Source organism: Coloeus monedula (genome assembly GCF_965178545.1).
Source record: "Coloeus monedula genome assembly, chromosome: 27".
Lineage (NCBI taxonomy): Eukaryota > Metazoa > Chordata > Aves > Passeriformes > Corvidae > Coloeus > Coloeus monedula.
The window spans coordinates 6596817-6738887 of NC_138807.1; the positions used below are offsets into that span (position 1 = coordinate 6596817).

The window sequence follows — 142071 nt, forward strand, 5'->3', positions numbered from 1 at the left end:
TATATATGTGTGTGTGTGTGTGTGTGTACATGTAAATATACAGAGATGGTTTATATCTTACAAATATATAAAAAATATAGATAATTTAATCAGAATGCAATGACTTCACTATGCTTACTCTGAAACGCAGCAAAAAAATGACTTATGATGCTATAAATTTCTATCAGGCAGAAAACTGGATCTTTGCTAATATTAATGAATTCAGCACCTCATACTTACTATCCGTGACACTACAGAAAAACAGACACATGCACATTTCACCATGGCACTGGCTGGATGTCATTTTATTGTAACTGGGAAGATTTTTTCTCTCTGGAGGCTTTCCTCTCTCCTCTCAGTGTGTCTCAGAAGGGAATTGAGTGTCCCATCAGAGTAAGCGGAGAGCTAATGCTCATATGGTTGATTTACTACTCTGCTACTGCATTGATTGAACCCAGATACAAATCCTGAAGACAAAGTCATACATCCTGAAGCATTAAAAGTCCTTTATTTCGGTTGTCATCCTGTATTGAACTATTCTGGGTGCCTCAGGAAGTCTAAAGTTCTTTGGACATGCTCATTTGGGCTGGATTGGGAAAGAAGCATCTACAAAGATAAATCTACCCAACCAAAAACCATTGCTGTGCTATAGCCCCCAGTCTGGGAACACAGAGAAAGGGCAGCTCAAGCAAATGTTGGATTAAAAAAAAAAAAAAAAAAAAAGGGAAAAGAAAAGCAAACTCAGGGGAAGGGAGGGAGTTGATCCTACACTTATCTCGAAGTTTTTCTGCAGCTGGCTTCAGTTTCAAAGCTACTCATGTCCTTTACTACAGAGCATGTGGCTGTCCACAGCCCCTTGAGGTTTTCTGATCAACTCTTAGGCTGCTGGAGGTAAGAACAGGGATTTCTATCGAGAAGCCACAGAGAGAACTAGTAGTACAGAGACCTGCAAACCAGCCTGGGTGAATTCAATTACAGCCTTGAGATGCAAGTAAAGCAACAGCAAAGGGAAGTCACTCCAGCCTTTGAAATGCCAGTTTACAGTGTGAGCAGGGAAAAATAATACTTTGTTAACTTCTTGTTTAGGAAAAAAGAAGCAGAACGCTTCCTTTAATGACACATTAGCTGACAGTGGTGCTTTTATGACTCTTTCCTAGTCACCGATGAATCACTGGATGGAAGCGCAGGGACAGACTGTTCTTATTGAAGGGTTGCAATCCGGTGGTTCAGTGTCACCCAAAACAAGGTGCTTCTCTTGCTTCTGCTCTCTCTTGTGTCATTGTCATCAGCAATTCATCCTGCCCCAGCTCTTGGTCAGCCCAAGATCACATCTGGTAACCCTGGAGTTCTGTGTGTCACAAGCAGCTCCATCCCCAGACCAGACTTGGGGCTCTCAACACCCTCACTGCCACCGCAGCTCCTGCTTCCCACCGCGACAAACCAAGAAGCCTCTGGACTTTACCAGGCATTTTTTCCCTTGTGTTCCCTTCTAATGCAGTGCATATGTTTTGACATTTCCCTTCACAGACATCTGTTCTTTCCATGCGCCTTACATTTTAGATTATATATGCTTGGTTTTGATCCTTTGCATCAGAAAATAGGGTTTCTTGAAGCTTAATAGTGAGGGCTCCGTGCATCTGCCAGAGTTCCTGGCACAGCCAGCGTCCTACAGGAGCAATTACTTTCCAGTGAGTCTCTAAAATTGCTTATTTACTTCCACTTGTAGGCCAAAAATACTTTAAAATCAGGACAGTTTTTTCCAGTTACACAATCACCCGAAATATCTTGAATACATAGACTTCCACTGTGGTTTAATAGTCAACCTGAAAATAGCCAAAACAGTTTGTAAAGCATGCTAAAAGTGTTCTCTTCCAGAATTCAGGCTTTAGAAGTGCAACTCCATCGTCCAAGTCCACCAGCGGCACAAAGCAAAATCAATTCCCCTGATTTTAAAACAACACAGGGGGAAAAGAGACAACAAAGGAGAGGGCAGCCAGTCTGTGCTGCTCTTCATCAGCTTCCTGAGCGGAATTATCGCAAGCAACCACTTCTAGAAAGTCCTTTCATGTCTATTCATGTTGGGTTTATTTACTGCTCTTGGTAAAACAAAACCAGAGTTGATTTCTGACCAGCCATGAGATTTAGGATATTTTTCCATTAGAGCTTTTTAATTAATTATAGTGAGTTTAGAACATTAGTGTGGGGCATCTGCTGCTCCTACCATTTTCATTTGTCAAAAGCATTGATAAAACCTGTTTTGGACAACAGCAGTTTAAGTATCAGATCCCCTTCCTGTCTTGAAAGCACAGGTAACAAAGTGTACAGTGATCTTCGAACGATCTCCAGAAAATCTTCTAAAGGCACTTTGCAAAGTGAGACTCCATTTGTTTTCCTTACTCATGCATATTTTAAATTCCCTTTTAAGTTTCAACGGTTTGCATGGGTGTAATTCGGAGCAGACTGGGGCCTTACATATTTTGCATACCAACGAGTTATGTGAGTCCAATTTCTGAAAAAAAGATTATATGAGCATTATGATGCAGTTGTGGAGTAACTCACTGGAAAGAAATAATAATACAACAAACCCAGAAGGATTTACTTTGTAATTTTAAGCGGACGTTCACAAATGAAAGCAAGCTTTGTGTCCATCAACAATGTCCAGAAGGGAATCAGCCTTTCTCCAAACCTTCTGAAGAACCATGGTCTTGATTTGTAGGTTTAAGTTACTGGCACCTTTTTACATATATATGTGTATCATCTAGACTTTAAATGATATTGAAAAAGTAGAAATAGCATGATAAACCTTCAAAGCTGAAGTAAAAAAGAACCTGTGTTTTAACTTAGTGTTGAGTATTTATACAGCCGGCACCGTTTAGTCCGGCATGTTTGAATGAGTGCGAGTCTGTGGTTGCAGTTGTGTATAAAAATACTGTACCCTGCTCCTGCCTTAGGAACTAAACTTCAGTTCCCAATAGCTCTCTCTGTAATTCTCTTTCCAAATAAAAGGACAAACTATTCCTGGCTCGTAACGGTGTATTTCTGTGGCTTCTTGAACTATAATGAAGGCAGTCTGGAATGTTAAAAATTGCATACTCAATGCCAGTTCTGAAGCCACGGTAATTTAGGCTTTAAATGTTTTGAAGTTTACATTTTGAGTCTGTTATTGTACAACTTTTTAATTAAAATGTTGCTGTAGTCCAGATCACTAATGCTTCTTGCTCAAAGATCCATTAACATCTATCTTAAAACCACTACCTAGAGAACTTGATAATTATGGTATCGAGAGCTAAGGCCATCTGCTTGGAAAATTATTTGGTTTTTATTTGGCTCCTTCTAATTGTAGAAATTCAAAGACATCTTTGATATCCACTGGATTCCAACAATGGAAACATTGGTTCTCTTTCTGTAAATGCTTCAGATAGTCTCTGCTGCAGACTAAATCTTGATGCAGGTTCAAGAAATAATCTGCCAAGCTTGTCACCGAGGAATCAGGTTTGGATTTTCTTGCAGAGACGGTATGTACCATTGATGCACGTTATCATCTCTATGTTTTCCCATCAGAATGCTACTAAATAAATCAGAAAAACGCGACACGCTCACTTCTAGATGTCCTTGTAATCCAGTAACAGCTGTTCTTAGGACGAATAGCTCCGTGGACTCTTCTTGTTATCATCTGTAGCAGAGAGTTTGTAGACACTTATGCTTGAAATATCCCTTCACATTAATATCCTGTGTACAATGAAATGAGACTTAAACCTGACCTTCACTCTCAAGTTAAAATTCCTCTCATACCCTGTGTAAACAGTGGGAATTAATTCCAGTGTCAGTGAGAGATACAAAATCTGAAAGTTAACACCACAAGGCTGGAGTTTTAGTGGAGCTTGGGGTGGGTTTTCTTTTGGGCAGGTAGGGAGGTCCCTCCTAAAGCCAGTGTAGGAGCTGGCCCAGTTTTTGAAGGAAAGTCCCTCAAGGATTTTTTAGCAAGACCTCCAAAACATCGACTGGCTATAGGAATAACTCAGCAGGACAGCAATGGCTTTGTGATAATTCTGCATATTGAGGGGGAAATCAGAGCTTTCCAGATGTTTCTTGTGCCAAATAACTCAGAAATCTATTTACATTTAGTCCAGGTTTAGATAATTTTGGTATTGAGAGCTAAGGCCATCTGCTTATAAAACTGTCTGGTTTTTATTTGTCTCCTTCTAATTGTAATACCTGTACAATGTAAAATCAGAGGGCTATTATTGTGTTTGCATTTACTAATCATTGTACAATAATAACGATTTCCAGTGTAGCATCCGTGGGATTCTTGCACAACTGCAAATGTTGCCTAAATGCCTAGAGAGAGACCTCTGGGCAGCTCTAAGGTAGTAAGGAAACAAAATCCTTTCCTATCTGGAACAACCACTCGGGCAAAAGATACATTGAAAAATAGAGTGGACCTTGCTAGTCTCTGTCTGTGTTGCCTGTGGAGGCTTCAGACCTTGACTTTTATCACCCCACACCTCAGTATTACGTACTAAGAGAAGCAAACCCCCTCTAACATGACAATCAGCATGAGCTGTCTTCATAGCAACTACATGCTTTCACACCCAGTGCATCTCTCGTTGTGACATGGAATTCTGCATTGTATCTGATTTTTGGCTACGAATTTTGGTTTTCAGGTGTAAGCAAAATGAGGTGTTATTATTTCCACCTAATCAAGGCAAAACCAGTTTCACTTTCTTTGAAGCTTTTTATCTCCCTACAACTGGATTTGAATCTCTGACTTCACCACCACAACCCCAGAGCCATAACCACAAGGCCACATGGTCCCAGAGCTGTTTTTGGAGGTGGCAGTGATGTGAGTTATTTTAGAAGCTGCTAGCTATAAATTTCAGTTATATGTAAAGGAGGGTAAGTGAGCTTTGAAAGTCCTTGGTGAGTCTGTCCTTCAGTGACTAGTAGGCAATTACTGAGGCTGCTGGCAAGAGTGGGAATGGAAGGGTCGTCCTGCAGCTTCTACCAGAAACCACTGAGCACAAACAAACAGCAACGGTGAATGACAGTTAAACTAATTGTCCTTGTTGGTATTACTGTCCCAAGATGGGTTGTGACGCAGAAAGTCAAACTGCACAAAGTCAGTTTTTCATTACAGTGAGCTCCAAATAGCATCAAAACAAGTAATTTTTAGACCTCTGGGCTGCGTGTGATAAATGCAGCCCAACCACCTTGATTCTTTTTTAAAAAGACTTCACCCTGACCCTTCAATTCATGAGGCATTTTTGCACTACTGGTTTCCTGCCTGAAAATAAATGTGAATCTGCTATTCCATACCACTCGTCCCATAAACTACAAGGGCAAACACTGGGAGCTATGACTGGAACCATTTTACATTTGCAAAATAAGGATCACTTGCCAAAATGATATGCTGGATTTAAAAGCCTCACTTGCCAAGATCCTTTCAAAGGAGAGCAGCCTTGGCACAGTCAAAACCCCATTGTTGGGTACGATATGAGATAAAAGCCCCAAAAAGCAACAACTGAACTGCAGAACGAGTTACTAAAAGCTAAAAAATGTGGAATTCAGTTCTTTCACGTGCAGGAACTGTTTACACTTTTCCATTCTCATAAGAGTTATTTTCAACTGCACAAGTTAGCCACATCTGTGTGTAATGTAGATAAATCAGGGAGTAAAGTGATTTCAATCAGAACAAGGGTCATCATAGAGATGGTGGCTGAGAGATGGTGGTAGTTACTTATTCAAGATCGTGCTCGACACACTCAGCTCCCAGTTCAGTATTTCCTTGTCTCTGGAATAGCAAAGCATAGCTGTATGAACAGTGTTATTGAGACCAGTAAAAGACATTAATTTTACACTCTTCCTCATGATATAGATGAGCTTTCCCATTGGAGATGCTCTCACACAATAGCCAAGCTCCGAAGGAAAGGCAGAGGGCAAAAATGCTACTGTCATACAAACCCCACAGAGATGGTCAACCTCAAAACCAGAATAATCTAGTGGTTCAGGGCACAACTAAGGGAGTGAAGGTAATCCTTTAAGGAGAGAATAGAAGAGAATTCATCAGATTTGTAGAGCTGCAATAGTATTACCTGCAATTGCCTTTAGCTGGGTAAGAATGGGCCTTATCATCCTAGGGAGGGATGAATTCTCCATCACTTTCTCCTTCCAGTACAGAGCCTTACCATTCCTGAGCCTACACACTCAAGCTGGGGATGATTAAAATTAGGAGGAGAGAATAAAATCACCTTACTGCCCAGAAAATGGGCAAGTCAGGGAAATCCTCCTGCTCCAGTGAACCTGCTACCACCAACCACTCCGAGACAAAAACTGGGACTAGAAAGGACATGGAGAAGTTACTGATGGTTCCTGTTCATGCCCAGGGCAATAAATAACCTTTAAGATGATGCTGGATGCAGACAAGGATGTGAAATACTGGAAATACTCCTAGAAAATCAGAAAATCCCATCAGTCTAATAATCTGGATTTATCATCTATGATTCCAGGTCATTTTTACTGACAGATATAAGTCACTTCACATTAAGATTTCTTAGGATGCTCTACAACGGCAACGCAGGAATAAAATAGCATTCTCAGCAATGAAGGTCACATCTATTTTGATACTTGAAAGCAATTTTGGAAGTAGGAGTCCCTTTGGAATTGAAGTGGAAACCCTGCAAGAAAAAATTCAATACAATTTACGTTACATGTAAAACGCGTGTGTGAAGTCAGCGATAAAGTGCAGCTGACCTCTCCTGTTGTCTCTCGGGAAATCAGAACTCAGTCGTGCCTGTTATAACTATTATTTAATAGCTGGGGAATGGCAGCATTTAGAGACTTGTGCTCAGTGTGGGACAGAGGTCTTTCAGTGAAGAACTCACAACAGCCATTTTGTCCTGGTTTCCAGGAAGAAAAGATTGCTCCTGGAGCCTAAGAAAACTGTCACAAAAATCTCGAAAGAAAAAGAAAACATAAAAATCCAAACAAGCAAAGAAAACATTTCACTAGAACCCATCTTTGGAAAAATATAAAAATATTTTTCCACCCAGAGAAATACCTATAAATAATTTTTGAACTATTAAAAGAGTGAACGCAGAAAAAGGCTATTTACATAGAGGTGTTTTGTGCTGTTTCAGTCTAATTTGTCACTGATGTAGGAGCCTCATATGTTAGCTGGAGGAAATCCAGAGTTTTCAAAGGTTTTCTGTCAGGGCTTGAAAAGTTGCCAGTTTTTTTAATGGAGCCGAGCAGTCTCAGGCCTGTTGTTCTCAAAGATTTTGTGAGCCAGGGCTGAATGTTAGCAGGAAACAGAGCCAAGTGGGCTTCCTGAGCGTCTGAGAGAGGAAACACTGTAATAAGCATGGAGGCTGTGGTTAAAAATAACTCTGGTATATAAAGGCTGCAAAGGATCCCCTCTCGCTCACACTCGCCGCTGCTTCTTGGCTGCTGCTTCCCGCTGACTGCATGTGAATGAGATGCTTTGCCATCCCCTCAGAGCAGGTGGTTTTCAAGCAGAAGAAGACAGAAAACAGCTCGCAGAGAAGCTGAGCACAAGGCAGCTCTTACTGAGTTTCCAGCAAGCAGGATCCAGGCTTTATTTCAAGAGCGTTGTCAGGCTGAGCTGAGCTGCAGCCACGGACATGGAACATTTCAGTGTCTAACTTCAGGCTGAAGTAAAAGTTATGTTGAAAAAAATAACTTGGTTTTCTGTGATATGAAACCTGAAAAGGGGAACAGGGCAAATCATGCAAGGTCTTGAGCAATAGGTGAAAGGGCCCCCTAAATTGTTACCATCAGGCCCAGTGCGGCTTGTAGCACTTCTGCTACAGAAGGCTTAGTCCCACCCTGTGCCCCCCTTGTCCAGCTGGAGGAGATGGATGTGGCAACCACAAGCTGGAGGATTGGCCACCCATCATCAATCAGAGCTCTGCAGTCCATGTGCATTGGTTTCTCACCCTGCTTCTACTCACCAAATTCATTTTGCTTGGGATTAGGCCCATCTCTTTTCTCTCAAAGCAGTGATTTTCCTTGCAAATGTGGGATAAAACCCACGCTGGTTATTTGGCAAATTAAAGCACCTTTTTCCCTGCTGTAACCTGACACTAACAGCCCCATGCACTCCATGCTGAACACTTCTTTGTAGCTCACATTATGCTGTAATTGGCAAAACACATTCTTCCCAGGCTTGTGTTTTTATTACAAACATTTATTTGGCGCTTGATGTGGCAAATGAAAAGAAAATTTCACAACTCATTCTACAAAGTTGCATTGTATCAGGCTGTCCCTTGAAAAAGCATTTTATTGCTCAAGAATAGCTGTAACCGTTCGAGGGATTTCAACAGTGTCGTTCTCTTCAGCTACAATTGCTATATATACTACAGCACCAAATAGTAATAATTTTGATCAGTATTAACCCTGACAACTGGCACTTGATTCCACCCTCAGCAGTAAGTGTGACATTCCTTGCAGGCATCAGCTGAGCAATCTGGAGTAATAGTTCAGGTGCATGGAAAAAAATGAGCTGAAGTTTTGTTTCTGAATAGAAAGCATTTTCTACGAAACACAAAGCAGTGTTCCTAGGCTCAGACATAGCCAGGAATTTAAATATATAAATACCCTAAAATGTAGGCATTAATAGCTCAAGAAAAAGAAATTATCACAACAATGGACACATGTGTCTGGAAAAAAGTCTATCCCAAAATATCCCACTGAAGTTTCAAAGCTTAATCATAATTATATAACTAATTGTGATCATGGAAAAAAATTACATACCATACTGAATATTTCAGTGATCTAAGTCTGCAGGGACTTGAGAGGCCAGGAAGACAAATGAAATCAGCTGCTCTATACATGCAGCCTGTCCTGCAGAGGTGCCTGTCTTCCTCTCACTGGCCAATTCATACCTCTGATTCACACTTCCATGTATTCAAACAGGGAAAGTAATTCCAGGCAGCCAGCAATACCAATTAACAGCGTCATGGTTAATGAAATGCTTGCTCCAATATTTCCCATTACTTAACTGCAGGACATATGACTAATAAATCATACAGGTGCAGTACAAAGAAGGTATTTTATAAAGGAGAACTAAAACCCACATGTTCATCACGTTAAACAAGGCTTTGCAACCTACACCCTACATGAACTCCTACTTTGTATATTTGGTGAATAAAGCTCCACTTATCAGATCCAACCATAACCTATAACCATGTTCTACATGCCAGCAAGGGAAAAAAACCCAAAGCCTTCCTCACTTCTAAGTAATTCTCTTCTTGTGATTGGTTTTAAGCTTTGTCCAGTCTTCTTTCCCCCTCCCCCAGTTAAAACGTGAACTTCAAAGTGACGAAAAACTCTTCTAGGAAGGGCATCTGCATCTGTGCTGACTCAGACTGCTACAGATCTCACAAATTAAAAAGAGAAAAAAAAGCAGCTGATTAGGGCTTTGAAGTTCCCTCAAACAGAATTTTCCCCTTGCATTTATTAAACCCCAACACAGTTCTTACTTCTAAACCCAGTCAGCTTTGCACGTCTGACAACACTTACTGTCCCAAGTGGACGTGACAGATCAGACATCATTTCCTTTTTTCTCCTGTCGTCTCCAACCAATTACACAAATTGTCTATTAAAAATGCAGGCCAGGAACGATGCGAGCAGTATGAACACTCGAAGTGTAACACTCCTGTATTCCAGAACTGAGTTTCATCTTCTTGGGTTTCTGATGTTGTAGAGCCCATTAAATATTTGTTAATAATTTGTTAAGAGTAATTTTTCTGAATGAAATCACATAGGTACTTCTGCCCTGTGCTCCTGTTATTCCATGCCCTTATTGCCCATTTCTTCACTAAATATTTGGTTCTGTAATCTAAAGTGTATGGCAACAACTGAAAACTACTTGTCATGATCTGTGACTGACATTTCAAGCAGTTTTGCTGATATGATTTAACATGCTTGCCAAGTTTTGGAAACTGTGGTATCATTTCACAGTTCTGTAAAAAAAAAAAAAATATATATTTTTCAAGCGTGTTTTTAATTGACAGTTGAAAGGGACATCTGCAATACAACATATGGGCATTCAGCACACACGTCAGTAAAAGCTGGCAGAAACACAGTTACATCCCTGATCAAAGCTGATCACTAAAAAAGTGGCATACGTTGTTTAGGTTTGAAGAGCCCCCAAATCAAAAATTATAAAAAATCCTTTACAGCTGAATGCTATCATTCTTCACAGAGCAAATTCAAGCAACAATACATAATTACCTCAATTATATTCACTAAATAGCTGATTTTTTTGCATGATTTATTCAGCCATGAACATATTTTCTTGCATATTTCTGAGGAAAGTTTTCTTTATATAGTTTGACTTACTTATTTAAATGGATTTTAAGCTGCTTTCCCTCTGCATTGATGGGAGTCTGCCTTGCTAAAGCAGGTTGGAAGCATCAGAGCTTGACTTTTGCTCACCTTTGGGAGTTAATAAGGCCTTCACTAAAACCAGTTAAGATTGCCATCACAAGGAATGGAAGGGATAGAACTGTCAATAACTGTGTCAAAAAAGCAGAAGTGCTAAAAAATACTTCTGTTCTGTCTTTGGGAAAAAGCCAGATGCTGTATTGAGATCAGACAATAATGATGTTGAAATACTTTCCATTACAGTAACTAAGGAGGATGTTAAAACAACTGCTACTCATCTCAAACAGTATTAAGTTGCCAGGTCTGGGTAATTTAGAAGTGAATGTTTCAAAAGAACCAACTAAGGACATATCCAGATGGTTAATGTTTATCATCAATTCATTTCGGAGCAGTGGGGAAGCCCCAGGTGACTTGGAGAATGTTAATATTATGTCAATATTGCAACAGGGTAAACAGAATGACCCAGATATGCCTGTCAGTGTTACATAAACCTGGGCAGAGACAGGGAGGACTAGAGACATAAAAAGAATTCTAAATAAAGATGGTTTGGTTAATGACGTTTGTGATGGTGTTTTAAATAAGGATGTGCCTCAGTGCAGTGTGATTTTCACAGTAAGAAATAAGCACATGACAAATTAACACGATGTGCACATGCAAATTGGTCCAACCACAGGCCAATACATCTGGAAATGGAATTTAGATTTTAATCAAGCAGGTTTATTGGCTCTTGATCTTTTTTATCATTACTTACCATTCAATGTTGTTAACAATGACCTGGAAGAAAACAGAAATTGTTTCTGATAAAGTCCTAGATGACAAGGATCATGGAAGTGCAACATAATTTGAAGAACGTGTCATTGTTAAAGAATTATTTTAACTATCCAGGCAGACACAAACCCCACTCACGGCAATACAGAGATGCTAAAGGCCACACTTCTAGGAATGGAAAATGCAAGCAGCCCTGCTTTTTGGCATGGACAAAAATAGGTTCCTATGTAGGCCAGCAGGGAATTCATCAGAAAAACTGGGACACCAAAATTGCTCTGCTCTCAGACAATTCATTTCATGGTGTCTTTTTGCAGCCTCCACCTTCCATCTGTGCAACCCTAAATAAGCTGGATTTCTCCCAGTGGTTCCAATTCTCTCTTGATGCTTCCTAGCCCTGCCACCATCATTTCCATCAGGTCTCCCAGGGTCCTGTTCCACCTTCCAGTCTTCCCCCGTATCCCATGTACCCTGCTTTCAACATTGTCATAAATTCAATCTTCTCAAAAAGCCTGGGAGCCAACACTGAGTGCAGAGGGTGTACATGGTGGTGCTGCCCTGGACTGGGGAGCTGAGACAGTACCATGGGATCACAGGATGGTTTGGATTGGAAGGGACCTTAAAGCTCATCCAGTCACAGCCCCTGCCGCAGGCAGGGACACCTTCCACCACCCCAGGGTGCTCCAAGCCCTGTCCAACCTGGCCTTGGACACTTCCAGGGAGGGGGCAGCCTCTGGGCAACCTATGCCATGTCCTCCCCAACCTCACAGCGAAAAATTTCTTCCCAATATCCCATCTAACCCTGCTCTCTGGCAGTGGGAAGCCATTCCCCCTTGTCCTGGCACTCCATGACATGAAAGAGCTGGGGGAGAGGATGCCTTTGCCAAGCAGCTACTCAGCACAAGACCATGACAAAGGGCACAAGTCAAATCATTAAAGAGAAGTGACTCATATTTGTCTGCTACTCCACTTTTCCAGTGCTCAGACCTCAAGAAAGACTTTGGAAATATGCAGATAGCTCAAAGGAGACTCACTAAGAAAAAAAGTATTAAGGAAAATATGTTTTCCTAAAAACTTAATGAGCCCCTTCAGGTCATCAAAGAGATGGTTCACCTTTGTCTGTCAGTCCCTGAGTGGGAATCAGCTCCAGTCATGAAAGGTCTGGTCAAAAAGGCTCCTTTCTCCAATTAATTTATGATGTTACTTTAGTCAGACAGAAGACCTACAGGATTAAATCACTCTCCCCAAATTAAGATGTGTGTCTCCAATACATTTCATATATTTCATTTTATGTGGTTGTTTACATCATTTTATCAACTTCCTTGACAGCAGATTCTAAAAAGTGTTAACTCAGAACCTGCAGTTTAAAATAGAAAAAAATAAAAAATTATATAGTCAACAGAACTGTGACAATTTGAGATGCAGGCAAGGAGATCCTCTGTCTCGTTTCAATATGAAGGGGTTGGTCAGGTGTTACTTGTACTGTGTACTCTGGGTGCTAAGAGGTGTCATGTTCGGCTCGTTTACCCTGCTATTACTATTATTACTCTAGGTGCAATCAGGACTTTCTGAGAACAATCCCCGAGAAAAGGAGCTTTTTGTTAGTTTGCTTGAGTTCTGCAATGACTCAGAACTGGGGCAGCCAGGTGATGTGGGTATTGCACTAATCCATTCAGCTGTGAGCTTCAGTGGGCACAGCCTAGCACAGCCCTAGCTCGGATTCTTCTATTAACATGCAAAATCTTGATTGCAATCCCTTTAAAAGTTTCTCCTTGATCTAAAAGCAACAAGAGAGAGCAGCAGCAACACCTAGAAAAATCAACTTTGCCATATAAAAATGGCTGAGTCCGTGTTTACTTTGGCTGGAAGACAAATCACACATCATTTAGTTCTCCTCTACCCACAGCAGATTAACAAATACTTTCTAATCTCACATTCTTCACATTTGTACACCAGTGGCATCACTCCTGATCTATGCTCAGTGAGATCACTGCCAGGATCTTGCATTTAGGTATTTAAAATAAGAGTTGTGAGCAGCACAAAGCCAGAAAATGTCAGCACAACTGTCCACAACCGAGTGGAAGGTCACGGCAAAGTTGTTCTCAATTTGCGCAGAAGCAGTGACTCATAAGGTAAATAAATTCTCACATTTGTCTCCCCAGGTTTAGTGCAGCTCTCAATTTTTAGCCTCTCCACTTTGCTTGAAAACAAAGAGAAACTAAAGGCAGTGAATTTATTATTTAGTGTGCCTGGCTTTCATCCTCTCTGCCTGCTAAACGCTTCCTTTACACGAAGAAAATGCAGAGTTTGGTGACAGCCATTGCAGGGCTATAAACAAAGTCCTTTCAGTGTCTACTGGAAGGCAGCATCCGATTGGAGCTTCTCAGCGAAACCTACACGTCCAGTTGCATATCCTAGAAACAAAATATTTTGTTATAGCTGTTGCTGAAATCACAAGCACATAAACTGACACAGACATTTGGGGTGTGTTATCAAGGGAACATTCACATTCATTCTGAATTCATCAGAGTATATTTTCTTGGCTGACTCACAGCCCCATATATACGTATCATTCACTTACAGACGTTTTATTAGAGGAAAAGAGTTTACATTGAAAGATTACACAAGTGTGACATTACAGAGCCATGAGTCACACATCTTTGTGTACAGCGTTACCATGCATTCAGTGTATTGATTCTGCTCCAGTCACAGAAGTTTGGCTGCTCCTTCTGGCCAACCTGTGAACTTTTAGAATGAAAACTATAGAAAGTTAAACAAAAGAGATATTCCTGATTTTAAAACATGTGTAGCTATTGAAAAGATCATTTACTCACCCTAGCAACTGAGCTTTCCCGAGGCGGCTAAACACAGCCACAAACCTGGGATGGGCTCTGGTGAACAGGCTCAAAATGCTTTGGAGAACCAGAGCCCATCGAGGGCATTGCTCCTTCCCCTCCTGGGGCACACCATGCATAAAAGTGAGAGATGTTCTCTCTTGCACTCTCCTGATTTCCAGCTCACTTAGAAACCCTTTTAGAAGTGATTGCAAAGGAAATATGGACGAGGAAAGGAGAAAACATAGCTCTTTCTTTGAACAGGCTCTCAAAGAATCAGTCTGTCCCTTGATACATCACAGTTTTTCCCCCTTTCAGAACCGCCAGTTTTGCTCCTGGATGATGGCCAAGCAGCCACGATCCTCAAAAACAGGAGTCTGGGGCATGTTATCAGCAATTATTGGAGAATTGCTCCTTCAGACTTGGCATCTGAGCTAGAGGCCAAGGTAAGGGAGAAGAACAATCTTCCCTTCTGAAAAATCAAGCCCAAGACCATAAATTGCCTACATCCAGAGGAGATCACAGAAGCTACGTGCATTTTTTCTCTCATGATGTCACATTGCAACATTGATTTTGGCAATCTTTGTGCCGCAATGGAAATTCTGCTACAGATCTGGACTTCCATTAAATGTAAAACTTCAGTGAAGACTGTACAAGAGTGGCATCGAACACCTTTCTGTCAGCACCAAGATGCATCTGGGACCTTTAGGGTGACCAGTGCCAGAGGGCCCCATCATCAGCTCAGCAGTTTACCCATGGGAGCAGGGCATGTCTCCCTCACTGTGCTCCGGACACCTTCCACTCCCACCCTCTTTTTCTGAGTCTGATTGCACCACATGCCCCAGGGATGAGGCCGGGTTATGGGGCAGCTGCTCTGAGGTGTGGGGGGGATCAAACCCCTAATTCATGGTGTCTTTCTTAGTGTCCCCAAGGCAAGCACGCCTCAGTGTTCCCCATCCCACAGCGAGTCCCTCAAAGTCTCCGTTGAAGCTTGTAGTTACCAGTGTCCCCTCGTGTCACAGGTGGTCCCTTGGTGTTTCCAGGTCAGGGAGCCCTCAATGCCCTCCACCCCACAGCAGGTCGCTCACAGTATGTCTCAGCACAGGGTCCCCTCACGTCAGGAAGGGTCCTGTAGGTGTTCCCAGGGCAAGGAAAACCCTGTGGACCCTCATCCCACCGAAGTCCCTCCAAGTCTCTCTTAGCACAGGACAGGATCCCCTCCGTGTCCCTGGAGCAGGAGTATAGAGACCCCTTGGCGTCCCCCCAGCTCACTCGGGGCAGGGACCCCTCAGCGTCCCGTCTCGGGCCTCTGTCCGAGGTGGGGGTCGCGGCTCTACGGCCACTGCCCGATGTGGAGGTCACAGCTCCACGGCCACTGCCCGAGACGGGGGTCGCGGCTCCTCGGCCGCCCGCGAGGGGAGGGCGGCGAAGGGGGCCCGTCCCCGCTCCGCTCCGCCCCGCTCGGGCTGGGACCGCCGCCGCCGCGTCCTTTTATACCGGGGCTAAATTTAGGCTGCGCCCGAGCCGCTGCCTCCCGCCCGCCCCGTCCGGGACGCGTTTCCTCCGCTCCTGCAATTGGCCTGAGGCCGCCCGCGCCCGCGTTATAAGGTGCGGAGAGCGGCCGGCCGCGCTCGTCCCGCACCATGGCGCTGAGCGACACCGCCCTACCCTCCTTCGCCACCTTCGCCAGCCCCTGCCGCGAGAAAGCTCTGCACGAAGTGAGTGTCCCCCGCGCTCAGCACCGACGGCTCATCGCACGAGTGACCGCGGAGCCGCCGCCCCGCTGCGACTCCAGTCCGTCCCCCCAGCCCCGTTCCCCAAGGCGAGCGGCACCTCTAACCCTCTCCCTTTTCTCTCTCCCCAGAGGTGGAAGTGCGAGCAGGAGGCCAAGACCCCCGCCGGCACCTGGGGCGGCCTCTCCCCACGCAAAGAGGACGAGGATCTCAACAACGTGCTGGATTTTATCCTTTCCATGGGCAGCGATGGCTACGGCCAGGGCACTGCCGGCGGGGACTATCCCCCTGCCCAAGGCGAAAGCGGTGGCTTTTACCAGACAAACCCGTCCCCGGGATGCTACAGTGCCCTGGAGCAGGGCAGCCCCCCGCCCTACAACGCCGGCATCGTGCCGGAGATGATGCGTTCCGATATGGACTCCAACTACTGCCCTTCTGGCAGCGTCCACGGGCGGTTCTTTGTGACACCCACCTTCGGGAGCCCGCAGTTCGTTGAGAACATTAAGCCCGAACCCGACATGGACAATTATGGACCGGTCCTGGGTCTGGTGCCCCAGGCTTGCCCAAAGATCAAGCAGGAGGGGAACGCGACCTGCATGATGGCCTACGAGCAGCCCCGGGTGGCCAGTTCCCCCCAGATCCCTGGGGCAGAGACGCCCCCGCTTAGCCCCGACGATCTCATGGTGAACGACTGCCACACACAGATGATGTGTCCCTCGTCCGTGTCATTCCAGCAAAGTTACCACCCGGCCTCCGGCTTCCACCACCCGCAGACCCACCTCCAGTACCAGAACACCTCCCAGTTTGGCCTTTTCGAGGACAGCCTGCCCTTACAGCCCTCGGCTCCTAGGGGCATGCTCACCCCTCCTTCCTCCCCTCTGGAGCTGCTGGACTCCAAACCAAAGCGAGGACGCCGGTCCTGGCCAAGGAAGAGGACGGCCACTCACACGTGCACCTATGCCGGCTGTGGGAAGACCTACACCAAGAGCTCACACCTGAAGGCCCACCTCAGGACACACACAGGTAAATGTTGCTGATGGCCTTCATACGGAGATGTGCTGTGTGCCGGTTGGGATAGGGGATAGCCCTGTGTAAAACAGTTTGCAGCCTGGGCTTTTACCCTGTAGTCTGTTAAATTCGCAGCTGAGCTACGGCAGGTGGTCAGGTCTGTGACCTAAGTGTTCACCTATGTAGTCAAAGTTTTTCTAAGGGCTTCTAAAGCCCTTTCTCCAAAGACTTTCACTGCAGGTATGGGTGAGTAAAGGAATTTCTTGTAGTTTAGCTTAAAAGCACTTGGATCCTGCTGTGAAAGGACTTGGTAGCAAATAAAGGGATAGCTACGATAAAACTCAGCAGGTTGCCTGGTATATGGTGCCATGCTGAGTCATGCTCTCCGATTTCCCCAAACAGGTGAAAAGCCCTACCACTGCAACTGGGAAGGCTGCGGCTGGAAGTTCGCGCGCTCTGATGAGCTGACCCGTCACTATCGCAAGCACACGGGCCACCGGCCCTTCCAGTGCCACCTCTGCGACAGGGCGTTCTCCAGGTCGGACCACCTGGCTTTGCACATGAAGCGGCACATGTAGCCCCAGGGACTCTGCCCTGCCAACAGTGGACCTTATTTAACTGCTCAGGTGCAGAAGCGTTAAAAACCTGTAGCTGGTACTACATAGGGAGGCACCGACCGACGCTCCAGGACGGACACTGAGGATCTGACACAAGGAGCCTTAGCCAGGCATCTCCTGCAGAGAATCTGCCGTGACTGAATCAGTGACCTGCCCGTCCCGGTCAGGAGAACAGGGGTTATTTATGAAGCTTCTGTGAAGGGTAAACTCCGTAAGACTCCATACAGATTGTATAGAAGAAGCTGTAAATACGGTTTTTCCCCCCGATTTTAACTGCCCATTCCTAAGCTTTACAAGACAATGTTTGTATGGAAACTGCCTGAAGTTGACCCTAGAAGGCATAAAAAAATGAATGTTACTGTAGCTAACAATGTTAGTTTAGATCTCAGTTGAAGGCATGGCTAAGAGAACACTCCTCTTGTTAGACTGTTTGGTTCACAGGTGCAATAATATTCTTGTTTGCCATGATCTACACTAGAAGTACAGGGCTTGATGTCTTGTAAGAAAATAACCTATTTACTGTAATTTTTTTATATATTGTAAATAATTTTATACAATGAGAAATATTGTATATGTAAATAGAAGACAAATGGGTATTTTGCCTATTTCTGTTTTTATAAAAACATAATTTTTCAATGTTTGAAAACATTTCATCTTTTTAATAAAATAAGTTGTTAATTGCTGTGATTTTCATTCTCCTCTGAGATCTCCCTGTTACTTTTCCCCTGATGGCTGGACCAGCAACCACCTGGTTGTGTTTTAAATTATCGACAACTGTAGGAAGACACTTAAATCTGAGCCATGGATTTTTCTGAAACAGATAACAGAGTAAGTAAGTTATTCTCAGTGGTAAATAAGACACAGTACAGTGCTTTATCAAAAAATCAAATAGGAAAGTAGATCATATTCAAAATATACTTCCTTAAAATGGTTAAGTAAGCAACACTGTAATTTCAGTCTCATTTCTAGTTTATGCTAGACTATTTTAATAGCATTCTTAATGTTTTCCAGATGCAGTTATAGTTTTGCCAGCAGTGTGTGGGTTTTTACTATAAATTTAAACACTGCATTTTTGTAATTATGGAGGCTTATTTTAAGGCATTCTTGTACATAAATTATCAGTGTTCTCAAGAGCTCAGTGCAGAATTCCAATAGAACAGTAGTGGAATTCAAGCATGAATTCACAACACAGGTTAAAATACCTTCCATAATTCATTCCCCAGAACTTAAATTCACCTAGTAATTTGCAGTGTCACCTAGATTTCAGGAGTTAAGAAAGTTATTAACTTTCTGGGGGGGAAATCAGCCAGGAATTGAGACTGTGAAAACTAATTGTAAATAAACTGGATACTGCAACAGCTATAGGGGTAAAGAGAGCTGCAAAAGTCAAATTGAGCCCCAAAAAAATTCTTCTCAGCTGTAAATGAGCTCAGAATTCCAAGCAGTAAATCCAAGCAGTTGTTCTGACAGTCTGATGGGCATCCTCTGTCTTTACAACTCTGATCTTGTGGTGAGTCTGGATACCTGTACATCACTGCTAATCAAATCTGCAGATTCAGCTTAATATTGCAGCATTTTTTTCCTTAACATCTGGATACTTGGAACTTGGTTTTAATCAAGATAGTGACCTTTCTGACTTTACATGTTAGAATACACAAGAATGAAATCAACAGGAATGCATTTAGAACAACTACAAATATAGCTGTTCTTCTGTGAAAGCAAAGGCTGAAGTTGTTCATGTGGAACAGATGTATTTTGGGCTTCTAATCATTGGCATGGAAGAATGAGTTCCACATTTCACTTTTATAGCTCTTTCAAAGTGAAATATAAGGGAGCTTTAACGTTTCTTCATCAAAAACAAAACCCATTTATTTGCTAGAAAAAAAATAAATTGCACAATCTTAATTCCAGAAAGTGAGGATGACTTAAAGATGTTCTAAACTTGGCACATTCATTGTTGCAACAGTTCTAGGTATTTCCTTCTCTTTCCCCATAGCCAAATATTTTCATATTTCAGCATGTCCTTTGGTGTTTATAACTTTAAGAAAACAACTTTTTAAATTCTTACTCTCATCTCTTCACACTCACCTGGCTTTCCCTTGCTCTTTCTGAAGAACTGGAAATGGTTTTAGTCATTCCCAGTTTTCAGTGCTCCCAGTTTTTGTTATAACCCAGGTTTCAGTAATAGAGTGCAAGCTTAAACAATTGCTTTTTGTAATGCAATTTAAAAGACAAAGAGGTGTGACATCTCAGTGCTCAGCCCCATATCTGCGTTGGGAAGGGCCCAAGAGCTCTCCAGTGGTGGGGAAGATCTTGGAAGCATCACAGCATCACAATGCACTTATCTGGCTCGACTTGTCCCCAGTCCTCTCCTGACCTCTAAGTAGAGGCTGGGTATAGGTCTGACCAGTTTTCTTTCCTTCCAAATCCTCAGCCTGGAGAAGAGGGCTCCAAGGAGACCTCAGCGTCCCTTCCAGTGCCTAAAGGGGCTCCAAGAGAGCTGGAGAGGGACTCTACAAGGGCTGGAGCAACAGGACAAGAGGGAATGTTTTCACACTACCAGAGGGCAGGGTTAGATGGGATGTTGGGAAGAAATTCTTCCCTGTGAGGGTGGTGAGGGATTGGAATAGAATTCCCAGAGAAATTGTGGTTGCTTCATCCCTGGAAATATTCAAGGCCAGCTTGAACGGGGCTTGGAGCAACCTGATCTAGTGGAAGGTGTCCCTGGCCATGGCAAAGGGTTGAATTGAACAGGATGGACTTCAAGCTCCCTTCAAACCAAAACCATTCTGCGATTCTGTGATTCCAAGTCAGCTGCAGCCACTGAATGGTACGAAGGTATTGTGTGCTGCTCAGGGCCTTTGTGCAGAAATAACACAGTCACTAACCCCTAAAAAACCCTCATGTGGCTACTCTGCAGCACCCACCACCACACTGGGTGCTTCTCCTCCTCCTCGTCCTCCTCGTCCTCCTCGTCCTCCTCCTCCACCAGCTCCTCCTCCATCGCCTCAGCATGAGAGCATCCAAACCTGCCTTTGCTCCAGGTAAGAGTCTGGCTGTGAGGGTTATCACCTCTGCTGCCTCTGCTGCTGCTCACTAGAAAGTCTTCAGATAAGACAGTTGGTATCTGCCTGACAGCGTGGTACCAAATAGCTTTCAGAGCCTAATGGGCAGTGGAGACAAGGAAAGAGGAGCAGGTGTTGGTGTCTGAGCTTTTAGATTTGTGACTCAACTGAAAAGAGAGCAGAGGAATCCCCATGCATAAATGTAAAAGACCTCATATAAAAATATATAAAGACAGGCCTCTGAAAGTGGGGAGGGATGGGGGACAAAGCACTAATAAAAGTTCACAAGAAACTTTCTTGTCATTGTTCAAGGGAGGGCATCTGTGATAATTGCTATGTGGTCTTTACAGGAAACTGCATGTTCTTGAATCTTGAGATCATCTTGTAGCAGAAAAAAAGAGATGCTGATCTTATTCTTCTCACATTCCATTATGAGTAATTGTCAACTCTTTTTTTTTCTCTCTTTAATTGTTTTAAATGAGTACATCCAAAGATGTGTCGCTGTAATTCCAGTAATCTACCAAGCCTCCCCTAGTTAGCAGGAAACCACTAGTGCTCCACATCTTCTACTAACTGACCATCAGGTTATCTCTTAAGTAATTTTGTTCTAATTAACCATCTGCCTCCCAGGAAGCATCCAGCGACCACAACCTGCAGCTATCCCAGATTTGATTTTGACATACCAGGGAAAGAAAAAAACTACAGAAGTTGTAGTTAAACCTGAGGGGAGGAAATGTAGAGTCCGTTGAAAACAAGATTTTCACACATATTAATGTAAGATACCACAGCCATGGGCTCACTATTGTTGTAAGATAAGATTGTGAGATAAGATAGAGCAGGTTAAGTGCAGAAACAGGCAAGTCCTTCACAACGATCCTAGTGAAATTTTTAGTAAATATTGCCAAACTCAGGAACCATCCAGAGCAGTCACTGCTCTAAGTCTGTTCATTCCACATGGAGTTTCAGAGCACTGTGTTTCACTCTGCTGAAAATGGTTTTTCCTCACCCACTGACTTGAGAAGAGTCAAACTCCCCCGAGATGGGACCTCACTGTCAGAACACACCGTAATCCTGAAACGGCCCAGAGCAGAACCAGGGCCCGCTGCCACAGGGCTGTTTGGCTCGGTCGCCTTTTGGCTCTCGAAGGTGCCCCAGTGCCCTGTGCTCACCCAGCACCATCCCAACACCATTCCAGCACCACACCAGCACCCTGTGCACAACCAACACCACCCTGCACACAACCAGCACCATGGTAGCACCACAGCAGTGCCCTGTGAAACAGCCCAGCACCCCACCAGCACCCTGCACACAACCAGCACTGCACCAGCACCCTTTGCACAACTAGCACCCGGCAAGCCAGCAGGCAGGGCACTTTCAACTCTCTTTTTTTCAACCCTGAAGTGGAAAACTGGACTAGAAACCCACTGGCTTTTCTGGAAGTTTATTTTAGATTCAGTTTAGCAGCTGATCACATCTGGGAGAGTTGAAGCTTTAGTACTGGCCATGGCTCACCTCGTGCAGGATGGGGCATTTCAACCTGTGCGAGCCCTTGGTTACTCACAGCCATTTACAAACTGCCTGAAAACACTGACTGGCTCTAAACTTTGGTCTTCCATCCACAAGAACGCCAAAATAAGTTTGTCCACTTTTCAAATTATAGGATTGTATGGTTCTGTGGTTTTCTGTGGTAGAAGCTCTGTGGTTTCTCAAGCTATTTTGTGCGCCTCTAACACAGAGTAGCTGTTAGGCTTCGCTTAAATTGAATTTTTGAAGCCAGAACCCCAAGCTCTAGCAATTTCTTCTGCTATATTTAGATAGAACAACTACAACAAAGTCATGTAGCCATCACTATGGTAGCTAGCAAAAAATTCAACAAACCCCATGTAATTTAACAGGGAGAAATCCATCCCCATTGCTAGCATCCAAAACCTACTTGGTGGCATCTACAAACCTGAAAATTCCTGGGTGTCCTTGAAGCAGCTGGGTCTGTCCCAGATGCCACCTGCCCAAGACATGTCCTGTGTGCTGTGAGTGAAGCAGTCAGAGCTCCGAACTCTGGCACTGCAGCAGCTCCTCTGCCGTGGCCCAGGCTGTGGTAGAAATGTGCTTCCCACTGATTTGGAGAAGTAATTGGTTTACAAGCCAAACACTGGTAACCTGAAGCACATAGCCATGCCCAATCCATAGGCGCTGGAGGTAACTAGTTCAACGTATTGATTCCCAGAGACTCCTTAAAGCTCTGTATGATTTGATCCTAAACAATCCATTCCCCATCACTTCAGCTGGGATTGGGAACAGCCCCTGCCACAAACCAGCACCTTCCACTTGCCGCACGCAAAGGATGCAGGGATTTATCCTGAACTTGTTTGGTAGAAAATATATTTGATTTACTCTTTTGAGGTCTGATTTTTCAGCCACAATTATTTGATCTTATAATATTTAGTGCAGACACTAAAGAGGAATGATAAGGACTGCTTTATAGAATGAAGAGGGGTTAACTTTACCAAAACCTCCTTTCTAAGCACAAGGAGAGCAGAAGCAACCAAGTTTTCATTTACTCTGTAACCATTGTTAGCATTAGTTACCTGCTTATTTACCTGCTCCCACTGTAAGTCCTTTTAGCAAATCAGAAGTTTTCTGCCTGTTGTTGTGAGCATAAATTCAGCAACACAGAAACTGCAGGTGAACTTACCTGGTACAGGTTTATAACTAAATGGGGTATCACTTCAAATCACTTTTACTTTGGTTTCTTGCACTTCTTACAGCTCAGAGCATACCTGTAGTTCTGACTTATTATGTCATCAGGAAATATCTGGAATATCATATTGGATATGATCTCCTGTGTCATTTATTAGGTGACTAGCTACTGAGCCTGAGGCTTGAACACAAAACAAAACACACACAAAAATATCCTCAGATCCCAACATCCAGTTTTTTACAGCCTGTGTGTAATGACAGCCTTAAGTGGGTTTTTTTATCTTAATGATTTCATATTATACTGCAAAATAAGGGATACAGAATGCCTGGATGTCCTCTCTGTGGATGCAAGGGATAGGCAGAGAGCACAGGGCTTTGTCATTCTGAAAACTGTGATCAAGGACCTTTATGGGAAGTTAAAGCAGAAATATATTATGTTTGCCTCTGGCAAAGTCCTGTGATATTTCATCAATAAGGAAGGCTACAGCAATTTTAAGATACGCTGCATCAGCACCAATAAAAAGCTTTAATTGTGGTCGTTACATTAAAAAAAAAGCCAACCAGACAGGAGGGAAAAGGTACTCAAGAGTGACTACACTGATAGTCACGTCCAGCAGATGGGAGATTCAGCAATTGCAGAGATAAACCTGATGGCACTTCCAGCACAGGGGCGGCACTGACAACTCCGGGAGCTCAGAATTCCACGAGGAGAGCTGGGCTTGGGACATATTTAAGTACAGTCAATAAATGCTACGGTTGTGTTAGAGGTTAAGAGTTGGGCTCAGACTTGGACAGCCTTTAGGGTCAAATTTCCACATCCTGAACAGGATGGTGTTGCTTTTCTTCCCTTCCCAGTGAAGGGGCTCTCAGCTCATGCTGGGTACAGGGGAGTCCTTTGAGATTAAGCCCAGACAATGTGGATTAGGAAAGCATTTGGGAAAGCAAAGGGATGAGAATGCTGTGTATGTCAGAGCCCAAAAATGTGAGTGGGAGCAACACACGGAGCACTGGGCCCTGCTTCTGTAAGAGATGAGAAGCACGACATGATGAGAGGAATTGGGTAGGGAGTTGTGCCCATCTGTGACATGCTGCAGTCAAATCCTGCTCCAAAATGTCAACATACTTAAAACATTGGAGAGAAACCTGCCTTGGCAACCAGCTACTCACTTTGTCCAGGTGAGCAGGAACAGCCAGTGAACAGCTGGGAGAAGAATGAGTCAAAGTGAGTAAATGGAACAGCCCACTAGTGAGGTGTGTTTTTCCAGCCAGCCAAAGGTTGTCTCTGGTGATCTCCCCAACCACTCCTGGCGTAAATTGCCAGGACATCCAGCATTGCTGCACACAAATTGCTTGGAAAGGGTGTGGTGTTGGATTTGGGACTAGTCTGCTCAGCCCAAGTGTGGCTGGGACAAGGAAGAAAGGGAAGGACAGGAGGAAAAACAGTGCAGAGGGCAACAAGGCAACCAGCCAACAAGGAAAAGATTTCAGTGCAGAGAATAGAGTGGTTGGTCAAAGCAAGATTCACAAATTTAACATAAAAACTCGGGAAATTTTGGACAAAAAAAAAAGTAAAGAAAGAGTGCTGAAATCTCAGAGCTCCAAAAAGTAACTTTTCATTTATTATATTAAACAATAACATTTCTCTTATATTAAACAATAAACACATGAGATGGGTTAAAATTAAAATACCTCACAATTTGTTATAACATTTGAAAGATAAATATAACCACAATAATGTACATATTTGGAGATATTAGTCAGATTTAGGTCACCATTGCAGTTTCTGCTTTGTGTTTCCACCTTTTTCAAATCAGACTGAATAATGGTATATTAAAAGGGACACCAGAAGAGCACTCCATACTTGCAACAGCAGAAGGAACCACAGTCACTAGGAGTTTTCCTTTGAAACTTAAAGGGAGAGGCAGAAGTTGGAAAAATGAAAATTCCATTTTATAACAAATTAGCCTTTATTTATAAAACTTTCAAGTAAAAAGAGCAGTATATCAACTGATCAAACAGGTGTGTCAATGAATTATAATTAACATATTTACTCTAAAAATAAATCTTCTATGATTCCATCATACTGCAAGCAAAATTCCTTTCTAGGAAAAGATGGTTGTTGTGAAGTCTACATAGATGAAATATATAACCAAATATATAACAAAAAACTTGGCTGTTCCACTAGTAAGGAAGATAATTGAATTAGATCATTAATAGCAGAGATCAATTCCCTTCAACAGAGTTCCAGCTCTAAATGAGGATTAAACAGAAATGAAACTCCTGAGAGGGAGGAATAAAATGCAGAAGAAAGGAGAAATCAAACTCTTACACAAGGGAAAGCAACAATTCTACTTGGACCAAAACTCCTTGGGCCACGGCTCTACAGAACAAATGTTCTTCTCAATGGAGAAACACTGAAGAAGAAACAGTAACCCCAGAAGGATTATAAGAAGAATCCAAGAAAAGTGCATTATCTTTGAGCATAAGATGACAAAATAATCTCTACAATACTGCTAACGGATTTCACAGATGGGAATTAAAAAAAAAACCAAAAGGCTTACACAGACACAGCTTGGAATTTCTTACACTTTGAGAGCACAGTACATGGAATAAGATATAGGAAGGACTGATGACCCTCACAGGGCAGAGGTTCCATAAGGAAAAATTGGCCTATATAAAAATATTTCATACAGCATTATTGTGGAAGTATGATTTTTATGAGCATCTGGTTTTATTGCAAGGTGACTGGGAGGTTTTACAGCGACACAGTTTGAAGGTAACTGAGGGAAACCACTCAAGGCAAATGTGAACACAGTTCTGTGAAGGGTAATGCAGTAATTCAGTACCTGTGTCCTACGTGCACTGTCTGCACGTGCAGGTTCAACATGAGTAATTGTCTGTCTGTCCTGTTTAACTGTTGTGCCTCAGTGCTCTGTGCAATCCAGGGCTTTCCATGAGTCATTCCAGTAGTGTATATTCTGTATAAAACATACATAAAACCATATGCCACCATAAAACCCTGCTAAACTCTTAGTGATTGCTCAAGGTACAACAGAGTCTAATAATTTATCTAAGTAGAAAGCAGAATCACCCCCACTCTTCCATCTAAGCCAAATATGCAATGGAGAGTCGTTCCTCCTGAAGTAAAAGCTCAGGTGGAAATGGAGGAAAACCAGAACTGGAATCCAAATGACAATTATGCACAACCAATCTAAATGGAATGAAGCAAAAAAAACACGCTTTCCACCTTTGCCTGTGACTGTTTGGGGTGTGTGTATGAGAAGAGCTCCTTACAAATCATTTTTTATAAAGGCAAAAAAAGGAAAGAGGGAAGTGAAACTACAAGCAAACATAGGAGAAAACTCATTGCCTCAGCCCAGAGAAGAAAGATGACATGCAAGATCAGCAGTTGAGCCTACATTCCAAACAGATACTTTAAAAACTCCGAAGAATGTGAAATTACATCCAGCACAGATGATTACTGCTTTCTGCCAGGGTTCTCTTACACCTGGCACAGCTAATGAACACAGTTTTTCATGTCAATGAAAGAAATCTTGATACAAATTGATTAGAAGTCATTTCTCCTCTTTTCTTTAACCAGGACTTTGAAATTCTCAGAGCCATGAGCTAATCTATATTTCTGTAAAGATTCCAATTCTGTATCCATCTCTGGTTACAGAATTTATACATACACACAAGCTTTAATATATAGAATATATCTGCATATTCTACATATTCATTGTATATACACATTTTATGTACAGCACAAGGAACTATATACTGGACGTGGCATGTGGACATGTAGAGTATATACACACACTATGATTACATTATACAATACTATATATATATGTATATATATATATACACACACATAGACACAAATAATATGGATCTCACTGTACACTGTATATGCACTGGGGGTATTCACATTTGCCATATCTTACACTGTATGTATTTTCTCTGCCCAAATAGCAAAAGGTCTGTTTGTGCTTTAAATTTCACTGTTCTGGAGGAAGAAGATTGATGTCTTGCGATAAAGTTCTGCCTCAAAGAGCAAGTGCAAGAATTGTACAAATACTGAGTTACAGCATAGGGAAAGAATGTGGGGAATCTTCCTTTTTATATGGAAAACTAGATTAAATACAAAGTGAGAAATCACAGCTAGGTTTTCTTCTACTGCAGTGACAACATTTTGAATCAAGAGTGTTTCAGAAAACTTAAGGTTCCTAAATCTAATATTGTGCATAGACAACATGTTGTGTTCCGTCCTTGTTCATTTGTTCATCTGCAGTTACTGTCCAAGCAAATATGAGGGAGAGTCAATAAGGAAATACAAAAACAAGCCCTATCTCTGTATAGAATGAATGTGAATATTAATTCACATTTCTGCCTCCCTGCTGGACATCTTGAAAACACCATCTCATTGGCTTAGAAGCATTATAAATTCAGTATTACAAAGCAGCAGAAAGTCTTGTACAGAACTTCAAAACTGCATCAAGCTACTTAGTCATCCACCTGTCCCTCTGGAGTGACAGTATCCAGTCCAGAACTGGTATTCCTTTCTAAATTTTACTGTAGCAGAAGACACACCACAAGGACTTGTGTCCAAGTGAGCAGGAGGATCTTACACATGGATACAGCGTGTTTAACTTCACTGAGAATCCTGCAGCCACTTGCTTTTGAAAATTGCTCTTTCATAGCAAAAGTTTTATCATGTTACCTAAAGACAGACCTAAGTTAGTTCTCAGAGACTTCAAGTCCTATACACCAACAGAAGAGAGAATTTCTTGATGTTTCAGTATGCTTGATCATGTAATCAAACATCTATTAGCGAAAAATCATCGCAACAGGAAGGGATTTCAATTCAGGTTCTGCACAATTAGAAATAGCTTCTATTGCATCCCAAAGGGCTCATTAAAGGACAGTATTAAAGATCATTATACGGTTGGTTTTGGTATAAGAAATAAATCTTCTTCCCTTCTGAGGAGAATAAAAGGTTCACATCATTTCACATGGTACCATTAGCACAGCAGACACACAGCAAAAGGGGAGTTTTGACTCCTAAAAATAACATCCTAAACATGGATGGATGTGTGTGTCTGCACACCCACCCACCCACCTACCTCCCCACAAAAGCCTGAGAGTACAAATGCCACATCTTGGCTGAATTCCAGAGCTGAGAACTACCAAGATGCTTAAAATGATCCAATCTGACTCCTCTGTGTAAGGAAAGCATTCAGGGTAAGGCAATCCCAACGGAACAGGGAAAGATTGTTTTCATTCACTGAGCAGGCACTATCATTGTAGTATGAAAATAAAAGTAAGGAAGCAAGGACGTAAAAAACAGAAACACATTAAAGATGATGAAGGAATATCACATTAAAAAACCAATAGAGAAGATGTTGTAAGATAAGCGCTGCATCAGTAAAAACCCAGAATGGAAAGCTTTGCATACCCAGAGAACAAAGGGCAGGAAAGAAGACTGAGGACATTTTAAAATGTTGTGCTAGATCCCTACTCCATGAGACAGAAAATTCCAAGGCAAACACAACTGAAGTTTTAGAATTCCTGTAATCAGAAAAGGCATTTCTAGTAAGCAAATTAAATTCACAGACTCATTTTTCTGATGTCAAACACATTCTGTGTTGTCTTTTCCAGGTGGAAGCATTCAGTGCATATAAAACCTGTTCCTACCTGGTCTGAGTACTGCAAACGGTATTTTAGAGCCAACCCAGACAGTGCTGCCAGAACTGATGTGTGAATGTGTATTTGGCAACTAAAATCTGATTCAACTTGACTTGATTTCAGCTAAATCTGCTTGATCTGTAACCCCAAAGAGGTGGAATTAAAGAAGCAGAGGTAGGGACTGTACCAGAGTCACTTGGGTAACACAACCTAGTCTGTGTGCTCAGAGTTGGAGTAAATGAGGGTACAATCTTTTCCACCACTTGATTTCTTGATGTCACATTAAAGCAGCACCCAAATGTGTATCACCATCCTGCAATCTGTTCGCTTACAATAAAGCAAAATTTTACTTCATAATTTAACTGCTAAGTTATTTATCCCATTTACTACAACTGAATTCGCTCCCTCTTTTAGTCGCATACAATTACTAAAACTCAATGCAAACAAATGTTTTATTTAGAAGTACTACTAATTTCTGGAGTCTTCAAATTTGTACTGTTTTATGGAGTTCAGAGTTTGTATCCACCATACATAAATTGTCAGATTCTTTTGTAAAAGCCACAACTTCTAGATAAAAAGGGACCATCTAATAATGAGTTTATGCTTTGACATAGATGATACAGAAGATGTACTGATTAGCCTACCATGAATTATTAAATAAATGTAACAAGTGAAAGCTAATTCTATAAATATTCTCTTTTTATGACATTTTCTTTGAAATTCATACTGCAGCCTCAAAGGCCCAGTGGAATTCAGGTTATAAAAAACCAGATTCACAAGCTGCAGTTTACTCTATGCAACATTTGTGTTTCAGATAAAGAAACTTTCAGTACCTTAGGATTATACATTAAATTCCTTATAAGCAATAAATTTTATCTAGAACATATAATACAGCTTATACAGTGTTTCCTGCAGATTATGCACTTGAGAAGCCACACAGGGCCTGGTTGGACACAACCAGCCAGTCCTGTTTCCATCTGAAGGTGACTAAAATTATTTTCACAATATAAACCAAGGATTTAGTATTTTTATAAAAGCCTTGTTCCAAGGTTTCTCTTAGACAGGGTGGAGCCCGAGACCCCCTTTAAGAGTCTGGCATGTCAGCCTTACTGAGTGCAATGGCCAACTCGAGGTCTTCTTGTTCTTGTCTCCGCAACCGAGCCAGTCTTTCCTGCTCTGCTTTTTCACTCTCCCGCTTTGCCCAGGCCAGCTGCTGCTCCTCATTTCCAAACTAAAAAACGAAAACGGAAAATTAATTACTAAAGTTACCAACCAGCTCAAAAAAATTATGCAAAAAATACAAAGAATCAGACTTATTAAATATACAGGTCAAGTACATCAGGCTGTCTTAGGGCAGTTCTAGATTGAGATAGAAATTCACTCACTGGTTTCCTCACTTCATCCTTTATTTCCTTAATTTCTTCCTCCTTCACTTCCTCCCTTGATTTATTTCCTTAATTCCTCCTTCCTTTACTTCCTTAGTTTATTTCCTTAGTTTCTTCCTCCTCCCACCTGGAAATTAACCCACATGGGATGCAAGTCCCTGCATCTGTGGCTCAGTTGGGTACGAAAACGGCCAAACAAGAACTCCACAAACACAAAAAAAAGGAAGTTAATGGTTTGGAAGCACAGCAACTACAGACATTTTTAAGAAGAAATAGCTGGTAAAAGCTGGTAAATAGTTGGTAAAGCTAATAGTTATTTATACTTGTGCAACTGCACAGCAGAAAGTTTTATTGTGGTAGTACCTGCTAAGGGTGAGGGGTTTGTTAAGTGATTTTGGACACTGCTGACATGTGGGAAGTTTCATCACCAAATCAAAAGTTACCGAAAGTGCTTCTGCTGCTGTTCATAAAATACACACAGAGTTTCTCCAGTAAGAAATAATGTCAGCAAATCCAGCTTACTTCAGCAGAGAACACTAAGAAAGTACCACACTCTATAACATTCAGCTCCTAAACCTGTTTGGGTTTCCCAAAACACAAGTACAGTGCAGCAAAACTTGTCCAAAATTATATTCTAGTGTTTACTACTGCAAGATGCAGAAGTTTGCTTGTTTGAACTTTTTGCACAGAATCTTAAATTATTTTATTGAAATCATAGCAATTTTAAACTCAAATATTATCTGTTCCCAGTTAATTTCAGCATTTGCTGAGGAGGAGGAGGAGGATGGAAAAAGCTGCACGCAAATGTTTGCATTAAAGCCCACTTCTAAAATCTGCTTCTGCTGGTTTGGGGTTTTTTGTTGTTGTTGTTGTTGGAGTTTTGTTTGTTCATTTGTTTTTGGGGGATTTTGTTTCCTTTTTTGTTTGTTTGTTTGTTTTGGAGGTTTTTTTTTGTATGCAGGAAAACATATTATTTGAGGGTTTTTTTGAGGAGAAAAATTTCAGCTGGATGTATACTGCAAAAATTCCCTGTGGCCCAGGACACAGTGACTCTGAGCACAGCCTGCTGTGCCATGGCACAAACCTGCCCAGACCAACCTGAAATATTGAACTGAGTGTTAAAATGCAAGTTTCAGTGCTAAACCCTGCCTAGCTGCATATACACTATGTAATGGCCCCACCCCAGCCTCCTCCTCCACCCTGCACTGTATCTGTAATTTTTATTTTTTTATGTATTTTTAAATAAATATGCCTATTTGAATTTCTTTCAACTCAAGCCCAACTTTCATTTACTCATAATTTAATTATGCCCCTGGATGCCCATCATTCCTCATTTTATTTCTCTCCACATGACTTTTGAGATTATTTGATGTAAAAAAAAAAAAAAAAAAATTACTTTTCTCTGCTTTCCTTGCTATAAAAATTCAGATGAGAATCTTTGCATTTGGATATTACTGGAATACAACAGAAGTGTAACACCTTTTGGTATTTTACTTTTAAAATGGAGAGACCCTATTACCGTTTCTCATTTAAATAATGTCAGCTGATAGGCAAGATTGAAAAGCTCACTAAATTTTAAATAGATTATTTTTTTCAAGGTAAAGACAGATTCAAATGGAAGCAGGAATTCTCCACTTAGTCCAGGAATTCAGGTAGATCCTACAGCTGGGATGGAGAATTAACAGTTACTATCTTCAGAAATACAAGAAGCTTTGGTCAAACCATCTGGGATGTTTTTTTAATGTTGATAAACCAGTTTTACTTCTATAGCTTCCATTCTAGGATAAGGCTTCCAAAGTTTATGAGAGCCCCAATTATAACTTGTTTATGGGACACAAGTTATATTTTTGTGGTTAAAAGTGCTGAGTGAGGAAAAAAAAAGGAAAAATAGGCAAGTGATTCATTGGAAACAAATCTGGATGTGCCTTACTATAAGACATTGGCACAAAGTACAATTTTCAGGCGGTAACTCTCACCATTGAGTAGTGAAATAAATATAGAACAGTTAATTAATGCCACAGATTCTTGCACGGATTGTCTATAAAAAGGTAATTTACAGGTAATTTAATACACTAACATTTTTTTGCATATGTCCAGGTTTCACCAAGTCTATAAATGTGTCACATGTATAACTGCATTAAACTCCTCTTTTTCTTTTCTTTTTCAGAAGTACAGACCCAAGGCATAGATGAGGAAACCAGCAGACTGCAGCAAGATGAATCAAATCACAAAAAGCTCCACTGACTTGTGTGTACTGAATTACCAGCTTGTATGGAGACAAAAAGCTTAGTTCTAAGTGTTCTGTTTCTTGGAAACTTAAACACTTTCTGTTGGCAAAAAAGTGATTTTTCTTGTTGTTCCGTAAACTGCAGCTGGAACCCAGAGATACCTGAAATCTGAGCTACCAAAAGACTTTGTTTTGTTCCAATGAATCGTATTTAATGACAGCAACAAAGTTAAGAATGCAATGAAAATATACGTAAACTCTGGGTGCATGAATTGAACAGTGTGTCAAAAAAGCACCAGATTTTCCTACTAAAATATAATGAAGGTTCTCATGTTCTTTCTTGCAACAGTCAAGGATTTCAATTAAATCAGGTTATCTGATTATTCAGTCCTACATGACTCTGTTCTCAGATTCCATGGATTCGAAGTAGATGTCAAAAACCTTCTGTAAGTAGAACTGATTTTCATTTCCATTACGAACAAAGTTTCCCAGCCAAGAGGCAAAGAGAAGCACAGTATTCTCAATGACTTCAAGGTAACTGGTACATTTAAAACATCACACAGAAGGATTAAGAATTGTCAAGTGTAGCAGCAAAATTGCATTATAGGAAAGGAAAAACCCCCATAAATTGAGGAGAAAAGGGATCAAATCTCTGTCTTTTCAGCCAAATTCAGTCAACACTTCTTTTTTTCTTACAGGAGGAGAAATTAATTCAGAAAACTGATTTTAAAATTTATTTCATTTGATGAAATGCCATTTAACAGGAATCGTTAAGTGACTACTGCTCATTATCTCATTTTTCCTACTTTTCCTTATCTTCTAAAGTTAATCTGAGGTGAAAACCTGATGGCACAGCAAATGTGACCCTGGAGCACCCACCAGGATTGGGATCATAGATTTTGGTTAATCATTTGATACAATCACTCAGAGTAAACCACATTTTAACTTAAGAAATACAGTCTGGAAAGTAAGATGACAATAACTGGGTAACGGTCACTCCATTCCATCATTTGTCTTTCACTGCAGGAAGAAATTAGATGTTGTTGAAGAAACTTCAGATAAAGCAGGTTTCGTGTCTTATTTTTATTAAGAATGTCACCAGTTTGTATACAATCAGAATTTAACTGTGCAAATCCAACTAGCTGTGGTCAAACATACATCAAATCTTGAACTTGGACGTTTTGAAAGTGATAAATTAAAGCCCTGAGGCCAACTAAAGTCTGCACAGATGACCTCAGCTAACAATATCAAATAGGAAAGTGATACACATTTAATATTAAATAATAACCAGGAAAAAAACCCTGCAAACATTTAAAAGAAACAACCTGAAAGATTCAGCTTAAATATCTCCCCTTGTTGAACGCTGACCTGTGTCCAGCAGAGTTAGGAAACAGATTAAGTTCACAACTTCACTGCGTGGCAACATGAGAGAACAAAAACATGTGAAAGGAGGAAGAAGCCTGAGGCTGGGGATGGAACAGATTCTATCCACTTATGGAAGCAATAAGAACCACACCACCACTGCATTTACCACGGTTCCCAATTCCAGCACTAAAACCAAAGGCTTTGGAAACCCCGACATTTTCAGTGAATGGGGACCTGGCTTTGTTTTCAAACTTTCTGGGACTGTCTTTTGGAGTGCAGTGTGGACCTTTCTGTCTTGGTTCTACAAAACCATTTTGTTTTCTTTGTCTTTTCTACAACATCAGTAACAGGAACAAAATTCAACAGCTAAATTTTCAATCTCTCTCTCATCTGTGTCTCTCTATGACCACATTCCATCATATACAGCAAGCATCGCAACAAATTTGTCAGAACTTTCTCCACAAACAGTTACAAGTACTTTTTAGAAACTTTCCCTTTAAGGATTTGCTTCTCAGGATATGGTGAAATTGCTATAGAAACGTTTTCATCAATTGTTTTTGAGTCTTTACATCATTGGCTCCCAAAAATCCGTTTACAAAATAGCCTCCATGAAACAAAAACAATACACAGATTCTGCTACAAAGAATTTGAGAGTAAAGGCACACTGTACTAAAATAACTTAAATGCAAGTAAACCCTTGAAAATTTAGTAGGAAACTTCTTTTTTATTGAAATAACGCCTTTTTATTACAGAAATATTAATACAAAAACAATGAGGACAGCATGAAGGTACTGAGAGACAGAAGCCAGGGAACAGTAGGTTTGCAGGTAAGACAAAAACCCAACAGAGATTGCTGCAAGCAGAGCAGAAAGTGGTTTGCTCAGAGACAAGGAACTTAACTTACAGAGCTGAAGTCTGCAAACCCCAAGGAAGAGTCTTTAGAAGTTTTACTTGAAGAGGAGGGAGCAAATGGATCTTTTCCACTAAATGGGTCCCCAAACCCCTTTTTACTTTGAAACAGGTCACTGCTGCCAGCCCCAAATGGCTGGAATGGATCATGGGGCTTGGAAAAATCTGCAGACCCAAGGTGGCTTACAGGAGTACTTTTACCTGGAAAGTTTAGGAAAAAAAAACAAAAGGAGAAAAAGAGAAGTTACTTACCATGGACAATGCAAAGCCCTGAAATCGGAAACTGTGCTGATACACTTTAGCATCATCCATCCTTCCTGGGGTGGGTGAAAATTTAACCAAATATAATGGTATTCATTTCCCAATGCAAATAATCTAAAACAGTTGTTTTATTTAAATGGATTTATTTATCTCATACATACCAACATATTAATACCATCAAGATTTTAAATGATGAAACCCATTTTAAAGACATTTGGTCAGAAAAATTTGACAAGTATGACTTTGATTTTCCAGGATTAGAGATATTTCAAGTTTGGTATTATATAGAAGACAAAATACGTAAAAACATGTATCACTAAAGATAAGTCATGTTAAATAGGATTAAAGAGTAACTTAGCCATCACTTTACAGAATGCCTGCATTCTACGTTTTTTCCTGGAACCGTTTATCCTTCTACCACCACATATGCAAAGAAAAAGAGGCTGATTAGAAATCACTTTGCTCTGGGGTGTTTGCTCCACAACCCACCTTTTGTAGGTGACTGTTCTTATATTCCACCCCAACAACAAATGATATCACAGGAATTATTGTGTATGCTCATAAATAATATGTGTGTATTTCATACATTGCAATTAAAGCCTCAATGGTTAATTTTTAATTCCCCTTGCCAAAAGACTATTTTGTGAGGTCAAATAATTAAACAGATAAATGTATTTCTCCCCTCCCCCCAAAAAAAAAGATTGCTCCTGACAAGTACTCATCCAGCTTCCAGGGAAAATACTCCTTGGATGAACATTGTTGATTGCAATGCGTACTTGATAAAGGAAAATCTAGAAACCTTTTTAAAATAAACAAATACTTACAACTTCCTGCATAATAACCTGAATTCCATACATTATTTGCAGTAATAGAGCTATCTGTTTCGAAACGTCCAATTCTTTAATTTAATAGGAATCTTATAATTTATTCCCATTATGATACGCATACTAGGAAAGCACAGAGAAATGGGATCAACCCCCAAATTTCAGAGTGTACTTGGCACATCTAAGTCATAGCCTGGGAGCTTTTCAGAAAGTACTTTGATACGTGCTCATGAATGTCATAAAATATGCTCAGCTCTGTGGAAATACTTTCATCAAAGGGAAATAAAGATTAGCAAACTTGCACTAAGTAAATGACCTATCCAGCAACTTCCAGTAAATCCCAGCTCAGCCTCTCCTACCCCAGGGCCAGCCAAAAGGCCATCCTCCCTTGTACTCCGCTGGCCTCTATTCCCCAAAGTCAGAGGCACACATGGACAGGGAGCTGAAGGAGTTTGGTACACAGGGAACTGAGGGCATCAGGTTTACAGGGAGCTGAGGAAATCCCGCAGACTCTCATTAGTGCAGTGTCAACATCAGACTCTGATGCAATACAGGCACCACTGGCAGGCATCGAGCTGCAGAGAAAGTGGGAAGCAAGGAAGCCCCCAGCTGCACAAGCAAACAGAGACATGGAAAACAAAGCACATGCAGTAAGAGACAGAACTGGATTTGTTTAGTCCTGAGGGGAACCTGAGTTTTGAGGGGAACCTGATCATAGTCCTGCAAGTCTTCCATCAGGAAAAAGGTGAATGGATTTAGACCAGACCAAAAGAGATTCACATCAGACAATCCACAGCATTTTTAAGACTTAAGGATACTCCAGACTGCCCAGGGAACTTATCACATTCATAGAATCACAGAACATCCTGAGTTGGAAGTGACCCACAGGGATCATCCAGTCCAACCCCTGGCCCTGCACAGGCACCACAACAGTCCCACCCTGTGCCTGAGAGCATTGTCCACATGCTCCTTGAGCTCTGGTAGCCTTGGGGCCACAACCATTGCTCTGGAGAGCCATTTCATCAACACATCCATGAGGTTTGAGAAAGTTCCTAGAAACAACACAGGTTCAGCTGCCTTGAAGCTGGAAGATGAAGGAGATCTCTTAAAGCTCATCCCAGTACTCTTTTCCATGGTTCAGTACATGCTGCATCCTGGATAACGTATGTGACACAGGTACACAGATCCCCATGGTGGAAACCACCTGTGTGACTCCTAAAGAAGCAGATCAGGCCAGTGCTTTGTCCTTCATGGAAGGAAGTGACACAACATACAGGAAATTCTTCTCCTCCCAAGCACGGACCCTCCCTCACCCCCACTTGCCTTTCCAGAGGCCACGTTCTGCTCTCTGGAATGGAGTGTTGCACTCCCATCCTGCCCATCCCCGTGGCCTTCAGATCTCAACACTGCCACAGCCATCCCATGCCAGGGGACATACAAACCTGGCAAGGGATGAGCAACTCAGCATTTTGTATGTAATTCTCCACATAAAAGAGCAACTTATTTTAACTTGTTTTAAATTAGAGTCATAGAATCCCAAAATGGTTTGGGTTGGAAGGTACCTTAAGGCTCATCCAGTTCTAACCCCCTGCCTTGGGCAGCGACATCTTCCACTAGACCAGGTTGCTCCAAGCTCCATCCAAACTGAGAATTAAAGTATCTGCATTTCCAATTTCTGGTCAAGGCAAAACAAGAGCCCTCTCCATTATTTCTCCTTCCTCTATTGCCAGTTACCAGCAAGGAAATTCCCCCTCATACCTCACCCTGTATCACCCAAAACCAATTTGGACTGATGGAGGCAAAACTGACCCATTTTAAAGCTGCCCTTTTCTTAGGTTAAATCTTCTGCTAGCGAAACCACTTTGTGGAATTGGTGACTGTTAACACAAAAGCCGGGTTTGCAACGTATTTGTTCAGCAAGCCTGGTTTTTCTGGGTGGCCCGCTTAAGGTTTTTGCACAAAGCCCCAGGTGGTTTTGAACCTGCACAGAGCATCGAGGTTTCTTGTGCTTCATCTTCACAAAAGATCACAACGAATCACTTTGCTGTAGAGGAAATGCCACCCTGTAATGAGAGTTATTGCTAATGATACTGAAAGCTTTCATTTTACACCCTGAGTGCCATTTTCTTCAGATTTTTAGATGTTAAAGAATAGAATAGAATAGAATAGGGTGATAATTTTTCTATTTTGAAAAAATTTTTAAAAAGTGAGAAGGAAACCCTTATGCAATCAAGTTTATCTTTTGCAGAGCAATTTTAAGGGCAGCACCTACTCTAAATACACCAACCTCAGCACTCAAAAGAGTCCTCAATGAGCCCCTACAATCACAGAACCTCTCGAGCTGGAAGAGATCCATGAGGACCATCCAAGTCCAAATCAGTCTTTTAGTGCCCTTTGTACATAGCTTATGGTTTGCTTTATTCTGCCACACTCTGCAAACGTGGTCTTGAGAAGACCAAACATGGTCTTGGCAGAGTTTGTTTGGTTCAGTCAGATGTTCGAATTTACACATTTACTAGCCATAAATTAGTAATAAAAACACCAGAATTATCTTTCGGATGTCTTTGCTGACTTACAGCAAGTCTCCCACTTAAGTACACAGGGCTTTTTGTAGTCCCATGTTTAGTGTGTCAAAAACGTGGGTACAGGATTTCTACAATGTAAAGCAAAAGTACCCAAACCACATTAAAAGGTTACCAGCTGTACTGAAGGACATTGGCAAAATTGTAATACTGCAAAATATAGTCATAACTGAGATTGCATTAATCTTCCATTTGCTGGAAAATGTTGTATTTTTACATGACTCTGCTCATCATTCTGAGGTATGGCAGGCAAACAGTTTTAACCCTTATTCGATTTTTCTGCTAATAGTTGCAGGGGAAAAAAGTTCAGAAAAAAGCAAAACAGGTCCTATTCTGAAACCACAGCAGTTTCAGCAGTTACCCAAGTGGTGCACCCAAACCACACCGAGGACTCACTTCAGCAAAAAGAGATGATGAACAAAATGGTTTACCACAGCAAGTGCTGTTACTTAGAGTGAGCTCCACCCATACAAAGGGCTTATCTAATTTCATACCCCACAGCAAACTTGAGTTTGGAGGGCTGAGATCTATATTTCAAAGCTAATACAACCTCACTGGTAGAATGCAAGCACAAAATTCGTCTTACTGAATTACAAGATATTGACAATGAAGTGAACCATTTAGAGCTGTCTCAATATTCTATGCTTCAATGCTGGGCCCAACTTTCTGCACAGAGGAGGATCTTGCTGAATGATGAGAAGCAGCGTTTTTCCTGCCTTTGAAGCCTGGATGGATCAGGCTCATGGGCAAACAGGACAGAGTGGAAATGACACAACTTTAAACTTTCACTAAACAAGGGTTTTCCTTTCCAGGAAACTTTCTAAACTGAAAAATATCCTTTAAGAAGTCAGAGTTGTGCTGCAGAGGGTAAGGAGCGATAGGGTGAGTTAAGTCCATACCTGTGATTATACCTGAACATACAATCCCAGGGTTTCCACCTCTCCTGTCTTTCATGTGGCAGAAGAAGTGTCAGGTGCCTCCCAGCACATCTTTCTCTTGGCGGTTTACCAAATTCACACCTAATTCCCAACTTACTCAGCATGTTTTCCACCATCCCGTTAGGATTATTCAGCTCCTCCAGCGATGCAGCGTAAAACCTTCATAAACTGAACTTTACAAACTAACTCACAGAAAAATGATTACTAGTTTTCAAACTGTGGCTGAAGGTTAGTTACATTAAACCCAATTTTCTATAGAATACCCAGAGGTCTTTGTCTTCAACAGGGGCTATTTCTGCGCTGTATTTCAAACTCAACTATTTGATGATAATGCTCTTTGCAAAAAATCACAACATGTTTTTAGTAACAGAATGGAGAAGTTTTCCCATGCAAAATCCCCTCAGAACTGTTTTTGCTTAATATTTGCAAAGTTTGCACCTTGAGTTCACTGAAAACTTTTGCTTAAGAGAAATATTCTGACAATCTACAAACTTCTTGAAAGGTGAGAAATCGTTACATGTTCAGCCCAACAATCTGCTCTGAAACGGCTTCTGAACAACCTCTTTCAACCATCAGTAGTGAGATATCTTTACTGTGAGAGGTCAGCATAAACAAGAGAATCAAAGCGTGAATGGAATTTTTAGCTTGTGGCCAGGCAGGTGCTCCACCCATGAGTCACTTATCCTACACAACAAGGGATGCCTGTGTTCTACTGCAACTGTCAGGTCTTCTAGAAGGCATGAAAAATAAAAACACTTTTCCTGTCAGTCACAACTTTGAGGCTGATTTTCTCACTCTTGGCTGCAGATGAGGGGAAAAAAATAAAGGTAAACAGGCACCATGGTACTTGTTAATAACTCTGGGTGCTTAAAAAGTTCTAAGGAAACAGGTGTGTGGTATCACGCAGAAGTAAACATCCCAACACTCCTGTGATCTCACAATGAGTAAAGAACAGAACTCTGTACACCCTGCTCTAGACCAAATGATTGATCCCCACAACTTCAATGAATCTACATAATTTAGAGTTAAATCTAAATTAAATCAAGGGAATTATTTTACATTATTTTTTGCTGATTAACACAATCCTTTCTTTTGTTGCTAACTCCTGATGACATCCATTATACCTAACATGGCTTCTTTCTTTTAAAATTTATCTAACTAAATACATAGAGCAAATTTCTACATGGGGACACTGTACATGGTGCAAATCAAAAAACAAAGGTCCACAAAAACGTAATGTGTTTAAACACTAAGTATTCACAAGGCATCACTTTCTTTCAAGAACTGAATTCAGTCAATGTACAAGACTAAGCATTCAGACTTTGGCTGCATTTTTAAGCAAGATACTGAACAAATTGTAAAATCTTAATTTTGGTCTAGTGAGACACTGAAGACACATCTTAGGCAAATGAACTACTAAAACCCATTTATATGTCCAACTCAAAAAGCAGCAAAGAAAGATCTAAGCCTTCTTTACCTCACTGGAAAGTGTCAGCATGAGGTCAATGTGCACTGACAGTGCTCTGGGGCTGCCTTAAAGATGAAAAATAAGTCTAAAATTGCAAAAACAGTTAAACCATAAAATGCCTTAAATTTAGAGAAGTGACACATACAAAAAAGAACTATATTTATCGTTGACATGAAGGAGGAGGAAGCATCAAACACAAAGGAAGGGAGCAGCAGAAGCTGCACAAACATTGCCTGCACTGCCCTGAGCTGGGCCAGCAGCTGGTTACACACAGAAGGAGCAAGAGGCTTCTGAAATGGTCCCAGGGGTACAAAAGACACCTCCAAAGAGTGAATCTAAAACTTTCAGTTGGACAATCCTGGTCCAGGGAAACCTGGAATATGTCTGCATATGGGTGATTATCTGGGTATCTACTCACTACAGCTTTGAGGTCAAAGTGCCAGCAGAAGACGCTCTTTCAGGATCCCTCCGTAACCGTGAGCACTTGAGTGGGCCAATCTATCTGCAATTTTCCTTGCAAGCTCCCTGCACCACAGGAACAGAACAAAAAGATGTTCTGGGACTTGGCTGGTAATTTTTCTTGCACTTCTAGCTTCCCTGGGGCTGACAACAACCTCCTGCAACCACACTTCTAAGAATAGGCAAAGCATGGCCACCCCAAATTAGGGAATTAGTGTTTCTGTAGATGATGGATTACAGCATCCAGCGCAGCTGTAAGTTTTCAAATTGGTTCAATAAACACAATATTAAGATCCTGAAGACCTGTTAAGCTCTTAAACCCCTGCCCCTTTTCATTTTTTTAAGCCACCAACAGGTTCAGATATCATTTATCAACCAATTGGCAAGATGAAAAAATGGGAGTTGATCAGTCAGATTTTGCTTAAATCAGCCTTTTCTGTCTTTGTTGGTAGAACAACGAAATACACCTAGCAGTCTTGCAATTAGTGATTTGGTGAAATACTGAACCCTAATACCTTGACTGATTAAATTCATTATCAGTAACACCATTACTATTATTTTGTAATAATTTCTAGTCACTCATATTAAACACTGTGCAGACCTTTGTGCTTGCACTGAGGTCTGGAGCTCCACAGGACCAGGCCTCTCTGAGGGACCAGAGTCATGCTTCCTAACCCACAGCAGGCTACTGTCACCTATATTTTTCCAATACTTTAACATTTCAAAACCATAAAAAGTAATAAAAACACCGTGAGAACAGAACTGAAGCCCTTAACTCAAAAAAGTTAACAGAGAGGTGTTAACCACTAACCTCTGAAATGCCAATATTCAGTTGCCATCACAGACCAGAGCTACCAAAAATAAATGGATCACAAAACAAAGCTGAAGTTTTTTGACAAACTCCCCATGTGCAGTCTGGAATAGTAATTTACTGTAAAATGTAAATTATTTTAATATCTGTATTTCAAATAGCAGCTAAATAACTCCACTAATTTATTTCTTATATAGGATGAATTAAATATGTTATTCCTTTAAATTTACTCAGAGTGGTTGTGGAGTGCTCATCCCTGGAACTGTTCAAGGCCAGTTTGGATGCGGTTTGAAACAACCTGGTCTAGTGGAAGGTGTTCCTGCCCAAGGCAGGGGTGGTTAGAACTGGATGGTCTTTAATGTCCCTTCCAACACCAATGAGTCTGAGATTCTATGATTCTATACATTCCAAGTTACATTGTATTTTTCTGCTATTTATGTATTGGCACCCCAATGAAAAATGGAATTTTTAAAGTGCATTAAGCATTTAAGAAGTTCACTATTAATATAATATTCACTGCCTCTATTAATCACTAATATACAATAACATAATATAAATTATAACATTTACACAAGCTAAAAAAAGGTAGAGGAGTGTTAAAGTAATTGCGTTTGTTAAAGAATCATTGCAAGAAAGCAGCACACTGAAATTGAAAAGCGTATTTTCTTCCTGTGCTTTTAGGACTTCCATTCTTTCAAGGTTAAAAGGGTGAAAACCACTACATGCAAGCAATAAAAATTTAGAAGAGGTCAAAGGTTTCACACTGCTCTGTGGTGAAGGTTCTTCCACTAATATCACAAAATCCCAGAATGGTTTGGGTGGGACAGACCTTAAAGCTCATCCAGTAACAGCCCTTGCCACGGGCAGGGACACCTTCCACGATCCCAGGGTGCTCCAAGCCCTGTCCAACCTGGCCTTGGACACTTCCAGGGATGGGGCAGCCACAGCTTCTCTGGGCAGCCTGTGCCAGGGCCTCACCACCCTCACAGGGAAGAATTTCTTTCCAACATCCCATCTAACTCTACTCTCTGTCAGTGTGACGCCATTCCCCCTTGTCCTGTCACTCCAGGCTCTTGTAAATAGCCTCTTTCCATCTTTCCTGTGGGCTCCCTTCAGGTACTGGAGTGCCACAGTTAGGTCACCCCAAAGATTTTCCTTTTCAGGTTGAACAATCCCAATTCTCTCAGCCTTTCCTCATAGCAGAGCTGCTCCATCCCTCTGATCATCTTTGTGCTTTGCGCAGACTCACTCCAACACGTTCATGTCCCGCCTCTGCTGGGCACCCAAGAGGTGGATACTTTTTTGGTCCTTGAGCTTGAGGACTCATCACAAAAGCTCTTCTTCCTGAGAGTCTCGACCCCTGCGTCTTGGGTGATTCTGAATGATTCAAGCATCCTCCACTGCTCCTCAGTAAACATTACCTGCCCACTATGCTCAAGTTTCTTTCTAAATACTTCTCTTAACTTGGAATCATGTTTCTGCAGCAAGGTAAGAGTGCTGCCAATGCAAGTCATGGGTCACAGAGGGTGCCAGTTTGGACGCTTCAAGGTGACTTTTGCACGAGAAGCCATTTTGAACCTACTGCCAGTTCTAGGGTTCTCCATGCATCCGGAAATTTGGGTACTTCATCCATCACTCCTGGAATCAGGATTAAGGCAGAATCACATTCATCCAAGAACTTGTTGATGGCAAAAAGTCTCCGAGCTTCTCTGGCAACCATGCGCACCTGGACCATCATTAGTTGAGCAGGGCCAGTAACATTTGTTTGGAGGATGCCAATTAGTACCTGGTGACACCAACTATATCCCGTCATTTTAGTACCATGCAGGAATACTGAGTGGTGGATAAGGAGCACGGGTCACTGAATGCACCAGCAGCCTTAAAGGCATTAAACCATCTCTCTGGCATTTGTCTGTGTGAGTTAACTCTCCCATTCCTAAGGAGGCCTACAGGAACACTCAGTGGTAAAACCCAAGACAATGCAAAGCATAATTGGGAACTGATTGTATCCTACAACTTGGTGTGCCTTGTCCCATTGAAAGCCAGGTCACACACTCCTGTTGTGGTGCTAACTTTATGGGGAAGGAACTCTTGTGTCTGAAAGGGCCCACAAAAGGCAGGAACAGCATCACACAGTTCAATGCCTGTGTCTTCTCCTCACATCCTTAATGCACAGCATCAGTAAGGCAGGGCACTACCTTCTGTACTAGGAGGGGTCAAGTGTTGCTCGTCCTACCTAGGATATAGAGTTGCTTCCTTCAGGAACTCAAGGGCCTGACTAGGAGTCCAGAGCATAGAGAGTAATGTGTCAGATGCTTGTCAGTAGTGGTTAATCTCACTGGTTAACAGCGCTGCTATAACCGCAATGTGGAATGCATGGGGCTGCACTGAAAGGAAGTGGTAAGGGTGGGGCATAAGCACTAGGTCCCACGATCAAAGCACTAGAGCATTTTACTTATAACCCAATCACTGACACCCACACAGCAACTTCCTGTACTTTAAAAAAAAAAAAAAAAAAAAAAAAATCTCTTTCTCTCGTTCTGTAATCAACAACTTTTACCTAGAAACTAGTTAGCAGCGAACTCTGACTGATTTCAATCTGCAGCTCACAGCAGAAAACATAATTTTTAATCTGTGAGAACTTACAAGAGCCATTTTAACTGACAGGTTTCAGTCTACCAGTTCTTTCAGACTTTTTATCGTTAATTACACACAAGTCCCATAAACCCTGAGAAGCTGCGTAAGAAATATAAAGTGACCAGAAGTCTGGTAGTGCTGAACACCACAGGCAGTCCTCTGCCAGAAAATAAAATGTACTTATAAATCTGCAAAACTCAGCTATACTTTAGGGGAGTTTGAGAAAATAATGTGCAGTGGAATGTAGACCCTTGCCACAGGGCACCTTTGTTTAAGAATGTTGAGATACTTCACTATTATTTGCTTTCTGTTTATCACAGCTCATTACACAAAGCACTGGAATTTCTTTGGTGCTTTTTGAACATCATTCAAGATATAACCAATAAATACACAAAACATTCCACTCCTCTCCAAAGAAACCTGCAAGTTCTCCAGTAGCACCTGGTGAACATCAAATTACTCCAGCCAAGTCCTAGGGAAGCCCTATGAAACCTAATGTCCATTAGGAACTTCATGGATATGAATACCTTCCTGAAGAAAAATAACATGCACGCACTCTCTTGGGGATTTTCATTAGAAGAGTCTTGTCAGAAGAGCTAAAGAACTTTTTCTTGGCTGATCTTCCTCAACCTAAAGAGAATCTTAAACCATGTATGGGACAGAGATGGTGATTTTCCGAATCTTTTCATGAAACAGTGGAGTGGGTTGAACTGTAAGAAACTGTAATATCACAAACTGTTTGTCTCTTTAATCCATTTGAAGTACATGGGGGGATGGAGAATTCACATGTGGCCTGTGAAGATTGCAAAGAGTGCCTATGCCAGGCTATAGAGAAGCAGTGAGAGGCTTTTAGAGACTTGTGGCGAAGAAAGCCTTTGTGTTCAGGCCAAAATAACTCATCCTTAAAAAGATTAATAACCCCATGTGATGGCCCATGTCTGGCAGTGTGAAGAACTGTGAGATTTTTCATGGAAGAGATGTTTTACACCACAGCAGATCGTTTCTTTCTGGGCGGGTCTGCTGTTGGTGGCAGTTTGGGAACCACGTGAAGCAGAAGAAACCCTTTTTTTCCTTAAGCAAAAGAAAGAGACTTTTCAAGAACTGCAACACTGACTAAAATCCCATGTTCTGTTATCCTTTGTGCGAATTGAGTAAAAGGAGGGAGGTGCTGGAAGAGAGGGGAGGTTTGCCTTAATTTTCTTGTTATTTCTTTTTACTTTTAATTCTGTTGGTAATAAACTTTTTCTTTGTACAGCAACTGTTTAAGTTTGAACCTGTTCGGCCTTGCAGCTTTCTAGTTTTCCTCAATATTTTCTTATTTTCCCCTTACGAAAATAACAGATTTCGTGTGCTTGACGCTCAGCTGCGTTCAAACCACGACAAACAGCATGGTGGAGTTTTGAGGGACACTGGTATCTAGGTTTGCTGCTTCTGGAGCACCTTCTCCTTGCTATTCTCTATTGGGATTCACTGAGTTATTAACCTTCCTCCAATTCTCTTTAAAGATTCTGCACTTAACCTCTGAATAGTTATACTGAAAAAAACGCTCAGTAGAGCATTTCACCATAGAAACAAACACGAGATTTCTCTTGGACCAAGCACGGATCAGATTAGGACTTTGAAACGTCTAAAAGATCTTGACAGACTGGTCAAAAATAGAGTAAGAAAGAAGGAAATTATCTATGATGAACAAAACAAGTATAAGGCTGAGATTCTACCCAAGATACAACCCTAATTAAATAATCTCATGGTTGTCATATCCTCTCTTAATCTCAGTATTCAAGAAGGGAAAGATATGGATCTGAAAGGTGCCTAATCCACGCCACACAAAAAGGGTTTGCCTATCCCTGCCTGATATTACCAACCAGAGAGAGTTGTGAACTGATCTGCTAATACACTCAGATCACAGCTGCTCCTCAATGTTCCAGCTGTGAAAAAACCCAAACACTAACTAAAAACAAACAAACCAACCAAAACAACCAACCCATTTTCACTTTACAAGCAGCCAGCAAACAAGTCAGGATGTGTAGGACCAGACCTGATGACCCACTGCAATCCTGCTGCTGACAACCCTGGCAGACGCAGACGAGTTTCTCTAAATGCTGGGTGAAGACTGCGTCCAGAGCCTGGACACGAGAGCAGCTCCCCTGAACCACAAACTCCTTTTAAAGGTCTTTCCAGGTACATCTGAAGGCCTTTTGCTCTCACCATCACTAGATGGTAAACAGGTTGTGTCCAAAAGGCTCCGTTTCAGGACCCAGTGCTCTACAACTTCCTCCTGAAGGACTTGGATGTGGGACTGGAAGGCAGACTAAGTAAGTTTGGTGATGACACACAGCTGGGAGGAGCTGTTGACACCCTTGAAGGCAGAGATGTGCTGCAGAGAGATCTTCACAAAGGAAAGGGCTGGCCAATCCCCAACTTAACACGTCAGGCGCCGGATCCTGTGCCAGGGCAGCCCCGGATGCATGGACAGACAGGGGAACGAGAGGCTGCAGACCAGCCACGTGGAAAGGGAGCTGGGGGTCCTTGGCTGACAGCAAGCTGGATATGAGCCACCAGTGTGCCCTTGCAGCCCTCAGTGTCACCACGTCCTGGAGGGCACCAGGCCCAGCATCACCAGCCAGGCAAGGGAGGGGATTCTCCTGCTCTGCTCTGCACTGTGGTGGCCACACCTTGAGTGCTGGGGGCACTTTGGGCACCACAAGATCAGAAGGATCTAAAGCTGTTGGAGAGCGTCCAAAGGACAGACACAGGGATGGGGAAGGGTCTGAGGAGCGGCTGAGGGCACTTGGCTCATTCAGCTGGAGCAGAGGAGACTGAAGGGAGACTCCTCAAGGGGCTGCAGCTCCTCCTGAGGGTCTGCAGAGGGGCAGGGGCTGAGGTCTGCTCTGGGACAGGGACAGGACCCAGGGAACAGCTGGAGCTGTGTCAGGGGGCTGGGATGGTTGTCAGGAAAAGGTTCTTTCCCCAGAGGGTGGTGGGGCACTGAACAGGCTCCCCAAGGCAGGGGTCACAGCCCAAAGGCTGCCAGAGCTCAAGAAGTGCTTGGGCAATGCTTTCAGACAGAGGGTGAGATGGCTGGGGTGTCCTGTGCAGGGCCAGGAGTTTGCCTCCATGATCTTTGTGGGTCCCTTCCAACTCAGGACATGCCATGATTTTAAGTGTTTCCCTGATCCTGTGCTCAGCTCCAAGGGTTTGCTCTGCCTTTGTTTTCATGAAGGAATGAGACTTGATGCCAAACTCCTCATTCATCTGGACAAAACAGAGACCCATGGGCAAGGTGAGAACTGTGGCACACTTTGGTCCAGGACATCATGCAATCCCTCAATGGATTATCAGATAATGTTAGCACGTCACACACAAAAGCTTCACATACACAAAAGCATCAAATCAGGAATAATCAGGAATAATCCCTGGTGGATCCTGTTTAGTTTCCACTATCAACTTCCTGGGAAATCAGACAGTTTCCAGTGCTCTGCAGAAGTATTTCTATTTTCTACTTGACAGCAGAGGTTTGAGGATGAGTAAAGTTTTCTTTTACAGCTTTTTACACCTGCCTACCAAAATGCAAACAAACCACAAAAGTGCTTTTCAATATTAAAAATTGCACCCCCCCCAAGAACAGTTTTACTAAAAAGAGTATGAGGATGGAACAGAAAGGCAAATTACAGGTTTGTCTGGTAATAACTGGCATTTATTCATCCATCAGCAAGATCTTTATCACCTACTTGTTTTTTAATTAAACAGACCAATAAGAAAGGTAAGAAACAACGGAAGTTTCTTGTCTGTTGTTTGTTTGCTGAGCCCATTCTAACACACATTTTATGGCTGTATCTCTTGCTACAATCGCACTATATTACTATATAATTTCTCATGCTTAAAGTAACCACTGAAGATTGCCTTAGTTGTGGAAGGAAGGGAGGAGTAGAACTGCATAAGCACACGAGGCTCATTTGCTTTAAAAAAAACCCTGTTGTTTCCTCCTTAGTCTATTTTATCATAACAAGATTTGCTTTTGGTAGAGCAGCGGAACCTCACAAATATTGTATCTCCCTAGAAAGGGGGAAGAGACACACTTAAACCATTTTTAACCAACTGATTAAAGGTTGAGTGCACATGGCTAAATTAAAAATATATTAATAAAGCTGAATATTCACCAAATTCCTCAATATGTACAAAAGAGGGAATGAGGACACAGAAATCCCAAATCCCTCATGTAGGTAAGTCAGTACTCACCTTTGCTGCTACTATTACACTGCATTTGCTAAGAGTAATCATGTTTCTAACAAGGAATAGAGAGAAACCACATACAAGAGATAACATGGGTATATTTAGTATTTGTTTGAATCATCCAACTTCACACAGGCCCTGTTAACACTAAAATATTTCATGTAGACATTTTTTTGAAAGATGGCCACTTGCACTCTTTTCCTTGAAAACCAAATAAAGAAAAATAACATAATTCACAATGTCAGATGAGATTCCCTTCAGCTTTTCTATTTCTCCTTTTATTCATGTCTGCCCTAGTGTTTGATATTTGTCAACATGACGTATTATGTGGGGGTTTTTTTTAATTACTGTAAGTCTTTAGTACCTCAGTAGTAGAAAATACACAAAGCAAGCATGGAATGAACTGCTTCAAGGGCTGTTCCACAATCCTAGAGCATTTCCTGACAAGTTTGCATCAATACTCACCTACAAGAAACCTCATCTGTTGCTTTCAGGGTTTTAGGGTGCACCATCGTCTCTTAAGCAATGAAATCACAGCAACAGGAACAAACTAATGCTGCTGCAATGGTCTGCTGGTAAGTCTACTATGTGAAATGGTATCTTTCATACCTTGGATCAATTGATGGGATATAATGACATTAAGGACACCTTGGTAATAGAAAGCACTTTTCACATTATCCAAGGAGTTCATTCTAGAATAACTGGTTTGCAAAACCAGCCAGATCAACAATACCCATCACAAACAGGCTGCATGCTCTGCTCCAAAATGCACCAACAGAAAGGCAGAGAATCCACACACTGAGGGAGACATTAATCATGGATCTGTTCTCTCTGTACGATGCTTCCTAATACTGTCTGTGGATGTATATAGTATAAGATATTCGATGTATCTTTATACATACTAGATACATACTGTAAACATACTAGATGTTGATCCATGTGTTTAGTGCAAAAGTCTGTGCCTATCCATAAGCAGAATCCAGCTTTTGCTGGTTTTTGAGGCCAACTGAAAGTTCCCTCTTAATATCAACTGAACTCTACCACAGTTGTTAAAAGGAGACTTGAAACTACGTGCCTTCAGTTCTTTAAACAGTTTCACTGGTAGCTGAGTATCTTGAAAACAACTCCAGGGAGGGCAGAAGTTGAAGCTCCACTAAGAGAGATCTTATTTTCAATCCATGAGATTTATGTATCTCCCAGATTTTCATAAATAAGGGACTTGAAGCAGGAGCAAAGCCATATATATATATATATATTCAGGAAGTGTTTTCTGTTTAATTCACGCAGTAATGTGCAAATGCAAGAATGATCCTACCTGGACAGGCAGATCAGGACAGGTCTGTCTAACCCTGTACCCTGTTCTTGTCAGTATCTCGTGGCAGATGCCTCAGGAAGAACATACAAACAAGATAAAGATGCAGCCATAGTCAGACTGCCTTGCTACTCAGCTACAAAGCAGCTAGAGCCAGTATTTTGGCTTTTGGGACACCCTGTTGCCCCTGTTTCTTCTGAGAACTATCTAGAGGTTTTTTTAAGACCATTCAAACTTTCTTACATTCACCATATTCTCTGGTAAACATAGAAATAAATCCTAAACTTAGATTACCATATAAAAACAAACCTCTTTATTTTAAAGGTGCCATTTACTAATCCTACGTGTTGTCTACTTAGAAAAATATAGGGGGTTTTCCCATTTTTTCCTGCCACATGTGATTTTACAGATCTGTCATAGCACTCTGTCATCATCTGTTTTCCAGTCTGAAGAGTTCCAGTCTGGTTTACTGATAATTTTGTCAATTTACTGGTAACTTCATATCTTCCTCCATGGTTGAAATAGTAAAACCAAGATAAATAGTAGACTGTCAACTTGTTCTTATATCCAGTAATACACTGTAAACTGGAAGAAGTAGATTTTAAAAGAAGAAAACCTCCTTACCACTGGGTGGCTTGGGTCGTGGAGGGACATTTTTCTTCGGAGGCAATGCTGGTGTGTCTGATTTGCTTTTGAAAGGGTCATCTGCGAATCCCACCCCTCCAAAAGAGGGGGCAAAGGGGTCTGAAGCTACTGACTACACGAGAAAAAAAGAAAAGAGAAGGGATGTAAGCACACTGTAGAATACCTGTGGTTTCATGAAGCTACAGGTTAACTCAAGTAAAACCATTAACTTCAAAACCTGAGGGCAGATGTAGAGAGTTGGTGTAAGAGGCTAATGCCCAATGACAGCAGTGCTAAGATTCCATTCACATTCAAAAGAACTTACGCTCTTAATCATTTAAGTACTTCTAGAACTGTTAGTCCTAGCAAAAAGCTGATGAGAAAATAAAAGGAAGCAAAACTCTACTTTTTACTATTTGGCAATGAACAGTCATACCACAGCCTGACCTTCACTCTGATAAACAGAACCATGACAGAACCTGGAAAAACACGGCACACTGCAGAATGGAGAACTTTATTCTAAGCTGTTCTGAAGTCACACACAGGTATTTGACTTTTTAGCAAAACCTTAGGGAATATCCAAATGCATGGGTTTAATGCTTCCTGTATTCAGATGGCTTTTCTAAAGGGCTCTCCTATTGATTCAAGAAGCCCACAAGTATTCCGCCATGCAAGGAAATTTATCACTGCGAAATGAAGAAGGAGGAATTCTGTGAGCAAAGGCAAAAATCGCAGCCAAACCTTTGCTAAAATTTCTACCTCAAGCCAGCCACGTCTATTGGTAAAGGCTGTTGCCATCTAGTGGAGAGCTAAAACCCTCCCCAAAATAGTAAGAAAAGTTAGGGGAGAATAAAAAAACCATCAAGAAATGTAATTATCAAAGTGAAAAGATAACCTATCTTATTTTTAACATTTACTCTACAGTGTTCAAGCATTACTGTAGAACTAATGTAAGGAGTTGGGCACTGATGTTAACTGTAAATTCCAAACTCCGCCTCAGGAAAGTAACAGCAGACCAAGACCTTTACAATTATCCATTTTTTTCATGTGTGTCCTGAACCTTTTTCTTCATCTGCTATTTAAAATGAACAGAAATTGCACATCTAAAACGTGGGAGAGACTGATTGACTGTTAAGAGTGGAGTGGGTTTACAGGAAGGTTAGTTTACGTAAATTTAGTAGTGTGGTGTTTCGTTAATGGTTGGACTCGCTCTCAAAGGCCTTATCCAACCTGAATGATTTTATGGTAAGCTTAGAAACAAGTCAGAATACTTACTATGAAGTAACCAAGAAGCAAATTCCAGAACTTACAGGAAGGCTGGACACTGAAATACAGTTATTAATATCCGCAACAACTACCTCTTCTCACGAGTTAACACTACAAGTTAGTTTCTTTTCCTGATCTGGTATTTGAAAATATTTGTAAGAAGTTTATTTATCCCTACTGAATCTAACAGTCTTAATAAGATTTTGCTACGTAATTGGTGAGGCTGATAGGAAAAAAATGACCAAAACCAGTTTGTCAGCTGAAAAGTTACAATCGTATCACACCCTTTAAAAAAGTGTCTGTACATACATTTTTAAAAGGACAGTTGCTTTCCTTTTAACCTTTACCTTTGACATCTGACTGAAGTCTGCAAATCCCTCACCACCACTGAAAGCACCACTTCCAAATGGATCCAGTGTTCCAAATGGATCTGGAACAGACACAGGGGGGGAAAAAAGTTATTTTGAGTAATACTTAAGAGTTACAAAGAATGCTTGGTGGTGCCAATGAAGCACAAAACTAGGCAGGTGATTAAAAGACACCTGCATTTTGACCTGCCATGAGATGTTAAAAGAGAACTCCACAAAACAATAGGTTTTCTACCAGTTGTTTGGAGGGAAAGTACAAGAAGAAAAAAAAGGCATATATAGTGCCACAGATGGTCTTCACGAACTGGAACAAGACCGTGATGCTTTTTGCCAACAGTTCACAAGACTCTTTATTCTTAACTCTTATATTTGATTCTTCTTTCATAAAAAGATACCTCCTTATATATCTTCATGTGAAAATGTTTACTTCTTACCTGGACCTTTCGAAGAGATACTGGAAGACGTAAAAGGATCAGTGCTTTCAAAAGGGTCAGGCTAAATAAGAACAGATAGGCATAATTATTTTGCTGCTGGACTGTGCACTTAGCTTTTTATGCCTATCAAAATCTCTTGCTTTAAGACAAATTATTTCCAATTTCAGACCACTCTATTCAGCAGACAGAGTAGGATAAAATCAACTGATTGTATGAAATTCACATTATTAGTGCATTTAGCTATGGATAGCCTTGAACACAACACCAGGTACCTACAAGTGAGAAGAGCATCCCACTGAAATACAAGCAACATTAGTTACCAGGGCAACATATGAAAATACACCCAGAAGTGTTTAGTCTTTAAGCAACAGAGACTGAATATTTGGGTCATGCATTTATATTATTATTAATTCAGAGAATCTGTATATGTAAATACAGATGGTATTTACAGTTGCTCTTCATTTGACAAGTCTGCTTTTATTTAAGTACAATCCTATGCTGCAAGACAAACTAAGTTCCCACCGACTGAAACTGGTCTTGGGTGGCAAACTCTCAATGAATTGCATAAGAGTGAGGAAAACACTAACAAAAACAAAAACAAAAAATTCATACTCCCCCCCAAAGAAGCACACACATGTACATCAGAACAGCTCAGAACTGTGACTAGGGATCTAACAAGCGCGTTCTGCACGGTCCCCCCACTGTGCTGGCTCCAGTGTGTGCTCAGGGCTCAGGAATCCTTTAGCCAGAGCAGTTCCTCCTTCTCACTCACTGTGTGACTGCACAAATCTATGGGATGGAGGGAATGGTGGGAATGAGTGGGTGCTGCTGGTTTGAAATTCCCAACAGAGAGAAAAAATATCCACCTAACAGTACCTTCATGGTGGATGTACCTCATTACCATGGAACCAGAGAGAACACTGCAGATTGCCTTAACAATCCATACTTACATTTTAAGAATACAATTAATTATATTTCATCAGTTAGGAAAAAAGTATTTTGTGTTATTTCACTCCTTTTAGCTTTCAGACAATAAGCCTGTCAACAGTAAAGAAATCTATTAAGTGTAGATTTAAAAATTACTGACCTTTGAGGGTAAAGTGGGGGTTTTTGTGAATGGATCTGAGGTAAACGGGTCACTCTTCACCTGTTTGTTGAAGAAATCCTCAGGGGCAGAACTACGAAATGGGTCACTTTCCTTAAACGGATCTCCTCCAAAGGGATCTAGAAGGAGCATGAAAAGGTAAATAGAATGTAGCACAAATGTGTCTATAAACATGCTACATTTGACCTCACACTCACTGAGGTAATTTTTCCTACACAAACACACAGTGTTTTGGTAAATCCGATAAACTTCCAGAGACCTCTCTACAGAGGGTATTTACTAAGTTTGAGCAAGTACATGTTTATATGAAGCTTTCAGACTTAATAGTTACACACTTCTCATTAAACATATTGATTCTGAATGCACACCCTGTCAGGTTTCTATGTTCCCACACGCAAACCAAAAATCCGAAGCTAGGGAAACCTTTATGCTTTCTCTGTGTTTGTAAATCTTTGTGTTTGGCTACAAATCGTTTATACCACACCTGTCCTGTCATTAAAAAGGGCTATTACCTGCTGGAGCAGGTGGTTGCTCTGCAAAAGGATCATGCTGGAATGGGTCACCTATGCAGAAGAGAAAAATAATTTGTTTTATCTACTATTTAGCAGGATGATAAAAACTTGTGAAAATATAATTTACTCAAGAATTGGTCTTCAAGGTCTTAGGTAAGCACTTGTCACTTACTGCCTTTGAAGGGGTCTGCTCCCTTAAATGGATCAGATTTGAAAGGATCTTCTGACTGGAATGGGTCTGTATGCAATTCTTGTGTATTATTGGTAAACATCAAGGCTTTATTCTTAAATGGATCATCCTAAAAATTAAGAGGAGAAACATCACAGCAGCTGGTCATGATAAAAATGCTCAGTTACATATTCAGCAGAAATTGCATGCTATCTTGGTTCCTGTTTAACAATCTTAAAAATTACTTTCTAAAGAACTTTCTCAATATGTGACTTCTAAGTAGAAGTAATTACAGAGCAGACGGGAATGTGTACCCCAAGGCCACACAGAACATCAAAAGGTAACAGTACATATAGCAATTAAATGTTAAACTGTTGCCTGTATTAATATATTCAAATCTCAAATAACAAAAGCAAGCCAACCTCAAACATCACACTATCAAAAAATTCTTCCCCCCCTTAACAGCTCAGTTTCAGGTAAGACACTTACTTAAAAGGAAAGGATACATAAATAAACTGTGGACTAGAAATACAACAAATTACTACTGAGTAGTCAAATACTAGATTGCTTCTTTTTAACTCATCTTTGAGTTTAAAGCTCCAAATACTGATTTCCCATGATAAAGCACTTCATGCAGGAAGAGTCACCCCAACATTTTGATGACAAGGTTTCTCAGCAGAGGCCAAATCTAAGTTTGTCAAGTTGCAGAAAATACCCTGCATGAACAAGCAGCAAACTGAAGTTACGAAACCTCTTTATGACATTCATTTGCATGATACCCCTGGCTTGGGTCTGATTTGGAGGTCTCTGATGAAGCCCCAAGCGCAGACAGCACCTGCACAGCAGAATTCCAGGGGCAATGAGAGCCATGCCACACCAACGTAAGGAATACCCAGAAACAGCTACCCACTCACACAGCCCCCAACACCAGAAAGAGACAGGATTTCTTTCATCCCTTCACAAGATGCAAATGAAAACATCTTAATTAATACTTCTCAGAACAGGGGGAGGGAGGTGGGGAGAGAAGGAAGAGGAAGGAAGAATTGAGAAACAGGAAAGTGGCACAATGGTTTAAAAAAATTGCTATGAACATAGACTGCTGTTTTCTGCCAGTAAGTGGCTCCTAGGTTTTGCAAGTAAGCAAAACATCTGGAAGATTTCACTGGAAATTAAATATATTTATGCAAGCCATGCAAGCACAGAAACTAAGCACTAAAGTGTTTTATGACCTTTAAGTCCATGTTTCTCAATGTACTGCTCTTTTTTATCTACACTTTTCTTCTTTCGAGCAGTTTGTTTTTACAGAGCAAGTGTAAAGTATGGCATTAAAGGCAGCAATGCCTGGTGAGTATTTACTAACACATCATATATTTAACTTCATACTAAACCCATAGCAAATACTGTGCTTACAAGGGTAAGCATGTTTCCATAATGACGAAGGGCCACAGACATGCAAGCAGAATCAAGCAAGTATGCAACTTTTATCTTGCCTTAAGACAAGAAATAGGTTTAAAAAAAAAAGAAAATTCTTGTGATTTAGAGGATTATTTAATACCCAAATCAGCAATAGATACCCAAAAGAAATTGACTCAAAAAATGTTTAAGAACTTGAAAGATTTTATGATTTGGGAAAAAATGCTGATTAAATAAAAACTTAATAAATGAGAAAGATGATGCTGGAATTATTTAACCAAAAGAGAAACATCCTTTTGGAAAGGGAACATGTTTTTTACTGAGATATGTAATAAATATAGCTCAGTGTAAAGCAGAAATTTGTAGAGCTTCTTTTGGAAATAAGAAGGAAATACATGATCAAGGGAAGTTTACAGCAAGAGAAGGTTTTGCCTTAGTAAACTGGACAGCATTCAAGAAAACACAAAACACTTGAACTGGAAATAAAGCCCCATCTCTGTACTGAGACTGAACGTGTGACAGGTTACAAATCCACAAGACCAACGAGCCAACTACCAACTAAACAACTCTTTCAGATTAGGTGCAAGTCAGAAGCTTAATTAGTGTAAAATATACTGAACAACAGTATTTTGTTTTTACCATAGCTCCATAATTGCTTCTTTCTGTCTGCCCAAGGCCTTCACTCATGTCTGCTAAATTTGTCAGACTCCCACCATGAATCCCATTGAGAGCTTCATTGTACTCTTCAATACTCTTATTCACTTCCTGATGGTTCTCTTGCAGCTGAGAGAGTTTACTTCTTGCCTGAGAAGGAAAAATGTTTTAGCATGTTACTCACTCGACAACACTATCATTCTTACAGTCTCCTTAAAACAGTGGTGCCAGCCAGCTGCATTTCATCCCCACCAGAACTGAATGCTTCCTGACTCAAACTGGGAATTAACCGAACCAAACACCAGTCAAAAAGGCTTATTTCATGAACCAGGACTTCTTTTCTCCTCTGAAAAATAATTCTTCTAGGCAATGTTCAACTCAGCATTTCAAGAAGCAAAAAATTGTATGAAGTACAGTGAATACCTGGTTTATTTCTTCCTGGGTTGATTTTAAAGATTTGATTATTGTTTCAAGCTGCACTTTTCCAGCCTGGATGCTCTGCTCTAGCTGAGTCTCTTCTTGCTGGAGGCGATTCAGCTCTGCTTTTGCTCTGTTAAGGTCATCTTCCTGTAACTTTAAATCTGATTCCTGAGACTGAATCTGCATTTTTAGTGATGAAATCTGAAACAACACAGTAGAAAAATCAGAGTGAAATTTGGAATAAATGGGACTTGTTAAAGTGTGAATTTATAATAAGTAATGGAAAGTAGTAAACCAACCTATCAACTACTAAGGAAAATATTTAGAACTTAATATGAAGAAATGCATGCTGCTTCTGCTACAATCCTTGATAAAAGCACACTCAATAAAACCAAGAAATACTATTTTAAATCAGAGAAGTACCCCACTAATTAAAAAGGTAATCAAAAGCTGTTTCCTGGATGTTCACTTTCAGACCTCTGTTCCATTCAGAACTTGGTTCCATTCAAACATTTATCAAATAGTTTAAAGTGCATTTTTAACTCCAGTAAGAGTTAAAATTACAGAGTTGCAGATAACCTTCCTTATACACTTTCTTAGGTGACTTCCTTACACAGTAAGTTTCTACCTCAAGGTAACGTCCTATTTCCATTAGCAATTGTATCAACCTGAAAACTCAATACTGATGACATTCAGAGTGATCAAAACCAGAACCACTGCCATGGACCGTCTCATGGGTTAGGACTACTGATTTTCAATTGCTGTATTAGGCTGAATAAACGTTTCATATATTCTCAGAACAGCAACAATTCCTGTAGAAAGGGACCCTTGGAGATCATCGGGTTCAACCTTTCATTTATGACCATTATGAAAGGTATTTAGGACAGCAGAATCCTTTCCTGGACCTCTGTATTTGTGTGGAAATGAAAAGAGGGAGGGAGGGAGGGAGGAAGGAATTCGGAAGGAATTCGGAAGGAAGGAAGGAAGGAAGGAATTCGGAAGGAATTCGGAAGGAAGGAAGGAAGGAAGGAAGGAAGGAAGGAAGGAAGGAAGGAAGGAAGGAAGGAAGGAAGGAAGGAAGGAAGGAAGGAAGGAAGGAAGGAATTCGGAAGGAATTCGGAAGGAAGGAATTCGGAAGGAAGGAAGGAAGGAAGGAAGGAAGGAATTCGGAAGGAAGGAAGGAAGGAAGGAAGGAATTCGGAAGGAAGGAAGGAAGGAAGGAAGGAAGGAAGGAATTCGGAAGGAATTCGGAAGGAAGGAATTCGGAAGGAATTCGGAAGGAATTCGGAAGGAATTCGGAAGGAATTTGGAAGGAAGGAATTCGGAAGGAATTCGGAATTCGGAATTCGGAATTCGGAAGGAAGGAAGGAAGGAAGGAAGGAAGGAAGGAAGGAAGGAAAGCTTATTCATTAAATAAATAGACTTTCCCACAACAGAAGAAGTAACACTCCTGAGCACGTCCAGAATTAACACACACTCACCACCTGTGTTTCTTCCTGGCATTTCTGCCTTACGTCATTCAGCATATCCTTCAGTTTGGCTTTCTGCTGGTCCATCTCATCCAGGCGGTCTTGGGCATCTTGTTTTTGAGCCTCCAGCTCTTGCAAGTTACTTGTTTCCCTATCTAAATCATTTTGCAGTTCCTGAAGAAAATTCCACAGTTTGGAACTCACATTTAGCTGTTGTCTTAAGGAAGGATCAGCCACAGACAAAGAACGTAGCAAAATTCAGAAGATTTTCTACATCATATAGGCTACACCCTGCACTGGCCTGTTTTGTTTCTGCAGGAACTTGTGTAAGACATCAGGAAATAAATCACTGCTCACAAGAAGGAAAAGGGACTGTGACACAGAGCACATGGCATTGAGTTATCCTCATTATCAAAACCAGTACTCTCCAAACAATGATTTCCTAAATTACGGTGTTAGTTAAACACTAACAAAAAAGACATTTCAAACTGTTCACATATACTAGGCTCATATTAGCCAACATCAGATGAAAACATTTCTGATGGAGAACACTAAAATAAAATTCTTTCTGTAAGTTAGAGGAAAATCCCAAGAAAGAAAGAACAACAGAAAGAATGATAGAACAACAGAAAGACAGAAAAAATGCTAAATTGCCATATATTACCTAGATTAAAATGAAAACCACTAATGATAAACAGAGTTTTTACCTGAACTTCATTGGTTTTCTGTCTGATTGATTCTTCCTTTTCCCTAATGTCCTGCTCCAGAGAATATTTTTCTCTGTCAGACAAAAAAGAAAATGTATTTGTGATTAGTTAAATAATATAACACATGTGCAAAAATCCATTAAATATTATTCCGGAAACACCACGCAGCCAAAAACGCCAGCCTGTATTCTCATGTATTCTGTAAAGGAGAAAAGGTGCATATGTATCAATTATGCTTTGAAAAATACCATCTTGTGCCCATCATCAGTCTTCTGAAGTCACCTGACAGACCTGTAGGGTATCACTTGGAAATTCATCACCGGTTACAGCAACAAATAATGACAAAATTACTAGAAGAAAATAGAAGTAACTGACACATCTGTACTATAGACTTATTTTGTTACTCTACACCAAGATTTTGTTAAACAGTCCACAACTATTACCTCTGCAGCTGTGCAATTTCTTGACTAATATCGTCCAGTTCCTTCACTCCTGTAAATTCTCCTGATCCAACAGAACTTGCACTATCCTGTTAAGAATGAAACAATCTATTAAAATGTCAAGTTGTAACAGAAGCTCTTCCTTTTAACAAAGGCTGAGGACAGAGGTGGGATACAAAATCCTCATTATTTGCGTTTTCAAAATTCTATGAGAGGCATCAAATTATTCTGCAACAAGCAGGGAACATGCCACACAATTCTACCTGTGAGACAGGAGAATTTTTAACAAGCCTGTTTAATAGACAGGACAGTTGAACACACAGCAATGAAAGGACAGGCACAATGCCAACAAGGAAATTGCAGACTACATCAGAATTAAAATTCAAAACGTAACACTCAGTTCTGCTATAGTCAAGAGTAAATTTTCCAGGGGACTTAACAAAATCAGATTGTAATTTCAGTCTTCTTAAGCCCTGCCACAAATTAATGGCAATTTCTGCAATTATACCCCATTTCCTGTAGGTTGTTTCTACATTCATTCAGGTGTAGATCAGGGAAGATGCAGAGGGCATCCCTTGCCTTCTAGATAAGACCATCACTAGCAGAAGTTAAGAAAGGATGTCAGCATTAGGTACAAAATTGGTTGTTATTATAAAAAGGATTGCTCTTCGAAAAAAATAAAACCACCACAACTGAGCAAAAACTGCAGCACTGAACTCACTGCTAGTATGACAAACCAAGAGACCTAAAACTTTTATATAGCATTTTAAAAAGAAGAATGCAGAGTTTGCTTGCGTCGCTCACTTTGAGACCGCTGTGATAACCACAGAAAGCTTGGCTTTATTAAATATTAAAAAACAAACAAGAACCCAACAAACAAGCCAAGACCAGCAGAGTAAGATGTAACGTTTTTGTAGAAACAATAGGTGAATACACAATTCAAATAATTTAATTAAGTCCTCACTTTTGGGGGATCATTTTTTTGGTAATACGCCATTAAATAATCACAAATAACAACAACAATACAGACTAATTCTTCAAGGTAGCAAATCAAAAATCACTTTTATACTCTCAGGCCAGATACAGATTTGCTGGGAGACCTGTACTGAATGCAGGACACGATCACAGCCGGGTGTCACCCAACATGACTACGAAATAAGTTCAATGGAGCTGCTGCAGCAGTTAGGGTAAGAGTCACTTAACTGAGCTCACAGTAGCATATAGTTTATTTTATCTTACGCTCAGCTAAATACATACCACATGGAAAAAAAATTGAAATTAACTGAAAACAGTGGGAAGCTTAAAGCTCTCACACCAAGATGTATTTACTGCTCACAGATGCAGAGAACTAGTCCAGTAATAATTCCGACAGCACAGAGCTGCCTGTCCCAGGAACTCCCTGCCAGATCAATACATCTCCAGTTGCTGAAGGAAGGAACATCACCAGGTTGGCAGCCGGTGCTGGGCACTTCACATTGCTGTGGCATTATCACCATGCACAGAACCCGAGAGCAGAGACAGGCAAAGGTGTAGAAAGAAACACTTTTTTTGAAGTTACAAGAAGCATACATCAGAAATGTCATTCCTTTGGACACCGCAATTACTCACACGCCGCATTTCTGTTAGTGCTGAGATCTCAGTTCCTACAGGGGTCAAGTAACCTGATAGAGTCTATAGGAAAAGGATATAGGAAAAACCTTAGGAGGACCACAGCAACAGCAATAATTAAAATATATTTAGAGTTCCAAAGGTTTCTGGTTAGGGAAAGCAAAAAAAAAGTAAAGAAAAATACATCATAATTTATAGAAAAGGCGAATGTATTGACATGACAGAAGTATTTCTTTTTTCAGTTTCAGAAATGCACTGACATGCTATCAAGGACAGGAACAAAGCAGGGTCAGCAAAAGATCAGATACTACAGTAAAGTGGTATTAGCAGTGATGGATACAGGAGTGTGGACAGGCATGCTACAAAAGATGAGTCCCAGAAACTAGGAAGTCATCACTCCTCATTTAGCCATTAAAAGATTTTGTTTTCATGGGAGGAATTTGGTGCTGATCACAGTCAGGGATAGGCTGCTCGACCAGTTTTTAATATTTGCTGTTACAAGTTCCCTGACTCAACCTTCTCTACGACAAAGGATTATTTTTTATGCTAGATTTTTTTTCAGCATTATTACTCCGTGGTTTATGGAATATTTTGCTGCTTTTTTCTTTACTTACTGTCTTGGTTGTTAAAAATTTAGCTATATTTTCAAATGTTAGTAGAATTTTGTAAGAGGAGGTAAGAAAAAATACTGGCAATTCTTTATCATAACACTTAAAAAAAACCCCATACAAAATTCACCCTCAAAGCCCATCACTTTTAAAGCACATAAGTTCAGTGTTACCTACGACAAATCACTGACTTACCTGGATGGGTGTGTTCCTCTCTGTGGGAGGGATCATATCTGGAGATAACACTTGTGGAGGATCAATCCCTTTGCTGACCTTCTGCTGAATGAGATACATGGCGAGTGCAAACTGGTCTTTGCTGAGCTTTCCAATCTGTCTCGTGTCTGCCAAAGCCCTGATAAAAAACAAATGATACTTACGAACAAGAAAATCTTATTTCTGCTCTACCAAAAAGCCTGAAATACGCATATATGGGTCATTTCCTTTCGGTTCATCCTCATCAGAGTTTACTTATTCTAGCTGGGGTTCTATTAAACAGTGCAGTATTTTATTACGCATATTTAATTGAATAGTGTTACTCTGAGAAAATATTTACAGCACTAGAACTTCAAAACACAATCACAACTCACAGACTGACCTATTGCCCTCCCTCCCAGAAAAGCAAAGGGAGTATTTATGTCTCCTTTAATTTTCCACATAGCCCACATGTTGCAGTATGCGGACAAGTAAAACAGGGTGGGGTTTTTTGTTTGTTTCTGGGTTTTTTTCATGTTAGGATCACATTCTGAATCTGAGTTCCCAGATCAGCAAGTTACAAAAACACAGCTAGTAGGGATTTCTTACCATATATGCGCTAGGAGATTCTGAGACAGACCTGAATGCATAAAAATGTCCTTTACTTCTTGGCCACTCACAAACCCATCCATGTCTGTGTCTGTTTTTAAGAAAATTTCATCGTACCGCACTTTTTCAGACATTGGTACCACCCAATTCACAGCTGGCTGCAAAACAAAATTCGGTATTTCAAAGGAAGAGAAACAGTCTTTATGAACACACTGAGTGTATACGACACTATCCGGAGCCGGAGGTGCTGAACATCTTGCATACTCCAGTCTGACTGGTAAATAAGTATTTTCACTGCATGTTTTAACTTCACACTTTTTATCTGAATAAAAACACTGATAAACAGCTATTCATCAGTTGAAAAGCATTAATTCTTTGGAAATACAAACCCAACTAGGCATATAAAGTCCTCACACTAATAACAGGAGATTTAGAAGTAGATTAATGATTTCTTCGGTTTTAAAGCAGATACACAAACAAAACCTATGGTTTCACTTTCTACATAAAGTGAAAATTCCCCCTTAAGATTTGCTACCTCGTGGTCACCAATTAAAATTCACTTGATGTTCTTCCGTTCTTCCAAGTCTGACCACTCTCATTTCGCCCGTTCCACGCAAATCACCCAAATTCAAGTGCTCATGAGGCAGAAATCAAAAAGCAGATTTATTTTTCCTACAGCTTACAAATACACAAAATTACAAAAATAAGAAAGAAAGACGTGTACCTGCGCTTGTTTGATGCTGTGCTTGGGAGACAAGCTCCCTGTACTGTTCAGACTGTTGACACTGCCGTGGGATGGCGTGGAACGCAGGCTGTCTTTTGGTGGAGGACTTGCAGGGAGAACAGGAACTGCACCAGGAAAGACCGGTGTCTTCTTTCTTTTAGAAGGTGGTATGAGAGAAGGGGGCAATTGTGAAGGAACTGACTCTTTCTCAAGAGCTCTATAAACCAAATGCATTGCCTGCAAAGGCAAGAAGGTCAGATAACATTCAAAATTATTAGAAAAAGCAACAAGATCTTCCCGTGTAAGTCATTTACATATTAGTAAAACAAAGACAGTTAGATTAGAGATGTAAACCAGAGCAAATAATTTTGAATGTAATTCCAACAAGTTTAATCTTGACACGGACAAGAGTCAGTGGATGGATTTGAGGAAGGTCATTTAACAGCTCCATGTGAACAGGTTAGATTAGAATAGTTGACTGGAGCACAGAAAGCTGCAAAGCTCTTGAGAAAAAAATGAGCTATTTGCTTTGGCAGACAGACTAGGCTGTGAATTGAGAATTTAAAGCAACCTACCACAGCAAATTCATCCTTGTCCAGGTGACCATCTTTATCAATATCACTGAGATCCCAGACCTACAGCAATTAAGATTAAAAATGATTTGCAGAGCAAGCTACATTTTATGTATTCATCATATTAACATGCCCCCTGAAGACTCCTAATAGATTTTGGTGAAGATCATATTAGTTATATTACCTATCTAAACATTCTCTGATGAAAGAGATTGGATTAGAGTTTTCCGGCCACATGAATCAACACTGGCTCTAACAAATTCTGGCTGCAACACAGGCAGGTTTTTCATCTTTCTATGATGCAATTATGGAGTCATCAAGCTGACTAAAAGCATTCAGAGGTGGCTTTCAGAACTGCCCCAAGGGTGTGGGCTAGCAGATCATTCAAATTCCTCATAAGAAAGTTCAATAGAAAGAGTCAATACATTTCTAACTCCTATTCCATTCCTACATGATGAGTGTTTTCTACTAACAACTAAAACTATGCGCAGCTTCCTCTGGCCCCCTGAATTTCCCGTGGGAGAGAATTTAAGCATTTATCAACTTTAGTTCATTATTAGGCCAGGCACAGCCAATGAAACTTGCAGAAGATTTAGAGAGATACAAAACTTTGTGAACTCCAACACAGCACTGTTTAATCATCAATATGACTTGGAGATAATGGAGTGCACAAAAAGCCAAGACCCGAGGCTCAGTTGTGAGAACTCTGCTTTATCATTGCACCCTTGGCAAATTTAAGCTCCTCGATTAGTCCTTTGCCCATTTCCTCAGTCCCTTACCTTGTCCACAAATTTTTTTGGAAGAGGTAATAGCCTCCTGAATTTCCATTGTGGCAAGAACAATATAAAATCCAAAGTCTTTCAAAGACTTCGCAATACTCAAGTACAGATTTAAAACAAATCTTACTTAGATTTTTTTTTAGATAATACAGAGCAAGAGGCAGTTCTTCCTGAAGAGATAAAAGTAGGTAATGCAGATACAGCTCTTACACAGAGTATACTCATTCTCAGAAATATCAATATGCAAAGCATTAAAGAATGTGTTTTTAATGGAGGCAGAAAAATATTTAAGGTCTGCTTCCCTTGCAAATATGCAATGGATGCACTAAACTCAGACCTTGGAAGTATTTATGAAATGAAAGAAAAAAACCAACGTGACAATTTAGCAGCTACAATAAAAGGAGGATGTTTTAAGGTATTCTCCTGTACAAACAGGGGATGGATTTAATGGTATGTCTAATAACTGATACTTGTAAAAATGACAAAACAGAGGAATCTAATGTTGTAACAGCTATTACAGTTTAGGAAAGCCTTTCCTTGGTTTTAAACAACCAAAATCAAATTTCCAGCTCTTAAACGAATAGAGAAAATAAAGCCAATCTACTCTAGGGCCGAAATTACTACACTTATTCTTATTTCTAAGTGGAAGACTTCAGAGTCTTAATGTTCCTGCTTTATAGCATGCACACAATGCAAAATCTCAGCCAAAACCTGATCTATGTTGATAAATTACATTTTTAACATTGCAACTATGAGAAGCTAAACAGAGACTAGCTGAATCTTAACAGCTTACTTACCCTTCCTAGGATATCAAGAGGTAGCTTTGAATTCATCAGTACTGGTTTTACTTTGTCTCCTGAAAGTAAACCATTTACTGGCAAAAGGCTTTCAAAAATACCATCAAACTTTGCTTTTTCTTCCACCTAGTTGGTAAGAAATAGTCTGAATAAGTAAAAAAGTGTATCTGTGTGAGTACTGAAAATGAGATCTTGCAAGAAATTAAGACTGGTCCATAATGTACTCATCCTAAATTTCCAAGCTTTCTTGCAAGTGCCACTGTGCTGTATTTAAATGTAAACCCATAGAGAAAGCTTTGAAATTAAGCTCCTAAAATCTAAGGTTATGACAGCTGACCATGCAGCAGACAAGGTGTGCTTCTGCATTTTGATAAACTCTGCAGAACTAAAATGTATTCTTCCCACTTTAAAGTACATGTAACTACAAGTATTTTTATTAAATTTCTACATTTTGGAAATGTTTGCATTTGAAAATTACTTAAATATAAATATCCCCATATATGCACCAAAAGTTATTTTTTCCAAACAATATATATTGCTTGTATCATTGAATACTAATTAGAACATAGGAACTCAAGCTTTAAATTAATACTTCAGACTGGATGTGGTGAAATACTTTGCTGTTCCCAGTGGGGTTCCTTTATACAAACAAAGTGCCTAATTGTAGAACTCTGGAAGAAATCCAGGCAGAAGATTAAAATTCACTGTCTTAAAAACATCACACCAGTGCTTGTCAAACAGTTGTTTAATACTCATTGCACATGTAAAGCTACACCTCCGTGTTCTCTGTTGTGCACAAGTTTGCACAGAAAGGGATGACTTCTGAAATGGGAAATACATCTGATACAAAATTCTCTCACTGGGAAAATTACACACAAGAAAAATATTTACTTCTAAAAAATGGATGGAATGTGTTCTCTTTTACACTTACCCTTACGGCCCAGTGAGTCTCTGTTGAGGGTGGTGTGATCAGCAAAGGACTGCTAGTGTCATGCTAAAAATTAGAAAATTTTTTATTTTTATATATATAAATATATAAATACACACGCTTCTGTCCCTAATACTTACTAACTGCATTAATTTAGAGATGGTTATAGACATGAAGCTTAACTACACTGAGGAAAATAGGCTGCACGTGTACCCAAATACAAGTCACACTCATTTTATAGCATTACAGCACTTGGGTAAGGACATTCAGTAGGCACATTCTGTTTGTACCCAAACACAGAACCAACACAAGCCAAAGAGGTTCTGCAGCAGCTACTGCAGGGCAAAGCCACAGCTGCGACTTTTACTACCCGCTCCTGTTGACCCAGCCCCAAAATAATCTTTTTTTCTTTCCTTTTTTTTCATAAATTCAGAGTTTAGCCACATCAGCTTCCTGACCAAGTTGACCAGACTTAAACTTGCACTGGTTTTGCAGTCCAGGAAGGGGCCGGTTTCCTGTCACTCGGGATGACAAGACTGTGGCAGCCCTGGCTGCTGTGTCCTAAGGAACTGTTTGACAGCAGCCTGAAGCCCCAGAACCATGACATTTATGAAATGGAATTCCAATGTTCCAACTGAAGCCTTAGTTCTCACATAACACATACCTGCATTTAAGTGGATATTACTTACAAATTTAGGAGGTGGCACAGTCAAATTCAGACTGCTCAGGTTGACATCGTGGCCATTCTGTGCACATGCTACGAGGCGCAACGCAACATAGAAACCCTACAAACAATTGCATTGTCTGTTAAAAACCAGTTCAAATCACAAAAAATAACCTGCTTATGATTTTTACTAACACTGTACATGTGCAACTCAGTAAAAAAAACCCCAAGATGTACAGCCCCATAATGACAACTACCCCTTTGCTTTTAAAGATGAGTCAGGAAAATTTTTACAGTAACAAGAAACAAAGAGCAGAAAATTGGAAGTTAGTTTTTATGAAGAACTCTCCTCAACAATTTAACAATTTTTCTTAAAAACTAGTAATGTTTTGAAAGAGTTTATCTGTATCTACAAGTAACTTGCTATTTGATATTCCAAGCCAGTTTTAATAAAAATGCTAGAGTTTTTTACCCAAGAGAGTCTTCTAAAACACAATCATACTTTGCATTTGTGACTCGATGACTGTGTATCTGCATAGCACACACACTGATTATTTACAAAACAAAAGAGATACAGAAAATTAGAACCAAACTTCTCCTGCAGCCTCACTGAGTAGTACACTTGGATATGAGCAGTGCTGGGGAAAAAAACTCATCTTGTAAACAAAAACTCAACCCAGAAAAAGTTAACAATAACTACTTGTGGTACCAGGGTTTGATTGAAACAAGGCTAATCTAGGAAAGGTAATACAGGAAGTCTACATGAACATTTCATTTACCTGTTTATCTAAGTATCCTTTACCCTCTGGGTCAGCCAAATCCCATATCTGTGCAGACACAAAATAAAAGCCATTGTGAATTTCAAATAAAATTTAACTCGGCTCAACAGTTCCTACTGTATGTCTTCTTAAAGTGTTCATTCAGCTTTCAAATTATGACATACAATGCTACTGAATTGTCAAGTTAAAAACAAAAATGTTACACAAAAGACAATTTTTCTTTTTAAATTTTTCCTTTCACTTAAAAAAGTGTACAGACAATTACTGCATTATCCAAATCCTTCAACTTACTTTTCCAAGGACAATATCAGAGAGACCTGATTTTTTAAGAAACAGCGCAGCTTCGCTTGCCCCAACTCTCCCTGTGTATGTTGGATCTACCTGAAGGAGAAAAATTAACATTTAATTGAAACACAACTGCTGTGAAAGCAAATTTAAGAAATGCAATGTCTCTCGCCCCTAGGTCAAAAGGAGTTACACAAACTGCATCACCACTCAGAATTCACACAGGTTTAGCACTGCAATGGGGAAAAGAAAGAGAAGGAAATCTTGGGGAAGAAGAAATTGCACTTTATTTTTACTTTTTTTTAAGAACATACCTGTTTGTAGTAAGTTTCATATATTGGATTCCCGGTAGAAAACTGAAACAGAAGTAAGAAAACGTAATAAATAACCATCAGAACTGACAGGAAAAGAAACGTAGCACTTTGTGTGTTACTTCTATCAAACACCTAAAAACAGTGTGTTAATTTGCTGTGTTACAAACTGGACACTTGAAATTTAAGTGTGGATAACAGTGATCCACCAAGACCACAGGCTACTGTCACCTCTTAGAACTTCTCATTCATCAGGATTCCTACCTCTCCTCATACTTTTACTTAATGACACTACAAAGTAATAAGGTTTTGAAGAACAGCTTCAAATTATTTGCCCAAGTATTTCAGGTTATCAGTATGAGAACTACTGATAACAAAGGCCCAGCTTTCAACACAATGCTGACCTGACTGCCTCCTGCACTGTATACATCCTTACAGAGTATTTTCAGCAGACAATTATACACACACACACCCCCCGAGCCCTGTGCCTGTGTTAACACATTTTCAGGACTAGGATCTTAAACTGAAATAGACTTTAAAAAGAAAAAAAAAAAAGAAAAAAAAGAATGAACGGCAAATTAACAACTCTCACAATTTCCTGATGGCGCCGTTGGAGGATTTCAACTTGGTGTAATGACTGCATTGCACGAAAGCTGCAGACCCAAGGGAAGCCCTGACTTTTCAGTGTACTAAACAAGCAGATCCCGGTCCCTCCTGCTGACATTCCAAGCAGATGGGAACTGGAATGCCAAAAGATGCAGAAGCCCCAAAACCCATCTTCTCACTCGCCTCCTCCAATTGCCACGTGAGCTCTAGCCCTGTGCAGGTTATCCTCCACACTGTTCTCCTCAGCCTCAATGCCAACAGCAAAACCAATCCAGTCAAAAACAGGTCAGTCCTTAGACCACTCAGAGGCCTTAAACAGAAAGCAACAAAACAACCCAATAAACAGTTTAAGAGCGAGATGCAGAGATGTCACAAAACCTGCCTGGGATAACCACTCCCCACCTCCAGGACAGCAGTCAGACACCTGAAAAGGAGTATTTCACACTAAGTTCCATCACTACTGTGTCCCCTCCCAAATGTCATCTTCTTCCTTGTCATCGTCATGGATCTCCAGATGTTCTGCCTACTCTGAGAGGAAGGAAGGCAGGAACAAGATGAAAGAAAAGACCAATCAAGAACATGAAAATTTTAGTTTATGCCAAGAAAACCTTCCCGTGAGTTTACAATAAACGTGCCAAATCTTCATTTAAGGAGCGATCCATAACAACTAAGTTCTCTGAACCGAGCACAAGCAAACACTGACTCTCTGAGGATTGTAGCTCTATTTGAATAGAAAAATCGGGCATTTTCAGAACAGTTTCCTAAGCATCTTAAATGTACTTCACTTATATCCATCAGCAAAACAAGCTGCTGCATTTTCCAACATCAGCCCCCTCTGGAAGCTCTCGCTCCTCCTGATGGCGGACAGGATTTCCGAAGAATGCTGCAACCGTAACTCATTAATCCGACTATTCTTTTTGCTGGCATGTAAATGATCAGCACATATAAGCATTGCATTCCTGTCCAAGCAGGAAACACATCATTCAGAGAAAAGGTGGAAGTAGGAAATAGTCTGTTCCACTCTGAATAAAACCCAGCATGTTTTTAGCCAACTATCACCAAACTATGCACCCCTTGTTTAATCAGAAAGCTCCGACAAGAGAGTCAACCACCAACTACGAGCTCCTCTAATGCTCTCCCGACGCGGTAAGCGACCTAGAGCATGTAGAGACTGGATTCGTACCAAGATACAGAGCAAACCACTCCAGCAGCAGGACTGAATGATCTCATCCCATCACCAGACATTCCTGTCACCCTCGTTTGATATCGTCAGCCATGACGTGGAGCTGACTTACCTGGCAGACACGGCAGGAAGCCAGGGTGATGTGCTTCAATGCTGTGAAGTTTCTTCTACAGCAAATTATTCACCCAAGTGCTGCTGGAAAGCACTTCAGGATCAATTCTCTACTTGCGGAATTTTACAAAGATTCAGTCTCTCTGACCGATTTACCTAAATGATTACACCTCTGTGATGAAGCAGACCAGACAAAATGGGTTCAAGTGATAAAAATAGCACAGCTCTCTATATACCCATCACCACATGCCATGACATCACTATCATTCAAGAGGATTCTGTAATTTGGCGACACCTGCTGATGAAAGACCTACCCAAGACTGTCAACGCTGGCAGAGACAAAAATTTTGAAGAGCCCACAGCTGATGATGTCAAAGCATAACCTGTTAGAGAGGTTCAGTTTGATTAACAGTTTACCCACCTCATGGTTCCTATGCCTGCTCTATACTCCCCAAAACATCACCTCTGACCAATATTTTAGACCACCTCCCAAACAGACCCTTCAGAGCCCTAGTGTCTTGCTGTTCAATCTCCAAGTTGATTTCCTGTTCAGAAGTTCAAGTCTTGGGCCTGCACAGTGACAGCAGATCCGTACACTGCGTTTGTGGTACGCAGTGCACACGCACAGATACCGCTCCGAGTCCCTTACTGCAGGCCTGGGAAAAAGGCAGGAGTAAGCTCCTGCCGCCAGAACAATTCATACATCCAGTTCTCTTTCCTGAGGTCATCTCAGGGTCACAAAGAGCTCTGGATCACATTCATTATTTTCCTTGGTGTCCCTTCTCTTTAAAAATTTTCTTTCAGCCCTGCTAGCCATACCATAGGAGAGCTGAAAACAGGGAGTGTAAAAGACAAAAAAAAAAAAGATGTTCACAAAGACAAGAGCCAAAAGAAGGTTGCTGCTGCCCCAAAATGAGTGCCTTTGCCCTTACGTTACCTGACAAGTATCCTGAGTTGTCTTAGAAGATTGAGCTACAAAAGGCTCTGCACTGTCCCAATACCTCTAACATAACTCTCCAGAACCTGTTGAAGCTGTAGGATGAACAGGCTTTGCACAGCGGAAAGACCACATAAAATGTAAGAAAATAAACTTATTGAAGGTAAACAACTGAAACCAAATTGAACTCCAAGAACTGATTTCACAGGCTTGCTCTTCAACTAGGTTTATACATACCCAGGTGAAACAAAGACAGACGAATGTTAAATACGAATAATACAGAATCATAGAATCACAGAATCCCAGAAGGGTCTGTGTTGGAAGGGACCTTAAAGATCATTTTGTTCCACCCCCTGCCATGGGCAGGGACACCTTCCACTAGACCAGGTGGCTCCCAGCACCATCCAACCTGGCCTTGGACACTGCCAGGGATGGGGCAGCCACAGCTGCTCTGGGCAACCTGTGCCAGGGCCTCATCACCCTCAAAGGAAAGAATTTCTTCCTAAAATGATTATTATAATAAATGATTAATGATCAAATATGATCAAACATTTTAAGCTGCTCGAATTACCCATGCTGTTTGCAGCTCTTAATATGTTGGTATCAATGTTCTTACTTTATATCTTTCTGAATGGACATGCCTCAACATTATAGCACATGTACCCTCTCCTATTCTAATTCCATTCCTGGCATTTACTCTAAGTACACATCTCCTTAGTAATCACAAAACAGAGGCTATTAAAAGAGGAAGTTTATTACTTTAAGAGAAATTCTGTTTACTGCCCTGATTACAGCTAGATTACTCTTGACAGTTCAATGTAGGAAAACAAGCTTTCAAACTACAATGCTTCCACTGAATTACTTGGAAAATACTAGAAAAATAACTGGTATGTTTACAGAATGTGGTCCTTTATCCCCTAAACACAACATTTTTTATCAAAAGGAATACCATTGATTCCAGTCTCTCAAATAGCAACGGGAATTTAAACAACAGAGAAACTGCATTTCTAGAGTAAATACTTGATAATTATTTGATTTTTACCAATGCACTATAGAGGTTTCACAACTATTTCACATCCAGAGTTTATTTGACTTACATATTTTGCACCACATTAGTCACTTGAAAATTTTTGATAACAGTTTGTGTGCACACGGATGTTTTCAGATGTTTCTGAATATGTCCACTTAATCAAACCAATGTTAATCAGGACTCCTGCTATTCAGAAGCTAAACAGCAATACATGTTCTTACTAAGACACACAGCAAGTTATGTTATCCAAGCACCACGTAAGTCCACTGAGAAATTTTTACAGTATCGCATCTCAAAGATCATTACCAAAAGTAAATCGATATATTTAAATAATCTGAACTACTAATAGGAGTCATTCTGAATTCTTGACTGGCCTAGGCACAGCGTAGAAAATAGTTTTAATTTCAAGGCATTGAGGGTAGTGGGGTGGTGATACTTTTCTTTTGCTTTAAAGCAAATAAGTAAACCGATTCTCTTCACAGGGCTATGGAAAAAAATAAACCGCGGTCACACTGCTTAGGCTTGAATTATTTGGGTGAGAAATCAATCAAAAAACTTGTAACAACAGAAATCAACCCAGGGATCCCAAGCATTCAACCAGAGCTGGAAACAGCCTCTCCCAAGGGTCAGGGATATGTGCCGTGTCCCCTGCCCTGCAGAGAAGCTCATCCTCCTCCTGACAGTCGACCACCTCCCGCTCATCCCTCAGCCCCTTCCCGGTGTCCCCGCGCTACGGCCGCGCTCCTCACGCACGTCCTAAACACCACACACAGTCACGACACCCGGTCACAACAGTGCAGCAGCCCCAGGCGGCATCAACCCCCCCGGTAAAAACAGGAAAACGGGGTGACGTGCGGAGCCCCAGCCCTTGCCTTGAAAGCCCCGGCCCGCGGTAATCCCGGCGGCTCGGGGTGGGGAAGCGCCAGGAGACCCTCAGCCCCTCCCCAAGGACGCAGCTCCAGGGCCTCCAGGAGGGGAGGGCGCCGGCGCAGCTTGGGGTCCCCCAGCAGCGGCCGCCCCGGCCCCGGGGCACGGCGGGGGCCACTCGCCGCCCTTGCCCCGCCCGGATCCTGCTCTCCGCCGCGCCCCGACCCTCATTCCCCGCGGGCCGAGCCGCTCCCGGCACAGGGCCTGTACTCAGCACCAATCCCGGCCCGGCTGCACCCGCCTACGTTGCAGCCCCGCTGCCGCTCCCGCGCCCGCCCGGTCGCCGATGCTGAGGGCCGCGCGTCCCCACGCAGCCCGGTACCTGCTGGCTGAGGGGGATGAGCGCCGCCATCTTCCTCCCGCTGGGTCGGGCCGCGGCCGGGGCGGGGCGAGGGGCGGTGGCACGGCCGGGCCGGGCGGGCCCGAGGCGGCCGCGGCACGGCTGAGGAGGTGCCCGGGATCCGCCGGCAAGTGGCGGCGGCTCTATCGGGACGTGGCAGGCGCTCCTCGACGACAGTGCCCGCTGCCCGCAGCGCTCCACAGAGTCACTGAATCATTTAGAATGGAAAAGACCTCTTAGATCATTGAGTCGAACCTTTGACCGATCACCACCTTGTCAACCAGAGCACTGAGTGCTACGTGTTCCTTAAACACCTCCAGGGATGGGGACCTCACCACCACCTCCCTGGGCAGTCACATAATCCCAAAACGAGAGAGGTTTGAATGGACCACAGTGCCACCCGGTCCCACGTCCCTGCTCCAGCAGGGCCATCCCAGAGCACATGGCACAGGATTGTGTCCACACAGTTCTGGAATACCTCCGGTGAGGGATTGCAATCTGTTCCAGCGCTCGGTCACTGCACAGTAAAGAAGTTCCTCCTCATATTCAGGTGGAACTTGGTGGGCACCAGTTTCTGCCTGCTGCCTCTTGTCCCATTGCTGGGACATCCCGGGCCATGCTCTGACCCCTCCCCGCAGACACTGAGACGGGTGAGGTCTCCTCTCAAGGCTGAACAGACCCAGCTGCCTCAGTCTTTCCTCGGCAGAGAAACGCTCCGGTCCTCGATCAACTCTGTAGCTCTAAACCCTGTCAAAGCAGCCTTCATCCAGTGAAGGTCCTTCAACCCCAATGAAGCTTCTTGTGGTCCATTATCAAATTTTCGGCATCAAATACACCAAAGTTAATACACCCCTGACTGCAGAGTATAAATCCTGAGCAGCAGCCCGACCGAGGCTCGATCACTGTGACCACATAAAAGCTGAATCAACAGGAATCCGTTTAGGGAAAAAAAAAGTGCAGGGCAACTGTCGTACTTCAGAGCTTTAAAAGTTCTTCACCCCAGAGCATCACTGGAATTGTTTTACAGCTCTTGGACAAGCAGAAGCAGAAAAATTTTACCTCAGTCCGTCCACAGACTACAAAGTGGCACAGCTGAAGTCGGGGCTTCCAGGGATTCTCTCACTCCCTTTCTCCTCACCACACAAAATCCTCTCAGCCAGTGTCCAGAGGCAAATGCAGAGCCCTGGGCTCTGAAGTCTGCCTTCAGTTTTTTATAAATTCATAGCATTAGTTCTTGGGGAAGGAAGGAAATGCAGAAGAGCAGAAGGACTTGAGAAGGGTTTGAAGGAAATGACCGAAAAAGTTACAAGATTGAGGTACAAAACAGGTCAGACAGAAAAACAGGCACATCATTCCTTGTTTCCAATTCACTTCCCTCGTCGCATTAGAAAAAAAAAAAAAATTAAGACGGCGTCCAGGCACTCTGTATGTCTATTTCAGAACTGTGAAAGGGAAAAAAATCTGTCTGAATTAAAAATTTTAAACTGAATTTAAACTGATACGGTCAGATTTGTGGATGGACAGAGCGCTGTCGGTCCAGCACCACGACAGAGCTGGAATGTTGCAGCAGGAGATAAGGTGCATTGACTCAGTAAGCTCTGAAACTCTGACAGGTGCACAGTGGCTACAGGAGTTTAGCAAAGCTCATCTCCTCCTTGGTTCCAAGTACGCTGTGAAGCATTCTTTGCCCATTTGACACGCTGAACCCTTTATTGGAACATAAAAAGCTTGTGCAATATTCCCTCAATAAAAATGAGCATTAATTTTACATTTAATATTAAAACATTAAAGTGTAGAACGGTTCCAAAACCTCGTACTTTATTACAGGTGGCTTCAATACATTATATCGGTGTTAAGATACAGTTAATAAATAATCTCGAACTTTTTCTATAGAGAATTTAACTATGACACAGTATTTTTCATAAAAATAACTTCAACTAGTCACGAAATCTAATGTTGCATTAAAAAAAACCAAAAAACCCCCAAAAAAGCACCTGTTTTACTACAACTCCATGGGAGCAGATTTCCACAAGCTGTTAACAAAATACCACAATCCTTAAGTGATGTAAGTGGAAAAAAATGTGAACTTATTTTCTTTCAAATGACAATTAAAGCTCTTCCGTCTCAATATCATTCCCCACTGCTCCGTCCTTTCCAGGGTCTTCTTTGCTCCCTAATTTTTTTCTTCAACTGTTGCTCAAAGTATTTTTCCTTTGTAGTCCTTTCTCTCTCCTGCTCTTCCTCATCCTGCTTTAAATTAATTTCCTTTTCAGGACCATGGGATTCCAATTTCTTTTTTATGCACCAATAGCTTCTCAATCAGATTAAAAAAGGAATTTTTAAAATGTGGAAATAAAGAATGAAAACAGACATGGGAATTTCATGTTCACTTCATTTCTCCCCATGTTCCATCTCCAAAGTCTTTGCATAAACCTCAGCATCTGTTATCAAGAAATTTTTTAAAATTGTGCCAGCTTTCACTTTGGAAGGAATACAGAAAAAAACCCCAGGAAGTCTGTTTTCTTAAGAGTCCTCAGATTACCCATCTGATTTGGTTTCCATTCCCCCTAAACTACATGTTCTGAATACAGTCAGGCAGAGAAAGTGGCTCAAGGTGTTCCCCTAGCTGGGATTATGAGATTATTTATAAACTGTGTAGAGGAGTCTTGGCCACAGTACAATACCATTCTGCAGTATTATTATTCTTCATACAAAATTCAGGTCCTCAGCACTAGCGTCCACCATGGATTCAGGTTCATCCCAATCCTTTAAAAGACACAGGAAAATTAAGAAAGCAAAACTAGTGTATAGTTCAACTATACTAAATAGAAGTGAAATAGTCCACTAACACAGAATAAGGAGAGCAAATTACCTCAGTTTGGTGTCATTTGGGTCATAAATTTGGATTTAATCATCCCAGTCCGTGGGCCTCTTTGGTCATAAATTTTTCTCAGTCATAAACAATCTAAATAATCTTGTGTGTTGCCAGATGCATTTTGTCATCAATTTTTATTTTGTATGTTTGATCTGGCATTATAATAAAATATATATAATCAGAGTATATAGCTGTGTATATCTGTCAGCCGAGGTTTGAAAGAAAGCAAGGGAAAGTTTTTAAGAACCTCAAACCTAAGTCTTAGGAACTGCCTTGCAGCAGAATGATAATGCTAGAAAGTACTAGAAAACTAACCCAGAAAAACAAAAAACTAGGCAAAATAAAAATGATCCATGGCATAAGATCAATAACTATATAATTGTATTACAACTATATAATGATGTTAGATAGCTAATGCTGAATTTCACTGTGACACACAAAGCACAAGTTTCACCAAGTCACTGGAAATGACGCACAAGTACAAAAGGCAGGTAACAGCCTACAACATGTTGTTTCAGTGAGGGAGTCTTAACACAAATCCTGCTGAACAACTGGATTAATTCCCAACTCGGTCCGATAATTTCCAAATCGGTGGGTTTGTACAAATCCGCATTTCTTGACCCCAGTGCATGCTGGGGTTTGTAGTCGGGGCGCCCGGTGCCGGCGGCTGTAAGCCTGCTTGGGATTGGCTGGCGGCGCGGAAGCGCTCTGCGCGGAGCCAATGAATGGGCGGGATATTGGGGAATCGCGGATTCCCGGATACGGCCGCGCACCGCCTGCTCTGGCCCGGCCCCAGAGAAGCCTTCGCCGCCTCGGGCCGGGCGGACCCGACGCCGTGCTCTCCCACCCTGTCCCGCCCCATCCCGTCCCAGTCCCGTCCGTCCTGCCCCGTTCATCTCCGTCTCGACCTGTCCCGGATGGCCGCGATCTCTCGGGCACCCGCGGGCCGAGGGCAGGTGAGGCATCGGCGCCCTAAGTCAGTCTGTATCTGGGCAGCCGCGGCCCGGGCCGGCGTTTGCGTCCTGCGTGGGGAGGGATGTGTGCAACCTTCCCTTCCTACAGCTCCCTGACAGAAGGGTGCAGCCATGTAGTGCCCAGCTCTGCTTCCAGGGAGCCAGCGACAGGGCGAGAGGACAGTCTTAAGCTGTGCCAGGGAAGGTTTAGGTTGGACATCAGAAAGAATTTCTTCACAGAAGGGGTGGTCAGACATTGGAAGGGGTTGCCCATGGAGCCACCATCCCTGGACATGTTTAAGGAAAGACTGGATGTGGCACTCAGTGCTTTGGTCTGGTTGACAAGGTGGGGATCAGTCGCAGGTTGGACTCGATGATGTCAGAGGTCTTTTCCAACGTCATTGACTCTGATTCTTGGCAGGGCCCCGGCCATGTACCCCACAGGACCAGCACCCGTGGTGAACTCACCGTGGTGGACACAGAGCTGGAGAACGCTGGGAGAACTCGGTCCCACCGGGGCAGGTTCGTGAAGGCGTGCGATGGAAACGCCCGCGGGGCCCAGCGGTGCCAGATGCCAGGAAGCACCGTGTGGGCAGGGAACAGCCACATAGCCCAGAGCACTCTGGGCAGCGCCTCCCACGCGCGGTTAAGCTCAGTTCTGAGTAAAGTGGCACAACTAGAAAGCAAGATCATGAGTCAAAAAAAGCACCTGGAATTGCAGAACACTGACTCGGGCCTGAAGCCTTTGGCTGAGGAGTGCCCCTCGTCTGCCTCTGGGCACGGACGTGGTGCCAGGGGCACAAAGTACCGGAAGAATTATGTTATTACCAGTGGGAATGGGACCCGCAGGGATGCCTGTTCTGAGGAAGAAGAAAGCATCCAAAGCCCTAAAAAGAATGTTACGGTTAAACAACAGCTTGATTTGGATAGCGATGAAGAGGAAATGAGAGAATTGATGGAGAGCTCTTTGGGGTTTTCCAGTGGAAATGGGAATCAGAAGGTTCTGGTAAGTGATGCTCAGTGGAGTAGAAAGGTAAATATGAACTTTGCTGGATTATGTATTTTTATTAATGCTTTTATATAATTGTTTTAATTGGTTGGTCGCTTTTTATTTAGGTAACACCAACACCTAAATTTTAACTGTGCATTTGTGTCTTGCTCATGATAGGATTCAGTTTCACATCTTAACATCTTAAAATTACTCTGTTTTACCCACAACGATTTGTTCTCCCTTTAGCAATCTGCACATAACAATGAAGTAACACATAAATCTCTTTTTCATGTTCTTCAAAAAGATCAAGACTCCGGTTCCATCAGGGAGGCCTCCTCCACCTTGTAAGGAAGTTTCACCAGCAGAGTTACCCAAACCATCTGCTTTTCACAACAAAGACTCGGAGAAAAGTGCATTTGGTAAAGTTAATTCACCAGCACCTTCACCCGCCAGCAGAAACCTGTCAGGACGTACCATGAGATCTCGATTCCTGTCATCTTCCGTGAAAGACGCCACTGTAAAGATTGCTCTGCCTAAAGCAGGCTACACCAAGCAAAGCCAAGAATCCCTTGAAAGTGACAGAAGTGAAATAAAGTCATTAGATGAATTGTTTTCAAAAGGAGCTGATGCAGAAGATCCGACTAGCAACAGCTCAAAATGTAAGTTTTCTAAAATACTGTCTCAGTAGACTCGGTATGAATTGTACTGATAATCTGATAAATTCTTGTATCAAACATAGTCACTTCAAAAGGATTCACTGCTAAAATTTCACATAAACCGAGGCCTTATCAAAGTAATTATCTTGGTCTGTTTCTTTTTTCTAGTGTAATAGGTTTGTATTTTTCTTAGGTTTTTTACTTAACGGGTTCAGATTAATGATGTTGCCCTGGGTGATGTTATGATGTCAAAACAATTAGAACATTTAAAATAGTTTTCATGTATCAATGGCACAATGTACCAATGGGTCAGAGTGAGAACAGCTGTAAATGAGGGGCAGCAAAAACTTCTTGAACCTCAGTCAACAGACCAAAGGAGGAAATTTTAGGAGTTTCTACGATGTTAAAGAATCTGAGTGACTGATGGCTATTACTTTTTGGGTACTAAACTAGGAAGGTAGTACCGATTTTTTTTTTTTTTCCACTTTTCTCACTTACGGGAAAGCGTACTGTAATTTTCATGCAAATTCTCATGTCGATGTGTCATTTGTTTGTAGACTTCAGACTGAATATCCTGAGCCTTGATGATTTGGCACCTGATACTACCAGTAAGGCAGCAGAACTACAGCAGAAAGTAAGTAGAAATTCCCCACTAGCACCTATTCCCACTCTGCCTTTGTTTGGTGGAGTGTGGAGGTTCTAAAATAAATACTTTTACAGGGAAAAGACATTCAGTTTACTCAAGAATCAAACAAGTATGTGAAAAAAGATACATTGGTGGGGGAAGAGGACCAAACTGCTCTTAAAATGACCAGTGCAGTAACTGGTGTGAGTGATTCTTCTGAAGAGGATGTTGAAAAAAGCGTCACCGAAGATGAAATCTCTGAACGCTTAAGTGGAGTTTCCTCAGATCTCCCTCCAAACAAACAGGATTATCTTAATAAGAACGAGAGAACTCTTAATTCAGAATATTCTGAAGACTTTGAAAGGTCTCTGTCTACAACAGACAGGGAATCCCTAGAGGGACACGCTGCGAGCTGCACGTGTTCCGGAGCACACCCATCTTCAGCATCGGCCCCGTTGGTCACCCAAGAGCGGCACAGCCGGGGACACCGAGTGACCGTCACAGAAACTGCAGTTCAGACAGCAGGGCCTCCGTTCACCTACTGCTGGGCAAAGGGTGAGTTCAGCAGTGGCTGCCCTAGTCAGGCAAGTTTTACACTTTTATATATGCCAGGCCAGTCAGCCTTTGATAAAGTTCTTCACTTCAGTGCCAGCTTCCCCTCACTGGTGCTAAATAAGAGATTTTCTAAAGCCCAGCACTTTAATCTGCTCTCTACAGAAAAGATTGGGATTGAATATCATAGTAAGAAATGTTTTTTGCTTAAAAATACCCCCCACAGGACCAGTGGCTGGATGAGCCAGCATTAGCGACAGAGCTCACAATAGCACGAGTAGTACTCTTTAATGAAATTCAATATTCTGGTATCTTCACTATCGTAAATAACAGCACTGTAGCATTACTAAAGTGATTGCTCATCATAGAGTTGTTTTGCATTGTATTTCTCTCTTGGGAAAGCATTATGGCCCCATGACAGGATCAGAGAGGAGCTTTCACATCCTGAGGGGTAGCTCCCTGCCTACGCCTCTTTACTTAAAAGAAAAAGTGCTAAGAGCCACCATTCCTTGCCACACTCGAGGAGAAAGTAGAAACTCGAGTGTGCTTGAAAACAGAAGCATTGAGTACAAAAGTGTTTGAGTCTGCCTAGGGTTAGAAAAGGTGTCTTCTGCAACGGTGGTGTGAGCCTAAGAATAAAGAAACTGTGGAGGTTGTATAACTATGTCAACATTTTTTTTGGCTGACAGAATTCTCCTGTTGAGCTCTATAGTGGTTTTAGGGCAGCTGCTGTCCTAAGAAACTGCTGAAGAACCACCAAGTAAGCAGCACTAAACCTTTCCACTCTCCCTACCCAGTAATTCTGATGTTATCCTACACACAGCAAACCCCTCTGCAGTGCTCTCCCCCCCTGTTGGAACCAGCTACATCGATCCAGTGCCAATTGCCAGTCACGTCATCAGCACGGATGCAGTAGAAGGTACCGAAACCACATTTATTCTTCGTTTTTACTCTCTTTTCTGCACCTAAGCCCGGCTTGGTTCGTTGAGCCCTCGCTGCCGACTGCGCCTTACCGCAGTGTACCCTGTCCCTTTCTCGCAGCCCTGACCGCGTACAGTCCCTCGGTTCTCGTTTTACATACCATGTGCAGGCAGCACGTGATGCTGACCCAGCAGTTTGTTGAGAACATTCACCACCTTCACACATCCCTCGTGGAGTCATTAGAGCAAGAGAAGTTCCACTACCATACCCTGGAAGAGGCTAAAGAGGTATTTATGACAAACCAGAGACTGAGCGTATATTCCTTTCCAAACGCTTGTGGTATTTGCAGCAAACCCAGTTCCTTTGCATATGACTAATTAATAAGTTTACACAGTTAAAAAAAAAAGACTAATGTCTTGCTGGAGGCCATAGTTTTTGAAGATTAATGTTTCTGCTGTACCATTTAGCTGTCCTAAAATGAACAAGGATCATTCAGATGCTGCAACAGAAGGGTCACTTTCTGTTGCTAGCACAGAAAAGTGCAGGTGTCTTGACATGAAGATTAGTTACTTTCTACTATTTAATAAATAATCATCTACATAATAAAGACATTAGCATATTAAGTTGGGTTTTTTTTTTTGCAGTACATCAAGAATCACAAATCCCCACCTCTAACAATTGAGCAAGCACTTGAAGAAATTCAGAGAGCCCAGGACAAATAACAGCTTGGACAGTTACTGAACTTCAAAGTGATGTTTATATTTACAGCTCTAAGGCTGAAACAAGAAACCTTCCAAGTTGCACAGATAAAAGCTTATAAACTATTGGAAGGATTTGTACAAACTGCTATATTAGTATAAATTAGTTAGTACAAATTGCTAATTGTTACATATCATTTGCTTTTCTATACCTGAATTTTTTACTCATGTACACAATACAGGGATAGGCAGAAGCCTTCAACCAGACTATGTCAGCAAAAAAGAAATGGAGAGAACGCTTCTCTCTGCTGGGACCGCGATAAGCCAACACATCCAGCCCGTGAATTGTGAGATCTGCGAGCACATCTGTGATCGTGGTAGAAGTGGAAGTCTGTACTGCAGCCCCCGAGAAATATGACCACAGCAGAAAACTACCACATCCTGACTTCAGTGCCATTATCCAAACGGCACTTTTATATAATCAGCCTCGTCAGATTACAACAAACCCAAACACACGCTTGGGTGTATTTATTAAGAGAAACTCAAAACAAGGAAGGCTTATAAGGCAAGGTACAGGAATCCACTTACTCTGAAATCTGAGCTGCCTTTTTATTTTTAAAAAAAGTGTTTATTGGAAGGCAAAACAATAACATTCACAAGTTGGCAACATACAGGTGTTGTATGCTGATTCACAGACAGGTACAGTTCCACAACTACAGTAGATCTAGAACAAACTGATGTTCCACCATATTAACTGGATGGTTTTAAGAGGGTTTTTGCTATACAAACGAACGACTGGAAAAGGGAGCCACGCAGACCTGGGGGCTGGAAGTGCAGTGTAAGGGCCTAACAGCTCTAGCTGGTGGTCTCTGGAAACAGATACAAAAGGTTTGTTTCTTTTTTCATTTAGATTACAGCAGGTTTCCAATAACATCTTGTCGATAGAAACGTGTAGAGCAGAGAAAATGGATTCTCTTCTATTGAACTAATTAGCTTTTATTAAAGGGTATATACAAAAATATAAAAAGCTCAAAGACTGCGTTCCATTACAAAGCATCGCCCATCCCTCAGAGCGCTGGGAAAGCTACCAGAGAACTGACCCTCGTGTCCTGCCCCGAGTGGCGGCTGCAGCAGCTGCTGGGTGGGGCCTGGAGATGGGTGGAAGGTTCTAAAAGCTCGCACAGTGCTCAGAGGTCACCTGCACTGGAACTAGATGCTTCATTCCCCATTTAGACATTAGGATACACTGCTCAGCATCAGTCTGACTTGATCCCAAGGCAGCACCCCTCCACTTCAAATAGCATTAACCTTTTGAGAGAAATAAACATACATTATGGAACTAGAGAACATACAACCACATCAGATAATGTCTGTATTCCACAGGAATGAATGAGGCACAATCCTCCACCAGGAACAGCTTGACCGGGGTTTAATTCTACTATAAAATGGGGAACTAGTTAAAAAAGTTTTGCAAGATAAATGGAAATTTTTTAAACTTGCTAGACATGTCATAGTAACAACTGGCATTTTTTAAGCACTAATTGACAAGTGTTGAAGTACATGTCATAGCTTTCCATTTTTCACCATAGTTTTAAAAGTAATTCATTTGTCACTTCCTCCAGACTTTAATCCGGATTTCTACAAGTTTAATGTTTTGTAGAAGATGCAAGACATCTTTCTTCAGAGAGTCTTATTCGGGTGGTGGAGGGTCTTGTGTTTCACGCTTCACTGAAACAATAGGGAAAAGAGTTCTTACACATTCCGCAGTTACCTAAGCTGTCTGAAATGTTTCGTGGAATGAGGGTTCTGTTAATCAGGAATTTTTCCTTATGGGCTTTATTTGAACCCATTTGATTGTACAGATCTAGAGGCAGAAGTGACATTTCATTGAGCATGCCAGTTTTTTTCCTCTTAGCTGTTGGCAAGAGCCGATGTTCAGTGTATCACAGACTCTCTGCAAAAATCCATCATTTGGGTTTATTGTCTTCACCTTCTTATAAGCACCTCCACTTTTTCTGAACCCTTCCTACACTACAGGGAACTTATTAGCAGTTCTGGCTTTGGCAGAACGTGGTACTAATGGTAGGAAACTCTGAATAGGGTAGGGGTAAACAGTAAGCGTGGTCTAACATAATTCCAACCGCAAGGACCTCCCTGCTGTGGCAGCCGTCCCTTCTGTGGCACAGCTCCCCATCCACGAACTTTGCGACTGCTCCAAGTTTTTGTGGGGCAGCATTCAAAGATGCGGGTGCTCGGTATTGCGGCCGGGAAGCGGCTTACACAGAACATGCTAATTAATTAATGTTTCAGAAATTAGAATGCAACACAATGCCTAAAAAGGAAAACTTGCTGAGTTAATCAGAGTACATGTCCACTTACCTGTTGTTTTACTGTATCGGTTACATCAGAAGGAATTAAGAGTTACTGATATTTTGATTTGGGTTTACAAAAATCACTTTCAAGTCCATACAGGTTTCTAAATTGCCGAGAAACATTCACTTACATTCATCCCTGGCCTTCATGCGTGCGATAAATGAGTAACTTTTATTTCTTCGGTAGTTTTCGTAAGGGTCATCCAACGCAACTCCCACTCCTTTGTACTGATCCCATTTGTCTCGGATATCACCTCCTTTAATTGGATCCTGAATTCCTTGTTCCTTGGCTCCCAATCCACCAGATCCACTCCATCCTGCAGCAAGGACACAACATTGCAATCCTTTCATTGTTTGCTTATTACTAGAACTGTGAAGACAAACACGGACATTTTGGAAACAACCAAAGACAGCACCAGTTTGAGAAAGCAGGATGGGAACAGACAGCCTGAAAGAACACATGAATTGTCCCATTTATTTCACAAGCATTAATATGCAGACATTCCAGGAGCTGACAGCAGCACTATCCCCAAAAACTGTTAGGAGGATAGGAAGAAAGGCAGCGCAAGCCCAATCTGCCTGGTCAGCCCTGCTGACCTGCACTGCAGGGAGATGAAATGCCTCGGGTAGGTCAGTTCTATCTGATGCCAAACTCACATCCCCGTCTTCTGCATCTTTCCCAGAAAGGCAACTATCACTGCTCCATGTACTTATATCTCTGAATATCCTTATGCTGACCTTGGAATGCCAAGGAATAATTCCTTATGGATGTGCATTAATTAATTATATCTAAGACTTCGGTGTCTAATTTTGTTTCCTTGCTTGTGTAGGATTCTAGAACAGCGTCTTACCCATTTTCACTAGCATCTGATGGCCTTTATTTTCTTCCCCAAGTCTCGATTCTGGTATAGGAGGCCCAGAACTGGAGCCCAAACCAGCAGAAGAACTAACAAAATAAGAACAAAAAGTTAGGAACCAGTGATACTGTTCTGACACAAAGCACAGTCCTATTCTGTTAAGCATTAACATCCAAGACAACTCCATCCACTACTAAGCTATTCTCTATTAAAGCCATTAGATTATGCAGTTTTTCAGGTGGTGCCAGAAACACATCACCCGCCTCTCAGCACAAGGGAAATCAAACGCTCTGCTCTTCCCAATGGAGCACTCAGAGAATTACTCCTGCTCCTAAGGAAGGCATACACAGACTTCACAGTTGCACGCTGTTTCATTCAACTAAAAAGCCACCACAATAGAGCAATATTCTCTCTATAATCACATATAGCAGATAAATTGTTTCTAAATCTGCTTTCCATCATCTTTTCTGCTCTTTGTTGAAATGCTTATTATCTATCCCCTAGTAAAGAGGCAGTGCCCCTGCAGGCGCTCCATTCAAACAGCCCAGGTAAAAGGAGACGGGACCAAACCAAAGCTTACGGAGGAGTGGGGCTGCGAGAGCGGGAGCGGCGCCGCCTTCCTGGGGAGTACGACTTGGACCTTGACCGGGACCGTGATCGTGACCGGCTGTGAGAGGAGCGGGACCTGCTCCGGCTTCTGAAAGGGAGAGTGCACGAGTTACCAGAGCAACGCCCACAGCTCTTTGATCAGCCTCGAGGGTTGGGTTTTTCCCACTCCCCAGCTCCCAAGGTTTGGCCCCCCCACACCCTACCTGGACTGTGAGCGAGAATAGGATCGCGATCGAGAGCAAGAGCGAGAGCGTGATCTCGAGTAGGAGCCAGATGATTTCGAAGATCGCGAATTAGACCGGGAAGATGAACGACCTCGGCTTTTAGACCGACTGCGAGACCGAGACGGCCCACTGCACAGATGAGCAGAGAAACTCCAGTGAGGTTCCGCGGAGAAGTGCCAGAAACACAAATCTACTCCTGATCAAATTCAAATTACACACAAAAGCACCACTTCTGCCGTGAAAGCAAAAGCTCGAGCGTGACAAAAATCGTTTTACGGAATCGCAAAGCGGTTCGAGTTGGAAGGGACCTTAAGGTTCATCCAGTTCCAACCCCTGCCAATGGGCAGAGACTCCTTCCTCTAGACCTCTGGGTGGCTTCAAGCCCCGTCTAACCTGGCCTCGGACACTTGCAGGGATGGGGCAGCCAAAGCTTCTCTGGGCAACTTGTGCCGGTTCCATTTTCTGCAGATTAGACAGAAATTCCAGCACACTGGAACTCACTTATTCCATCAGCATGTTGCTGAACAGACTTTCCCTCTGCATTTAGCCCAAGCACCTTCCACAGGAACGGCACACAGCAGAAGGCAGCGCTCAGGATCTCTCACCTATTTCTCTTCTCTTGACCTTTCCTCCGCCTTGCTCTCATTTTAGCTCTGAAGAATTCGTACAGTCCATTCTGCTCCCATCCTTCGCTGCAACAAATCAACCACACAGAACCCGCAGGCGTAAATTCCACTTCAGTGGCAACCTTAAGGATTTTCATCAGATTTTGTATGGAACGAAGGGTCTGGGCAAAATTGTCTTGCAAATCTCAACATAAGCTCAAATGGCAAGCGCAGTCGCAATATAAGAGCGTCAGGAGAACCAAGACATGTGCGAAAAAGAGGGAGGCACTTTGTGGTTTGAGACACCTTCTTATAGAGCATTTTCCTTACCATTTTATTTGCTACACCTACTCTTACCTGTTTCTAGGCCTGTCGTGAGATGGTGGACTATAAAATGCCTCAACCGCTGCCAGGAGTCTCTCGCTGGGGGGCATTGGGGGTGGAAGACGTATATCTTTAGGATCTAAAGGTTTATACTCATGATCTTCAAGCTGCCAGAAACAAAACAAATTACATTCGTGTCACATGTCACAGGGTTGCTATCTGAAGAGATAAATACAGATTTAGCTGTGTAGGGACCTCAAATTTCAATACCGGATAAAAGATGACCTGAAAATAAGGATTCTGCAGATGACCCAATACTTCCTTGTGCTATCACTATTGAGCTCTCTGAGAAAAGCCTGCACTGCACAGGTCGCAGTATTAAGTGGGCCACCAGGTAGATAAAATACAGATCTCATCCACCTTTGTGCTAATGTGGCTGGATGGAAGCCTGGCACAAACTGGTGTATGAGAATAACACAAAGAGATGGAAGAGGCTTATTTGTTCATCTCAAATACGGAGTACATAAATGTAAATATCCCTGAAGATGCCGATGCAGCTATGTTTCCTGTTCTCTATCCTTCTCTGCGTATATAACATTGACATTGTAAAACATCTTCACGAGAATTCCGATTACGAAGAACTAGTACAGTGGCCCCATCAGACCTACGAGGTCTCTCTAGCCATCTGAAAATCACTGGGGATTTCCATTTCCAACAAACAGGGATCAGATTTTAAAGTGTAAATTAGTCTTTCATGCTGTGAGCTCAACCAGCTTTCTTCTGGCACACAACACTTGAAAATCATCACCATTTTCACTACCTAGTCCCTGCAACTACTCCTGCTCTTAAACCCTACGCAACTGGTTGTGGGATGGAAGGATTCGAAATTATACACATCCACGTTGAACTGCCCCTAATAAGAACAACAGGTTTTGGATCTTTTAACCCCACCACTCAGTCCCGTAGCAAGCACTTACTTTGACAAGCGGAGCCATCAGTCCAGCGGGAAGATCGAAGTAGGGAACATTTGGCACCAGACTGGGATCATCGTGGTTCATGTGAGGGGGCCCTTGGCGCCGCATGTGAGGGGGCTGCCCGTTAAATCCATGTGGTGGAGGCCCAAAATCAGGGTGCTGTGGCCCTCCCCAGGGAGGATGCTCGCTGATTCCAGGATGAGGCAATCTGTGACCAGGATGATGATGAGGAGGTCCAATTTCTGCAGAGTGGGAGGGTTAAAATGTTTTATTTAGCTATCAAGAAAGGAAGGCAATCAGAGAGGTACTTCCAGTTACTGCATTTATCCTAAAACCCGATCTCGGCAGATCCAGCAGAGCACCGGAGCCGAAGGACCAGAGGCTGGCTATAGGTCCACACTCACGAATACCTCCTTGGCCACAGCAACCACTCTCAAGACAACAGGATACTTCAACCCCAAGCCACTGCTTCCTTTGGGACCTACTGCGGTCAAAAGGACCTCAAGAAAGACACACTCGAGAACAAAATGTTTCAAACGCAGCAGGGCAGCTACCGGTGGGATTTATTTCTGAAGCTAAGGATGCAATCGCGACTTAGCTTGGATCCGTAATTAGTTCTGTCTCTGTGCCAAATCAACATATGTAAAGAAATGCATACGGCAGCAATTAACTCACATCGGCGGGCGACAAGAAAATACTTTTGGTGAAAAATTAATTTGGAGAAGAGGCAGAGATAATACTCCGTTAAAATAGGGAAGCGAGTGACGCTCATCCAACCACTGATGGACAAATGCCACGAACGCCAGGAGACCCTGCTGAACTCGGTGCACTCTACGGAGAAAACTGCAAGACTGAAAATCAACATCATTTGCAACAGGATCCACGCTTTTTCCAGGAAAAGCCATTACAGCCGCCGCCCAATCTCGAGCTGGTACTATTTGACTCACTGTCGTCAGAACTCGAGCGGAGTCTGTACTGCCATTGCTTCACCGCTTCCCTAATTTTAACCACCTGGTTTAGTAGATCCCTTCCTCCAACAACAAAGAAAGATGTTTTAAATCACCACTACAATCCAAAACCAAGCATCTCGTTCTGAGCTTAAACCTAAACTCCCTGGGACAAGAGGGAGTTCTCCCTTTCTCCCTGCTCACTACCACAATTCTGAAAAAAACCCCAACCAAACGATGAAGCCCAAGGGAAAAAAAAAAAAGGGATGATCTCTACTACAGAGGTTAAACTCAATCCTAAGTATATAAACTCAAATCCATTGGTTTCCAAACATTTCTGGACTTGGAAAATTGAGAAACTTTTATGATTAACGTAGCAACTCCTACACGGAAACGTAATGTATCTTTCAAATGACCTGTCACACAGAATCACAGTGATCTTTGGCCTTTACACTGATAGGGATCATTCCAGAATAACTAACTCCTGCACGTGCAATGGAAACTACCTCGGGGCAGAACTATAGCAGACTTCCCGATAGAGCCACAGGCCAGGCAAGCGGCACCTGGTTACGCTCCCAAACATTCCCATGTTCCGACAAGAGAACAAACCCAATAAGAAGGAAGAACTGGAGGCAGGGATCATTTCACCACACACTACCAGGCCACACAACATTAAAGGCAAAAAATTAGAGAGCTTGGCAGTCAAAATAAAAAGGAAGAATGAACGAGTGCATGCACAGGAACAAATCCTTCCAGCCTTCCTCTTAACTTCCTCCATCTACACAGGTCACAGCCCTCACCTACAGGCTGATGCACAGGAGACGTAAATTTACGAGAAAATGCTGCTTCTCACCTTTGAGCTTACTACTTCTAAAGTGAAGTAGTCACAAAAGAGGTGCCTGTAGAGATGCTGACTTGAATTTGGACTACAATTTCTTACCCATTAGGGAAGACTCAAAAAGCAGGGAAGCATCCAACTCTGCATGTGTTTCCTACTCAGTTCTTAGCAGTAGCTTCCCAGACTCCCAAATGAAACATTTCTCAGGAAAATCACACCAGTCCACCGAGGATAAACCGGCACCCCAAACCACTAAATTTTGTAATGGCAATCAGCATCGCAACGTAAGAAAACCTGGCCTGGTACACACTTTACCTTGAGGAAAATCCCCCTGGGGGTAATCAAAACGATGAGGATAAGGAGGCCTTTCAAAGGGATGGCGAGGTGGAAAATCATCCTGCATGAAGCGAGGTGGAAAGCGGTTGAAATTATGCGGATGCGGGGGCTGGTTGAATTGGGGATGTTGCTGATGTGGCGGAAATGGGCCTCTGAAGTGAGGTGGCCGCTGCATTCGAAATGGAGGTTCCCTCTGACCCCCACCCCATGGAGGCTGTTCATGCTGGTTGTTCCACGGCGCTTCAAACTGGTTGTTCCAAGAAGGATCAGGCTGGTTGTTCCAAGGTGTCTCTCGCTGATTGTTCCAGCCTTGATCTCTCTGTTCGTTCCACATTCCTTCGTGGTTGTTATTCCAGGGAGGACAATGAGGTGGTCCCTGGCGGGGAAGTACAGAAGCCTGGTAATTAGGTTACAAAAATAAAGAACACAATAACACACCTCCTTAAGGAAATACAGCCCTTGGGCAACACGCACAAGCGAAAGAACATTTCAAATACAGAGTCTGAACAACCGCAACTTCCAAAAAAAGATGGGAAAAGACCAAACTGTTCCCGAACCAAACAGCTCTCGTTCATAGGAATGGCGTGATGGTTAACAAACTGAGATATGAGTAATACTTTGCCTTTAACTGTGGTCAGAATGACAAAGCTTGGCATTGAAATCTGGATTTCTAACTTCAACTTCCACAGCTTTTCACTGCACTTCCACTACCGAGATGGCCATTCTCAACCTCCACATCCGCTTTCGGAACCGTTTCATACCTGTTGTTGACCCCATGGCGCAACGGGGTGAGGTTGGTCGAACCAGGGTGGTTTATTTGGGGGAATCTGATCATGAGACCCAGGCCCACGTGGTCCACCTGAGGCAGGATCCTGCACTCCAGACCCGGTTGTGTCATACTCTGTAGAACCAGCCAGAGGCAGCTGAGATTTACCATCATCTGGAACAATTTAGAGACTATTGTCAGCATCAAAGTCACGTGCAATTAGTAAAACATCAGCACACCGGGCTCCAGATGAATTTCTTCTGCAGAAATCTATTACTGGGAGAGAGGATTTCTAATCCATTTAACGCCCATCTCTTTGGTACTTTTTATACTCAAGCATCAGCCTGAACCTGCTGCAAGGCTCCGAACAGATTCGAGCTTTTGCCTGAACAAAACCACCAGCGTATTGCGCCTCATTGTTAAAAAAAGGAGGGGGGGGAAAAAAAAAAAAAGAAAAAGGAAGTCTAACACTGTCGCCCTCTGATTTTTGCACAGGTCCCAGGTCAGCTCAGTACCTGCTTGTGTGACCGGAGCAGACGGTGGAGCTGAGGCTGGGGCTGCTGTCGGGGCTTGAGGTGGGGGTGTTGATTTCACCTCGTTCTCTAGCGAGGGTATTTGGATCTGTTGTTGCTGCTGCTGCTGCTGCTGCTGCGTTAAACTGTTCACAAACTCTTCATGTTGAGTTTTCAGGTTCTGGATCTGCTGCTGAAAAGCCACTTGCACAGGCTGTACAACCGTTGCATATTCAGTGATCAAATTTGCCTGATAAAATAAATGAAGGAGAACAAGTGAACGCTGTACCTATAATACCTAGCCTATCTTCTTGTTCAGAATTCCCTACATTGCTCTACACCCTCTCTCCCAAAACACGCACGAGGATGCAGGATAACGCTGGCAGAACTGCCCAGTCTCGCTACGAAGCTTTGTGGGGATTTCCAAAATATTCTCTGCAAGCTGCAACCAACCATCCTTAGTACTGTCTTTCCAACACAGCTCAAATCAACAGCGCTCATTGTTAGTAATAAAAAGGAAAGGTTCCCACAGCCGCAACAATTTTTATAGTCAATGTATCCAATTTAAAGCCACAGTTGCTCGTTTCCTGTTGACCAAACACTCCCTGCTATATGAGACACTGCTAAACATGTACAGGACCGAATCAGTCTGTATCCCGCATCCAGGACCACAACAGCAGCTGGATTATTGAATGTTTGGAATAACAAGGTTGTATTTTACATTATTTTTCGTAATCCCTTGTAAACGTCAAGGGAGGGAAGGGGGGCCAGAAATTAGTATTAGCCTTTGAAAAGGAAAATAATTTTCAAACTATTTACACAAATAAGAAAACTGATACTTTTGTGGCTAACCTGGTACTGGCCAAGTCCAAGAGCCGGGCTTTGTAACTGCTGAATAATGGACTCATCAAAGTACCCATTTTTCTCCCATAGCTGAAGAAGCTGCATGAATAAGAGTGAGAGGATTTTAGAAATTATGAACAATCAAAGAAGAACTGAGGCATAGCATTTTTGCATCTTCAGCTTTTCATAAGGCCTAGGATTTTGGCATTTATTTTTGAACCGCTAAAGATTCAGATGCATTTGTCATTATGATAACTCTTAAATAAAGCCTAGGCACTTGAAAGTTCTATTTTAAATGCGAACTAGAGCACATCCCGTAATAGACTTTACAAAGATGATCGGACCAAAAAAGTCTCAGTGATCTTCTTCCACCTGCCTATTTGTGAACTTACATAGCACCAACCTAACAAAGCAAAAGTCACCGTTCAACCAAGACCAGATACTCACTCTGGCAATTTTCTGTTGCTTATCCTCCTCCACTGCTAGAAAACTGGTACAATAAATAGGAACAACCACCTTCTGTAAAGCGGCCAGAAGATCTCGTGCTTGCTTCCGCTGGCTTCGAGAAAGGAATGGGAAGAGTTATTTTTTTCACTATAATGCTAAGTGCATTGGAATATTCAATTCATCTCAACTTCAGCTATACCAAAAATAGTGGAATCGCGAAAAAGAGAGTTCTCTCCTCAACAATTTTATTGTAAAGTCTCGCCTGGAGGAAAAATACACAAATTAGATAAAAGGGTTTTACCTAAATTTGATTACTAAAGCACTAGATCAAAGCTGTGGACATCTTAGGACAGCTGCTAAAAATAATTAATACATTAAAAATAAGAAGCGACTAGTCAAACTAACACTGTATCTAGGAGAGAGACTTCATCAAAGTAATCAAAACAGCAAACTGAAACCCGTAACTGAATTCTTACCAGTGATGCAAAACATCGTTGATTAAGTAGATGAGGTGCAGCCGCAGCTCAAAGTGAGCTCCTTCCGCCGTGATCCGGTTCCGCAGGTGCCCAGCCATCAACTCACAGTGTGCCGGAGACTTGGCATTACTAAACATCCAGTTCTTACCAGCCTTAGAAAAGCAAACGTTAAATATTTTAAGCCAGTCTAATGCGTTCACACGATACGGGCTTCCCATAGCTCTGAAATAACCACAGGAAGGGGAGCTTTCAGGTAACAGCTTTCCTCTTACGTGCCTCACAACACGGCTGTAAAGCTGCTACTAACGTACAGAGAATCTCAACACACAAAATCAACCCACAGCTCCCCCGAATCCCCGCGCAGGCTCAGACCACTCACCGAAATGGCATCTTTCGTACAAGTGTCAATTATTGGCTGCAACAAGTTGTCAAATTCGTTCATGTCTAATTGGGTTTCCTCCAAAACCTTTTGCATTTGCTGCTCGATTGCAAGGGCTACTGCTGATGTGACTTGTTCCTGATAAAAAAACCCAAAAAGACAGAAGCAAAAAAAAGAAGAAAGAATTACATTATAGCCAACATTCTTTTAAAGAACAAAGCTGCTCTATCCTTATCCTCTTGGATATAAGTAGCTATCCTCAAGGACCAAAATATTTTACAAGCCCTGTAACCTCACGAAAATGTTTCAATTATTTGGTTTTGAAAAGAAAGGACTCTTCACATTTTTCAGAAGTTCAGTTTACTTCTACTTCTAAAATTTATCACTCAATAAAAAATAATTGCAAGGAGCTTGTCAATATAAGGAACGTAACCAAGGCACAAGGAACGCTTCAGTTTGGTTTTCAGCGGCTTTAACAGCTAAACATCTCCTGCAAAAGTCAGCTAGTCCATAGCACACGGTTCCCTTCCACCCCCGATCACATCTAAGTCGGAATGCTACGAACTGGAACATCTCGCAGTTCCCAGCAATCTGCAGCATTAAACCGGGCTTAAAGCAGTCACAATTTATTCCACTCTTAAAACTAACAAGGTTTTTCAAAGAGTAAATCAAAGGTTTTAATCACAGATCAGTCGTGCCAGCGCAACCTACGCATCGGATACGTCCATTCCAGGGGAACGATGGCATTTGCCATGCAATAAAAATAAGGAAAGCAACTTCTCACCTCTTCTCACCCCCGTCACCGCTCAGCAGCAAACCGTCCTCTCCCCTTTCACTCCTAATTCCTACAGCCGTTGGCAGGCCAGGATACACCAGGTGAGCATTCATCTTAAACCAACCTGTCTCATAGCGAGGAGATGCTGCTCCTGCTGTTGCAGGTTCCACTGACTCTGCTGGATGAGTTCCTCCACAGAAGGAGTGCCCTGAGGGGCCGGGATGGGTGCAGCCGGTGGGAGTGATGGCTGTGGCAGAGGCTGGATCTGTGCGGAAGCCTCGATATCTTGGCTCTGCTTGCACAACACTATCAGACAGAGTAAACTTTGAAAGCAAACCTCCCAGAGAAACCTGCTACCGCCAGCCCACGGGTGAAAATGGCACCGGTTCCAAGCAGACCCTCACTCTGAAGGGTCAGGGGGGTCTCCAGAGCTGCTCGGACAATGCTCTCGGACGCACGGTGGGATTCCTGGGGCGTCCTGCGCAGGACCAGGAGTTGGACTCGATGATCCTGATGGATCCCTTCCAACTCACCGTACTCTATGATTCTACGGTTAATGCAAAGTCGCGCGTGGGCAGTACCAAAGAGGAGAGTCAGCAACTCCCCGTGCACTTCCACAGGGACAACTCCAGCACAAGCCGAGTCCCGGCTCTCCGGGTGCTGAGCTCCGTCTCACCACGCTGCCCGTCCCTGCGGCTCCCCCTGCCCGCCTCCAAACCCACAACCGGGGCCGTGAGGAGCCGTGGGCAGCGCTCAGCCAACTACCCGGAACCCAGAGCGCAGGAAGAGGCTGCAAACCGGTCCCGGCGGGGCAGGGTGAGGCCAGGAGGGACAAAAGTGTCTCCGTCGGCCGACCCCGAGACCCCGCGGCCGGGGGAGGGAGGGAGCCCCGAGCCGGCCCCGCCCGAGCCGCAGGCCCCACTCACGCTGCTGCTGCTCCAGGGCCAGCTTGTACTTGTAGTAGCCATAGAAGTCGCCTCCGAAGAGGAAGGAGAATTTGGGGTTCTCCTTCTGCTTCTCCATCGTCATCTTCTCGAACTCGGGCCCGTTCCGCGCCACAAACTGCGCCAGCTTGTCGATGACATTCCGCAGCTCCTGGTCTGTGGGGAGGCAGCGCCGTCAGCCCCCGCTCTCTCCCCGCTCCCTTCCCGTTCCCGCGGTTGCCCCCCGTTCCCCCTGAACCCCCCGATCGCCCCTCACCCTCGGGCGGCAGCGGAATCTCCATGGCCGCAGGTCCCGGGGCCGCTGGGCCGCGCCGCACGGACGGAAGAGCTGCGACACCCGCGCGACCGCGCTTTACGGTCCTGTCGCTATGGAGACGGCGCGCGGCGCCGGTCACGTGGGGTCGCTCGGCACACCTTCCCCTCCCGCCGCGGGGCTGGCCCGGCGTTAGCGGGAGGGAATAACGGGAATAACGAATGACGAAACAAGGCGTGAACAATTCACCATGGGCAATTCAGACGAGCGAGCCGCAGGAGCTGTGGGACTTTTTGCTCTCCCTGCGATGGCGTTAGTCCAGACCACGAGGTATTTCCTGGAACAGATCATCCCTGTAAACGGGAGCTACACCAAAGCTCAAGCCCTCATCTAGAGACCCTTGGAAAAGCAAAGGTGAGGTGGGATTACCTGGAGCCGAGGTGAAGGGAACGGAGAAGCACACAGCAAACAGCTTCCACTGCTGCTCACTCCAGCGAGGGGAACATCCCCGGAATTTAATGTCCAGAGTCTCTTCCGAGCCCCACAGGTGAACAAACAGACACTCCAAGGCTGATTTCCTTTGCGCTTCCGGCGGCACAGACCCACCGGGAGGAACTGGAGTCCAAGCACACGCGTCAGCAACTGTTTTCCCACTTGCCCCTCTCTCCGCATTTTCCCTTTCCAGTGGGATGCAGGTGCCGTCCCCCAGAAGCGGGAAAACCGCCTGGAAAGCCCGGGACGCCGGGAGCCAGCACCCCATTTCTCCCAGATTTCCTGCTGACAAGCATTTTAAGCCTGCTTTGCTTCACAGGTGCCTTTCTGCCAAGGGCACGCCCAGCTTCCCCCCCCCCCCCCCAATAAAGGTTTGGAAAGCTGAGTTTCACGAGAACTAGATCATATTTTGATTATTCTTAACTTGGAGTTTCCCTTGGCACCAAAAGCCAGTTGCGACCAGCTGCTTTCAGTCAATTACCCGGGCACACCTGCACAGGGAGCTGCTAGTCCCGAGGGGCCAATGGAGGCACCCCAACGTCCCTCCAGGAACGATGGAGCATCCGGCAGGAGCTGGGGAGCAGCTGGCTGCACCCGGGCACCTGAGCAGGCGGGGCAGCGTGTGGGGGATGCCAGGGGAAAAGTTTTGGCTTTCTGCTTTCATCCTGTCAGTCCCTTCCCAGAGCCCCTAGTCCCTTCACAGTGGCCCCAGAAAAGAAAGGGGTTATTAGGAGAAAAGGGATTTAAACTGGGAGAAAAACTTCCTTTTCCATAATTGTGTTCAAATTGAGGGGGAATCCCCTTCCCCTGCGAATTTAATGGTATCATTTGAAGGAAGCCCTGCCTTTTCTATGCTGTTAGGGGTATCAGTTGACGGGGAATCCCCATTTTCCATTGTTGTCTAGTTTAAATGGGAAGGGAAAAACCTCGACCGGGCTATTTTATGGGTTGGAATTAAGGGTAACTCCCACGTTTTCATCATCCTAATGTTTAAATTGAGGGGGAAGCCCAGCTGTCCCTCCTTTTTAAGAGTTTGAACTGAGGGGAAAAAAATCCCCCTTTTTCCATCACTCGAGAGATCTAAAGTGGGAAAAAACCCTCTTTTCCTAATAGTTTAGGGGATTAAATTAAAGGGGAGAAGCCATTTATTTGCTATTTTATTGGTTTAAGTGGAGGCAAACACCCTCTGTTTCCTCATTTTAAGAAGTTTAGTTGAAGGAAGCTCTCCCTTTTTCAGCATTTTAAGGGTTTAAATCTGTATTTTAAGGCACTTCTACCTGTGCCCCAGTAACAAATATCTCACACGGGAGGGAACCCAGCAGGTAGGTAGCCCTAACACTGCCCGGGGGGGTCAATTGTTTATAATGTATATAGCCCTAATTAGAGGTCCTAGTGAGAGTTTCACTATTTGTATCATTACTATTTTTTGCCACTCTACTTAGTCACATGTGGAGTACTTAGTAATCACTAAGGAACAATTATGCAAATTAACAACTCATTATCCCACTTATCTATACTACCCTGCCAAAACACAAAGTTTTATTTCTTACCCAGTCTCTGCCCTTTTGCTCAATGTAGTTGCAGTAAAAAAGAAAATATGTAGTTAAAAAAAGAAAGCACAACAAGTATTTTTCTCTATCCAGCTCCTTACTCATCTTGAATTTGAGACAGAGGAACCGAGGAGCCAAGCAGCCATGGCTCCTTTGAGAGCTTTTATACCTTGTGGTATTTGCCCCCCTCCCTTTTCCCGGCATTGTGGGAACGAGAGGCGGGCCCAGCCGGGGGTATATCAACCCCAGCCTTTACCGGAGGGGCTCATTCCTTCTCTGGGATTGATGGGGGTAAGGGGTCTTGTCTCACTTTGATAAGGGGGGGGGGTCTTTCAGCTCATCTCAGCTTTTCTTTTTAATAGAGGCTTTGAAGACACAATAAAGAAAATGGCATGGAATGTAGGGAGTATTTAAGCTCATGATTTTGGGTTGGGTGGTAAGGTGCTTGTGTAGTTTTGGTTTTTGTTCTTGGTTGTTTTCTTTTTTTTTAGGAGCCTTGTAATCTCTGGCTTGCATTAAGTATGGTGCTTTAAATTTTCTCAGCACATTCATTGTGTCACAAAATGGACCTGCCCCATGTCAAAGATGACACCTGAAACTGAGGCTTCTGATAGGTAAGTTGTGTATCGTGTCCGGGAGAGGGAGCATGAGCAGGGCAACTGGTTTAGGAAGAGCCAGGAGGGGTTTGGAAAGCCCCATAGTGGGAAACACTGTCCATTTGGGGCCCCCTAAGGCTTTTCCTCAAGCGCAGCAGATGCATTTACGTGTCTTAAAGCACCCAAATGCATCCATCGTGCTCACAGAAGCACAGTGTAACTTTGTCCCTCGCTAACCCAGGTGCCCATTGAAATAAGGGCCACAGCTTTTGACTTGGGACAAAGCCAGAGACTCAAGGACCTGGGCACACTTAGGGTGAGTAGCTGAATTGCTGGGATTTGGCCCATATGCTGCTAAACTTGTGCACTGATTTTGGTTTTCTTTATCATAGCTGACTAAGAGGCTAACCTGGCTGTCATGGGGCCTTCGAGACAGCTGAGGAAGACTCATTTTGCCTCCAAAGCGGTTTCACATTGCCAGTCATCCGAAAGATAAGTCGGGGGCTTTGACTCGGAGATGGGATGATAGCAGGGTGGAAATTTCTGAGAGAGATTTAGTAATTAGTGTAGGGGTAAGGGATGTCCTCTAAGGGGCCTCTTAGGACAACTAAAGGCAGCGGCTCTACTTTGGATTGCAGCCGTATGGTGTGCAGTGCAGAGCAGTTCCAGTCTGTCTTGTGTTGTCTAACGTGCCTTTGGGATCCTTTGGATCTCTGCCTTTTCCCCTCGAGGGCCTTATCGCAAGCATCGTTGTCATCTCTAGGTTCTCGAATGTTTGCACTTCTTGGCATGATGCCAACATAGTTTGTTCTTCTACTGGCGGGCTCGGCCGCGTCTTGGAAGCATTGAGTTGGATGTCTTTTGTGTCCTTGCCCCCGGCCATATTGCCGTCTATCCTTTCTGGCTGTGAATTGTAATGTCCTGGGGCTTGTAAGGCTATGGGGAGCGTTCTGAACGTAGCATTATCTTACAGCCATCTTGATCATTGTGACTGACAGTTCTTATAACAGGCCACTCTGTTACATTCTTGCCTTCCCCTCCTTAGAGCCTCCTCCATCTAGCATTGCCACACCATCAGTCGTCTCTTTTGGCATTGTCTTGGTCCTTGCCATCATTTTTCTCCCCAAGGGCTTTTTTTTTATCATTCTTGTGTCATGCTGTTTGTAGCATAATGTGTTGCTTGTGTTTAGCCTGGAACTGCTCTGCCCTGTGGAATAGAATGGGGGGTAGGTGGAATAGAAAGAAGACTTTACAGGTAAGCTTTAGCTTTGCTTAACTACCCGAGTCACACCTCAGACAGAGCGACCGTGGCCGGTCTGTGCGGGGTTCGGCGGGAGCGGTACGGTGGCATCTCTCAGTTTTCTAGCTGTTCGTCTTAATGCATGCTGTTGTCGGATCCTAGGCGGTTCGCTTTGAGACATGACAACTTGAGAAAGGTTAAGCTTTCCCTGTGTGTCTGAGTAACTTTGACAAATAATCTTTTTGCAGAGGCAGAGGGATAGGATGGAAACCCGATAATGAACGGAGGAGGCCAGAGGAGCATGGCGACGAGGCGGGTTGGCACCTGACCTCCGAGCGACGGCCTGACTTTCGGCTCTACATTCACCTCGTTGTTTGGCTCTTCGTTTCATTTTGAACACACGAAGCGCTCGGCACAGCCGGCTGTTGGCACCGGGGAGACCGTGAGCTAGCCAAGTACCAGTGACCGAGATAACTATTGATTCCAGCACAGAACTAGATGCTACCAGAGTTTTTGTATTAGTGGTAAAACTGTAAGCATACTTGGTTTTTTTTGTATTTTACAGGTGGTCCGCAGCATTCAAATTGCTATTCCAATATGATAGAGACCCCCTGCGGAAAGAGGTCACGGTCAAGCGGTTTCAGACAGAAACTGCCACACTAACGTGACGCTTTTTGACCCTGCGTGGGTACGTGCCTTTCCTTTTTGTTTTGCCCCTTCTCCCCCAGGAAGGTCGGTCATCGCTTGGCTTTTCAGGGGAGGTGTAAATGGTGGCCATGTTACAGCATTGTTCCTTGTCTTTATTTTTAGGAGGAAAAGCTGGATATCAGCAGTCAAGGTGGATGGAGCGAGGTGAGTGGTGACCGGTGGACTGAACCACTTGTTATTCCTTGGGTGCCAAATTCTGGTAAAGCTCTAAGCATCCATTGTCATTTGTCTTTTTTAGGGGGTTCTCTTTATTATGCCGAGCCCCCTCACCGACAGGCTGACGGACCCGGTTCACCACCCTCATGAGCCCTCTGGAAGTATTATGGGACTCTGCAATGAAGCCTGTACCTTTTCCATTCGAAGGTGCTGTCCGGGTAGCCTTGGGAAACGGCAGAGGAGTTGCGTCGAGTTGGGGAGGGAGGGAGGAGGAGCGAGGGTCCTCTCAAGTTTCAGCAATGCCGCATCACCTCATCTCCTCTTAACCCAGGTGTACCCTGCGAAGCGCGGCTGAAGCGTGCGGCCCGAGGACCACAGCCTTCTTAGGAGACGGTGAGTGCCAGAATTGTTGGGTTTTGGCCGACATGCCACTAAGTTCCTGTACTGATGCTCAGTTCTCTTTATTGTAGCTGACTGAGAGACAATGGCCTGGCGATGGTAGGAACTTCCCGGATGGCAAGGTGGCATTCTGTTGCACCCGAGGAGGATTTGCGTCCCCAGATGTCTGGGAGATAAGTTGAGGGATACGATCCACAGAGGGAATGAAAACAGGATGTTGGGGCTCAGCGGGAGGGATTTTTGAGTCCGCTTTGGAGGCGGGGATGTCCAGGGAGGGGCCCCTTAGCCCATATAAAGGGAAAGTCTCACGTCTGATCTCAGTGCCAAGGTGCGCAGGGCAAAGCAGTCCCGGTGCACGTTGTATCACCTGTCTGTCGTGCGTTCTGTGTGTTTTGGGCATCTCGTGTCTCATGTCTTTAATCTTAGCCCTTCGATGTGCTTGTGGTCATTCTTCTTGCCGAGAGTTTTCTCTCCCCTTTGCATCTCCTCGTTTGTCATCTCCCATGTCATGGGTGCCTGCATGGGTTTGGCCCGGAGCTGCTCTGCCCTGCTGCATACTCTGGCCTATAGAATAAGGCCCAGGGACTTGAAATTTGTAATGTAGGGTGTAGTTTGGCCTCTAGATAATATTCCTAGATTGACACAAGATGGCTGGAGCTGTTAAGTTCTCATGCAGCTCTTTGACTTTTGTCATCACTTTCTTTCAGATGCAGATGGATTAAAACCGTGGCAGAGCACCCCATACCGGGTGAGGGGCTTCCAGCAGGAAGGTCGGTCACCATCTGTATTTGCAGGACAAGTGTAAATGGTGGCTATGTTACAGCATTGTTCCTTGTCCTTATTCCTAGGAGGTAAAGCTGGATCTCGGCTGTCAAGGTCAAGTGAGCGAGGTAAGCGGTGCCTGGTGGACTGAACCAGTTGTTACTGCTTGGATGCCAAGTTCTGGTAGCTTAAGTTTTAAGCATCCATTGTCATTTGTGTGTTTTAGGCGGTCCACTTGTATTATGCCAAACCCCCTCACTGACTGGCCGACAGACCTGGCTCGCCGCCCTCATGAGCCCCCCTGAAGTGTTACGGCACTCTGTGATGAACCCTTTACTTTTTCCTTTCAAAGGTGATGTCCGGGTAACCTTTGGCAGTGGCCGAGGAGTTGCGGTGAGTCAGGGAGGGAGGAGGAGTGAGGGTCCTCTCAAGTTTCAGTGATGCCGCATCATCTCGTTTCCTCTTAACCCAGGTATGCCCTGTGATGATGGTGTTGGCCTCTGACCGTAACCAAAGCGTGCAGCCCGAGGACCACGGCCTTCTTAGGAGATGGCGAGTAGTGGAGTTGTCGGGTTTTGGCTGATGTGCCACTAAGGTCATGCCTTGATGTTTGATTTTCTTTATTGTAGCCGACGAAGAGACAGCAGGAACTTCCCAGACAGTGAGGCGGCCTTATTTTGCACCCGAGGCAGATTCCCTTCCCAGATGTCCGAGAGATAAGTTGAGGGTTACGACCCACAGAAGGGATGAAAACCGGGTGCTGGGTCAGGACTTGCCGGGAGGGATTTTTGAGTCACCTTTGGAGACAGGGATGTCCAAGAAAGGGCCCCTTAGCCCACCTAAAGGACAAGTCTCACTTTTGATCACAATGCTGAGGCGGGCAGAGCAGTTCCGGTGTGTGTCGTGTCACTTGTCTATTGTATGTTCTGTGTCTTTTGGGCATCTTGTGTCTTAGGTCTTTTTCCTTAGCCCTTCGAGGGGCCAGCTTATCAGAAATGCCGGGTATCATCCTTAGCATCCTCGGCCGGGTGCCGATACCGTTGGACCTTTGACTGACGAGCTCGGATGCACATCGGAATCGCATCTCCCTTTAGAAGCATTGAGTCAGGTCTTTTATGGTCTTGTTCTGAGCTATATTCACAGCTGTGCACTGCAGTGATCCATGACAGAGGATTAGGACTTGTCAGAATGCAAAGAGCGGTAGAGGATTCTGACAGTACGATTCTCGGGCATCCGTCTTTGCGGTTCTCGGAATGAGCCCTTCCGTTAGCATCTTCTTTGAGCCTCGTCGGTCTTGCCTAGATCATCTCGCTCTGCATTCTCTCAGTCCTTGCGGTCATTCCTCTTGCTGGAATTTTCTCTCTTCATTGCATCTCCTCGTTTGTCATTTCCTGTGTCACAGGTGCCTGCATGGGTTTGACACAGAGCTGCTCTGCCCTGCCATGTAGTCTGGTGTGTAGGTGTAGTAGGACAAGTCCCAAGGCCTTGAAATCTGTAATGTAGGGTGTAGTTTGGCCTCTAGCCGGTATTCCTAGATTGACACAGGATGCCTGGAGCTGTTAAGTTATCATGCAGGACTCTGACTTTTGTCATCGCTTTCTTTCAGATGCAGATGGATGAAATCTGTGGCAGGGCGCCCCAGACTAGGTGAGGGGGTTCCCACAAGAAGGTCAGTCACCGTTTGTGGGGCAACTGTAAATGGTGGCTATGTTACAGCATTGTTCTTTGTCTTTGCTTTCAGGAGGTAAAGCTAGATAGCAGCAGTCAAGGTCGATGGAGTGAGGTAAGCAGTGACAGAATGAGTTGTTATTGCTTAGTTATCAAATTCTGGTGCAGTTCTAAGCGTCCATTGTCATTTGTGTGTTTTAGGCGGTCCGTTTGTATTACGCCGAAACCCCTCACCGACCGGCCGACGGACCCGCTTCGCCACCGTCGTGAGCGCTCTGGAAGTATTACAGGACTCTGCAATGAAGCCTTTACATTTTCTGTTCTGAGGCACCTTCCGGTACATCCATGGCCATGGAGTTGCGGTGAGTCGGGGAGGGAGGGAGGAGGAGGGAGGGTCCACTCAAGTTTCAGCAATGCCACAACACCTTGTCTCCTCTTAACCCGGGCATACCCTGTGATGACGGCGTCGGCCTCGGAGCGTGGCCGAAGTATGTGGTCCGAGGACCCCGGCCTTCTTAGGAGATAGTGAGTAGTGGAATTGTCGGAGCTTTGGCTGATGTGCCACTAAGTTCCTGTAGTGGTGTTTGGTTTTCTTTATTGTGGCTGACTAGGAGACGACAGCCCGGTGACGACAGGAGCTTCCCAGAGGGTGAGCCAGCCGTCTGTTGTGCCTGAGGAGGATTCCCATCTCCAGATGTCTGAGAGATAAGTTGAGAGCTACAATCCACTGAGGGAATGAATGTGAGGTGTTGGGTCAGGGCTTGCTGGGAGGGATTTTTGAGTCAGCTTTGGAGGTGGGGATGTCCAGGAAGGGGCCCCTTAGGCCACAAAAAGGGCAAGTCTCACTTCTGATCACAATGCTGAGGCAGGCAGAGCAGTCCTGGTGTGTGTCACTTTTCTATTGTATGTTCTGTGTCTTTTGGGCATCTTCTGTTGCAGGTCTTTTGCCTTAGCCCTTTGAGATGCTTATTGGAAATGCTGGGTGTTATTCTTAGCATCTCTGCTTTCGGTGCTCCTCAGCCCGGTGCTGATACCATCGATCTTTTGACGTGAGAGCTTGGAGGCGCATCAGAATCACATCTCTTTAGAAGCGTTGAGTCGGATGTCTGTTATGGTCTTGTTCTGAGCTGTATTCACAGCTGTGTGCTGCAATGATCCATTAGAGCGGATTAGGACTTGTCAGAATGAGAAGAGTGGTAGAGGATTCTGACCGTACGATTCTCGGGCATCCGTCTTTGCAGTTCTCAGAATAAGTCCTTCTTCTGCCAGGGCTCTTTGAGCCTCATCGGCTCACTGTTGGTCTCGCCTAGGTCATCTCGTTCCTCGTTCTCTCGGCCCTTGCGATCGTTCTTCTCGCCGAGAGTTTTCTCTCTTCGTTGCATCCCCTCCTTTGTCCTTTCCTGTGTCACAGGTGTCTGCGTGAATTTGGCCTGGAGCTGCTCTGCCCTGCTGCACGGTCTGGCATATGGGTGTAATAGGACAAGGCCTGGGGACTTGTAATTTGTGATGTAGGCTGTAGTTTGGCCTCTAGATGGTATTCCTAGATTGACACAAGATGGCTGGAGCTGTTAAGTTCTCATGCAGCCCTTTGACTTTTGTCATCACTTTCTTTCAGATGTGGAGGGATTAAATCCGTGGCAGAGCGCCCCGGACCAGGTGAGGGGGTTCCCACAGGAAGGTCCGTCACCATTTGTGTTTGTGGGGCAAGTGTAAATGGTGGCTGTGTTCCAGCATTGTTCTTTGTCTTTATTTTTAGGAGGTCAAGCCGGATCTCAGCTGTCAAGGTGAAGTGAGCGAGGTAAGTGGTGACTGGTGGACTGAACTAGTTTTTCTTGCTCAATTATCAATTTCTGGTGCAGCTCTAAGCATCTGTTATTTTTTGTGCATTTAGGTGGTCCACCGGCAAGATGTCCTGGTCTGGGATGCTGGCAGCCAGGTGGGTGCAAGCTTAAGGTATAGGTGCAGTGTACTTTAATTGGAGGGGGGAGGTTGTGATTTCAGAGTCTTTCAGGATGTTTTTTGCTTTGTTTCTTTGCAGGTGCTGCTGCTGCCTTGGACATGCCAAGAAATAGAGACAATCAGGTGAGTTGGCCTTTAAGTGGGGCAAGTAATAGGTGAGCTGTATGTGGCAGTGTGCTAAGCATGTACCTTTTTGTTTTGCAGGTATTTTCTGGGCTGCCTCTGGAATCGGATGAAGATTTGAGGTGAGCCGGGGTACCGGTGCGGAGGACCCCTGGGGATTAATATTCTCGAGGGGCCACAGTGACGTTTTCTGTTTTATTGTCTTAGGTACTGTGAGCAGCTGCAGAGCTGAAGTTTGGAAGCGGCCAGTAAGTGATGAGCCTCGGCCCTTAAGAGGGAGGGAGGCCTTGCGGAAGGGGTCGCTTTTGGGACATCTCATCGCAGTCTGAATTTTTTTCTGAATTTTTGCAGCCACCGAAACAGACCCTGGGGACTGTATCAACATCCATGGTGCCTGTGTGTTCATTTCCATTGAGGATGGATTTTGTCAGCTCGTCTTCCAAAAGCTAAGTGTTGGGACTGGTGGTGGGGACAAGGGAAAACCCTTTGGAATTGCAGGAGGCAATTTGAAGTTAGCTTAGAGGAAAGGGCCGTAGGGGGATAGGCCCCTTGGAAGTAAAGGGAGAGGGTTTCTCCTCAGCATCGCCCGACCTTTTGCCGGGCAGGGCGGTTCTGACCCGTCTCTGTGTTCTCACGAGCTTCACGTCATCGGCCTTCTCTGAGTCTTGATGTCATCGTGGATCTTTTTGCCTGAGGAGCTCGCCTTTGGGTCTGGAGCGATTGCCCTGGTCCCCTAGCCATTGTTGCCTTCTTCTCTAGGCCTCCTGAGCTTCTTGAGCATCCTCTTAACAGCTCTGGTACTAACTTCTTGTAAGGACTTATGTTTTGCCGTCATGTGCTATTGCCATAGAGCTTTCTTTCCTTTGGCATCATTGGCCTCTGGCTCATCTTGCTGTAGGAATCTTGGGTCCATCAGGTGAAACTGCTGGGCAGTTTCAACTTGTGTCTGTGTTCTGTAGGTTGTGTCTTTGTTATGTAGTGTCCATTGTCCTCTGTGTCACAGGGTTTTGTTGCATGTCAGTGATTTTTTTTTTTTTTTGCATTGTTCTGGGCCATATTGGCTGTACTCTACTTGCCTACTTGCCCAGATGGGGCTTATTCTGGCATCTTTACCTTCTTACTTCTTGAGACTGGAGGAAGTACACAAGATGTTCTCATCCATCTTCCTTCTCAGTTTTGGTACTGGCTTCTTTTCACATGCCATTCCCTTGGACTTCTATAGGGAGGGTATCGGACCCTCCCTCCATGACCGCAGTATTTCAGTAGGTTCCATCACCTCTAAGTGTATTGCATTTGAGAATTAATCTTCTGGAGACTCATCTTGAGCCCTTGTGTCATTTTTCCTTAATTTGGGGTGCCGCCCATCCGTGCGCCGCTTAGGGTCGGAGCCGCCCTGCCCTGGCACGTAGAGTCACAGTTAGGTAGAACAGTCATAAAACTTAAGGGTTCATCTATTTTCTATGGGGTTTTGGGCAGAAGATTTATGGGCCTGGTGTGGGGATAACTCCTAGCCATGGGCCACTCTCTGACCGCCTCACATTTTCTTGCAGGTACCGAGGCAGCTTTGGATCTCCACGGTCACTGATGCTACCGATTTTTCCCGGAATCTACGGTTTGATGTCGAGGAGCGGCAGCCGGGGAAGATGTACCAAAGTCTCTCCATCAGTGGAGTGTTTTGATGAATGGCTGCAGTCAGTGTGTAAGCTGAAGAGCATGTGACTGTATCTGTGTGTGAGAGGTTGTGTCTGTCTATGTGTTTGTGTTTGCCTGTGAGAGTGTGTGTGTGGAATGGTTCTAACCTTGTGTGTTTGGTTTTTGCCTTTGAGGTTTTTCAACACATTTTTAAATTTAGAATAAAAAAACCCCAGCTGGGGTCCCCCCCCCCCCCCCCCCGCCTCGTTTTTTTTTTCCTCAGTCCCAGCTGATCTGTGAGGCGACGTTCATCGGCAAGGTTTGGGTGCGGACCGTGCCGGGGCCGGGGTTTTGTCAGGCAGGACGATTTGGAGGGTCTCAGGAACCCTGTTCCTGAGGGGCCTGGGTGGGGAGAGTGGTTGAGATGATGGTGGGATTGTGTGGAAGCTGAAAGGGGGGGGTGTGTGTGGAATGGTTCTAACCTTGTGTGTTTGGTTTTTGCCTTTGAGGTTTTTCAACACACTTTTAAATTTAGAATAAAAAAATCCCAGCTGGGGGTTTTTTTCCCCCCCGGCTGGGTTTTTTTTTCCTCGGTCCCGGCTGGTCTGCAAGGCGACGTTCATCGCCAAGGTTTGGGTGCGGACCGTGCCGGGGCCGGGGTTTTGTCAGGCAGGACGATTTGGAGGCTCCCGGGAACCCCCTTCCCGAGGGGCCGGGGTGAGGAGAGTGATCGAGATGAGAGTGATGGTGGGGTTGTGTGGAACCTGAAAGAGGTGTGTGTGGTGGATGACTGTTATGTTCTCCCTGTGGTGCTGTTGTTTTGGGTTTCCGCTAACAATAAAACAAAATGTAGCAAGTTTTCCAGAAATAGAAAAATTGTTATATTGTATTGATATGTATTTGGCTTGTGTTGCTCTGTATTGGTCTGTATTTGTGTTTGCTGCTGCATTTCCATGTATTGCTCTGTATGCAAATTGGACTTTTACCAGTGTGTATATGGATTGTATTTGTACTTTATTTGTATACATTGTTGTTTCTGTATATTGTGCTAGAGTGTAAATACAAAAATACATTCAATAAATTTGAATAAACCCTAGAATCCTAATAAAGATACCCAGCTTCCCCCCCCCCCCCTCCCCCCAGCTCCTGTCTTTCTTTGGTGTGGTTTAGTCATTTTTTCACTGTATTTCTTGCTTTGCTTTACTTTTTAGTCTATTCCTCACTTTACTTTTCCCTGTCTATCGTTATTTCTGTCTTTCTTTTTCTCACTGTTTCTACCTCTCTCTCTCAGTTTCTCTTCTTCTCACTCTCTCCAATTATGTTTCTCTCTAGGTTTATTTTCCTATTTCTCTTAAACTATTTCCTTGTTTGTCTTTGACTCCATTTCTTTCCTTCTCTAGAACTGTTTCTTTGCTTTTCTCTTTCTCCTTATTGCTTTGTCTCTCTCTTTTTCTCTTTAACTCTGTTTCTGTCCCTCTCTATTTTTCTCTTTAACTCCGTTTCTTTGTTCCTCTGTTTGTCTCTACCCCCCATTCATCACAGGCTCCCACCCCCCCACCCGTGCGTCGCTGCCCCCCTGGCTCACATCACGCAGCTCTGCCCTGGCACCGACCCCGCTGTGCGTGTCATAATAGAAATGAAGAAGAATGACAGGTAGAAGGGGAAATGGATGTCTCCTCCCCAAGGGAAGGCTCCTAAATTGGATAGGAGCCATTTCTCTAGGAGCTGCTGCCTCTGGTTGCCGCTGGAATGGCTCTGGAAGGAGCTTAGAGGGGATCATTCACCTCGGCTTTGTCCTGGGTGTGCAGAGCTGGGGAGATGCTTTGGGGCTGAGATTTCCTGTGCCATCTTCCATGAACATGAAGAGAGGTGGATTAAAAGTGCCTGCAGAGCTCTGATGTGCAGCCTGTGGCTCCCTGCTTCCACTGCTGCTCCGCTCAAGGAGTTTCTCAGCCCCAGAGCAGGAGAAAAAGGCAGAAAATCATGGAATCATGGGGTTGTTGAGGCTGGCAAAGGCCTTTAGCATCATCAAGTCCAAACATCAACCACCACCATGGTCACATCAACCCATGACCTCAAGTGCCATGTATTTATCCATACATATTTATTCCTATATTTATCCATGGATTATCCATATTCATTTATCCATATATTTATCTGTGTATTTAGCCATGTATTTATCCCTATATTTACCCATGTATTTACCCAGGTATTTTATGAACACTCAAGTGCCATATCCATGTATTTTATGAGCACTTCCAGGGTTGGTGACTCCACCACTGCCCTGGGCAGCTGTTCCAGCGCTGGACAACCCTTCCCATGCTGGGCCAGGAGATGGATTCTGGAAATCCAGACTCCGAGGAGCAGGGGATTAAGGCAGCATTGGATTCCTTTATTCTCCCAGAGGGATAAAGGAGATTTATCCCCAGACGAACCAGAGCTGATCACACTGAGGTCATTAGTGGGATTTCTTCCTTACTCCCACAAATACCCACTGGGGTGACAGAGTTCCCTACAAGGGCGGTGTTGGAAGGAGCTGCTGGAATGTTTTGCTGTTTATTGGGATCCACAGGATGTTTGGTGTCTCTCAGAGCTGTTCCAGGCTCTCCACAGACCCAAACACTCCTCACACTTCTCCTCAGAGTAGAGAGGTTTCCCAGAGTGCTGGTTTTTAATTTCAGATGCTGGGATAACGACACGGCTTCAGGAGGCAGGAGACTCATTGTGCTGTGCCTCAGTCCAGGCAGGGACAACCCCCAGCTAATAAAAACCTCTTTAAAGCACAAAAAGTCCCATTAAGCTGATATTATAAAGGCTGCAAATTGAAGCAGACCTCAATCAGAAAGCAGCAGAATTTAATTCCCCCCCTTGCCCATTTGCATGATGATCTCCTTCCTAATTGCCCATCTACGCTTTTCCCACAGAAGTGCTGTCCCGAGGTTGGAGATGGTTCCAGCTTTATGGAGCTTTGATCTTTATCTGGTTTTACTTTTTACAGGGCACAGAACCCGAGAGTGGCAGCTGCTTTCCTCTTGTTCCTCCTGTGGCAGTGAACTGCTCTTCCCAAGGACGGCTGCAGGAACTCTCAGGCAGCAGAACGTATGGAATGCCAGGCACGCTACAGAATTCCAGTGGGAGCAGCAGGAACTTCTGTTCTTTACTGGCAGGGCTGTGCCATGAAGGGGAGCTCGGAGATATTGGTCAGCTCAGGGAATGAGCCTGGCTCATGGTAAGGAAATTCACTGTGCAGTTACTTTGGGCCCTTTCTCTCCTTCTCCTTCTCCCTCTCTTCCCAACACCAGTTCCAGACCTCAGTATAATCCATGTTCCCACAGCCTGACCTTGCAGTTTTCCCAGTTTAGCAGCCCCAGCCACACTTGCAGCCTCTCTGTCTGGACTTTGTCTTGCTGAAATCTCCCTTTGTTGATCCTTTGCTGCCTCACCTTTTATCCAGCAATAACGTGCAGTGGGTGGAAGCTTCTCAGAATTCCCTCCCTGTTCCACTGGAAACATTCCCAAGTGGAAGCAGCTGCACTGCCCATCAGCACTTGCCTGCTTTTAGGGGTGGTTGAGGCATGAAGGATGCAACAAATGGAGTTGGCTCCAAGGGGATGAAATGCTCCCCCTGAGGCTGCTCAGAGAGCTGGAGCTGAGGAATCCGGGTGGGAATCACTCCAAGAAAAAGGAAGGAAAAGAGAGCAGAGGAACAGGGATGCAATTCCAACCTCTCCAAGGACTGGGATGGGCACATTCACCAACACCATTTAATCTAGACACGATTTCTTCTTTGCCTCTGGCTGCCAGGAGCAGGATGAGCAGTTTAATGAGTTTAAATAGTGAATAGTTTAATTAGCTGGAAGAGACTGGATCAATAGCTGCTTAAACAAACAACTGGATCCCTGTTTCCAAGCTTGGATGTAGTTTTGGAAGGTTCCTGGCAGTTTGGCAGGGATTAGTGATGCTGAGAATGTGCTTTCTTGTGGGTTTGGGGCTTTTACTCCTGTTCACGTGGCTGCTCTTTTTCTTGTTGAGTGAAAAACAGGAGGGAAAGAGCAACGACGGAAGGAATTCCACTCTTGCTGCTTGAAGGGATGGATCAGGAAGGGAACAGGCTGCAGGGAATTTGGAGTGCAAACTGAGATCTCTCCGATATTTTCGGCTCAGTCAGTCCATCAGTGCTTGGTGGCTGTTTAGGCCATGTGCAAGGTGAATGATGGTGCACGTGGCAGAGCTGCTGGTGGCTCCTTCCCCTGCCCGGCTGTCAGTCACCCTGCAGGGTGCTGGAGCAGCGTGCCAGAGGCCGTGGATCCTATGGATCCCATGGATCCCAGGGGCGTGATCAGGAGCCTGGGCCTGCTGGCCACTCCTTGCTCTCTCTTACCCTGATTTTTCAGCTCTGCAGCGAATCCAGCTTGAGTTTTTCAACCCCCTAGAAACCCAGGGACCTTTCATGTCTGTTCTCAGATCTGGGATTTAAATCCAGCCCTTATCAAAGCACCCCGTGACCAGGCAGGCCCTGAATCCCAGCAGGGATCTGACAAAGAGGGACCTGACATCCTAAAGAAACCCTTTGAAATCCTGCTGGGATTGATTTGTATCCATAATGGAGCCCCGAGCTCTCTGCCAGGGAGAGATGAAGCTGCTCCTTTGCTTTATTATCCTCAGGCCCTTCCCAGCTTTGAGGGAAATTCAGTCCCTCTTCAAGCCCCAAAATCATGGAAAAGTTCCTTTGTATCCTTCTCTCCACAGCCTCTACATGGATTAATCAATTTTTTATTTGATATGGTGTCATTCTCCTTTTTTTTCCATGGCTAAAACTCCACAGTGAGCAATCAGAGCAGAAATAGGAAATGCAGGAGTCTTGGATTCCACAGTGGGATTAACTTCCCTTTTCTGCTCTCTTTCAGGACAGGAAAAACCACTGAACTCGCCCCATCTTTGGGACCAAGAGCTGTGGTGCTGGAGTAGGCAAAGCCAGCTAGGGCCCCCCTTGTCCTGCCCATGGTGTGGGTCAGGGACAGGCTCCTCTTCTCCTCTGCGCTGGGATGAACTGCCTAGGGAATGCTATTTCTGACAGCCCGGTCCTAGCCCCGGCTACTGGAAATGGGCGGAGGTGAAGAGGCAAGTGCCAGAGTTGCTTGGGGATGATGGAATTGTGGTGTTTGGCTGTGCCCAGAGGGGCAGGTTGGGCATTTCTGTGTGTCTGAGGACCGGTTTGGGTGCTGGGGAGCCCGGGGAGCTGAGCTCTCAGTGCATTCCCAGCTCACCCGGGGGTGGGAGCTGGTGCAGGGCTGGGTGACAGCCTCTGGTCGGGCTCGGGGCAGGCCCTGGCCCCGGCACAGACACGCTGGGGTGCTTTGGGGCCGCTTGGGGAGCAATGGGAAGAAAATGAGGGATGGTGCTGGGCAGAGCGATCAGCCTGTGCTCGTGTCAGCGCAGCCGTGCAGGGCACTGGGATCTGGGTAAAACACCGGCTCTCCTGGTGTTCAGGGAAGCAAGGTCTGAGGGACCGGATTTACTTGGGGTTTTCCAGGACAGCAGGAAGAAGAGGAAATGTGGTGCCAGAGGTGCGTCCCATCAGGTTGCAGTTCCCTCTTTCCCATTTCCATTTCCTCCTCAGTGCGGGTGTCCCCTGCAGCCCATGAGCACGGGGCCGGTGACAACTCCCTGTCTGTAGAGGGATTCCTTATGGAACAAGGGCAGATGACACTTGTGTGAGGCTTACGACTGTTAGAATTAGACCGGGATGGGTTTAAGGAAAACTAGAATCGTGTGTTAATCTTACTGGTCAATGAACAAATGGAATCCACACTTCTGTAAGAAAAAATAGAGTGTATGGAGCATATAGAAGAAGCTGTTTTTGCCTGCTGCTGCTGCTTGGCTTTATCATGTAACCCCATTCGAACTCTGCCTTCAAGACAGCTGTGAGACCGTGAAATAAAGAACTTAGCAGAACAGCAGCCTCCTCTGCTCTTTCACCCTGGTCCGAGAAGGAGGGGTACCCTGTCAAAGGCTCAACACTTGCCTTTCTGACTTTGTTTCTAAATTTCTACCTTTCTAATTTTGTTTGTTTCTAATTTTTTTTTTGTTTCTAACTTTGTTTGTTTTTAACTTTCTCCCTTTAGAAATGTGTTCGTTTCTTGTATTTTACCTCTTTGTTTGTTTCTAAATTTCTGCTGTTGTAACTTTGTTTCTAACTTTCTACTTTTAAAATTTCATTTGTTTTTAACTTTTTACCATTCCTCCCAGCGAGGGCTGTGTGCAGAATACTAAAACCTGTTAAGTTCTTCACTTTTACGTCTATAGGCAAATGCTACTGATTTAGATGTAAATTCATTTGGAAATAAGCCAGCCCTCTCTGTCTACTCTGTCGCATACAGCAATATAAGAAGCTGGGAATAGAGATCAGCAAGTTTTGAGAATAAGGAGCCGGCGTTTTTCTGTAGGAAGGAAAGCAGCAAGCGCCTGGCCGCAGGAGCCGAGACGCTCGGGCTGCAGGAGCTGCAGAGCGCCCGGAGCCGGCTTTTCCCTGTGCTCTGTGCCTGCCCCCGGGCTGAGCTGGGCGGCGCTGCTGCCGCCTGGTGGCGAGAGCGCGGCACTGCCGCCCCCGACACGGCGGCACTGCCGCCCCCGACACGGCGGCACTGCCGCCCCCGACACGGCGGCACTGCCGCCCCCGACACGGCGGCACTGCCGCCCCCGACACGGCGGCACTGCCGCCCCCGACACGGCGGCACTGCCGCCCCCGACACGGCGGCACTGCCGCCCCCGACACGGCGGCACTGCCGCCCCCGACACGGCGGCACTGCCGCCCCCGACACGGCGCCCCGGCGCTGCTGCCGCCCGGTGGCGGCTGAGCCGAGAGGGCGGCGGCCTCGGTGGCTGCCGAGCGTGGCAAGGAGCGGGAGCGAGCGGGGCCGGGTGTGTCAGCGGAGGGGAGGGGCGAAGGGCGGTTCGCAGCGCCAAGGGACACGGCCGTGCATGAGCGGGGCCACAGCTATGGAAAGGAACGGGCGCCGTGCGGAGCGGTGACCGCGGGGAATGACAGCGCGGGGGGCGGCCCGGCGGGGCCGGTTTTGCCGGGCAGCAGAGGCGCGGTCGCAGCGCGACCCGGGCGGGAGGCACCGGGCGGGCACGGTCGGAATCGAGCCGCCCGCGTGTCGCTCTCAAGGAGGCGGCTCGGAAAGGAAGGCGCAGTTGGGCGCTCTCGGGACGGCGTTAAGTGACGTTTTTATTAGAATATGACAGTATTTATTTTATTTTATTATTTTATTATCTGCCAGGACCTTGCAGAGGGTGGTTTACACTTCCGCCACACTCAAGATGGCGGACGCAGTAGGCCCCCTGCGAGAGGTGTCCCTGCCGATGCCTGCCGCCGGTCGCGGAGCCGTCGCCCGCCTCCGGCGCGGCTGACCCCGCCAGCCGTGTCCTCGCACCGGGAAGCACGGCGGAAAATCGCGCGGAAAGCGCGGGGCCGGCGTCGGAGTCCGGGCCGGATTCAGGCAGCCGAATAGACAGAAGCCCTTGTGAGGGGCGGCGGGGGCCCTAAGTGTACCACACTAAAGATGGCGGCTCGACCGGAAGTGGCTTCTGCCAGCACCCAAGATGGCGGCGAAGGGCGGAAGTCACGTGATTGCCACACTAAAGATGGCGCTCCTTACGAGGCTTTTTTGACCTTCTCAATATGGCGGACTGGAAGGTCTCCCAGTCCGTCTATTCGACTGCCTGAACGCGACGCCGACGCCAGCCCAGCGCTTTCAGCACAATTTTCTGAGGCGTTTCCCGCTATGCGGACACCGACTGTGGGGTCAGCGGCGCCTGGGGCAGGCGGGAGCATTCAGGCAGTCGAATAGACGGAGCGGGGGGGGGGGGGGGGCCTTCCGGCCGCCATCTTGAGAAGGTCGAATAGCCACATCGGTGCGGTATCGGTGACTTCCGCCCTTCTTCGCCAGGAGCGGCGATGGCGGGGAGCCCGGGGAGCAGCGCTGCCGGGCCGGGGGCACCGGGGCGGGTGCTCCGGGCTCGGAGGTGAGCGGGGAACGGGGACAGCCCCGAGCGGACGGTGGGGGCCGCGGGGGATCGGTATTCCGGCCCAGGGATGAGTGTTCCGGCACAGGGGTGGCTGTCCCGGCACAGGGATGCGTTCATGGACTGTCTAATAATATTATTTAACGATCGTGGAAGGAGATCTGTATAAAAAAATCCTCCGTGGTCATCCTTCTCCCAGCCCCGCTGTGTTTTCAGGATCTTGGGGGAAGAGTTTGGGTCTGAGCAAGGCTCTCGGGCACAGGGTGGGATTCTTGGGGTGCAGGGCCAGGATTTGGACTCGATGCTCCCTGTGGGTCCCTTGCAGCCCAGGAAATGCTGCGATCCTGTGCCTCTGAGGGTGAAATAAAGGGGAGCGGTGGGGTTTGTGCCCGCTGTGTTCACGGCCCCGCCGGCTCAGGGCGGGTTAAAGGCGCAGCTGCCCCGAGACAGCGGGACCGGCCGGGGCTGCTCGCTCCCGGTGCTGCCGCCTCGTGGGGAGAGCCCGGCACTGCAGCCCGCGCAGGCGCTGGACCACGGGATGGGCGTGGAACAGCAGCGCAGGGGATGCTGAGGCAGCCCAGGGAATGCTGCGGTCCCAGGGAAGGCTGAGGCGTCCCCTGCCCGGGGCACTCGGCAGCAAACCCCTGATGTTGAGCAGAAAAAGGAAAGTTCTGGGTTAGTGGGAGGAGGTTTCTGGAATGGAGCTGGGACAGGTGCTGATCCACGCATGGAATCACGGGCTGGTTTGGCTTGGAAGGGACCACCAGGATCATTTACACTCTGTTTGTTGTCTGATTGCACAGCGAAGAACATCCAGAACTGCCGCCTCACCCTCAGGGACAGCAGGAATGTCTTCCACAGCTCTTGTTTTGGAATGGGAATGGCTGTTGGGAGCTCTGGCAGGACCAGGTAAGAAGAGAAATGGGATCATTCTGGCTGCTGCTGGAGGTGGTTTTCTGCTTTCCGGCTGTTCTTCTCATTGATCCTTTCACAGCAGTGTTCTAGGGCACATTTGAGGGTAATTCCAGGAATTTCAAACCAGATAAAAACGGGTGGGGAAAAAATGTGAACGTGATCCATTTCTGGTAGTTCCAAGCTTCTCCCACAACACCGTTCCAGGGGAAAGCTGATAAAAGGGTAAAGATGCAGAGGAACAAGTGCTGTAAAGCCCCCTGGCGCTCTGAGAGAGCAAACCTTCCAGTACTCCCAGCAGATCTCTTGGAGAAAGTGTGGGATCGCAAGGTTTTCCAGGAAAGCAAAACAAGGGTGGAGATGAGGGAATAGGCTTCCAGTTCTTCCTTTAGCTGAAAGCCGGGGGGAATTGAGAGGGGCCACAAGAACTGTTTGTGTAGGCAAATGGGAGTTTGGGGGCTGAATCTGAATTTCCCTCTGGGGCATTTTTGAGGGAAAAGCTGAGGTGCTGTTTAAGGGAGAGAATGCAGATTTTTGGGGTGGAAAAGGTTGAATCAATATTGTAGAGGAAGTAAAACGTTGGGGGTAAAAGTGGATGCAATGTGGAGGGGACAGAGTGAATATTTTGGAGGCAAAATGGGGAACTGAGTAGTGGACAGATGGGGAACATTTTGGAGGCAACACTTGACAAACTCTCTGGGGTGGAGAATGACCACATTGAGGGAAAAATGAGGTGATGAGCAGTGGGCACGTAGGGAAGGTCGTGGGGGTAAATCTTGAGAAAAGCCCCGTGGTATTCAAGAAATCCTTGGAAGCAGGACTGAGGGATTCAGTGGTGGAAAAATAGGGGAATTTTGCGGGGGTAAAACTTTAAAAGATCTAAGAGTTGAGAGTGTGTGTTTTTAGGTAGAAAGGATGTCTTGTTGAAGTTGGGCGCCTGGATTGTGGCATTTATGGATCACAGGGTGTTTTCCCAGAAAGTAGAAGATAAAGGAGACTCCCAAAGCCTCGGTAGCTGTGTTAAGAAATCCGTCCCAGGGAAGAAAGGTACCTAAACCTCCTAGAAGTAGGGACTAATTGGCATGGGAAGGGGAAAACCCACCCCCAGTGGGAGAGAGCACGCCGGGTAAGGGAAGAGAAGGATGCCCTTAAGAAGAAGTAGGGAAGGTGAATTTCTCGGCTTGCTGAAATGTATCAAAAAGTTTGGAATCTGGGTCTGTGTGGAGGCTGGGATTTTCTCAGCCATATGCAGAGCCCAGCACTAGGAATAAAGGAATTCCAGGCTTTACAACGCCAAAAATGCAGTACCAGAGAGTTCTGTTATCCCGAGGACTTGGGGGATACTTGGCAAAAATTTCCGGGGGCCCAGGCTGGACCGAGCTTTTAACGCTCCCCGGATTCACGGGATCGGGGATTCCAGTGTGCCCTGCACGGGTTTATTCAGGGAAGTCCCAAATCCTTCGTGTGAGCACGAAGCAGAATCCCCTGGGAGCTGTGAAGGCAACAGGATATTTCTTGGGAATTTTGAAGGATTGGGTGAGTCCTCAGTGTTATGTTGGAATGAACACAAATTGTCCGGGAGTTGCTGGTTTGGGGATGGCCGGGTCTGGGTTTGGATTTGTGGGCACCGAGTGTTCCTTGTGTCAGCTTTAGGTCTTCTGGATTGGTGGGAATAGTCAGAGAAAAGAGAAGGCAATTGAAATGCGGAGCTCCATTCCCGGAGAAATGGTCAGGATGGGAGCGGGAAGGCTGTGGAGCTGCTGGGAGCTCGTGGAGAACGAAAGGATCTGAGGCCTGGAGGCAAAAGCTGTGGAACAAAGCCTGAAAAGGGTGTGGGGTGGGGCGGGAGGGGGAGGAGGGCACCGTGGTGGGGGGAAAGAGGGAAAGGATCCCTGCTCCGGGAATCCAGCAGGGACCAGGAGAGGATCATTTTCCATCCACTGCTCTCAGTGGAATCCTAATAAGGACGGTGGAAGGGAAGTGATTCGTTTGTTCTTAGGTTTGGAATGAAAGGTGCTCTTGCAGAGGGGACTATTGACCTGTTAAAATTCTGTTGGATACAGGAAAAGAGGGAGGAAGCAAGCAGCTGGGGAATGAAGGGGTGGATTTTTTGGTGGATACAGGGAAAGACACGGGAAGGGGCTCTCAAGTAAAATGCACCTCACGGGCAGCACCAGGAAAAGCCTCAAGTGCCCTTTTTTTCCAAGCTCTGACATTCCAGAGGAGTAAGCAGTGGTCAGCCCATCACTTTCTGTATTCCTTGGATGCCCAGTGCTTTGTTGGGAAGAGATAATATTTGGAAATGAACAAATCCGGGGATGTAATTTCCTGATAGTAAAGCCCCAGAGAGCCTGGTTTTGATATCCTTCCAGCACCCAAACGCAGCAGAGGGAATCCTGGCGGAGCTGGAAAACGCTGTCGCTTCGTCGGTGGAATTCCTGGGAACTGGAAAGCAGCAGAAGCAGCAAGAACAGAGCTGGAAGCAGGCTCCAGCCAGGTAAGGCAGACACCAAATCCTTTGGAACTGGGCAGGGGTGGGAAGAATGAATTCTTACATTTGTAGCCCAGGGATTCCTGAGCAGGATCCCGGCAGGGAAGACTGCAGGGATCAGGCTGGGGCCTGATCGCAGCTGGGGGCAGCGAGCCTTGGAATTGGCTGAAGGGAAGAAAGAGGGATCCTTTGAGCACAAGGATCAGGTGTCAAATGCGGAGATGGCATCAGACAATTCCTCGGGAGGGTTTAGTTCCTGGGCCAAATCGATCTCCTGCCTTGTGAAGGAGCTCAGAGACCTGGGAAGAGCCCGACCAACGCAGGGAATGCACTGGCAGATAAAAGTGCCGGGGAACGGTGGGGAAAAGCATCCGAACAGGGGGCCTCGTTTTGTACAGGAACGGTACAAAAAATTGTCTGAAAGAATAGGAATGGAATGGGATTTTACGTATTCCTCGGAGGCCACAATCCGGTGGGAAGGCTGAGAGAAAGAAACAAAGCCTAAAAAGGCAGATGAGCCAAATCTGCCCAAAGCCTCCAATGGCCACATTCCCTGGCATTGCTGAGGACTTCAGCCAAGCTCCAAGCAAAAGGTGAGCCTCTGATTTTGGTGCCAAGGGAAACTCCAAGTTAAGAATAATCCAAATATGAAGCACTTCTCACAAAACTCAGCTTTGCAAACCTTTCTTTGGGCTAAAAAAGAAAAGATGGGAATGCCCTTGGCAGAAAAGCAGCTGTGAGGCACAGCAGGCTTCAAATGCCTGTCAGCAGGAGCTCCAGGAGAAACGGCTGCTGGCTCCGGGCATCCTGGGCTTTCCAGGCAGGTTTTGTACTGGATTGCAAGGCAGTTTTCCTGCCTCTGGGGGGTGGCACCTGCATCCCACTGGAAAGGGAAAATGTGGAGAGAGGGGCAAGCGGGAAGACGGTTGCTGATGTGTGTCCTTGGATCGCAGTTCCTCCCGGTGAGTCTGTGCTGCTGGAAGTTTGAAGGAGATCAGTCCTGGAGTACGTGTGGGTTCACCTGTGGGGTTTGGGAGCGACGCTGGACATGAAATTCCAGGGATGTTCCCCTTGCTGGAGTGAGAAGCAGTGGAAGCACTTTGCTTCTTCATTGCCTTCGCCTCGGTCCCCTGGGGCTCCAGGTAATCCCCTCTCACCTTTGCTTTTCCAAGGGTCTCTAAATGAGGGCTTGAGCTTTGGTGCAGCTCCCTTTACAGGGAAGATCTGTTCCAGGAAAGGTCTCCTGGTCTGGCCCGATGGCGTTGCAGGAAGAGCAGGAAACCCCGCAGCTCCTGTGGCTCCCTCATCCGATTTGCCTGCAGGCAGCAGCAAGGATCATTCCCAAGTGTCATCCCCTGGCTCCGTGACTCGGTGAGGTTGTGTTCCCCCAAAGGCCAGGGGCCGCTTTGTTTTGCGGCTCACGAAAGTCCAGCTCGGTGGTGCTGGGTTTGGTTTTTGTGTGTAATGAAGGCACTAAAAAATTCCCCTCCTTCACTGGCACAGCCCTGGAGTGGGAGCAGATTCCCCTTATCCCATAGTTATCCCGCTCCTGCCATGGATCCCTGCGGTGCTGTGTGTTCTCCAAGCTCACAGCACTGCTGGCTCTAAACAAGAAAAACAATCCCTGTTCCTTCTCTTCTCCGTCCTTGATGTTCCCAGGCCCTGCATCTCCCTGGCTATTCCCTGTGGGAGTCTTCATCTCCATCCCACCTTATCCCGATCAGGTAAGGGTCTGAGACGTGTTTAGCAGCAAATGCATTCTTGTAAAGAAAGCCAAGAGCAAAGAGCATCCAGATGCAGAGAAGTCTTTAGAAAAGCGTTGCAGACGTGCAAATGAGGGATGTGTCTTCCTGCATCTCCTGTTGTTTTTCTCTGTCACGTTTTGGAAGGGTTTCTCTGAGTGATTTCCTGCAGTCCAGGTGCGTCCCTTCTTTTGTCCAAATCCAGTGCCAGAGGATCGAACAACTGACGAGTGGGGCCTGGGATGAAAACGGTTCTCCTAAAATGAGGGAAACAATGCTAGAAGAGAAATGAGCATCCTTTCAATGCCTGGAATAAAAATGCTGGAAAAGGGCACTTTTTATTTGATATGGTGTCATTCTCCTTTTTTTTTCCATAGCTAAAACTCCACGGTGAGCAATCAGAGCAGAAATAGGAAATGCAGGAGTCTTGGATTCCACAGTGGGATTAACTTCCCTTTTCTGCTCTCTTTCAGGACAGGAAAAACCACTGAACTCGCCCCATCTTTTGTTAACAGAGCACAGAGGTGTTCAGTGCCATCGTGAGTCTTTAGGGCTGTGGCTCCTGCAGAGGTCCTTGGTGCTCTGATGGACGTGCTCCAAGCGTCCATCCTGGACTCCTGTATCGGGGGCGAGAAGGAAAGCATGTTTTTCCATGTCACAATTGTGACTTCTGCTACTGTGCGCGTAGTAGCCTTTCTCTGTGCGCTACCCTCACCTGCCGGGTCGTTTGCACCGCGCTGACCTGCGTTGTTTCAAACGTTCGTCTTGCGCATTGCTGCACTCCTCCCAAACCCAAGCACGGGCTGGGCTCTTCTCCTTCTCGCTAACACCGCAAGTAAGAACACCGCACACGTGCAGGACAGAAGATCCCACCCGTGCATGTGAACTCAGCAGCGCCGTGCACGTGCAGTTAAAAAGCAGTAATAAAACTCCTCAAACATAAAAAAAACCCAGCAAAAATACCTGCACATAAGCGGCAGAACTCAAAAAAGCAAAGGAATGAGCAACGACTTGGAGAGCGGCACACGCGCAGTAAATTGAGAAGCCGTGCCCGTGCAGTAACGCGGAAAACCGCGCGGGTGCAATGACAGAAAGCGACGTGCGCGCAGGGAAGCGGGAGAGCCGCGTGGTGCTGCTCGCTGCTTCCACCTGCTGGTGCACAGGAGGCACTACAGCCACCCCGGGGAGCAGCTGCACGCGCGCATTGGCCCAACAATGCCGGCTGAAGAAAGCTGCGCGTGTGCAGGGAGCGGCCGCAGCTACCCACGCGCAGCGCCGCGGGAAGGCCGTGCGGGCGCAGCGGCTTTTTACGCTCGGTGCTGCCGCTCAGGGGGTAACATCCCGTACCGCAGGCCACGACCTCACGATTTCCGTGGGTGCCGCCGCCTCATGCTTGTCCCGGCCGTGTGGGGCTTCAGTGGCCAGAGCGCAAATCGCGGAGCGGTGGCGCTGCTGCCGCCAGGCATTCGCGGTCCTGTTGCTCGGATGCTGGGCACGTTCTGTAGGGGATAAAACGAACGTTTTGGGGGTAAAATGTGAGTTAATTTGTATGGGAGAAAATGAACGTTTTGAGGTAAAATCGAGGCAATTAGTAGGTGACATTTTGGGATGAAAATTGAGGTTCTTATCGGTAGGGGACAGACAGAGACAATTTGAGGGAAAAGACCTGAGCTAATCTGTGAGGGACAGAATGAACGTTTTGAAGGTACATACGAGGAAAACTACAGGGGACAGAGTGAAAATTTTGGTTTTAATATAAGAAGGGCAATCAGTAGGGAACAGAAAAAGCATTCAGAGGTAAAATAGAAGTATTAAGTAGGGACAGTTTGGGGGTAAAACTTAGTCTAGTCAGAGGATGTGTTGGGAGTGAAATCCGAGGTAATTTGTAGGGGACAAAATGAACATTTTTGGGGCTCAGCAGACGGCATTGGGCCGGAGATGTAAAAACCCTCACCTGGACTGCTGCACTTGGAGTGAGATCTGGCTACAAATGGAATTCTGGAAATAGCCTCCAAAATGTGCAATAATCATACATTTTAAATGACTCCAAAGGGCAACAGCTCCAGTGCCAGCTCAAGTACCTGCATGAGTCTTTGTCCCAGCCCTGGCTCACTGACGCGCACAATAAGCCAATGGCCACAGAGGCCCTGCTTGCAGAATTCCTAACACAAACCCTTGGCTTTTCTGCCCAGAGCTGAGGGAAATCTGACGGAATATTAATAAATAACCGTTGCTGAGAGCAGTCATCACCCCAGTCCTTCAAGCTTGGCAGGATTTGGTAGTGAATAGACTCAAATTCTTAATCTAAGTTTCTAACACATTTTGTTAGAAAGATACTGGACAGTAAATCACGTAACACAATGAAAAGACCACACAAGGAATAATGGAAGATTTTTCACGAACAACAGAAGTTCCTTTTTTTTTCCTCATCGGTCTGGGACTGTAGGACTGAATCCTTGCAACCGAGACACAACAGAGTTGTTATTAATGCTTAAACCTCTCAAGCATTGTTTTTTGAGTTACTCCCATGTGTCTAGAGTGCTTTGGGGAGAGGCAAGACAACATCTTCTGTTTGGAAAAGTTTCAAGATAATAAAAACTAATTTCCCTTCCCTCTCTCTGACCCATAACCAAAGCAGTCATGTATAACAATGTGGACTATTCAAACCCCAAACCAAATTTCAAGGTGAAAACACGCTGCTTCCATAATGGAAGCACACAAAACTAATTTCAGCCAGAGAGAAAATCAGCAAGAGAGCCAAAAGAAATGTTCTTCTTTGATAAACTCTCTGGTTGATAATTCCAAAGGAAATTCCCCACTGATCATAAGCAATTTCCAATACCTTTTTCTCTGGAATCATTACTGACTTGGCTTTCTGTGGAAGTGTTTGACACATCCCTTGAGGGGTCAGGGGTTTGGTTAAGTTGTTTATGGCTCATCTTGACAGGCCCAGGCCAAACCCAACTACCCTCATCACTGCTCTGGCCCCAGTTTCAGTGAAATATTGATACTGTTTATAAATACTCCCATTGCCTGCTACTCAGTCCTTCACTGTGCATCTAGGGAGTGGATTTACTCCATCCTTTGTTCCCAACAGCACCTCTGCAGCTCAGATCCCAGTTCACACAGACACAAACCAAACAGACCTAAAGTGATGGGAGTTCTGAGCTCCCTGTTCCCTCGATTGCTCATCCAAGCACTCACAGCAATCTCACCTCAGGCCAGAGACTCTTTGTCCTCAGAGGGAAACACGACCTGATGTGATGCAGCTCTGGCACCACATTTCCTCTTCTTCCTGCTGTCCTGGAAACCCCACAGGTAAATTCAGGTCCTCAGACCTTGCATCCCTGAACACCAGGAGAACTGGAGTCTTACCCAGATCCCAGCGGCCTGCATGGCTGCGCTGACACGAGCACAGGCCGATTGCTCCGCCCAGCACCATCCCTCATTTTATTCCCATTGCTCCCAAACCTCACCCACGTCTGTGCTGGGGCCAGTGCCAGCGTTCGCCCGAGCCCAACCAGAGGTTGTCACCCAGCCCCGCACCGGCTGACATCCCTGACAGAGCTGGGAATCCACCGAGAGCTCTGCTCCCCGGGCTCCCATACCCCCAAACCAGTCCTTAGACGCACGAATAGTGCCCAACCTGCCTCTCTTGGCACAGCCAAACGCCACAACTCTATCACCCCCAAGGAACTCTGGCATTTGCCTCTTCGCCTCTGCCCGTTTGCAGCAGACATGCGGTAGGACCGGGCTGTCAGAAATGTCATTCCCATGGCACTTAATGCCAGCAGAGAGGAAAAGAGGAACCCTTCGTCCCTCTGACCCCACAGCGCAGGCAAGACCACGGGCCCTCCACCACAGGCCCCCGGCGCCGGTGCCCCTTGGCTTTGGCTGCTCAAACACCAAAGCTTTTGGCATCACTGGGCCCACTTAAATGGATTTTCCTTTCCTGAAAGAGAGGAGAATAATAAAAAAAAACCCCTAAGCCCACTGCAGAAGTCAAAGGATCACCAATTTCACACCTCTCTTTTAATTGCTCACTACAAAGGTTTTTTGTGTAGAAACCACTGAACTGGATTTCACTGAGCTGCACCACAAAGCTGTTAACAGCAGGCAAAGGCAAGAGGTACACAGCACCAAGATGCAGTCCCTGCGCTTTGGGGGAACGCAACCTTACCGAGTTCCAGAGCCAGGGGATGGTATTTGGGAACAATCCTCGCTGCCTGGAGGCAGTTCAGACAAGCGAGCCTCAGGAGCTGTGGGATTTTTTGCTTTCCCTGCACTTTCATCGGTCCACACCATGAGACATTTCCTGGAACAGATCCTCCCTATAAACAGGAGCTACAGCAAAGCTCAGGCCCTCATTTAGAGACCCTTGGAAAAAGCAAAGGGGAGGTGGGATTACCTGGAGCCCCAGGGGATGGTGGTGAAGGTGATAAAGAAGCAGACAGCAAACAGCTTTCCCTGCTGCTCACCCCAGCGAGGGGAATTTCCCTGGAATTTCATGTCCAGCATCTCCTCCAAGCCCCACAGGTGAACCAACAGGTACTCGAAGACTGATCTCCTCTGTACTTCTGGCAGCACAAACCCACCAGGAAGAACTGCAATCCAAGGACACAGGTCAGCAACGGTCTTCCCTCTTGCCCCTCTCCCCACATTTTCCCTTTCCAGTGGGATGCAGGTGCCACCCCCCAGAGGCAGGAAAACTGCCTTGCAATCCAGTACAAAACCTGCCTAGAAAGCCCAGGATGCCAGGAGCCAGCAGCCCATTTCTCCTGAATTTCCTGCTGACAGGCATTTAAAGCCTGCTTTACTTCACAGCTGCTTTTCTGCCAAGGGCATTCCCACCTTTTTTTTTTTTTTTTTTTTTAGCCCAAATAAAGGTTTGGAAAGCTGAGTTTCATGAGAACCGGTTCATGTTTTGATTATTCTTAACTCAGAGTTTCCTTTGGCATCAAAATCCAGGTGTGACCAGCTGCTTTCAGAGGGTTACCCGGGCACACCCGCAGAGGGAGCTGCTAATCCAGAGGGGCCAACGGGGGCATCCCGAGCATTCCTCCAGAAACGACGGTCGGAGCATTTGGCAGGGGCTAAGGAGCAGGGAAACCCTGTGCCTCCCCTCAGGACCCCGCTCCCAGGGCTCCATGGCGGGGGGAGGAGATTCCGAGAGGTGATGAATCCGAAATAAGCCATGTACTTTTAAAGATGATCTTTTGGATGTAGAGTTGTGCCTTTGGATCTCTGCCGAAGCGCCCGGCCATAACACCCTTTTTGCTGTTGTCTCCTAATTATCTCCTGCAAATACCCGATTTTTCACCGCAAAATCCCCTTTTTCCACCTCAGATTCCCAATTTTTCACCCCAAATTCCTGAACTTCACCCCAAATTCCCCCTTTTTAACCCCAAATTCCCGATTTTTCACCCCAAATGTGAAAAACAGAGGGTGGGCAGTAGTGGGCAGCGCGCCCGCGCATGCGCAGAGGTTTCTTTCGGACCAGGGCTGCATTTCCATCCCCCGCTCTGGGAGTCACCAGGTGCGTTAGGAGCGAGCCGATCCCGCTCCCTGAGACACAAGGGCTTGCTCGAGGAGACTGTTCCTGTTCCTCTGTTCCAGCCACTCTGCTCTCCCCAAAACACCCATTTCCTCGGAGCTCCTCTGCAACTGCATTTCCATGGACCCAGGGCTCCAGAAGCTGCAGAGTCGTGCAATGGGGTTTTTTTTGGGAAGGGACCTTAAGCTCTTGCAGTTCCACCTCTGTCATGAGAATTTCAGGTCTCTAAGACTCACAGAACCATTTGGGCTTGGAAGGACCTTCAAGCTCATCCAGTGCCAGCACTGCCACGGGCAGGGACACCTCCCACTGTCCCGGGCTGCTCCCAGTCCCAGTGTCCAGCCTGGCCTGGAACATTCCAGGGCATCCAGGGGCAAATCCCCCTCTCTGGGCAGACAGAATGAGCTAAACCTGGGTATTCCTGAGGGAGTGATGGCAGCACAGCCGAGTCCTGCATCCCTGATTCCCACGGGGAATCTCCATGTCCTTCCTGCTATGGGATCCAGGAGTTGCAGTAGGATTTTTGTGTTTGGTGCTGCATTCCCAGCATGGCAGAAGCTGTCACGCTCGGAAACACAGCCAGTGTGACAAGGTTTTGCTCCCTTTCTGCTTTGTTTTTGCTGTGTTTTGTTTCTCTCGACAGCTGGCTTAGAACTTGTGTGTTGCTGTTTAGACATCAAGCTTTGGGGCTGAGGTTTTTTTATTCCCAGGTGCTTGCTGGCAGTAAAAATACACTTCACATCTGCAGTGTGTGCACGTGGCCTGGGCTGTGGATTCACAATTCTGGGGCAAAAAGAAGTCCCTTCACACGTGTGCTGCTGGTGGTGTCCCCTGTGAGAAGTTTGGTGGCTCGTTTGTGGCTCTCTCAGTTGTTCCCTTTCACAGAGCCCGGCATTTCTCCCCTTTTCAGGTTCATCCTGCAGAGCTTCGTTCCTGCTGCCGCAGCGTGTTCTGAACCCTCCGCTCGAAGCCTGGGGGTGCCTTTTGTGCTGCTCCTCCGTGGGGCTGCCTTGAGAGCGGAATCAAGGTTGGAAAAGACCTCGGAGATCACTGAGTGCCACCAGCAGCAGCACGGCCAGCGCTGACCACGTCCGCCCATGCCACAGCCACAGGTGTTGGAGCACTCCCAGGGGTGGGCGCTCCAAACCTCCCTGGGCAGCTGTGCCAAGGCCTGAGCGCCCTTTCCATGGAGGAATTTCCCCAATATCCACCCTGAGCCTCCCCTGGCCCAGCCTGAGGCCGTTCCCTCTCCTCCTGTCCCTGTTCCCTGGGAGCAGAGCCCGACCCCCCGGCTGCTCCCTCCTGTCAGGGACTTGTGCAGAGCCACAAGGTCCCGCCTGAGCCTCCTTTGCTGCAGGCTGTGCCCCTTTCCCAGCTCTCTCAGGAACTCTCCAGCCCCTTCCCAGCTCTGTTCCCTTGCCTGAACTCGCTCCAGCCCCTCCGTGTCCCTCTTACCCCAGAGGTGCTGCCAGCACTGCAGGTGCCCCAGCAGTGCCAGCACAGGGACGGGCCCAGCGCGCCCGCGCATGCGCAGTGGGGGGAGGGGGGGGCAGCGTGCCCGCGCATGCGCAGTGGGGGGTGGGGGGGGGCCCAGAGCGCCAGCCCATGCGAAGTGGTGTGGGGGGCCGACAAGCGCGCCCGCGCATGCGCAGTGTGGTGGGGGGGTCGGCCAGCGCGCCCGCGCATGCGCAGTGGGGAGGGGGGGGCCAGCGCGCCGGCGTATGCGCGGGGGGGGGTAGCCAGGGAGCCCGCGCATGCGCAGTGGGGGGTGGGGGGCCGTCCAGCTCTCCCGCGCATGCGCAGTGGGGTGGGGGGCCGGCCGGCGCCACCGCGCATGCGCAGTGGAGGGGGGGGGGCCCAGCCTGGGGGTTCCTTTTGTTCTGGTCCTCCGTGGGGCTGGCTTGAGAGCGGAATCAAGGTTGGAAAAGACCTCGGAGATCACTGAGTGCCACCAGCACGGCCAGCGCTGACCCCGTCCGCCCATGCCACAGCCACAGGTGTTGGAGCACTCCCAGGGGTGGGCACTCCAAACCTCCCTGGGCAGCTGTGCCAAGGCCTGAGCGCCCTTTCCATGGAGGAATTTCCCCAATATCCACCCTGAGCCTCCCCTGGCCCAGCCTGAGGCCGTTCCCTCTCCTCCTGTCCCTGGTCCCGGGGAGCAGAGCCCGACCCCCCCGGCTGCCCCCTCCTGTCAGGGACTTGTGCAGAGCCACAAGGTCCCGCCTGAGCCTCCTTTGCTGCAGGCTGTGCCCCTTTCCCAGCTCTCTCAGGAACTCTCCAGCCCCTTCCCAGCTCCGTTCCGTTGCCTGGACTCGCTCCAGCCCCTCCGTGTCCCTCTTGTCCCAGAGGTGCTGCCAGCACTGCAGGTGCCCCAGCAGTGCCAGCACAGGGACGGGCCCAGCGCACCCGCGCATGCGCAGTGGTGTGGGGGGGTCGGCCATCGCGCCCGCGCATGGGCAGTGGGGGTGGGGGGGGGGCCGTCCAGCTCTCCCGCGCATGCGCAGTGGGGGGGGGGGGGGGCCCAGCCTGGGTGTGCCTTTTGTTCTGGTCCTCCGTGGGGCTGCCTTGAGAGCGGAATCAAGGTTGGAAAAGACCTCGGAGATCACTGAGTGCCACCAGCAGCAGCACGGCCAGCGCTGGCCACGTCCGACCACGCCACAGCCACAGGTGTTGGAGCACTCCCGGGGTGGGCACTCCAAACCTCCCTGGGCAGCTGTGCCAAGGCCTGAGCGCCCTTTCCATGGAGGAATTTCCCCAATATCCACCCTGAGCCTCCCCTGGCCCAGCCTGAGGCCGTTCCCTCTCCTCCTGTCCCTGTTCCCTGGGAGCAGAGCCCGACACCCCCGGCTGCCCCCTCCTGTCAGGGACTTGTGCAGAGCCACAAGGTCCCGCCTGAGCCTCCTTTGCTGCAGGCTGTGCCCCTTTCCCAGCTCTCTCAGGAACTCTCCAGCCCCTTCCCATCTCCGTTCCCTTGCCTGGACTCGCTGCAGCCCCTCCGTGTCCCTCTTGTCCCAGAGGTGCTGCCGGCACTGCAGGTGCCCCAGCAGTGCCAGCACAGGGACGGGCCCAGCGGACCCGCGCATGCGCAGTGGGGAGGGGGGGGCCCACCGCGCCCGCGCATGCGCAGTGGGGGTGGGGGGGGGGGCCGTCCAGATCTACCGCGCATGCGCAGTGGGGGGTGGGGGGGCGCAGGGCGCCCGGGCATGCGCAGTGGGGTGGGGGGCCGGCTGGCGCGCCCGCGCATGCGCAGTGTGGGTGGGGGGGCGGTCCAGCTCTCCCGCGCATGCGCAGTGGGGGGTGGAGTAGGGCCATCGCGCCCGCGCATGCGCAGTGGGGTGGGGGGCCGGCCAGCGCCCCCGCGCATGCGCAGTGGGGGGGGGGGGCGTCCAGCTCTCCCGCGCATGCGTAGTGGGGTGGGGGGCCGGCCGGCGCCACCGCGCATGCGCAGTCGGGGGGGGGGGGCCCAGCCTGGGGGTGCCTTTTGTTCTGGTCCTCCGTGGGGCTGGCTTGAGAGCGGAATCAAGGTTGGAAAAGACCTCGGAGATCACTGAGTGCCACCAGCAGCAGCACGGCCAGCTCTGACCACGTCCGCCCATGCCACAGCCACAGGTGTTGGAGCACTCCCAGGGGTGGGCACTCCAAACCTCCCTGGGCAGCTGTGCCAAGGCCTGAGCGCCCTTTCCATGGAGGAATTTCCCCAATATCCACCCTGAGCCTCCCCTGGCCCAGCCTGAGGCCGTTCCCTCTCCTCCTGTCCCTGTTCCCTGGGAGCAGAACCCGACCCCCCCGGCTGCCCCCTCCTGTCAGGGGCTTGTGCAGAGCCACAAGGTCCCGCCTGAGCCTCCTTTGCTCCGGGCTGTGCCCCTTTCCCAGCTCTCTCAGGAACTCTCCAGCCCCTTGCCAGCTCTGTTCCCTTGCCTGGACTCGCTGCAGCCCCTCCGTGTCCCTCTTGTCCCAGAGGTGCTGCCAGCACTGCAGGTGCCCCAGCAGTGCCAGCACAGGGACGGGCCCAGTGCACCCGCGCATGAGCAGTGGGGAGGGGGGGGGCCCAGCGCGCCCGCGCATGCGCAGTGGTGTGGGGGGGCCCAGCGCGCCCGCGCATGCGCAGTGGGGGGTGGGGGGGGGGGGGGGGGTCCCACCGCGCCCGCGCATGCGCAGTGGGGTGGGGGTGTCGGCCATCGCCCCCGCGCATGCGCAGTGGGGTGGGGGGCCGGCCGGCGCGCCCGCGCATGCGCAGTGGAGTGGGGGGCCGGCCGGCGCGCCCGCGCATGCGCAGTGGGAGGGGGGGTAGGGCCAGCGCGCCCGCGCATGCGCAGTGGGGTGGGGGGGGCCCAGCCTGGGGGTGCCTTTTGTTCTGGTCCTCCGTGGGGCTGCCTTGAGAGCGGAATCAAGGTTGGAAAAGACCTCGGAGATCACTGAGTGCCACCAGCAGCAGCACGGCCAGCGCTGACCACGTCCGTCCATGCCACAGCCACAGGTGTTGGAGCACTCCCAGGGGTGGGCACTCCAAACCTCCCTGGGCAGCTGTGCCAAGGCCTGAGCGCCCTTTCCATGGAGGAATTTCCCCAATATCCACCCTGAGCCTCCCCTGGCCCAGCCTGAGGCCGTTCCCTCTCCTCCTGTCCCTGTTCCCTGGGAGCAGAGCCCGACCCCCCCGGCTGCCCCCTCCAGTCAGGGACTTGTGCAGAGCCACAAGGTCCCGCCTTAGCCTCCTTTGCTCCGGGCTGTGCCCCTTTCCCAGCTCTCTCAGGAACTCTCCAGCGCCTTGCCAGCTCCGTTCCCTTGCCTGGACTCTGGTTAGGGTTAGAGTTAGGGACTCGGTTTAGGGTTAGTGTTAGGCGTTAGGGTTATGCTTAGGGTTAGGATTGAGAAAACCACAAAGCCAGGAGACCCAGGCACACTAACCGTGTAAAAGACCTACCAAGGTGACAGCAGCATATCCAAAACCTTGCTCCCTCTTCGTCATTCTGCTCAGAACTCGCCACAGCCTAAGGCCCAGTTTCTGGCTTGAGCTAGGGTTAGGGTTAGGGTTAGGGTTAGGGTTAGGCTTACGCCTAGGGTTAGGGTTGAGGAAACCACAAAGCCAGGAGCTCCCGGCGTACTCACCATGTGAAAGACATACCATGGTGACCGCAGCACATCCGAAACCTTCCTCCCTCTTCGTCATTCTGCTCAGAACTCGCCACAACCCTCTGCTGGATTTCTGGCTCAAGGTAGGGGTTGGGTCAGGGTTACGCCTAGGGTTAGGGTTAGGGTTGAGAAAACCACAAAGCCAGGAGCTCCAGGGATACTCAGCATGCAAAAGGCATACCAAGGTGAGGAGGACACCGCCCAAACCTTGCTCCCTCTTTGTCATACTGCTCAGAACTTGCCACAACCCTCTGCCGGATTTCTGGCTCAAGGTAGGGTTAGGGATAGGGTTAGGCCTTGGGTTAGGGTTAGGGTTACGCCTAGGGTTAAGGTTGAGAAAACCACAAAGCCAAGAGCTCCAGGGACACTGATCATGCAAAAGGCAGGCCAAGTTAAGCCTGGCACATCCAAAACCTTGCTCCCTCTTCTTCTTTCTGCAAGGGTTAGGGTTAGGGTTAGGGGCTCGGGTGAGTGTTAGGGGTTAGGGTTAGGGGTTAGGGTTAGGGTTATGCCTAGGGTTAGGATTGAGAAAACCACAAAGCCAGGGGACCCAGGGACACTTACCATGCAAAAGGCCGGTCAAGTTAAGCACAGCACATCAAAACCCTGCTCCCTCTTTCTGCTTGGAACTCACCACAGCCCAATGCCCAGTTTCTGGCTCGGCCTAGGGTTAGGGTTAGGGTTAGGGTTAGCTTACGCCTAGGGTTAGGGTTGAGGAAACCACAAAGCCAGGAGCTCCAGGCGTACTCACGAAGCAAAAGGCATACCAAGGTGACCGCAGCACATCCAAAACCTTGCTCCCTCTTCTTCTTTCTGCAAGGGTTAGGGTTAGGGGCTCGGGTTTGGGTTAGGCTTAGGGGTTAGGGTTATGCCTAGGCTTAGGATTAAGAAAACCACAAAGCCAGGAGACCCAGGGACACTAACCATACAAAAGGCAGGCCAACTTAAGCATGGCATATCAAAACCTTCCTCCCTCTTCCTCTTTCTGCTCGGAACTCACCACAGACCGATGCCTGATTACTGGCTCAATCTATGGTTAGAGTTAGGTTTAGGCGTTCTCCTAGGGTTAGGCTTGAGAAAACCACAAAGCCAGGAGCTCCAGGGATACTCAGCATGCAAAAGGCAGGCCAAGGTGAGGAGGACACCGCCCAAACCTTGCTCCCTCTTCGTCATTCTGCTCAGAACTTGCCACAACACTCTGCCGGATTTCTGGCTCAAGGTACGGTTAGGGATAGGGTTAGGCCTTGGGTTAGGGTAAGGGTTACGCCTAGGGTTAAGGTTGAGAAAACCACGAAGCCAGGGGACCCAGGGACACTAACCATGCAAAAGGCCGGTCAAGTTAAGCACAGCACATCAAAACCTTGCTCCCTCTTTCTCTTTCTGCTCGGAACTCACCACAGCCTAAGGCCCAGTTTCTGGCTTGAGCTTGGGTTAGGGTTTGGTTTAGGGTTAGGGTTAGGGTTAGGCTTACGCCTAGGGTTAGGGTTGAGGAAACCACAAAGCCAGGAGCTCCCGGCGTACTCACCATGCAAAAGACATACCATGGTGACCGCAGCACATCCGAAACCTTGCTCCCTCTTCCTCTTTCTGCTCAGAACTCGCCACAACCCTCTGCCGGATTTCTGGCTCAAGGTAGGGTTAGTGTTAGGGTTATGCCTAGGGTTTGGGTTGAGAAAACCACAAAGCCAGGAGCTCCAGGGACACTGATCATGCGAAAGGCAGGACAAGTTACGCACGGCACATCCAAAACCTTGCTCCCTCTTCTTCTTTCTGCAAGGGTTAGGGTTAGAGTTAGGGGCTCGGTTTAGTAGGGTTAGTGTTAGGGGTTAGGGTTCGTGTTATGCCTAGGGTTAGGATTGAGAAAACCACAAAGCCAGGAGACCCAGGCACACTAACCGTATAAAAGACCTACCAAGGTGACAGCAGCATATCCAAAACCTTGCTCCCTCTTCGTCATTCTGCTCAGAACTCGCCACAGCCTAAGGCCCAGTTTCTGGCTTGAGCTAGGGTTAGGGTTAGGGTTAGGGTTAGGCTTACGCCTAGGGTTAGGGTTGAGGAAACCACAAAGCCAGGAGCTCCCGGCGTACTCACCATGCAAAAGACATACCATGGTGACCACAGCACATCCGAAACCTTGCTCCCTCTTCCTCTTTCTGCTCAGAACTCGCCACAACCCTCTGCCGGATTTCTGGCTCAAGGTAGGGTTAGGGTTATGCCTAGGGTTTGGGTTGAGAAAACCACAAAGCCAGGAGCTCCAGGGACACTGATCATGCGAAAGGCAGGACAAGTTACGCACGGCACATCCAAAACCTTGCTCCCTCTTCTTCTTTCTGCAAGGGTTAGGGTTAGAGTTAGGGGCTCGGTTTAGTAGGGTTAGTGTTAGGGGTTAGGGTTCGTGTTATGCCTAGGGTTAGGATTGAGAAAACCACAAAGCCAGGAGACCCAGGCACACTAACCGTATAAAAGACCTACCAAGGTGACAGCAGCATATCCAAAACCTTGCTCCCTCTTCGTCATTCTGCTCAGAACTCGCCACAGCCTAAGGCCCAGTTTCTGGCTTGAGCTAGGGTTAGGGTTAGGGTTAGGGTTAGGCTTACGCCTAGGGTTAGGGTTGAGGAAACCACAAAGCCAGGAGCTCCCGGCGTACTCACCATGCAAAAGACATACCATGGTGACCACAGCACATCCGAAACCTTGCTCCCTCTTCCTCTTTCTGCTCAGAACTCGCCACAACCCTCTGCCGGATTTCTGGCTCAAGGTAGGGTTAGGGTTATGCCTAGGGTTTGGGTTGAGAAAACCACAAAGCCAGGAGCTCCAGGGACACTGATCATGCGAAAGGCAGGACAAGTTACGCACGGCACATCCAAAACCTTGCTCCCTCTTCTTCTTTCTGCAAGGGTTAGGGTTAGGGTTAGGGGCTCGGGTTTGGGTTAGTGTTAGGGGTTAGGGTTCGGGTTATGCCTGGGGTTAGGATTGAGAAAACCACAAAGCCAGGAAACCCAGGGACACTAACCATGTAAAAGGCAGGCCAGCTTAAGCATGGCATATCAAAACCTTCCTCCCTCTTCCTCTTTCTGCGCGGAACTCACCATAGCCCGATGACCGATTAGTGGCTCAATCTACGGTTAGGGTTAGGGTTAGGCGTTCTCCTAGGGTTAGGGTTGAGGAAACCACAAAGCCAGGAGCTCCAGGGATACTCAGCATGCAAAAGGCATACCAAGGTGAGGAGGACACAGCCCAAACCTTGCTCCCTCTTTGTCATTCTGCTCAGAATTGCCACAACCCTCTGCCGGATTTCTGGCTCAAGGTAGGGTTAGGGATAGGGTTAGGCCTTGGGTTAGGGTTAGGGTTACGCCTAGGGTTAAGGTTGAGAAAACCACAAAGCCAGGAGCTCCAGGGACACTGATCATGCGAAAGGCAGGCCAAGTTAAGCACGGCACACCCAAAACCTTGCTCCCTCTTCTTCTTTCTGCAAGGGTAAGGGTTAGGGTTAGGGGCTCGGTATAGGGTTAGGGTTAGGGGTTAGGGTTAGGGTTATGCCTAGGGTTAGGATTGAGAAAACCACAAAGACAGGAGACCCACGGACACTAACCATGCAAAAGACCTACCAAGGTGACAGCAGCATATCCAAAACCTTGCTCCCTCTTTGTCATTCTGCTCAGAACTCGCCACAGCCTAAGGCCCAGTTTCTGGCTTGAGCTTGGGTTAGGGTTTGGTTTAGGGTTAGGGTTAGGGTTAGGCTTACGCCTAGGGTTAGAGTTGAGGAAACCACAAAGCCAGGAGCTCCCGGCGTACTCACCATGCAAAAGACATACCATGGTGACCGCAGCACATCCGAAACCTTGCTCCCTCTTCCTCTTTCTGCTCAGAAATCGCCACAACCCTCTGCTGGATTTCTGGCTCAAGGTAGGGGTTGGGTCAGGGTTACGCCTAGGGTTAGGGTTAGGGTTGAGAAAACCACAAAGCCAGGAGCTCCAGGGATAGTCAGCATGCAAAAGGCATACCAAGGTGAGGAGGACACAGCCCAAACCTTGCTCCCTCTTTGTCATACTGCTCAGAACTTGCCACAACCCTCTGCCGGATTTCTGGCTCAAGGTAGGGTTAGGGATAGGGTTAGGCCTTGGGTTAGGGTTAGGGTTACGCCTAGGGTTAAGGTTGAGAAAACCACAAAGCCAGGAGCTCCAGGGACACTGATCATGCAAAAGGCAGGCCAAGTTAAGCGTGGCACATCCAAAACCTTGCTCCCTCTTCTTCTTTCTGCAAGGGTTAGGGTTAGGGGCTCGGGTGAGGGTTAGGGGTTAGGGTTAGGGGTTAGGGTTAGGGTTTTGCCTAGGGTTAGGATTGAGAAAACCACAAAGCCAGGGGACCCAGGCACACTAACCATGCAAAAGGCGGGTCAAGTTAAGCACAGTACATCAAAACCCTGCTCCCTCTTCCTCTTTCTGCTCGGAACTCACCACAGACCGATGCCCGATTACTGGCTCAATCTATGGTTAGGGTTAGGGTTAGGCATTCTCCTAGGGTTAGGCTTGAGAAAACCGCAAAGCCAGGAGCTCCAGGGATACTCAGCATGCAAAAGGCATACCAAGGTGAGGAGGACACAGCCCAAACCTTGCTCCCTCTTTGTCATTCTGCTCAGAATTGCCACAACCCTCTGCCGGATTTCTGGCTCAAGGTAGGGTTAGGGATAGGGTTAGGCCTTGGGTTAGGGTTAGGGTTACGCCTAGGGTTAAGGTTGAGAAAACCACAAAGCCAGGAGCTCCAGGGACACTGATCATGCGAAAGGCAGGCCAAGTTAAGCACGGCACATCCAAAACCACAAAGTGGGGAGGGGGGGGCCGGCGCGCCCGCGCATGCGCAGTGGGGGGTGTGGGGGCCCAGCGTGCCCGCGCATGCGCAGCACTGGGGGGGTGGGCCCGGCCTGGGGGTGCCTTTTGTGCTGCTCCTCCGTGGGGCTGCCTTGAGAGCGGAATCAAGGTTGGAAAAGACCTCGGAGATCACTGAGTGCAACGAGCACCAGCACGGCCACCGCTGACCACGTCCGTCCATGCCACAGCCACAGGTTTTGGGGCACTCCCAGGGGTGGGCACTCCAAACCTCCCTGGGCAGCTGTGCCAAGGCCTGAGCGCCCTTTCCATGGAGGAATTTCCCCAATATCCACCCTGAGGCTCCCCTGGCCCAGCCTGAGGCCGTTCCCTCTCCTCCTGTCCCTGTTCCCTGGGAGCAGAGCCCGACCCCCCCGGCTGCCCCCTCCTGTCAGGGGCTTGTGCAGAGCCACAAGGTCCCGCCTGAGCCTCCTTTGCTGCAGGCTGTGCCCCTTTCCCAGCTCTCTCAGGAACTCTCCAGCCCCTTGCCAGCTCTGTTCCCTTGCCTGGACTCGCTCCAGCCCCTCCGTGTTCCTCTTGTACCAGAGGTGCTGCCAGCACTGCAGGTGCCCCAGCAGTGCCAGCACAGGGATGGGCCCAGCGCACCCGCGCATGCGCAGTGGGGAGGGGGGGGGGACCAGCGCGCCCGCGCATGCGCAGTGGTGTGGGGGGGCCCAGCGCGCCCGCGCATGCGCAGTGGGGGGTGGGGGGGGGGCGGGGTCCCACCGCGCCCGCGCATGCGCAGTGGGGTGGGGGGGTCGGCCATCGCCACCGCGCATGCGCAGTGGGGGTGGGGGGCCGGCCGGCGCACCCGCGCATGCGCAGTGGGGTGGGGGGCCGGCCAGCGCCCCCGCGCATGCGCAGTGGAGTGGGGGGCCGGCCAGCGCGCCCGCGCATGCGCAGTGGGAGGGGGGGTAGGGCCAGCGCGCCCGCGCATGCGCAGTGGGGTGGGGGGGGCCCAGCCTGGGGGTGCCTTTTGTTCTGGTCCTCCGTGGGGCTGCCTTGAGAGCGGAATCAAGGTTGGAAAAGACCTCGGAGATCACTGAGTGCCACCAGCAGCAGCACGGCCAGCGCTGACCACGTCCGCCCATGCCACAGCCACAGGTGTTGGAGCACTCCCAGGGGTGGGCACTCCAAACCTCCCTGGGCAGCTGTGCCAAGGCCTGAGCGCCCTTTCCATGGAGGAATTTCCCCAATATCCACCCTGAGGCTCCCCTGGCCCAGCCTGAGGCCGTTCCCTCTCCTCCTGTCCCTGTTCCCTGGGAGCAGAGCCCGACCCCCCCGGCTGCCCCCTCCTGTCAGGGACTTGTGCAGAGCCACAAGGTCCCGCCTTAGCCTCCTTTGCTCCGGGCTGTGCCCCTTTCCCAGCTCTCTCAGGAACTCTCCAGCGCCTTGCCAGCTCCGTTCCCTTGCCTGGACTCTGGTTAGGGTTAGAGTTAGGGACTCGGTTTAGGGTTAGTGTTAGGGGTTAGGGTTATGCCTAGGGTTAGGATTGAGAAAACCACAAAGCCAGGAGACCCAGGCACACTAACCGTGTAAAAGACCTACCAAGGTGACAGCAGCATATCCAAAACCTTGCTCCCTCTTCGTCATTCTGCTCAGAACTCGCCACAGCCTAAGGCCCGGTTTCTGGCTTGAGCTAGGGTTAGGGTTAGGGTTAGGGTTAGGGTTAGGCTTACGCCTAGGGTTAGGGTTGAGGAAACCACAAAGCCAGGAGCTCCCGGCGTACTCACCATGTGAAAGACATACCATGGTGACCGCAGCACATCCGAAACCTTCCTCCCTCTTCGTCATTCTGCTCAGAACTCGCCACAACCCTCTGCTGGATTTCTGGCTCAAGGTAGGGGTTGGGTCAGGGTTACGCCTAGGGTTAGGGTTAGGGTTGAGAAAACCACAAAGCCAGGAGCTCCAGGGATAGTCAGCATGCAAAAGGCATACCAAGGTGAGGAGGACACCGCCCAAACCTTGCTCCCTCTTTGTCATACTGCTCAGAACTTGCCACAACCCTCTGCCGGATTTCTGGCTCAAGGTAGGGTTAGGGATAGGGTTAGGCCTTGGGTTAGGGTAAGGGTTACGCCTAGGGTTAAGGTTGAGAAAACCACAAAGCCAAGAGCTCCAGGGACACTGATCATGCAAAAGGCAGGCCAAGTTAAGCCTGGCACATCCAAAACCTTGCTCCCTCTTCTTCTTTCTGCAAGGGTTAGGGTTAGGGTTAGGGGCTCGGGTGAGTGTTAGGGGTTAGGGTTAGGGGTTAGGGTTAGGGTTATGCCTAGGGTTAGGATTGAGAAAACCACAAAGCCAGGGGACCCAGGGACACTAACCATGCAAAAGGCCGGTCAAGTTAAGCACAGCACATCAAAACCCTGCTCCCTCTTTCTGCTTGGAACTCACCACAGCCCAATGCCCAGTTTCTGGCTCGGCCTAGGGTTAGGGTTAGGGTTTGGTTTAGGGTTAGGGTTAGGGTTAGCTTACGCCTAGGGTTAGGGTTGAGGAAACCACAAAGCCAGGAGCTCCAGGCGTACTCACGAAGCAAAAGGCATACCAAGGTGACCGCAGCACATCCAAAACCTTGCTCCCTCTTCTTCTTTCTGCAAGGGTTAGGGTTAGGGGCTCGGGTTTGGGTTAGGCTTAGGGGTTAGGGTTATGCCTAGGCTTAGGATTAAGAAAACCACAAAGCCAGGAGACCCAGGGACACTAACCATACAAAAGGCAGGCCAACTTAAGCATGGCATATCAAAACCTTCCTCCCTCTTCCTCTTTCTGCTCGGAACTCACCACAGACCGATGCCTGATTACTGGCTCAATCTATGGTTAGAGTTAGGTTTAGGCGTTCTCCTAGGGTTAGGCTTGAGAAAACCACAAAGCCAGGAGCTCCAGGGATACTCAGCATGCAAAAGGCATACCAAGGTGAGGAGGACACCGCCCAAACCTTGCTCCCTCTTCGTCATTCTGCTCAGAACTTGCCACAACACTCTGCCGGATTTCTGGCTCAAGGTACGGTTAGGGATAGGGTTAGGCCTTGGGTTAGGGTAAGGGTTACGCCTAGGGTTAAGGTTGAGAAAACCACGAAGCCAGGGGACCCAGGGACACTAACCATGCAAAAGGCCGGTCAAGTTAAGCACAGCACATCAAAACCTTGCTCCCTCTTTCTCTTTCTGCTCGGAACTCACCACAGCCTAAGGCCCAGTTTCTGGCTTGAGCTTGGGTTAGGGTTTGGTTTAGGGTTAGGGTTAGGGTTAGGCTTACGCCTAGGGTTAGGGTTGAGGAAACCACAAAGCCAGGAGCTCCCGGCGTACTCACCATGCAAAAGACATACCATGGTGACCGCAGCACATCCGAAACCTTGCTCCCTCTTCCTCTTTCTGCTCAGAACTCGCCACAACCCTCTGCCGGATTTCTGGCTCAAGGTAGGGTTAGTGTTAGGGTTATGCCTAGGGTTTGGGTTGAGAAAACCACAAAGCCAGGAGCTCCAGGGACACTGATCATGCGAAAGGCAGGACAAGTTACGCACGGCACATCCAAAACCTTGCTCCCTCTTCTTCTTTCTGCAAGGGTTAGGGTTAGAGTTAGGGGCTCGGTTTAGTAGGGTTAGTGTTAGGGGTTAGGGTTCGTGTTATGCCTAGGGTTAGGATTGAGAAAACCACAAAGCCAGGAGACCCAGGCACACTAACCGTATAAAAGACCTACCAAGGTGACAGCAGCATATCCAAAACCTTGCTCCCTCTTCGTCATTCTGCTCAGAACTCGCCACAGCCTAAGGCCCAGTTTCTGGCTTGAGCTAGGGTTAGGGTTAGGGTTAGGGTTAGGCTTACGCCTAGGGTTAGGGTTGAGGAAACCACAAAGCCAGGAGCTCCCGGCGTACTCACCATGCAAAAGACATACCATGGTGACCACAGCACATCCGAAACCTTGCTCCCTCTTCCTCTTTCTGCTCAGAACTCGCCACAACCCTCTGCCGGATTTCTGGCTCAAGGTAGGGTTAGGGTTATGCCTAGGGTTTGGGTTGAGAAAACCACAAAGCCAGGAGCTCCAGGGACACTGATCATGCGAAAGGCAGGACAAGTTACGCACGGCACATCCAAAACCTTGCTCCCTCTTCTTCTTTCTGCAAGGGTTAGGGTTAGGGTTAGGGGCTCGGGTTTGGGTTAGTGTTAGGGGTTTGGGTTCGGGTTATGCCTGGGGTTAGGATTGAGAAAACCACAAAGCCAGGAAACCCAGGGACACTAACCATGTAAAAGGCAGGCCAGCTTAAGCATGGCATATCAAAACCTTCCTCCCTCTTCCTCTTTCTGCGCGGAACTCACCATAGCCCGATGACCGATTAGTGGCTCAATCTACGGTTAGGGTTAGGGTTAGGCGTTCTCCTAGGGTTAGGGTTGAGGAAACCACAAAGCCAGGAGCTCCAGGGATACTCAGCATGCAAAAGGCATACCAAGGTGAGGAGGACACAGCCCAAACCTTGCTCCCTCTTTGTCATTCTGCTCAGAATTGCCACAACCCTCTGCCGGATTTCTGGCTCAAGGTAGGGTTAGGGATAGGGTTAGGCCTTGGGTTAGGGTTAGGGTTACGCCTAGGGTTAAGGTTGAGAAAACCACAAAGCCAGGAGCTCCAGGGACACTGATCATGCGAAAGGCAGGCCAAGTTAAGCACGGCACACCCAAAACCTTGCTCCCTCTTCTTCTTTCTGCAAGGGTAAGGGTTAGGGTTAGGGGCTCGGTATAGGGTTAGGGTTAGGGGTTAGGGTTAGGGTTATGCCTAGGGTTAGGATTGAGAAAACCACAAAGACAGGAGACCCAGGCACACTAACCATGCAAAAGACCTACCAAGGTGACAGCAGCATATCCAAAACCTTGCTCCCTCTTCGTCATTCTGCTCAGAACTCGCCACAGCCTAAGGCCCAGTTTCTGGCTTGAGCTTGGGTTAGGGTTTGGTTTAGGGTTAGGGTTAGGGTTAGGCTTACGCCTAGGGTTAGAGCTGAGGAAACCACAAAGCCAGGAGCTCCCGGCGTACTCACCATGCAAAAGACATACCATGGTGACCGCAGCACATCCGAAACCTTGCTCCCTCTTCCTCTTTCTGCTCAGAAATCGCCACAACCCTCTGCTGGATTTCTGGCTCAAGGTAGGGGTTGGGTCAGGGTTACGCCTAGGGTTAGGTTTAGGGTTGAGAAAACCACAAAGCCAGGAGCTCCAGGGATAGTCAGCATGCAAAAGGCATACCAAGGTGAGGAGGACACAGCCCAAACCTTGCTCCCTCTTTGTCATACTGCTCAGAACTTGCCACAACCCTCTGCCGGATTTCTGGCTCAAGGTAGGGTTAGGGATAGGGTTAGGCCTTGGGTTAGGGTTAGGGTTACGCCTAGGGTTAAGGTTGAGAAAACCACAAAGCCAGGAGCTCCAGGGACACTGATCATGCAAAAGGCAGGCCAAGTTAAGCGTGGCACATCCAAAACCTTGCTCCCTCTTCTTCTTTCTGCAAGGGTTAGGGTTAGGGGCTCGGGTGAGGGTTAGGGGTTAGGGTTAGGGGTTAGGGTTAGGGTTTTGCCTAGGGTTAGGATTGAGAAAACCACAAAGCCAGGGGACCCAGGCACACTAACCATGCAAAAGGCGGGTCAAGTTAAGCACAGTACATCAAAACCCTGCTCCCTCTTCCTCTTTCTGCTCGGAACTCACCACAGACCGATGCCCGATTACTGGCTCAATCTATGGTTAGGGTTAGGGTTAGGCATTCTCCTAGGGTTAGGCTTGAGAAAACCGCAAAGCCAGGAGCTCCAGGGATACTCAGCATGCAAAAGGCATACCAAGGTGAGGAGGACACAGCCCAAACCTTGCTCCCTCTTTGTCATTCTGCTCAGAATTGCCACAACCCTCTGCCGGATTTCTGGCTCAAGGTAGGGTTAGGGATAGGGTTAGGCCTTGGGTTAGGGTTAGGGTTACGCCTAGGGTTAAGGTTGAGAAAACCACAAAGCCAGGAGCTCCAGGGACACTGATCATGCGAAAGGCAGGCCAAGTTAAGCACGGCACATCCAAAACCACAAAGTGGGGAGGGGGGGGCCGGCGCGCCCGCGCATGCGCAGTGGGGGGTGTGGGGGCCCAGCGTGCCCGCGCATGCGCAGCACTGGGGGGGTGGGCCCGGCCTGGGGGTGCCTTTTGTGCTGCTCCTCCGTGGGGCTGCCTTGAGAGCGGAATCAAGGTTGGAAAAGACCTCGGAGATCACTGAGTGCAACGAGCACCAGCACGGCCACCGCTGACCACGTCCGTCCATGCCACAGCCACAGGTTTTGGGGCACTCCCAGGGGTGGGCACTCCAAACCTCCCTGGGCAGCTGTGCCAAGGCCTGAGCGCCCTTTCCATGGAGGAATTTCCCCAATATCCACCCTGAGGCTCCCCTGGCCCAGCCTGAGGCCGTTCCCTCTCCTCCTGTCCCTGTTCCCTGGGAGCAGAGCCCGACCCCCCCGGCTGCCCCCTCCTGTCAGGGGCTTGTGCAGAGCCACAAGGTCCCGCCTGAGCCTCCTTTGCTGCAGGCTGTGCCCCTTTC

At 45.9% G+C, this 142071-nt stretch overlaps 4 protein-coding genes across 8 annotated transcripts; 2 read left to right on the plus strand and 2 right to left on the minus strand.

Annotated features, from left to right (window-relative positions):
- Positions 1–15606: 15606 nt before the first annotated feature.
- KLF2 (KLF transcription factor 2) lies at positions 15607–18030 on the plus strand. The gene is made up of 3 exons (XM_082297662.1): positions 15607–15703; positions 15850–16741; positions 17129–18030. The coding sequence occupies exons 1-3, from the start codon at positions 15629–15631 to the stop codon at positions 17302–17304; spliced, it is 1143 nt and encodes a 380-aa protein (XP_082153788.1). The 5' UTR covers positions 15607–15628; the 3' UTR covers positions 17305–18030.
- A 6784-nt stretch (positions 18031–24814) lies between these two features.
- EPS15L1 (epidermal growth factor receptor pathway substrate 15 like 1) lies at positions 24815–73810 on the minus strand. 3 transcript variants are annotated; one of them, XM_082297744.1, is made up of 26 exons: positions 73758–73810; positions 68645–68686; positions 68337–68426; positions 68046–68093; positions 67292–67387; positions 66606–66668; positions 65675–65800; positions 64102–64161; positions 63527–63763; positions 62803–62960; positions 62197–62353; positions 61394–61456; positions 59789–59874; positions 59346–59418; positions 58651–58812; positions 57173–57370; positions 56735–56899; positions 54686–54812; positions 54514–54564; positions 53984–54120; positions 52897–52957; positions 52442–52524; positions 50829–50961; positions 34675–34880; positions 29904–30024; positions 24815–26083 (listed from the first exon to the last, which is right to left on the minus strand). In XM_082297744.1, the coding sequence occupies exons 1-26, from the start codon at positions 73785–73787 to the stop codon at positions 26064–26066; spliced, it is 2793 nt and encodes a 930-aa protein (XP_082153870.1). In that variant the 5' UTR covers positions 73788–73810; the 3' UTR covers positions 24815–26063. The 3 variants fall into 3 exon arrangements, with proteins under 3 accessions (XP_082153870.1, XP_082153869.1, XP_082153871.1); XM_082297743.1 differs by having other exon boundaries at positions 24815–30024; XM_082297745.1 differs by lacking the exon at positions 61394–61456 and having other exon boundaries at positions 24815–30024.
- A 3666-nt stretch (positions 73811–77476) lies between these two features.
- Positions 77477–82386, plus strand: LOC309582641 (uncharacterized protein C19orf44). 2 transcript variants are annotated; one of them, XM_082297898.1, is made up of 8 exons: positions 77477–77606; positions 78025–78609; positions 78899–79253; positions 79808–79884; positions 79971–80430; positions 81251–81346; positions 81469–81635; positions 82289–82386. In XM_082297898.1, exons 1-8 carry the CDS (start codon positions 77568–77570, stop codon positions 82292–82294), a joined length of 1785 nt encoding a protein of 594 aa, XP_082154024.1. In that variant the 5' UTR covers positions 77477–77567; the 3' UTR covers positions 82295–82386. The 2 variants fall into 2 exon arrangements, with proteins under 2 accessions (XP_082154024.1, XP_082154023.1); XM_082297897.1 differs by lacking the exon at positions 82289–82386 and adding an exon at positions 81993–82100.
- Positions 82302–95620, minus strand: CHERP (calcium homeostasis endoplasmic reticulum protein). 2 transcript variants are annotated; one of them, XM_082297895.1, is made up of 18 exons: positions 95531–95620; positions 95257–95430; positions 94455–94636; positions 93556–93693; positions 93177–93328; positions 92701–92812; positions 92263–92352; positions 91414–91660; positions 90894–91072; positions 90112–90508; positions 88015–88253; positions 87071–87204; positions 86714–86800; positions 86088–86237; positions 85856–85972; positions 85270–85364; positions 84550–84735; positions 82302–83774 (listed from the first exon to the last, which is right to left on the minus strand). In XM_082297895.1, exons 1-18 carry the CDS (start codon positions 95553–95555, stop codon positions 83737–83739), a joined length of 2742 nt encoding a protein of 913 aa, XP_082154021.1. In that variant the 5' UTR covers positions 95556–95620; the 3' UTR covers positions 82302–83736. The 2 variants fall into 2 exon arrangements, with proteins under 2 accessions (XP_082154021.1, XP_082154022.1); XM_082297896.1 differs by having other exon boundaries at positions 82304–83354.
- Positions 95621–142071: the final 46451 nt, after the last annotated feature.

What these genes read in the sequence shown, in the direction of transcription:
- KLF2 (XM_082297662.1), top strand. Translation starts at nt 15,629, where the DNA reads ATGGCGCTGAGCGACACCGCCCTACCCTCCTTCGCCACCTTCGCCAGC. An exon ending in GCGAGAAAGCTCTGCACGAA is followed by an intron (nt 15,704 to 15,849) that starts GTGAGTGTCCCC and finishes CTCTCTCCCCAG; the next exon opens with AGGTGGAAGTGCGAGCAGGA. An exon ending in CCACCTCAGGACACACACAG is followed by an intron (nt 16,742 to 17,128) that starts GTAAATGTTGCT and finishes TTCCCCAAACAG; the next exon opens with GTGAAAAGCCCTACCACTGC.
- EPS15L1 (XM_082297743.1), bottom strand. Translation starts at nt 73,787, where the DNA reads ATGGCGGCGCTCATCCCCCTCAGCCAGCAG. An exon ending in AGCAGACCCCTTCAAAGGCA is followed by an intron (nt 54,565 to 54,685) that starts GTAAGTGACAAG and finishes TCTTCTGCATAG; the next exon opens with GTGACCCATTCCAGCATGAT. An exon ending in ACGACCCAAGCCACCCAGTG is followed by an intron (nt 34,881 to 50,828) that starts GTAAGGAGGTTT and finishes TAAACTTTCCAG; the next exon opens with GTAAAAGTACTCCTGTAAGC.
- LOC309582641 (XM_082297897.1), top strand. Translation starts at nt 77,568, where the DNA reads ATGGCCGCGATCTCTCGGGCACCCGCGGGCCGAGGGCAG. An exon ending in GACTAGCAACAGCTCAAAAT is followed by an intron (nt 79,254 to 79,807) that starts GTAAGTTTTCTA and finishes ATTTGTTTGTAG; the next exon opens with ACTTCAGACTGAATATCCTG. An exon ending in CAGCACGGATGCAGTAGAAG is followed by an intron (nt 81,347 to 81,468) that starts GTACCGAAACCA and finishes CCTTTCTCGCAG; the next exon opens with CCCTGACCGCGTACAGTCCC.
- CHERP (XM_082297895.1), bottom strand. Translation starts at nt 95,555, where the DNA reads ATGGAGATTCCGCTGCCGCCCGAGG. An exon ending in TGATGGCTCCGCTTGTCAAA is followed by an intron (nt 87,205 to 88,014) that starts GTAAGTGCTTGC and finishes TGTTTCTGGCAG; the next exon opens with CTTGAAGATCATGAGTATAA. An exon ending in TATTCTCGCTCACAGTCCAG is followed by an intron (nt 85,973 to 86,087) that starts GTAGGGTGTGGG and finishes TCTCCCTTTCAG; the next exon opens with AAGCCGGAGCAGGTCCCGCT.